Source organism: Balaenoptera musculus, chromosome 14 (assembly GCF_009873245.2).
Source record: "Balaenoptera musculus isolate JJ_BM4_2016_0621 chromosome 14, mBalMus1.pri.v3, whole genome shotgun sequence".
Taxonomy (NCBI): domain Eukaryota; kingdom Metazoa; phylum Chordata; class Mammalia; order Artiodactyla; family Balaenopteridae; genus Balaenoptera; species Balaenoptera musculus.
In genome coordinates, this window is record NC_045798.1 from 19,377,530 (window position 1) to 19,520,250 (window position 142,721).

The 142,721-nt window shown below is 46.1% G+C and overlaps 2 protein-coding genes across 6 annotated transcripts; both read left to right on the forward strand.

Moving 5' to 3' along the window:
- Positions 1-7,249: 7,249 nt before the first annotated feature.
- On the forward strand, positions 7,250-107,500 carry CORO1C (coronin 1C). 4 transcript variants are annotated; one of them, XM_036823106.1, is made up of 12 exons: positions 24,780-24,866; positions 41,107-41,348; positions 52,715-52,914; positions 75,368-75,490; positions 94,489-94,618; positions 97,532-97,713; positions 98,892-99,011; positions 99,868-99,972; positions 101,444-101,589; positions 103,581-103,638; positions 103,740-103,985; positions 105,083-107,500. In XM_036823106.1, the coding sequence occupies exons 3-12, from the start codon at positions 52,720-52,722 to the stop codon at positions 105,200-105,202; spliced, it is 1,425 nt and encodes a 474-aa protein (XP_036679001.1). In that variant the 5' UTR covers positions 24,780-24,866; positions 41,107-41,348; positions 52,715-52,719; the 3' UTR covers positions 105,203-107,500. The 4 variants fall into 4 exon arrangements, with proteins under 4 accessions (XP_036679002.1, XP_036679003.1, XP_036678999.1 ...); XM_036823107.1 differs by lacking the exons at positions 24,780-24,866; positions 41,107-41,348 and adding an exon at positions 7,250-7,411; XM_036823108.1 differs by lacking the exons at positions 24,780-24,866; positions 41,107-41,348 and adding an exon at positions 24,422-24,444.
- A 12,187-nt stretch (positions 107,501-119,687) lies between these two features.
- Positions 119,688-133,379, forward strand: SELPLG (selectin P ligand). 2 transcript variants are annotated; one of them, XM_036874212.1, is made up of 2 exons: positions 119,688-119,804; positions 130,745-133,379. In XM_036874212.1, exon 2 carries the CDS (start codon positions 130,750-130,752, stop codon positions 132,070-132,072), a length of 1,323 nt encoding a protein of 440 aa, XP_036730107.1. In that variant the 5' UTR covers positions 119,688-119,804; positions 130,745-130,749; the 3' UTR covers positions 132,073-133,379. The 2 variants fall into 2 exon arrangements, with proteins under 2 accessions (XP_036730107.1, XP_036730106.1); XM_036874211.1 differs by lacking the exon at positions 119,688-119,804 and adding an exon at positions 127,174-127,238.
- Positions 133,380-142,721: the final 9,342 nt, after the last annotated feature.

Consider the following 142,721-nt stretch of genomic DNA (forward strand, 5'->3'; position numbering starts at 1 on the left):
TCAACAGAACCACCTTAGCTGCTCACACAGGAGAGGGGACAGTGGGAGCTCACTGTGGCTAACGGCCAAGGCAGGAACCCCAGGGAATCCCAGCCGCTGGACACAGCAAAGTCTCGTCTCATGCTCAGGTGACAGTCCACTGCAGGTCAGAGCTTTTGGTGTCTCTCCTCCCTTGGTGTCTCAGCCAAGTCAGGCTGCTTCCAACAGAAAACCCTGCCTTCTTGGAGTTCTGTGCATCTAGCCGTGCAGCAGGGCAAACAGCATGGGACTCACACTCCCTCTTCACCGCCTTCGGGTGCCACACATGACATTCCAACGAGCAAGTCACATGGGTGAGCACTGACCATCTGCCACTAGTGCCTTGATGTGACCGTGGAATTCCAGCGCCTGTGGATCCAGAAAAGACTTTGTTTAGTTCACCTAGACTTACTCTGCCCCTCACCTGGACTCACAGGAGACTAGTAGATAAACCAGAATGCAAGTTTTTCACTTTACAAAAAGAATTAAAACCATCAGGCAGACCAGATTACTCTCATCTGCCGATTACCACATTGAGCCCTTCCAGGAAAATCTACACGTGAAGCCAAAGTATGGTTAGGAATTGCTTATTCAGTAGGAAATCAAAGCAAAAGGTGAGTGGCGTGACTGTACTCATTGGTGCCACCAAGCTGTAATGCAGCCCTCTCTGTAGGAGGTTTTTGGAACTGAACCACTGAGGGTCATGGTTCAGGACGCTCATCCCAGGAAAGGCTGGAGACACCTAACAAATTCTCTTAGGGCTGCAAACGTGAAACAGAGGCTGAGGGTGGGGCCCAGCACTCTGTATGATTCCCATGGATTCCCTGGGAATTCTGATGCCAGGTTTAGAAACCATTGAAATAAGAACATGATGCAATTGAGTAGGCTTTCCCTTTGCTAGTTACAATCACATTCCACACATGCTTTCTGGAGACAACACCCACCCACTTCGCCCTTGCAGAATGTGGGTGTTCCCAGATCATCAGATACTCTTTCACTCAAGTCCTCGGAGAACCTTCCTATAACTGACTGCTTTGATCCTGATTTTCGTCCTCCTAGTAGCAATCCTGAGGTTGAATGTGATCCCAGGTCTCGCCAGCAGGGGGCGTGGTTGTGCAGAGGAGGAGCTGCATGCTTGCCGGGCGGGGGGGGGGGGGGGAGGCCCCTCTTGGCAAGATGCTTGGAAGAGGTTCCAGAAAGCAGACCATGGAGGACAACGTGGCATTTCAAAAGGATTCACTTCATGGTAGGAAAGCCCTTTCCAAAGATGTCCAGCCGCGGTGCACAAAGTGAGCTCTGCCCAGGAAACACCACCCACCCACCCCTGCGCCCTCAACGAGGGGAGGGAGCAGAACCACACTTCTGAGCCTTCCGCGTATCCAGCACTTTAAAGAATCCCGTTGAATCCTCTGAAGGCCCTGTTGACGTTACCCTCAGTTTACAGTTGAAGAATCAGGCCTGCAGAGCGTAAGTCATTTGTCCAAGGTTACATCTAAAAAGTGGTGAAGCCAGGAGGTACTGCTCCTTCCCCACCTGAAACCCTCTGGGAGCTGCCCCCCCACCCCAGAAGTAGAAAGCAGCAAGCTGAAGCCGCATCTGATCTCCCTGTAGGTACCAGCAAGAAAACATCCGAGTCAGAAATGAAGCGTCCAGCCCTTGGGAAATCTGACCCACTTCGTGCTCCGAAGGCTATCTGGGCGGCACAAGGTGTGTTTCCCTCCCCCAAATTGGATTCATCGTATTTTGCCTTTATAGGGAAGCTGCTCATGCACCCTGAAGTATACTTGCAAAGGGTCCCGTTTCAGCCCCAAATTCCTTTTTTTGTAAACTGTTTCAGCAAGTAAAATGTCAGCATTTGCATGAGCAGAAACCCTAGCACAGAGAAGGATGCACGGGAATCTGACCGTAAGAGACAAATTCTCCCACAAGCGGTTGGAGGTGCCGAGCTCCCTCTGGTTTTGAAATTGGATGTCACAACGGGTGAAGGACAGTGCTACCTACCTCAAGGGGGCAATAATTTGAGAATTAGCTGATAATGTATGCAAACCTCTCCTGCCTGGCACACCACTTGCTAAGTCAGTGGCAGCTCTTACTGTTGGTACTGGGCAGGAGGGATGGAGGGGAGGGAGGGGAAAAGGAAGTAAACTGCACTGAGCATCTACTACTCGCAGGTGTTTCATGTGTGTTGCTGAGTTGATCCTCACAGCAGATGTGACTGTTTTACAAACGAAGAGGTGGAAGCTCAGAGAGGTTAGGTCACCTGGATAAGGGCCACACAGCCAGGAAGGGACAGAAGCTTGGGGTGCCTGACTCCAAACTCATACACTTCCTACCCCACCATCTTCTCTCCAAAGAAGACAGCCCTTAATGTACTTAGTGCGTAGTAAGCACTCAGTAAATATCGGATGAGAGTAAATGAACGAAATATGCTGTGAAAATGGGTCCCAAGTTTTCATTCACCAAGGTGGGAAAGCTTGGGGACACCCATGACGCCCTAAGCCACGTTCTCCCAGGATAGGGACATGAATCAGACACCTCTGGGGCCCCAGCACACTGGGCTTGGCACACTGGACTGAGCCCTAGGTCAACACCAGGCATTTACTATGCAGGAATCAAAGAATCCTGAGTTTTTAGAGACCAGAAGAATCTGAAAGGTCATCCAGACCAGGCCCCTTTGTAACATCCATCCATTCCGTCATCCTCTCCCATTCATGTGCTCCTGCCATGTGCCAGATGCCCGAGACAAAGAGGAGCCCGTCTCTTTCACCCCTGGCAGTCCTGATGGAAAGCCCATCTGTAAAAGCTAGGAAGGAAATACACCACCTGCCAACAGCAATGGGGTTAGATGGGGAAGATTCGAGATTGAGGTTTTTTCGCTTTATCTATTCCGAAATCTCTGCAACAGGATTATGTTACTTTCATACTTAAAAAGGAAAATGTAAAGATTTAATAAAAGGATGCTTTGGCATCGAGCTAAAATTTGCCCTCCAAGCTCCCAGGCTCATGGTTCTAGGGAATTCAGCACAGCATTTGCGGGGAGGGTCTCTTCTCCACTCTGATGGGGTAACGTGGGCCCCCCTGGAACAGAAATTGCGCTCAGATCACTGACGCTCAGGGGTGCCAGGCAGGGGCTCACTGTCCTGGTGTGTGAGCTTCTCCAGGCCACTGTGCCCACCCCCTGAGCACTGGGGCCTGGCTTCCTGGGCAGCTGCACAGGACTCTGAACTTACAGGGCCCTGTGATGGTCGATGCTCTGCTGTCACTGTCTTTAATTCTTTAATGAGGGCCAGGCCTTCTCATTTCCCACTGGGCCCTGCAAATTATGTCGCCGGTCCTGGCAGCGTCACCACGCTGATCAAGGGCTTTGGAGAAAGACAGCCCAGGGTCTTGCTCCCTAACTCACCCACTCTGTGACCCAGAGCACTGGCTTAACCTCTCTGTGGCCCCTTTTCCTCATTTGAAAAACAGGAATGACCTCATAGTGCTGCTGTAAAGATGAGCGCTGTGTCATCGGCACACAGTGAAGGCCCGTGAATGTAGGTAGTATTTGCTAGATGGAGTACTGAGCACGGGTCCCGGCACAAAGCACTCCCTCCGTGAGTAGTTGCTATAATCGTGGGAAAGACAGTGATCCGTTGCCCACAGACCAGCCCTGCTGACGGCAGCTCCTCTTCCCACGCTGCTTCCTTCCTCTGAAGGGCAGAGGGAAACCGACACGAGCTCACTGGAGGAGGGACTCAGCTGGGCTGTGCACATGCGTCCTCCTCCTCCTCCCCTGCCACTGACCCCTCGGAGGATGCCAGCTCTGCCTGTCTCCTGATACAAACACCATTTGTCCCCGACCTGGACCCAAATGGTTCTCTGCAACAGGCCTTTGGGGAGGGGAATGGTGTGGGCGGCCTGTGAGTGTGGGCTTGTCCCTGTTGCAATCCAGAGGTACATCCTGTTCTGGCGTTGCCATGGCACAGCCAAACATCTGCCACAACAGACGGCTGAGGCTGGCGGCTGGCAGCGGGGCTGCGGACGGGTGAGGGCCCAGACATCGCCCCACATCCCCGCCACTCACACGTATGCACAGACTCGCATCCACACTCAGGCACACACACTCGCACACACGCAAGTTGGCCTTCCAGGACAGACAGATTTCCCATAGAGAAGAGTTCCAATTCTTGGTTTTCTTCCTGGAGGTCCTGGAGAACAGCCCTGGCAGGACCGGGCCGTCCTGAATTCTTATCCTGGTCCAGCCCACAGCCAGGCTCCCAGAGCTGCCCCAGGCCCTGGCCTGCTCCCCAGATGGAATTTGCTTTCCTGGTTGTTATTGTCATTTTTCCTGATTCGGAAGTCAAACGCAGTCATTGTAACACAGTCACATGATGTGGAGGAGTGACAATAGCTGCCCTCGTGGTGGTAGGAGCGCGTACCTCTCACTAAAGACACACAGGCAGAAAGTGCGGGGAGCAGCATCTGACTCACAGTACGCGCTGTACACACGTCTGTTAAATAAAACAATTGTTCACATGATCTGATTGCATCTGGCCATGCAGGTATCAGAAACACATTTTCTAGAGGAGGAAGCTGAGGCTGAGAGGTGCCATCCCCTGCCTAAGGTCCCATAATGAGTGCCCAATGGGATCTGAGCCCAGGTTATACCAACACTAGAGCTCTAAGCCCAGAATCTTCCACCCTCCCAAACCCCTACCCTCTGCTGCTTCCTGAACATCTTGGGGGGGGGGTCCCTTCCTCCCATCTAATCACAGGGCCCCAGCCCTGACCTCATTCCTGCTGGAGGTCCCAGTGGTCCAGCTGAGGTCACAGACCTGGCCCTAGACTCCCTGCAGCCACTCCCTGTCTGAGGCCTTTGGGGTTTCTTTTCACTGGTTTGCCCTGTGTTCTTAGGCTCCCAGGGTCTCGGCGCTCTCTCTGTCCCCAGCCAGGGCCTAGACCTCGATGGTGTCACACCCCTTCCCTCCCTGCCCACTTTCTCTGCCCTGCCATGAGGGCTCAGTTGGGACCACAATGTGAGTAATAACAGGTGACATTTCTTGAGCCACACTGGACAAGGTGGACTTTGTTATCACCATTTTTCAGATGAAGCCACTCAGAAGGTAAATGACTTTGGGGCTAGGTTGCCCAGCCAGAAGGCAGACAGAATTCCACAGCCAATTCCAGGAAGCCATCCCTGGCAGCACCTCCTCCCGCCCCAATTCTGGAAGAGGTGGCTCTTCTGTCCGAGTACCCCACGGGCATGCTCAAGACCATGAACCCCCTGAGGGCAGTGGCTGGGGCAGGTTTATCGTCATCCACCCTGCGCCTGTACCTGACAGAGTAGATGCTCAACAAATATTTGTTGAATGAATAAACAAATGAATGAATGGTGGAGCTGATCTCTTTTCCCCCTCTCAGGCCAGGAGAAGTTTGGGAGGATCAAGCCTGAGTTTGAATCATTCCTCTGCCACTTCCTGGCTGTGTGATCTTGGACCGGTTACCTAACCACTCTGAGGTTTCCCACCGTGGGGAGGGCTGGAGATGACCTACGATGACTGCACATAGTAGATGCTCAGTAAACAGCACTGTAGAGAAACAATTGAGGCCCGAAGTCAGGCTGCAAGGATTCAACTCTCAGCTTCGAAATGGACTATCTATGTGACCTCAAACAAATCACTTTCCTTCTCTGGGCTTCATTTTCCAGATACGCCCCTTGGGGATGATAACAGCACCCACTGCTCAGTGGTGGTGAATGAAGGGACATGGTGAGTCCCCTATAGTAAGTGAAGTAGCGGGCAGCTTGTGTGATGGAGAATGAGCTCTTTGGGAGCAGGGGTGGCTCCTACTTTCCCACCTGCCCCTCAGGCCCCGCTCAGTGCCAGGCACACAGTAGGTGCTCAGATGCCTGAAGGAACTGAATCTTGTTTCAGTTCTTTGTGCTGCAGCCCCAGAGAGCCAGCGCCAGCTCCTGAGCGCCCTCCCCTCCCAGGCCAACTCTCCTGTGTTTTTCCATCCCATTTCCGATGAGGTGGAGACAGAGCACCAGCCCCGCCCCTGCCTCTGTGCTGAGGCTGGTGGAGGTGGGGTGGCAGCTGCTCCTCCAGGGCACACCTCCCAGTGGAGGCTGGCAAGGAGGGAGGAGGGAGGGGGAGAGGAAGTCCCTCCAGAGTTAGCCCTGCTTTCCCAGGGGCCCAAGGTCCTCAGACAGGAGAGTGAGGCTTCAAGCCCAGCACCCCTACTCCTGGCTGTGTGACTGTGGGCATGTCACCTAACCTCTCTGAGCCTCCTTTCCTGTACGATGGGGCTGTTGCTGACACTGGCGGCCCCCTAGGGTTGTTGGGAAGCAGGTGAGGTGTGGAGCATACCATCGGCACTCCATAAATGCACCAGGCACTGCTGTCTCTCAGTTTTTACAGCTCCTGTCTTGCACAGATGGGGAAACTGAGGCCCACAGAGGGCCAGTGTCTTGTCCAACGTCGCAGAGCCTATATCTCGCTGATTCCAACTTTGGCCTTAGCCATTCTCCCTGCGCAAACCCAAATAACCAGCAGGGCTGGGCCTCTGGGTAGACCAGGCAGGGGTCTCTTGGGTTGAGGGGGTGGGGGGAGTGGAGGAGAGCACAACAGTAACAGACCCCTTGCTGAGGGCCTACTTGTTTTCTCATCAAACCCTGAAAAAAACGATGAAAGCGGTATTACTGTCATCCCCATTTAACAGATGAGTAAACTGAGGCTCAGAGAGGGGAAGTCACTTGCTCAAAGCACACAGTGGTGGGAAGAAGGGTCTTGACTTCAGCCTCAGATCTGTTTGTGGAATGCAGGAAGAGACAGTGGACAATCGAGGGACACTGAGTTACGTGGTTTGGGGAGTTCAGTCGCCTCCCCCACCCTGGGAGGAGAGGTGGAGGAAAGACACAATGTCAGTAGCATCTAGGGTTGGGCTGTTATTAGAAGCTCACAAAGTATGGGGAGGAGGAGCCCTGTCACCCTTACCCACTACCCCCGGGTCCAGAAGCCTCCCAGTGGTGGCGAATGACCATCGAGGAGCCTTCTGCAGGCTCCCGGGGCGGGGCGGGGCGAGGCGGTGCTGGGGGAGGTGGAGGGCGGGGCGTTGCCTCCCGCGGCCCTGCCCACAGGGTGTGGCTGGAGCCTCGCCGTCCGACCCCACGCAGACGCCCACCGGACCCGCACCGGCTGGGCTGTGGTGTAAGGTCTTCAGGAGAGTGCGCGCTGCGTGGGCCTTCGGAGCCCCCGGCCTCCAGCGTGCCTGCCGGCCTCCAGGTGCACACCTCTCCAGTGCGCCCTGCAGGGGACCTCGTGAGCCCTCTCAGCCTCCCGTTTCCCCACGGAAGGACCCGCTAGTTCCAAGGTCCGAAAGGAAGAAGGCAGAACACCCCCCACTCGAAAAGGTGAGCACCTTTGGGGGTGTCCCTCCGCTCCATCGGACCTGCAGACTGGACAGTTATCCCTCGGTGGGCATCCTCACATCTGCATTCTGACTACTGCTGCCCATTTGTTAGCGACTTAGGCAAACTCCTGGCCCTCTCTGACCCTCGGTTTCCTTATCTCTGCCACCATGGCTTGGACTTTGACCTTTCACCCATAAAACTCAAAGACAAGACTTCATTTTGTGAAAGGTTCTATCTGTGGGATTATAATAACATTGTCTGGTCCATACAAACCTCCTTTCCCTTATTGAATTCTCACAGTAACCCTCCCGGGGAGGTGCTGTTACCCCATTTTATTGATGTGAAAATGAGGGTCCTGGGACTTCGCTGGCGGTCCAGTGGTTAAGACTCCGTGCTTCCAGTGCCGGGGGCGTGGGTTCGATCCCTGGTCAGGGAACTAAAATCCCGCTTGCCACGCGCGCCCCCCCTCCCCCGCCCAAAGAAAAGAGGGTAGTGAGTGGGTGGATGAGAGTTGCAGAAATAGGGCCCAGCCCCCCTCTCCCCCCAACCGCCGCAGGCCTGAGTTCAAAGCCCCTTGCTCTTTCCACTGAAACACTGCCTCCTCAGATCATTTCCTTGAACCCTGCAAGGGCTGGATTCTCAGAGGAATGGCCAGGGGGTCCTTGCTCCTGTTTCTGGTCACCACCTTCAGGTCGCTGAGACCACCTTTCAGCATTATCCCCGGGGAACATCCTGGGGAGGAGGGACAACTGATGTGGACATTGCATCACTGGCCCAGCCTGTCTGTGACCCAAATGTTCCACGCACGATGGAGGAGGGCCCCTCACACAAGTCTAAATGGGGACCCCCGATTTGGGAATCAGAGTGAGGTGAAGAAGTGGGGGTTGTGTGGGCAGCTGGAGGTGACAAGTGTTCTGGGCAGAGGGAGGTGCTGGTACAGAGGCCCAGAGGTGGAGGCCAGTGCTCTGACTTCTACAAACTCTAAGCAGTCAGTATAACAGGTAGAGCCTACAGCGATGGGCCAGGTGCAGACCCTGCAGGGCCTTGTGGGCCATTGTCAGGGGTCTGGACTCCATCCCGAGGGAGCTGGGGAGCCAAGGAGGTTGCAAACTGTGGAAGGACATGGTTGGTTTTCCCTACTGAGCCACACTGTCTACTATGGTAGCCACTAGCCACATTGTTATAGGCTGAATATTTGTGCCGCCCTCCCCTAAAGTCACGTTGAAGCTCTAAGTCACTATGTGACTGTATTTGGAGATGGGGCCTGTGAGGGGAGATAAAGGTTAAATGAGGTCGTAAGGGTGGGGCCCTAAGTCTATAGGGCTGGTGCCCTTATAAGAACAGGAAGAGACACAGATCGATCTCTCTCTCTCTGTCTCTTTCTCTGTGTCATGTGAGGACACTGTTTACAGGCCAGGAAGAGAGGTCTCACCAGGAACTGAATTGGCTGGCACCTTAAATTTGGACTCCCCAGCTTTTGGAACCATGAGACAATAAATTTCTTTTGTTTAAGCCACCTAGTATGATTTTTTTAATGGCAGCCCAAGCTAACTAATACACACATGGCTCATTAAATTAAAAATTCAGTTCCTCAGTTGCACTAGCCACATTTCAAGTGTTCAGTGCCTACATGTGGCTACCATATTGGACAGTACAGATATAGAACATTTTCACCATCACCAGAAAGTTCTATGGACAGCACTGTGCTGGAGAGATCACTCAGGGTTCTGGGTAGAAAATGTTTTCGGAGGAGGAGACCAGTGAAGACGGGGTGCTGGGAATCCAGTGAGAGATGCCAGTGGCCAGCGCCTGACATGGTGTCGGAAACACAGCAGGTGCTCAATAAAAGCCCACTGAATGGATGAATGGGCTGGATGAGAGTGAGGTGATGGGGATGGAGATGAGAGGATGATCTCAGGAGCCCTGCAGGAGGCTGAACTGATAGATTGTGGTGACTGGTTCAAGAGCCAAGGATGGCATCTCGGTTCTGGCTTGGGCAGCTGAGTGGATGGCGGGGCTGTTGCCTAAGATGGGAACCTGGGAGGGAGGCAGGTGGGTGTGGGGGACGAGGACGAGCTCGTGTCCGGGAGGCCATTGGATATTTGGACCCGGAGGCTGGCAGTGAGGTGTGGGCTAGGCGGAGGTTTGGGAATAGATGGGCACACCTGAGAGAGGATGCAGATACAAGAAGAAGGGGCCGGAGGAGGGCCCTGGAGATGCTGACATCGCAGAGGCAGCCAGAGGCGCAGCAGCGAAGCCAGGGGCGAGCAGTGCCGAAAGGGCCGGGATCACCGGGCACCTGTCGACCAGGACCAGCAGGCCCTGGATGCAGCCAGGTTGCTGGTGACCTTGGAAAGAGAAGATTCGGGAGAATGGGAGGGAGAGAGAGAAGAGGACAGCGACAGCTGGCCTGGCCGACCAGAAGTAAAGAAGTTGCTACAATTCTTGAGAAGCTTGTTGGTGAAAGAGTTAAGGTTGTTACTGAAGGCGATGTTGGTTGGAGGAAGGGAATGTTTTCCTCGAGATGGGAAAAGCCCTAGCCTGGTCACAGGTTAAGGGGAAATGGGGGGTGGGGTGCTAAAGACTGGGGGAAAGAGCAGGTGCAGTTAATTCAGTGAGGTCCAATAATTGGGGTTTGAAACCTGCTTGACCGTCTACACCAGATCCAACAGTTGATCTGAACGTCCCAGCAAGGTGGCTGTGTCTTATTTATCCCCATTTCAGAGGTGAAGAAACTGAGGTCAGGGGGGTTCAGCAATCTGCCCCCGTCACTTTGGGCACCTTCTCCTAATTCCACAGCGGGTCCGTCTAGGCCGGCAGGGCCTGGTCTTGAGTCCAGCCCCTCTGGCTCTGACCCCGGGGTGCGTCCCCCACTCTTCCTCCTTCGGGGCTAAACAAACCACAAAGTGATAAACAAGCACCACGATTCCCAAGTGGGAACAGTTTAGCCAGAGAGAAGGAGCAAGGGATGCCACTCATTTAGTGCTGGTATTTCCAAACTTACAACACATATATCCTGTCGTCACCGTCACCGCATTCCCGAACATGGTGTCCTGGGGCTCTATAATCCCACAGTATAATCCTGACGACCATTCACTGTGCTCTCATCGTGTGCCATACACTTTGCAAGGCGTTTAAATGTGATCTCGTTGCACCTCACTGCACCCATGAGAGGTAGGCCTTATTACTCTACCCTTTTTAAAGTGCTGCAGGGGAGGCACAGAGGGACAAAGTGACCTGCCCGAGGCCACACAGCACGTCTTTGGCAGAGACGGAGATCAGAACGGGGTCTGTCTGCTGCCAAAACCTGTGCTCATTTGCCAGACTGCTTCATCTGTGTCCAGATTATAGCAGGAAGGCCTCTTCGTTTTCTCTGTCACCTCTGGTTTGCTGACTGAGGCAGAGGAAGAGTTGGCATCCAATTCTCTCACCCTATCAGCCTCTTCTCCTTTAGGGATAAAATTGTCCCAGGCTCTGGGATAGGACTCAATTTGATCTGCAGGGAGACTGCAGCGATCTGGCTGGAAGAAACCTGTATTTGCATCCACTAAAAGCTTTTTGAGATCCAGGGGTGGTAGGGAAATAGGGACACATGGGGCCATAGACTTCTTCCAGAAATGGTCTCATTTTCTTTGCTATCCCTGGATAATTAATGTGTCGGGGGATCGAGAAAATGTCTGATCATTTTCCACTGAACCGGTGGAGGGGGAGGGAGCAGGGGATGAACGTCTGTTCGTAATTAACAGGAGAAGGAGTCTCCTATGGCCCTTCCTGCCCTGGATGCTGGAGAGGACCCTCAGTGTCTTAATTGGTGTAGGTGACAGAGAGGATTAGAGAAGTGAATGAGAGCTGACCCCTGACATCTAGCTGGGCAGTCTGCTACTTGGGATTAAACCCTATAGCTGGCTGCTAAACCTCTGTTTGGAATGATAGCCCGGTTAAGAGGGTGTTTCAGCTACACAGGTACTCGGAAACCAAGGTGCTCAGCTTCAATTTTCTGGGGGGATTGAGGAGAAAGGACCCAGCAGGATGGATTTATAAATGAAGAGCTAGCTTCCTTCCTACTTCACTCAATCCCACATTGGCACACCCTGAACCTCAGTTTTCTTCCCCTGTGACTCAATCCCATGCCCGCCCACAGAAATAACCATTGCTTAAAGTGGGATGATGTCTTCCCAGTTTTCCTCTGGGCATCTGCACATATGTAATCATTATTCTGTTGTGTGGCTGTGCTGAAGTCGACTCAGACAATCTCATGTAGAAGGACACATAGGTTGTTTACAATGTCTTACTATTGTAAACAATGCTGTGATGAACATCTTCGTGCCTAAAGCATTTGTAGCACCTGCCGTCTTTCCTTAGACATGGTTCTCAGAAATGGCAGCCTACCTCCAAGGGGGGGGCCCCAGAGATCCACACCTCCTAATATTCACACCCTTCATGTCGCCTTCTATACTGAATTTTGCTGGCCTGAGTGGACAGAAATAACAGTGTGTGACTTTCAAGGCTAAGTTATAAAAGGCATTGCAGCTTCTGTCTTGGTCTCTTGAATCTCTCAATCTGGGGAAGCCAACCGCCATGTCTGAGGACACTCAATCAGACCTGAGAAGGAACTGAGGCCTCCCACCGACAGCCCCACCTGCTTGTCAACCATGCAGGTGGACCAACTTGGAAATGGGAGTGGGTCTCAGACAAGCCTTCTGCTGACTGCAGCCCCGGCTTTCATCTGACTGCAACCTCATGGGAAGCCCTGAGCCAGAGCCACGCAGCGAGGCTGCTTCCAAATCCCCAGCCCACAAGAGATGATAAATGATTTTGCTGTTTTAAGCCAATATGTTATGGTTGATTTGTTTCACAGCTGTAGATAACTAATATACTAAACCAAAGACTAGAGCATCCTTTAGACTCATGATGCAGAATGCCATTTTTTTCTTTCCTTTTTATTATTTTTTAAAATTTTTATTGGGGTATAGCTACCATATACTTTATTTTTTTTAATTTAATGTATTTACTTAGGCTGTGCTGGGTCTTCATTGCAGTGCACGGGCTTCTCTAGTTGCTGCGTGTGGGCTGTAGAGTGCATGGGCTCAGTAGTTGTGGCGTGCGTGCTTAGTTGCGGTATGTAGGATCTTAGTTCCCCAACCAGGGATCGAACCTGGGTCCCCTGCATAGGGAGCGGGGAGTCTTAACCACTGGACCACCAGGGAAGTCCCCATCTTTCCTTTTTATGTTGCCAGATTGTCAGCACTTACTTTGACGTGTAATTGACCTGGTGGTCTAAAGTGACCTCTTGATAGGAGATCCTATCAGCTCTGGGCATGTGGAGTATATTTGGAAAGCCCCGTATGTGACCAACAGCCCTTTCCAAACTGTTCCCATGTGAAGATTGGTTTTTGATTTGTGGCCGTGAACCCTTCCAGGGAGAGATGTCCACAGCTTGCTTCTGTGGCCAGCTAAACCATCTAATAACCTGAGCCGGGCAGCAGAGAAAGCCCAGTCTGTTGTCAATGAATTGCTCCTTGCTTTCTCTGGATTCTCAAAAGCTTTTTAAGGAGTGGAAGCAAAAACATCTGGCTCGCAAAGGAATATTTCATCAGAGGCCATGCAACCAGGATATGGGTTATCACGAGCAAGGCGGCTTCCATTTCTCTGGCACACGTGCTCAAAAGATTCCCCACGTGATGCACAGACCCGAGGAACCTGCCTGAGCGCTTGGAGAAATACCAAGCGCTCCATTCATTCAGTCGTTGGTATGCTCAGTGAATATTTATTTAGCATTTCAGACACTGTTGAGACAATTCAAAGGAGTGTAAGTTATAGTTTTTGTGCTTGAAGTTATTCACAGAGGCAGCAAATGGAGTAAAAAGTCCACAGTTGTTATAGTTTGTACTGGGTTCAAATCCCAGCTAGCCTGTCTACAAGCTTTGTGACCCAGGACAGGTTTCTGCACCTTTCTGAGCCTCAGTTTCCTCTTCTAAAAGGAAAAGATAATAGTATTTATTTGCGATGGTTTGAGGATTAAATGAGATATGCCTATGAAACAGTACTGGACCTGGATCCTGGCATGAATTAACAAGTACTGAGTTTATTACTGTTGGTAGTAAAAGGTCCCACAATGCCTCGAATGAGCCCACATCACAAAATACGACAGACTCACATATATATATATATATATATATATATATATATATATATATATATATATATGTATATTTAATTTTATTGAAGTATAGTTGATTTACAATGTTGTGTTAATTTCTTCTGTACAGCAAAGTGATTCAGTTATGCATATATATACATTCTTTTTCATATTCTTTTCCGTTATGGTTTATCACAGGATATTTAATATAGTTCCCTGTGCTATACAGTAGGACCTTGTTGTTTATAATAGTTTGCATCTGCTAATCCCAAACTCCCAATCCATCCTTCCCCCACCCCCCTCTTTGGCAACCACAAGTCTGTACTCTATGTCTGTGAGTCTGTTTCTAACAAGTACTGAGTTTATTACTGTTGGTAGTAAAAGGTCCTGCAGTGCCTCGAATGAGTCCACATCACAAAATAAGACAGACTCCTATTTGAATCCCAACTGTGTGCTGTGGATCAAATGCCTGTACCACTCAGAGCCTCAGTTCTTGACCTGTAGACTAGGCATAATCAATGTACCTTGCTGGGTGGTGGTGCAGATTAAATAAGGCAATGTCTGCATATGGACACTCAGCACACAGGAGACCCTAGTATATGGTACTATCTCTGTGAGGGAAGATGATCAGAAAAGCAAATTATTGCAACGCAGTGTAATAAATGTTGTAACAAGGTCTTTCCCTTGGGTTTTGAAGGCTGGGTGTGGATTTCTGAGGAACCATCCTGCAATCCATTTGTGTAGCTAGGAACTTAAAAAGCGAGTCCTCATTTGACTTTGGGGCAGGAACTCTGGCTGCAGAGGGAAGACCCTGGGTGGTGGGCAGATGGTCCTGGAACTTCCAGGAATGATGGAGTTCTCATCAGAGTCCGTCAGGCTGGGGTCCACGATTCGGCTCACCATCGACTTAGCTAAGTGAAATTAATCAGTGCAGTCACCCCTTTGAGCCTCATCACTACTTCATCTGTAAAGTAGTGTTAATGACGACAGCTGGCATGCACTGAGTGCCAGCTACGTGCCGGACCTTGTTTTCAGTACTTTATATTCATTAATGCGCTTAGTCTTCATACCAGCCCCATGAAGCAGCTGCTGTTATCACACCCCCATTTTACAGATGGGGAAGGTGTGGCACAGGGAAGTTAGATCTCTCGCTAGTAAAAGGCCCGGCCAGGATTTAAACCCAGGCAATCTGAGTCCTCAGCCAGTGCTCTTTTAACTCTGTAGCTTTAGATCCACATGATGGAGTTTAGGGAAGGATAAAATTAGGCAACGCATAAAGAGAGCTGTACCCAGGGTCTGTAACATAGGTTATGCCCTGTAAAGGGAGTTGCTGGGTACTTTTTTTGCTATTTTATTCCATCTTGTACAAGCAAAGTATTTTTTCATTCATACATATTTTAGAAAGGTCATACATCCCCCTAATGCTGCCATCAGATACACAGAAGAGGTGGCTAGGACACAGAGGGGACTGGTGAACATTTGAGGGTCCCCCGGTGAATGGTAGGGTCTCGAAGAGTTTACATCCTCTAGCTTGTTGTGTGGGTGTCCACCCCATGCACCAGGCTGGACATATCTCTCCAGAGCTTCTGAGCAGCTGATTACAGGTCTTCCACGCTAATGAGGCCAAGGGCATGGCCCAGCTCTCCCAGCAGACCACTGAGCTGACCCAGTGAACACAGCTGTCACCCTGCCAGCTGTCTTATCAATAATTGGCCCTATGGGAATTCCCTGGCAGTCCAGAGGTTAGGATTTCGAGCTTTCGCTGCTGAGGGCCTGGGTTCCATCCCTGGTGAGGGAACTAAAATCCCATAAGCCACACGGCGTGGCCAAAGAAAAAAAAAAGTTGGCCCTGCATCAGGGGGCCAGGGATGTCAGAAGGTGCCTCACTGCATGGTGTAGGGGAAAGAGACTGTGTGTTGGCTCCATGACCTCAGGCAAGCCTCTCTGAGCCTCAGTTTCTTTGTCTGGAAAGTGGGAGGATGAGGGCTATGTATCAGTTACCTACTGCTGTATAACAAACCACCCCAAAATGTTAGTGGCTTAAAACAATATATATTACTTAGGTGACCATTATGGGGGCTGGATGGCTGTAGGTTTGTGCTTGCATCTGTGGTCAGCTGGAAGGTTGGTTCATGGCTAGATGGTCTAGGATGTCCTCACTCATATGTCTGGTGGTTGGCAGCTTCTGGCTGGGATGTCTGGGCCTTGGGACTCTCACCATCAAGCAGGCTAGCTGCTTCTTCCTGGGTGGCTGGGATCCAAGGACAACAAGACAAGGCAAGCTCCACACAGTTTTCAAGCATTTCCATGTGTTGTGTTTGCTCATGTCCCATTGGCCAAGGCCACTCACATGGTCAAGGCCAGAGCCAGAGTGGAGAGCAGCTAGCTCCACAGGGCATGGCTAGATGGAGGAGAATAATTTGCATTTTTACAATCTACCACAGTGGCCCTGGCAGAGATATTGGGAAGAACAAATGAAAAATGATGGGATTTTGAACAGTAATTAAGATCATAGAAATCATTTATTGGCACATCTGGGCTCAAAGCATGTTGAATGAACAATTCTCACTTTCCAGATGAGGGAGAGGTTGATAACTTACCTAGAGCCACACAGCTAATTAGAGTGAAAGAGCTGGACTCTGAGCCCAGGGCTGATTACAAAGCTGACGTTCATAGCTTTCCCTTCTGCTGCTTTTCGCAATGCAGAAGAAAATGTAGTTCAGTACAGACATGAATAGGGACTCACAGAAGCCTCTATGTGGGTTACAAACCCCATTTCTCCTGTCCCACCTTGAAGGTCTGGCCTCCTTTCAAAGAAGCGCTTGTCATCTGAAGTCCTAGACTGAACACAGTGGAGCCTGGCACAAAGTAGAAACCAGAAAGCATTTGCTTGAATAAAAGCTATTGCCACCCATTCCCTTAAGAATTTCAGCATCATGCAGATGCGGAGGGAGAGCTGCCTAGACTCCCACATCACACCGTTCCTTCCTGCTACTCACAATTTTGGTGGCAAGAGTGTCTGTGTTTCAGAGCGTTAGTTCTCCCATCTCAGCCTCCCTTTGGGAAAAGCCATTTATTCTCACCTCTCAGAAAAGGAGGTGCATTTCCTTGGGGAGAGAGATGATGTTACACCCAACTCTTCTGCTGGGAAAGGCAGCAGCTGATGGGGGCTACGATCAAAACCTGTAAATGGAAAGGGAACAAAATCCAAACCACTTGACAGAGGGGGTCCCATGGCCCTGAGGACCCCAGTCTGGTGTGATTTCTCTCTGTATGTTCAGGGATTCCTGATTCCGTAGGAGAGCACGGTGTCCTTGAAATTCCAAGTGCAGCCCTGGTGCTGGAGAGTGGGAGCATGGGGCCTCCTGCGATTGGTTTCTTTTGTTTCCATCAAGTCAGAAGCTCAACTTGATTCTTTTTTTTATTTTTTATTTTTGACTACGCTGTGCAGCTTGCGGGATCTTAGGATCTCGATTCTGCAAGATAGAGTCATAATCTCAAGTTCCCTCCTTTCCTGGAGCCTCAGTTTCCTCTTCTGTAAGATTGGCATGTAATAGGCCCAATCTCCTAGGATTGCTGTGAGGATTACACGAGATCTTTCCTATAAAGCCCCTAACCCAGCTAGACTTAATAAGGCTCCATATATCTGAGCCCTGGGTTTCCCAGTCTCACCACTACCAACTCCTGGGACCTAAGATTTCTTTGTTGTGGGCTGGGATAGAGGCTGTGCTGTGCATTGCAGGATATCAAGCACTCTCCCTGGCCTATACACACTAGACGCCAGTAGCACCCTCCTAGTTGTGACAACCAAAAATGTCTCCAGACATTGCCAAATGTCCCTGTGGAGGGACATTTGGAGGGGGAGATAGGGAGCAAAACTACCCCCGGTTGAGAACCTCTGGTCCAAGCCTTTATTGTTGTTACTAATGAACACTAATTCCCTTTTTGTGTGAGTCTGAGGCATCTGATTTGGGACAGGCAGCCAGGTTGAGCTTTGGAAGCTGCAGCTCATGCCGCTGCAGACAGTTGCAAGGTTTACTACCTCAATAATGAGATTTACGCGGATGAGTGAGCACTTTTTGTGTCAAGATTCATGTTTAAATTTTGAAAAATCTTCACAGGAGCATTGTCTGGAAATTCTTCCAGCTAGGTTCTGCTGAGGTTGTCAAAAGGTGACATTGGGCTTGGGGTCTTGATAGAACACCTTGAATTGATAGAATTCCTCCTCCCCCTTCAAAAAAGAGAATTTTTTTCCAATTTTATACTGTTGAATGCACTTTGCAAAAGAAGTAGAAAACACAGGACAGGAAATGGAAAAAGGAAACTCACCCATAACTGGAATCCTGTCACTCAGAGATAATTTCTGTTACAATCTGTGTAAAGAAAATTACAGGCCAATATCATTGATGAACAGACGCAAAAATACTATTTCTTTAAATTAAATTTATTTATTTATTTTTGGCTGCGTTGGGTCTTCGTTGCCGCGCGCGGGCTTTCTCTAGCTGCAGAGAGTGGGAGCTACTCTTCGTTGTGGTGCGCGGGCTTCTCATTGTGGTGGCTTCATTGTTGCGGAGCACGGGCTCTAGGCACACAGGCTTCAGTAGTTGTGGTACACAGGCTTCAGTAGTTGTGGCTCGCGGGCTCTAGAGCGCAGGCTCAGTAGTTGTGGCGCACGGGCTCAGTTGCTCCGCGGCATGTGAGATCTTCCCGGACCAGGGCTCGAACCCATGTCCCCTGCATTGTCAGGCGGATTCTTAACCACTGTGCCACCAGGGAAGTCCCCCAAAATACTATTACAATATGTCTGTGTGTGTATGTGTGTGTGTGTGTGTGTGTGTGTGTGTGTGTGTGTGTGTGTGTGTTTTATAAAAATGGGACATACTGTTTTCCGGCCTGCCTTTTTCATCTAACAGCATCTGGAACATTTTTACATATCATTAAGCAACAAATATTCTTCCATGAAAGTCTTTTATTTTTCCTGCTTAAAAACTTCCTGTGACTCCTGGAGGCCTGGAAATAGTCAGGATTCAGAGGGGGAAAAGGATGAGGCCACACTCCCTGATTCATGCTGTACAGGAGTTATGTGGAGACATGGAGGCAGAGACCACAGATCCCGTGAAAGGAGAGGGCAGTGCTTGGGTCCTGGGAAGTCATTTTTGCCTCCGGGGAGAGGTACTGATGTTTCTGGCTGCTGTGCGTTCTCTCCTGTGCCTAGCCCCATCTGTCTTTTTGATCATATCCTTCATTTATAGCATTCTGTCCAGTTCCTGCCCTGGAATGCATCTCCTCTGGTTGTTTGTGTCGAGGGCTGTTTCCCTAGCAGACAGTGGTGTGATAAACATTCTTCCACATATACAGTTGATCCTCATTATTTGCAAATTCAACAACTCCTCGTTAAAATTTCTGACCCCAAAAGCCATACTCGCGGTCCTTTTGTAGTCATTTGTGGGCATGTGCATGCACAGAGTGGAGAAAAATTTGTCACCCAGTGCACACATTGCCAGCTGAGGTTGAATGAGGCAAAGCTCTGTCTTCTTGTTTCAACTTGTACCATAAACAAGTATCCTTTCCCGGTATATTTAGTGCCACATTTTTAGCCTTTGTGTGTTTTGGCATGATTTTGCTACTTAAAATGGCCCCTAAGCGTAGTGATAAAGTGCTGTCTAGGGTTCCTAAGGACAAGAAGGCTGTGATGTGCCTCATGGAGGAAATATATGTGTTAGATTAGCTTCATTCAGACATGAGTTATGGTGCTATTGGCTGTGAGTTCAGTGTTAACAAATCAAATACATATACGTATAAAATTCAGCAATGTACAGTACATATTAAATAAGGTGTCTTTAAACCAAAGCACACATAAAACCAGGTTATATATTGATTGGTTGGCAAAAATGTGGCCAGAAGCCTGTAGGAACCTAACCTTTTATTTCCCCTAGGAGCAATGATTCAATATTCACTTGCTCAGTGTTTCTGTTGACTTTATAGAATATAACTACATAGAATAATGAGAAGTGATTGTATCTTTGCATGTCACCATGATTATTGCCTTAGGATAAATTTCTGACAGTGGAATTACTGAGCCCAAGTAGAATACCTCTTCTGAGGTCAAGTTTGTATCAGTTAGTTCTTGCTGTGTAAGAAACCTCTGTTTCCACCTCTGTAAAATGCTGATTTAAAAAAGCCATATTAGGGCTTCCCTGGTGGTGCAGTGGTTAAGAATCTGCCTGCCAATGCAGGGGACATGGGTTCGAGCCCTGGTCCGGGAATATCCTATGTGCCACGGAGCAACTAAGCCCGTGCACCACAACTACTGAGCCTGCGTTATAGAGCCTGCAAGGCACAACTACTGAAGCCCGCGCGCCTAGAGCCCGTGCTCCGCAACAAGAGAAGCTACCACAATGAGAAGCCCACGCACTGCAATGAAGAGTAGCGCCCGCTCACTGCAACTAGAGAAAGCAGCAACGAAGACCCAACGCAGCCAAAAATAAATAAATAAATAAATTTATTTTTAAAAAAAAACAAAAGAAAAATGAAAAGATAACAGCAACAAAAAATAATAAGGAACAAACGTGTAACAATCTTGATGCATCTCCAGAGGTTTACACTGAGAAAAGCCAGTCCCCAAAGGTTGCACACTATATGACTTCATTTGTCATTCTTGAAATGACAAAATTATAGAAACTGAGAACAGATGAGCAGTTGCCAGAGGCTTAGGAGGGGATGGGGGCAAGAAGGAAGTGGGTGTGGCTATGGGTGCGGGTGTGAGAGGTCCTCCTGTTGATGGAAATGTTCTGTATATTGTATCAAGATACCAATATCCAGAGTGTGATATTATACTATAGTTTTTTTTTTAACATCTTTATTGGAGTATAATTGCTTTACAATGGTGTGTTAGTTTCTGCTGTATAACAAAGTAAATCAGCTATATGTATACATATATCCCCATATCTCCTCCCTCTTGCGTCTCCCTATACTATAGTTTTGCAAGATGTTAACCACTGGGGGAAACTTGTAAAGGGTACATGTGATCTCTTTGTATTATTTCTTATACTTGCATGTGAACCTACAATTATCTCAAAATCTAACATTTACTTTAAAAAAGGCATCCCAGGGAATTCCCTGGTGGTCAATGGTTAGGGCTCTGCACTTCCACCGCAGGGGGCCCAGGTTCAATCCCTGGTCAGGGAACTAAGATCCCACATGCCTCACCTTGTGGCGTGGCCAAAAAGAAAAAAAAAGGCATCCCATACTATTATATACAGAATGGATAAACAACAGGGTCCTACTGTATAGCACAAGGAACTATATTAAATATCCTGTGATAAACCCTAATGGAAAAGAATATGAAAAAGTATGTGTATATATATATATAACTGAATCACTTTGCTGTACAGTAGAAATTAACACAATATATTTTTTTGAATTTTTGAATTTTATTTGTTTATACAGCAGGTTCTTATTAGTTATCCATTTTATACACATCAGTGTATACATGTCAATCCCAATCTCCCAATTCATCACACCACCACCCCCCGCCACTTTCCCCCCTTGGTGTCCATATGTTTGTTCTCTACATCTGTGTCTCAATCTCTGCCCTGAAAACCTGTTCATCTGTACCATTTTTCTAGGTTCCACATATATGCATTAATATAAGATATTTGTTTTTCTCTTTCTGACTTACTTCACTCTATATGACAGTCTCTAGATCCATCCACATCTCTACAAATGACCCAATTTCGTTCCTTTTTATGGCTGAGTAATATTCCACTGTATATATGTACCACATCTTCTTAATCCATTCGTCTGCCGATGGGCATTTAGGTTGCTTCCATGTCCTGGCTATTGTAAATAGTGCTGCAACGAACATTGGGGTGCATGTGTCTTTTTTTTTTTTTAAATAATTAATTAATTTTATTTTTGGCTGCGTTGGGTCTTCGTTGCTGCACGCGGGGTTTCTCTAGTTGCAGCGAGCTGTGGCTGCTCTTTGTTGTGGTGCGCAGGCTTCTCATTGCGGTGGCTTCTTCTGTCGCGGAGCATGGGCTCTAGGCGCGTGGGCTCAGTAATTGTGGCTCGCAGGCTCTAGAGCGCACGCTCAGTAGTTGTGGTGCACGGGCTTAGTTGCTCTGCGGCATGTGGGATCTTCCCGGACCAGGGCTCAAACCCATGTCACCTGCATTGGCAGGTGGATTCTTAACCACTGCAGCACCAGGGAAGCCCTGCATGGGTCTTTTTGAATTATGGTTTCCTCTGGGTATATGCCCAGTAGGAAATTAACACAATATTGTAAATCAACTATACTTCAATAAAATAAATTTTTTTAAAAAGGCATCCCGGGGCTTCCCTGGTGGCGCAGTGGTTGAGAATCTGTCTGCCAATTCAGGGAACTCGGGTTCGAGCCCTGGTCTGGGAAGATCCCACATGCCGCGGAGCAACTGGGCCCATGAGCCACAACGACTGAGCCTGCGCATCTGGAGCCTGTGCTCCGCAACGAGAGGCCACGACAGTGAGAGGCCCGCGCACCGCAATGAAGAGTGGCCCCCGCTCGCCGCAACTAGAGAAAGCCCTCGCACAGAAACGAAGACCCAACACAGCCAAAAATAAATAAATAAATTTTTAAAAAAAGAAAAAAAAGGCATCCTGTCCATAGCCAGTCAATCATTTCTAGTTCCTATTTCTCAGAAAGAAGCAGTCAAAGCAGTGAGAATCGAGATTGATCAATTGAGGGTGAATTTTAATATTCCCCAAGCTTTGTCCTCTTCTGTCACTCAAGCAGGGGTCTTGCTTACTGAGATTACTTCCAGTCACTCATTTAATTAATAGTATTATTATTTGTTAATGCTTCCACAGGGCTAATCCACTCAGCTTCCATGTTGCCCTGGCAACCTAAGGCTAAGGTCTCCATTTGCTACTAAGAGAAACTAGAAAAATGATTTGCTTAGGAGCTTCCAAATGCAGGTCCCACAGTTCTTTCTTCTTCATACAAGACCTGGCATGTGTATCATGTGGGGTATGGAATCATTCTTCTTTTTCCTGATCATTAAATTCGTCTTCATCTAGCATCGATCTTTTAAGGCTACTTCAGAAATCAGGTTTTGAGAGCAGGAAAAGACTCTCAAATCCAGCATCTTACCTGGACCTGAATCTCTCCATTTAGGGCCAGTTTGGACAGAACCAAGGTTTCCTTTCAGGTCCACGAAGGAAAGGAATTCAAGAACAATGGGATGATGGGGGAGGAGGGGTTTGCAAAGAGTTATGCAATTTTCCAGCTGCTTCTGGGAGCAGCAGCTCTCCACTGACCACATTTGGGTCAGGTGTGGTGAGGTGGCATTGCTTCTGGCTTTAGATGCTTTCTGTGCAAGAATCACCTCCCCCACCTTAAGGATAAAACTGGAAGGCAAAGGCCTTGGGATTTTTCTCAGCGTATTCTATGGTTGCAGTATGGTGGTGTCATCCTGGGGGAATTGATGTCCTGGGAAGTTTTACTTCTAATTTTATCATTTATAGAACTGGGAGATGGGAATCCACATGTTTTAAATACCTACTGTATGCCAGGCACTATGCTGGATACTTTTCCATGATTTAATTCATTGAATCTAAACTCCTGAATCTTCAAAACCACTCTCTGAAGTAAGCATTTAGACGAATCCCACTATATAGACGAGGCGAGTAGGGCGCGGAGAGGGGAAGTGATTTGCCTGAGGTCACACAACTGGTAAGAAGTGGAGCCTAGATTTAAAGCCGAGTCTGTCAGAATCTACAGTCCATGTTTTTCTCTTCTGTCATGCTGCCAGAGAGGCATCTTTAGTGTAATGACTAACTGACGGCTTATGCCAAGTCAGGCACCCTGCTAAGTGTATTACTAACCAGGAGCTCATGGAATCCTTCCCAAGGTGCGTCTGCTATTATCCCTATTTTACTGATGAAGAAACTGAGGCTTAGAGAGGAGAAATAATTTGCTGTGATAGCTGTTTTGGTTCAGGTGGACCCTGATTTACATAACACACATTTCTGTGGCTGATGCTTAACATGAAAAATTCCTCCGCTGTGAATTGCAAAAATGCCTTGCTTTGGGAAGTAAATAGCCTACCCATCCGCAGGTCTGCTTTGTTAATTCAGTTCATCAGTCCCAGTTTCCCCAAACCTTGGCATTTCAGAGCTTGGTATTTGAGAAAGGAACTCTGGCTATAAAGAGGACAACTTCACGCTACAGATCAGGAGATTCAGGCCCACAGAGATGAAGGGAACTGCCCCAGGACACGCAGTCTGACAGCAGCAGAGATGGACTGGAATCCCGGTGCTCTGACTTTCAGGCCTGGGCCGCTCAGTTGTTAAGAGAGGGTCTTTGGCCAGGAAAAGGAAGGGAGGGACCCTGTATCCTTCGTTTCCTCACCTGCGAAATTGGGTCAAGATAGGCCCTTCTGTGTAGTGGGGGGGGATATGTGGGTGTGGTCCAGCCTAGGGGCCAACACCTCATGCTAGCAAAGTGACATGGTGTAGTGGAAAGAGGATCGTAGCGTCGGGAATCCCCAGAAGTGGTGGTGGGAGGGTGTGAGGGCAGCAGAGGCGGAACTTCGGGAGCCAGAGGCGGGGATTCGAGAATTCTGGGCGGGGCTTGGAGACAACGCTGTTAGATGGGCAGTGGGCGGGACTTGCGATGCTGCGAATAGGGTTACCAGCCCGTGGGCGGGGCTTCTAGAAGTTGGGGCGGGGTTTGTGACGCAGAAGGGCCAGTTCTGAAGGAATGAGAGGGGAGCTGGGCTTAGGGAGCCGGAAGGCTGGCGAGGGGTTTGGATGGGGCAATGGGCGGGGTTCAGAGGAGCTGATGTTACGGTTTTAAGGGACTCTGGGGGAATTTTTGAGGAGCCGGGGGATGTGGCCGTGCCGAGCCAAACAGGTCAGTGGGCGGGGCTCTAAGGTAACCGCTCCCGGTTCTTTGGGGTCAGTGGGCGTGGTCCTCCGGCCACTCAGAGGACTAGCGGGCGGTGCTTGCGCTTGGACACCGCCTTCCTCCGCGGCACTCCTGCATCCCTCGGCGCGACCAGAGGGGGCGCTAGAAAGAGTGAGGCGTGGAACGCAGGGTGGGAAGCGGGCTTCCCCTCCCGGAAGTGGGCGTGGTGCTCCGCAACTCGGTGGCCCTGGTTGGGCGCGGTGCGGCGCGGGGGCGGGGCCTGAGTGGAGCGGCGGGGGCGGGGGCGGCTGTCCGCGCCCCTCCCCCGCGCGGCGCTCAGTGCCAGGCGGGAGGCGGTAGCGGTTGGAGGCTTCTCCGGGCTTTGCAGCGGGGACTTCGGCAGCGGCGCCTCAGGCACCTCAGCCCTGGTGAGCTGCGCGCGCCCGGCGGGGCGGCTTGGGAGCGAGCCGGACGGGCGGACGGACCTGTCCTTTCAGCGTGTGCCGGCGCCGGCTGACAGGAGCGGGCGGGGCGTGGGACAGGGCCCGGTGGAGCGGACAGGGCTGGGTGGGCGCGCGCGGCGCGGATCCTTGGGCCGGGGGTCCGCCCTGGCCGGTGTGCAGGGGTCAGGGGTAGGGGCTGCTGCGGGAGACTTGGGATCCGGTGGGGAAGGGAGTTGGGGAACGAACCGCTCGGCCTGGGGAGAGTGAACCCAGGTTCCTGTGGGGAGGAGGCTGCCCTGGGGAGACTTTTAGGGGTCCGGAACTCTCCTGGCCGGGCGAGGAGCTGAAGGGGGACGAGGCTGCCCCGGGAAGGGTTTTAGGGGTCAGGGCTCCGCCAGGTTGGGTGGGGTCTTGGGTGGGGAGGGGCTGCTAGAGGCTAGGGCGCAGAGCCCGGGGGGCGCCAGGCCTGGGAGGCGGGACTTGAGCCGCCCTGGGGAGCGAGTGGGTGGGGGGTGGCTAGGGGCCGGGCTCACGTGGCGCCGGGGGGAGCTGGTCCCTGCGTGGGAGGGACGAGGGCGGTGGTCCGGCCTGGGGGTTGCCAGCTTTGGGGTACGAGGCCGGCTCTGGGCACTGAAGAGCTGGGTTGGGAGTCGGGAAGGGCGGGGCAGGGCTGAAGCTGGGGTGATGTGGGTGGGGGCGACTCGGGAGGATGAGCCGGGCTTTGGGAACGGAGGGCTGGGACTGGCGGGGGAGGGGCGGGGGGGCGGGTTGGGAGAGGAAGAATGGGGCAGGAAGGCTGCAGGGTCGGGGGCCTGGAGCGTTCGCGTGAACTGGGTGATTCAGAGATACGCTCGCCTAAGAGCGGAGCAGCTGGCGAGGGACGCAGTAAGAAGGAGCGAGGTGCAGGTGGGGCTCCGCTGCGCCTAAATGACTGAGGATGAACTCAGACGTAGAGGTTGGAAATGCAGGGACCGAGCCCTCTCCCGCCTGTCCACACAGGCGCGCGCACACAGCTCTGTGTCTCTCAAATGACTAGAATGTGTTGGGGGGAAGTGGCAGGCTGCGGGGAGAGCCGAGAAGAAAGGGGCTTCCTCTTGCAGGGAGGCGCTGGCCCTGCCGTCCTTTTTTGGGAGTGTTCAAAGGGTTTTTGATCGCTGGAAAAGGAAACGTACGCTTTACTGCATCGCGGTTTAGAATCACATCCTATATTTGGCCTTAATGTAGGCTGTCCTTGTTTTGTGGTGTCTGAAGTCCTTGCTCTACATGTTGCAAACGTGGGATTCAGTGTGAGAAGCAAATTGCAAGTCGCTCATCTCCCCCAGGAGAGCAAGAGGCCTTTCTTTCCTATAATACATTAAAACAAAATTGAATATAGTGCGCGTTTGTAAACTGGTACTGGGTGGCGAATGTGTTTACTTTTGCAAATAGTTATCACAAAATATAATATTAGGCCCTCTCACTGCAGCCTTCCTGCCCGGGATTACATCCTCAAACAGTACTTGTAGGGCTCGTAGTCACTCTATGTAATAATGCATTTCATTGTCCTTATCTGGCAGAGCTCTCCTGACACCAGGGCCTGCTAGAATAGACAGAAACATGATTAAGTATAAGCGGTTGCTTTGCACCGTCTGTTCAGTTGTGAAGGCAAATAGATATCTGTTTATATGACTGCACTTTCTTCATTCCCTATAAAACTGAAGAAATGGGAAAAATCTATTTTGGACTTGATTCTGTATATTTCAGAAAACTAATTTAAGGAAACTAATTTTTTTTTTTTTGGCTTGGAGGTACATTTCAGAGTCACAATGTTTGGGTATGAAGCCTAATAGTAACTCTTGGGTCTGAGAGGTTGCATAAATAAATAGGGGGGGAAAGTGAAATAAAAGTGGGAATTGTATATTAGGCCTTGAGGTGCCATGTTTTGTGGTAAATGTTTGTCGTGTGTACTGGGTATAAAGGTTGGGTACACACCTTTTTGACAAATCTGGAATGTGCCTTGTCCGTGTTTGTTTTTCATTATTTGTGGAAGGTACATTAAAGCTTGATGGATTCTAATAGACACATACCAATGAGAGATCACTGCACAAAATATTGAATTTTTCATGATCATTTGTTACTTTGCCTGCAGATTGTGCTAATCAGAAGTTATGTCTATTACTTTATATATAATTTGGGATTAGATTCAGGGTTGACAGATAGGACTTACGGTGTGTGTGCTACTTCATTATTTTTTTTTTTTTTTTTTTTTTTTTTTTTTTAGAAGACAGACTTTTATTTATTTATTTATTTATTTTTGGCTGTGTTGGGTCTTCGTTTCTGTGCGAGGGCTTCCTCTAGCTGCGGCAAGCGGGGGCCACTCTTCATCGCGGTGCGCGGGCCTCTCACTATCACGGCCTCTCCTGTTGCGGAGCACAGGCTCCAGACGCGCAGGCTCAGCAGCTGTGGCTCACGGGCCCAGCTGCTCCGCGGCATGTGGGAACCTCCCAGACCAGGGCTCGAACCCGTGTCCCCTGCATTAGCAGGCAGATTCTCAACCACTGCGCCACCAGGGAAGCCCCATTATTTTTTTAAAAATTGAAGTATAATTGACATGTAACATTATGTTAGTTTCAGGTGTACAACATAATGATCTGATATTTGTATACACTGAAATGGTCACCACAATAAGCCTAGTTACAGTGCGTCACCATACAAAGTTACAATTTTTTTGTGTGTGTGTGACGAGAACTTTTAAGATTTATTCTCTTGGCAACTTTCAAATACGCACTGCATTATTATTGACTATAGTCACCGTGTTGTCCATTACATCCCATGACTTAATTCATTTTATAACTGGAAGTTTGTACTTCTTGACTTCCTTCACCCATGACATACAGCACTTTTTAAATACTTGGATTTTTTTGATGTAAGTTTTATGCTTAACGCAGGTGTCACTTTTGAGATTCACTCCAACCATGAGGAGAGTCACTCAGATGCCTATGAAACGGAACGTTCAAAAGGATAAGTGATCAGTTCTTAGTTATGTCACTGGCGGGTGTGGAAATTCAGTTCTGTATGATGGCAAATTATTTCTTAACACTTTGATTTGTCACCAACGGTGCTTTAGAAACATTATATTAACCAGGTTGTTTTACCTTTGACTTCTTTTTTCAGAGGTGGAACAATAATAAATTTGAGTGCCACTTTCAGATTCAGGGTACAAATCCTGTTTGTTTTCCTTTTGATGACTTCCCAGTGTCACCTTATTCCTGTCAGAACTCTTTTCTGACACTTGTATGTCTTTTTAAACTTAAGATGCCTTTTCTTTATTAAAACATGGAAATACTCATGAATATTTCAGTATGACCTAGTATCTAGAATGTTAAGTAATAGAATCTCTCTGGGTTTTCATTGCCCTAGTTCAGATGCTTTAAAATGAGTGAACAAGATTCTACACTGCTTTTGAGAGCTTATTTTGTATTTCAGTGGCACATAATGGAATCTTTTTTGTTTTATAACCACTTTATTGAGATATAATTTACATACCATACAGTTCACCCATTTAAAGTGTACAGTTCAGTGGTTTTTAGTATATTCACAGAGTTGTGCAGTCATCACCACAATTTTATTTTTTTTTTATTTTTTAATTTTTGAAATAAATTTATGTATTTATTTATTTTTGGACACGTTGGGTCTTCATTGCTGTGTGTAGGCTTTCTCTAGTTGCGGCGAGCGGGGGCTACTCTTCCTTGTAGCGCATGGGCTTCTCATTGTGGTGGCTTCTCTTGCTGCGGAGCACGGGCTCTAGGTGCGCGGGCTTCAGTAGTTGTGGCTCACAGGCTCTAGAGCGCAGGTTCAGTACTTGCGGCACACGGGCTTAGTTGCTACGTGGCATGTGGGATCTTCCCAGACCAGGCCTCGAACCCGTGTCCCCTGTATTGGCAGGCAGATTCTTAACCACTGTGCCCTAAGGGATGTCCCTGACCACAATTTTAGAACATTTTCATTGCCTCCAAAAGAAACCCCCTACCCATTAACGGTCCCCTGCCCCGCCCCCCCCAATTCTTCTCCCTCACTTGCCCTAGGCAACCACTTATCTATTTTTTGTCTCCATGGATTTCCCTTGTTTTGGACATTTCATATAAATGGAATCATGCAATATGCGGTCTTTTGTGTCTTTTGTTAAGCATAGTGTATTCAAGGTTTATCTATGTTGTAGCATGTATAAGTACTTCATTCTTTTTCTAATGGTTGAAAAATATTCCATTGTATGGATATATACCACATTTTGTTTTTCCATTCATCAGTTGGTGGACGTTTGGGTGTTTCTCCATTTTGGCTATTATGAATAATGCTGCTGTGAACATTTGTGTCCAGGTTTATGTGTGGATATATGTTTTCCTTTCTCTTGGGACTTACTGGGTCATATTGGTTACTCTGTGTTTAACTGTTAGAGGCACTGCCAGACTTTTCCAAAGCAGTTGCACCATTTTACAATCCCACTAGCAGTGTATAAAGGTTTCCGTTTCTCTACATCCTTGCCAACACTTGTTATTCCCTGACTGTTTGATGCTAGCCATCCTAGTGGGTGTGAAGTGGTATCTCATTGTGGTTTTGATTTGCATTTCCCTAATGGCTAATGATGTCCAGCATCTTCTCAAGTCATTAGTGGACAATTGTGTATTTTCTTTGGAGAAACCTCTCTTTAGATGCTTTGCTCTTTTTAAAATTGGGTTATCTTTTTGTTGTTACGAATTATTTATATATCCTAGATACAAGTGCCTTATCAGATATATGACTTGGAAACATTTTCTCCAGTTTGTGAGTTATCTTTTTTTTTTAAATAAATTTATTTGTTTGTTTTTGGCTGCGCTGGGTCTTTGCTGCTGTGCATGGGCTTTCTCTAGTTGTGGCGAGCAGGGGCCACTCCTCGTTGCGGTGTGCGGGCTTCTCATTGCGGTGGCTTGTCTTTGTTGCAGAGCACGGGCTCTAGGCGCGTGGGCTTCAGTAGTTGTGGCACATGGGCTCAGTAGTTGTGGCTTGCAGGGTCTAGAGCGCAGGCTCAGTAATTGTGGCGCACGGGCTTAGTTGCTCCGCTGCATGTGGGATCTTCCTGGATCAGGGATCGAACTCGTGTCCCCTGCATTGGCAGGCGGACACTTAACCACTGTACCACCAGGGAAGTCCCTCCTTTCACTTTCTTGGTGGTGTCCTTTGAAGTAGAAAAGTTTTTAATTTTGGTGAAGTTTAATTTATGCATAATGGAGTCCAAACTGATAATGAGTTAGAAATTATTTAGACCTTAAATCACATCCTCACTGGTAGTTTGGTTATATAAATTAAAATCCAAATGTGAAAGGATTAGGGAAAGATTTGAGTTCGTTCTACATCAAAAAGGGTTCATCAGGGAACATATCATTACCTGTTTAAATCCTCTCGTGGTCTCCCACCCCATTGTCTGTGGTTAAAGTTCAGACTTAATGTGGTTGTGGATGAGGACAGCTCTGATTTCAGCCTGTCTCATCTCTCACTGCTCCCCTTCCTGTGTTTCATCTCCATTGCCACTCCCTGAACTGTCCAGCCTTAAGATCTGGTGATGCACTTACTACTCGGCTCCCTTTCCACCTGGTGAATCCCTCTTGTCCTTTGGGATTCTCCAGGAAACCTTCCTTAGTCCTCACAGGCAGACATTGTCCCTGCCCTCATGCATCAGACATTCGTCACTCCTGTCTGCTACGAGGAACTGGATTTGAACTTGAGCCCACCGTCTGAAAGGCGCCTTCCCATAGAAGGCAGAATGTGAGAGAGAAGTTCACATGGAAAGCAGACCGAGATTCTGTTGCTCACAGCGTGGTCTCTAGTGCCTACTGGATATTTGCTGAATGAAAGACTATTTTTATTGAAGTTAACTGGAAAGATCCTGAGGTCAGTGGGTTTCTCTGGTTATTATTTACACCTTTGTTGCCTATGTTAAAATAACGTGAAGTACAGGGGTAATTCCTCTCTGCCTTTCTGGCACCCAAGTCCAGCTCTTACCAAAAAATTGCTCAGATGTAAACCGAGTATTTGAAACATTTTCCTGAGGGCAGATATTCTTGTCCAGGTTCTTTCCCCCTAATAAACAGTGATGACTGGCGCACAGCCTTCTCAGCAGGGCAGATGGCCAGGGAACACATTTGGTTTGGGATGATTTACCAACACCAAATGCAGCAGGCCTAGCCTGGTGGTGTTGAGGCAGTCAGTGCTGGAACTACCCCAGTGCACGCCTGATGGTGGGTGTAAATCAGGTTTTAAAGGTGCATACTTCCTTCCTTTTCATTCTTTTGTTCATGCTCTTGCTTCTGTCAGAGCATCTGATTAATACTTTAATTAAAAATACTGCACTTAGTATCTTCTTGAGAATTAGGAGAAACCAGTTGGCCATTTGGGGTATGTTTTCTGTGTGTTCACTGAAGTGATTGGATTGTGGCAAGGTAGTAAAGAAAAGAAAAATAAATTTCAAATTTGTTCTTTGTCTCCTTAGGCTCAGTGAGCTATCTGTACTTATATAGTTTCTTGCTCTAAGAGTTCTGTCTAGAGAAATTGAGGCAAGGAGGGGTGCAGACCTTCAGAGCCAGACTAAGCTGGGTTTCACTCTCTGCTATGATTTTGTCAATTAACCTACCTCCCTGAGCCTCTTCTGTAATATGGAGATGCTAACAGTACCTTGCTGGGTTTTGAGTAGACACCCAATAAATTTGTGTTCCCTCTGTCTTCACTCTTAAATGTCTGTTTTGGTTTTTTTTCTTAATTAATTAATTTATTTTTGGCTGTGTTGGGTGTTCGTTGCTGCACGTGGGCTTTTCTCTAGTTGCAGTGAGCGGGGGCTACTCTTCGTTGCAGTGCATAGGCTTCTCATTGCGGTGGCTTCTCTTGTGGAGCACAGGCTCTAGGCCCGCGGGCTTCAGTAGTTGTGGCATGCAGGCTCAGTAGTTGTGGCTCACAGGTGCTAGAGTGCAGGCTCAGTAGTTGTGGCACACGGGCCTAGTTGTGTGTGGGATCTTCCCAGACCAGGGCTCGAACCCGTGTCCTCTGCATTGGCAGGCGGATTCTTAACCACTGCACCACCAGGGAAGTCCTTAAATGTCTGTTAATGAATGGAACTGGGGAGAATCAAATAGGGTAAGTTTAATATATTTTATTTCTGATATTAAGCTATTGTTGTGTGGATTCCCACTCCTGCCTTAGCATTTTAGACTTCAAATCAAACTTGAATCATTGGAGAGGAAAAAAGTGTCTAATTTTAGGATAGGAAGGTAGTGTTAAAAATGAGGCAGTTTTTGGCCATCTATCTGAATTGGAAATGTCTATTCAGACTACTCTTATTCAGGCCTTATGCTTCTATTCAGTCTGTCTGTCTGTCTATTTTAAGGAAAAAGGTTTAGTTCTTGGCAAAAGATTGATCTTTTTAGGGTTTGGAGGGAGATTGCGCTGCAGGGTGTGAGATGCTCATGGGATTGAGTATGATGTGAAGGGCAGCATTGTGCTACAGTGTAACATTCTGTGTGGGAAGAGCCTCCATAGTCTCATGGGGTGTTAAATTAGGCCTGTCATTTGAATCTTACATTAATGACAAAAATTGTTCCTCCTGTTTGCCATAGTCAAGAAAAATCAAATTAATGCAAAGATCGGAGTGAGAGAAACTACTATAAATGGGAGTAGGAAGGCTTGTATTTTGTATGACTGAAGGTAGGAATTTCACAGTACATATTTTTCCCGCTTTGGTCATGCAGTTATCTACATTTAAAAAATTATGAATAATGGATCATACTTTTAGCCCCAGTATCTCACCACCTTTTGAAAAGTATATCGTATTGGGGGTTTGGGAGGTTATTTCTCAAGCCCAGAGGTCCTCAACTTGATGCCCGTGAGGATCAGCTCTAGACCTTGGTCCGTCCAGCTGCCTGGGCTCCAGCTCCCTGGTGACTCTGAATCACAGCCAGAGCGGAAAGTACCTTGCTGCCTTGTTCCTCATCTGATGGACGAGGGGACTGTGGTCGCAGGTGCTTGAAAGACTTGCCCAAGATCAGGAACTTGACTGTCCTTCCCTTCTGCCCCCACCTCCTTCCATGGGTAGTGTGAATTCATTTTTGTAGTAGGTGGTGTAGATTTATACTATAGTGTGAATTTTTTTTTTTTTTAACAGTGTGAACCCAGTGTGCTTACCTTGAGTTTTAGTCCTTGACCCAATGCAACAATTCCCTCTTAAGCTTCTGCCACGGTCTTTTGCCGGATTTACAAACTGAACCTACTCACTGTTTATCACTTCAGTTCATCATCACAATTGGTAGTTAGTACCAATGGGTTTCCTCCCCCACCTCACATCTTCAGATTGTACATGTATTAAACTATGAAGCTTGGTCCAGATTTTCAGGGTTTCTTTTTAGATGCAGTTTGGGGAAACTTGAAAATACGTGGACTCTCTTGGAAAAGTCTTTGGTAGACTTGATTTCCTAGTTTTCATGTAAAGTTCCTTGACAGTATTTTGTTGATCCCTTTTTGTGTCCTCAATCATGTAATCTGACCATTAGTATGCAGTCATGGTAAGGATTTATCTTGGGTGTTTCAAAGACCAATTAATATCGCAAAGGTCAGCCCCATTAAGCCATCCATACATGAAAAGGCTGATTTTGACAGGAACAACATCCAGCCAGTACTGGAACTACAGACAGGCATAATGAAAACCCCGTGGCATTGGCAGAAGTTGATCATTACTTCACAGCGTGGTCATTCTATCCGGGGAACCAAGGCAGCCTGGTAATCTGGGCACGTGGCAGTTTGGTGTAAGAGCCTTTTTTGCCCCATTGCAGACTCATGTGTGTCCCCACGTTCTGACAGTTGCTGAGGCCTTCATTCTGGATGAACAAAGCTGTAGTGTTTCAGTTTCGTGAACGGCCATAAACACACATGGGAAGGGAAGTGTTGGGAGTGTGAAGCCTTTGGGGGTGTATTTCCACTCTTGACATTGTCAGGGTTCTTGACAAAATTCACAAGCTCCCCCTCTGTAGGATGAATGTTTACTCACCATTATTTGCTTACTTCACATGAAAGATACTTAAATTCCTTTTCATAATGGTCAAGCATTCTTTTCTAGTTAAAGACTCTAATTCCTTTCATTCTTAGGAACTTGAATTGAGGCTGGTTTATTAATGTAAGAACTCAAATGCTGCCTGAGCGGTGACTGAGAAACACACATAAACTTGAGCTATCATCTCCGTTAAGCAGAAGGATTTATTAGGAGACTGACTAGTCACTTTACAAGCTAGATGGTGAATTAATTTTGCGGTTAGTAGTGTCTTTAGCTTAACAATGTCATCCGAGTTTTTCTTGGCAAGCAAGAGAAAGGCCAGAGCCAACAAGTGCTGGCCACAGCTCTTTGGGGTGATATTTAATAAGATGCATGTTGTCTGTTTTAGAAATAGAGTAACCATCCCTTAGGCTCTCTCTCTTATGGGAACCACTGTTGCTTTACAGTGTTACATAGGAAAAGGGAAATTGGAAGTATTTATTTATTTATTCATTCATTCATACATACATACATACATACATACATACATACATACATACATACCCTGAAACGTCCCTGGTCTTCTTATGCAGTATAGAGATATCATGCATGCACTGGGCTGAATTATTATACATTGGCAAGCGGAACAAATGATACATCTTACCCGCAAAGGATAGTTGTGAGTCATGTGGTTCTCTAACCATGAAAGGTTGAGAGCCCAGAGGCAGCTTCTGTTTTGGAGGCAATGTGTACATTCAGTCCCCAACCCAGGACTGGGTCGTGTTCCAAAGTCTAACTCAGTTATTTGGAACTGAGAAGGCATTTTTGGGTACAGATTCAGTGTTATAGTGGTGGGTAGGTTCCCAGCCTAGACTGAAGAAATCTGTTTAATTCACAGGACAGCTTTTTAAACTGTTAATGATGATAGCTGAATTCTGGATCTTGGAAGCTGGGAGTCATGTGACAAAGAAGTAAGGAACCCTGCTCCACCCCAGATGCCTGTCTGTGTAGGCTGTGTGGCATCCAGCAGCCTCATGCCACAGCAGCCCTCCAAGTTCATCTTCCTTCTCTCTTAACTTGAAGCTTCCACTCCACTGGTTAAGCTGACCTCCTTTAAATAGTAGTCGCAAAGCAGATGGTTCAAATTCATTTCTGCTATTGTGCTCCTGGATGGCTACAGTTCCTACTAGACTACCACCGTTATTCAGTGCTAGAAGGACTAGGGCTTTGTCTTATTTCACTCATGTCTCAACCCTTTTAGAGCTACAGTGTTAATATTTTTACAAAGGAAGCTCCTTATTGATAAACATCATCTCTCTGAAATGTTGGCATGTAGTCAGTATAACAATGTTTCAAGGGGAAAGTTGAAGGAAAGCGAGTGTGGTCAGACAGAGCCCATATAGAAGGCTAGCCCTGGTTCCTGGAATCGGGAAGAAGCCTTGCCTGCTTTAGAAAGGTTCCTCCTGTAACCTCGAAAACAGAGAATCTGCTCAGCTTTTTTCAAAATACACAGGATCCTTTTTTTTTTTCTCTTTTCATTTGGGAAACACAGCTTGAAAAAGGGTCTTATGTTTTAGCAGTGACTTAGTTTCCAGGACCTTTGAGAAGTAGATCAGGGCAGGGTAATGGTTGTGAGTTGGGGCAACTTGTGCTGGTCCCCGTCTATATCTCTGTCCCTTTATAAACTCTTACCACAAAGCCCCTTCTTTCCTCACAGGGAAATAATTGATCTTTCCTTTTTGTTATTGCCTCTTTGAAGGGTTTGGATTGTCTGGTTTTTAAGAATGTCTTATTCGAGCATTTTATGAGGCTAAGTGTGATAAGGATTAGGGACTTGATTTTTCTGGTGCAGTTAGAAAAAGTCTTGTTCACAAAGTGTTAATGGCAGGCTTAATATTTTGATTTACTTTTAAAAGGTATAATAGTTTTAAAAATACATTACAAGCTTTTTCTAGCCCCCAAGTATGTAATTCTTGACGCTGAATTCTCTGTGTGAAGCCTGAGCTCTGCGGGAGTTGAGAGGACAGGGTGGTGGGGAGTCAGTGTCTCTGGGACACTGGGTCGAGGCCCTGCCCCTGCCCAAGGGTTTGGGAAATAGCGCTGGGCTGACTCAGAGGAGGTGTAATTGGGGAAGAGTAGTGTCAAATGGATAAGGGAGATGGCCCAGATTGTCCAGGGTCATGAGAACAGAATACACATTTATACGGTGTGTTTGCGTAAAAGGTAAGCATAGTTTAGATATGGAGCTGTAAAGGTAGCTGGAAGTGTAATTTGTGGGTATCCCTAATATTATTGATTTCTGTGCTATTCCTAATTACATTTTGGGTTAAATGAGTAGAAATTTTAAGTGAACATAGTGTGGAATTATTATTTTCCACTTTGTGAAAGTGAACACTAGTACCCACTCTATGCCACGTTCCGTGAAGGCAGAGAATGTCACAATGTTTTTGTGCTTCCGTTTCCAAGCGGGCTGCGTGACACATGGTAGGTGCTCAGTAAATGTTAGTCGAATAATTGAATTTCAGTTTTACATGGTACACTTGTAATAGTGATTGTTAGTCTTCCCATTTTCCTAGAAGATGAAAGGAAAAGAGGAAATTTTCTGTGGTGTAGAAGGACTACTGATTGTAAACATTTGCCTAGTAAATTATGTTATGATAAGCTAGTCATCATTTTCATTTAAATAAGTGTGTTAGCATATACACACATTTATTTACTGAAACGTTTTATCTGTAAAGCAAATTTTGGAGTTCTGATTATTTAAAGCGTGAATTCTGATGAAAAATAGGGTGGCATCACATATTGGTACTTTATTGCAAATTTACCTAACTAACTTCTTGAATAAATTGAAAGTACTGGTGGCATGGAGTTCTTAGGGCTTTGATTTGTGGTTTGGTTAGCAACTTCAACTTCAGAAAGAATCCATGAAGGAACGTCCTAGCAGAAGTGTGCCTTTAGCTGGAGAGTTTTTGTCAAAACAGATACGGGAAGAAACCTAATTTGTATCAAGATGAGGATTTAAAGTTAAGGTAGCCCTCGAAAAAACTGAGTTTCCCTTTCTTGTCTTTCTCCTTTCCTCCAGTTTCTTATCTTTTAATCGACTGCCTGTAAAGTGTCTGCATTGGACGCTGAGGGGCCCCTAGGCCCAGCCCCAGGGGAATCACAGGGCAGGTCTCAGCTCATTTCAGTGGCTCCTGGATCTCCAAGGATTTAACATGCTTGGGTTCATTTAACTTGAGAAATTGACAAGAACCAAGTACATTAAGAAAGGGTGAATTGGGCACCCTTTCAGCTGTTGAATCATTTAGGAGTTCATTTGTGCAATATTAAAATTTGAAAACCTGTAGGCTTTGGTTTATATCGTATTAGTAACATGTGATCACAAAAAAGGAATCATTTTGTAGCTGCATTTTTGTGTGTGTTATTTCTGGCCGTTTTTAGAGGTTACTACAAACCATACATGTAGTTTGTTTGTTGTAAATGTAGTTTTTTAGAAGAGTACTGTTAGGGGTGGGAAGCCCCTGATCTTTCTGCTAACCTTCTACTCAAAATGCTTAAAAAAGGATTCTTCCTGCTTTCATTTGAGGCGTATGGAATTTCTCTTTTAGTTACTATTATGCATTCCGATTAATTTAACATAAAGGATTAAGGACTATGATTTTCTTTTCAAATCTTTATCCAGTTTGGAGGGAAATTGGATTTGGGATGGTTAAGGTTACAGTTGTACCAGCTAAGGCTGGTAAAAGCTTCTAGTAATAGAGAACTCACTCCCAAAATACTTAGCCCAAATGTTTCCTCCTGAAAGTTGAGTTTTGTTTGTCTCCACTTCCCCGGAGGTATTTTCATTTTATTGGTAAAAGGAGATGTGTGGCGTTTTCCCACTAAAGAACTGAGACCTTCGGAAGGTGTTGGGTGGTGGTAAAGTATTTATTTGGTAGTAACTACATTTTCCCCAGTTTCTTGCACTCTGTTGTTGACACTGATATTCTGAGTTTTTTGTTTTTCCCCTCTTCAGAAGAGAGGTGTGCTGATAAGGAAATAGTTTGTAATTTTACCAAAAAGGATCAGACAAAACAATTTGTCTGAAGGTGCAGTAAGATTTCAAGAGGTACAGGTACACCTCATTTTGTTGCACTTCACAGATACTGTGCTTTTTACAAATGGAAGGTTTGTAGCAACCCTGCATCCAGCAAGTCTATCAGTGCCATTTTTTCCAATGGCATTTGCTCACCTCATGTCTCTGTGTCACATTTTGGTAATTCTCGCAATATTTCAAACTTTTTCATTATTATACTTGGTATGGTGCTCTGTGATCAGTGATTGTTGATGTTACCATTGTAATGGTTTTGGGGCATCACAAACCACGCCCATAATAAGATGGTGAACTCAATAAATGTGTTTTCTAACTGCTCCGCTATCTGGCCATTCCCCTGTCTCTCTCCCTCTCCTCAGGCCTCCCTATTCCCTGAGACGCAACAATGTTGAAATTAGGCTGGTTAATAACCCTACACTGGCTTCTAAGTGTTAAAGTGAAAGGAAGAGTCTTACGTCTCTCACTTTAAATCAAAAGCTAGAAATTATTAAGCTTAGTGAGCGAGGTATGTCGAAAGCCGAGATAGGCTTACAGTTAAGCTTCTTGGACCAGTTAACCAAGTTGTGAATGCAGACGAAAAGTTCTTGAAGGTCTCCAGTGAACCTGGAATGATAAGAAGCAAAGCAGCCTTATTGCTGATATGGAGAAAGTTTTAGTGGTCTGGAGAGAAGATCAAACCAGCCACAACATTCCCTTAAGCCAAAGCCTAATCCAGAGCAAGGCCCTAACTCTTTTCAATTCTGTGAAGGCTGAGAGAAGTGAAGAAGCTCCAGAAGAAAAGTTTGGAGCTAGCAGAGGTTAGTTCATGAGATTTAAGGAAAGAAGCTGTCTCCATAACATCAAAGTGCAAGGTGAGGCAGCAAGTGCTGACCTAGAACCTGGAGCAAGTTCTTCAGAAGATCCAGCTCAGATCATTAATGAAGGTGCGCACTAAATAACAGATTTTCAACATAGATGAAACAATCTTCTTCTGGAAGAAGATGCCACCTAGGATTTTCATAGCTAGAGAGGAAAAGTCAATGCCTGGCTTCAAAGCTTCAAAGGACAGGCTGACTCTCTTGTTAGGGGCTCATGCAGCTGGTGACTTAAGTTAAAGCCAGGGCTCATTTACCATTCTGAAAATCCTAGGGCCCTTAAGAATTATGCTAAATCTACTCTGCCTGTGCTCTATAAATGGAACAACAAAGCCTGAATGACAGCACATCTGTTTACAACATGGTTTCCTGAATATTTTAAGCCTACTATTGAGACCGACTGCTCAGAAAAAGATTCCTTTCAAAATATCGCTGCTTGTTAACAACTCACCTGGTCACTCCCGAGCTCCGGTGGAGAGGTGCCACGAGATGAATGTTGTTTTCATGCCTGCTAACACAGTGTCCACTCTGCAGTCCACGGATCAAGAAGGAGTTTCGACTTTCAAGTCTTACTATTTAAGAAATACATTTTGTAAGGCTGTAGCTGACATAGATGGTGATTCCTCTGATGGATCTTAGCAAAGTCAATTGAAAACCTACTGGAAAGGATTCACCTTTCTAGATGTCATTAAGATCATTCATGATTCTTGGGAAGAGGTCAAAATACCAACATTAATAGGAATTTGGAAGAAGTTAATTCCAGTTGTCATGGATGACTTCAGTGGAGGAAGTAACTGCAGATGGGATGGAAATAGCAAGAGAAGTAGAATTAGAAGTGGGGCCTAAAGATGGGACTGGATTGCTGCCATCTCATGATAAAACTTGAACAGATGAGGAGTTGCTTCTCATGCATGAGCAGGGAAAGTGGTTTTTGAGGTGGACTCTACTCCTGGTGAAAATGCTGTGAAGATTGTTGAATTGATAACAAAGGCTTTAGAATATGACATAAACTTAGTTGATAAAGCAGCAGCAGAGGACCGACCCCAATTCTGAAAAAAACTTCTAGTGTGAGTAACATGCTATCAAACAGCTTTTCATGCTACAGAGAAGTCTTCCGTGAAAGGAAGAATCAATTGATGTGGCATACGTCATTGTTGTCTTATTTTAAGAAATTGCCGGGAATTTCCTGGTGGTCCAGTGGTTAGGACCCTGTGCTTTCACTGCCGAGGGTGCGGGTTCAATCCCTGGTCGGGGAACTAAGGTCCGGCAAGCCGCGCAGCATGGCAAAAAACTAAAAAAAGAAAAGAAAAGAAGAAAAAAAGGAAATTGCCACAGCTACCCAACCTTCAGTAACCACCACCGTGGTCAGTCAGCAGCCGTCAACACAGAGGCAGGACCCCCAACCAGAAAAAAGATTATAACTCTCTGAAGGCTCAGATTAGATAGTTGGCTTCTAACAATGAAGTATTTTGTTAAGGTGTGTACATTTTTTTTAGGCATACTGCTATTGTACGCTTAATAGTGTATAGCTACGGTATAGTGTAAACATAACTTTTATATGCACTGGGAAACCAAAAAATTCTTGTGACCCGCTTTATTTTGAGATTTGCTTTATTGCGGTGGTCTGGAACCAAACCTTCAATATCGTTGAGCTGTGTATGCCTATATACTGCTGCTTTTTCTATAGGATGGCTGAAAATTCATTTTTATTTTAAACAGTGTTAATTTCATTTTCAAATAGCCTGTTCAATATGTTTTTTGTTTTTTGGGTCTTTTTTGGCTGTGTTGGGTCTTCATTGCTGCGTGCGGGCTTTTTCTAGTTGCGGTGAGCGGGGGCTACTCTTGGTTGCGGTGCGCGGGCTTCTGATTGCGGTGGCTTCTCTTGTTGCGGAGCATGGACTCTAGGTGCGCGGGCTTCAGTAGTTGTGGCTCACGGGCTCTAGAGCGCAGGCTCAGTAGTTGTGGCGCATGGGCTCTAGAGCGCAGGCTCAGTAGTTGTGGCACACGGGCTTAGTTGCTCCGCGGCATGTGGGATCTTCCCAGACCAGGGCTCGAACCCGTGTCCCCTGCACTGGCAGGCGGATTCTTAACCACTGTGCCACTAGGGAAGCCCCTGTTAAATATGTTTACCTTCGAGCTCTGGGCACCTCTGTGGGCAAACTACCTTAATTTTGAAGCCACGGATCCAGTTATTAATCTGAAAAGGCACAATAAGTAATTTAAATATTTTCCCTATGTTTTTGCTCTTTTCAGACACCCTACTTGTAAAGAGAAAGCTCTTGGGAGCTGCTCCTAAGAAGTGGTTCTTCGTCCTGTATTGACTCCCTGCCCCCGTGAACTTCTGTGTCCCAGTGTTTGTCGCAGCAGCACAGTGACGTTGGTGTGAATAATTGATTGTGGTGTCTCCTCCTGGAGACTGTCAGCTTTGTGAGAGCCGGGCCCGTCTCCTTGCTCACCATTGCATCTGCAGCGTCTAGCATCACGCCAGGCGCACGGTCAGAGTTCAGTAAATAGTTGTTGAATAAATGCATGATGAGTGACTGGGATTAAAGACCTCTTCAGCATTCACAGTCGAGTGTGTGTGTTATGTGTATTACCTCGTGGGTGGTGCTAACTCCGTTCTCCTTGAATTGTGTGTGTTTTATTAGGGGATGTGGACTGGATCCCAGTGAAAGAAGCGTTCTCTATAGATGTGTAGGCTTTAGATTATAATAATTATATTAATAATAGGATCCTAGAAATAATTTATTTTAGTTCTCCTATTTTATAGATGAAGAAACAACCAACCATAGGACTAAAATGATTTAGTGGTTAGGTGACTGTGTCAGGATAAGCTAGTCTTGAATCCAGGCCGGAGTTATTCCTACTCTTACCTCCCCTTGAAATATGGTCAAGAGTATGTTTATTTAATCACTGCTTGCCCAGGGTGTAGGGTATTATAAAGGGAAGACAGAAATTCTTCAGTTGAAGGAGATTACTCTGTTTTTTTGACATTGCTACTTTTGCTATGGCTAGCCTTATGAGGGTCTTCATAAAAATGCCTTAAAAAAAAAAAACCACAAAAAGATCTTGGAGTCCAGTAATTTCATTTCCTGGTATAAGTATATTGCCAAAGAATTATGAAAATTTTATTCCAAGAGAAACTCCATTTGACTAAGTAGTGGAAACAGACTTAGCAAGTTTGAACAGTCGTACACAGTGTGCTTTCCCCCAGTTGTTGATAAGAAAAGTAGGTCATCAGTATAGAAAGAGTATTTTGAAACACATTGGTCATTAATTTTTAAGTGAGAGTGCTGGGCCAGTCATGGCGGTAAAAGTTCTGCAGTTGGGATGAGAGCTCTTGGGATTAATTTGGCTCTTTGAAGAGAGAGGCAGAGTCGAAATTCCAAGCCTGATCTCCTGTGGGGCACTTTAGTGAGATGCTGGCAGCTCAGAGGATTCTACTCAGTTCCACCGTGTTGTCTGGGCAGGCAACGCCTGCTGCTGTCTCTGATGGGGGTTTCTTCAGCAGTCCTTTCTCAAAGCTCCAGGGAGGGGTATAGTGGGTGTGTTTATAAAGATGCTGGTGATAAGCAGAAAACTGGGAGATAGAGGGATTGTAAACATGTCATCCTGACACATTATCTTCTGAAAAATCTGCTCTTCCTTTGATAATGTAATAAAAAAAAATTCTGTCATTGAAGAGCTAGAGATGACCCCTACAGCCTTGTAATTTCATGTGTTAGTAACTGTAAAATTCATGTCGTGTCATTCTTCTTTATTTTAAGGGAGTTCCAGGCCCTTTTCGGGCATCTTTTAGTTGTAAAGGGTCTCTCTTTAATACAAGTGTGAGAGTCGATTTGAGGATTTGGGGTTTCTGTATTTAGGATCTTTATCTGTTGCTATTTTGCTGTCCATGTCATGCTCATTTCTTTTTTTTTAAATTTCAGCCTTACTGAGTGTAGTTGACACACTGAATTGTAAGATATTTGAAGTGGGCCTCATGGTGAGTTGATGTACGTACGTAGCTCGTTTGGTCTCTTGTCAGACTGCGTTTTCAGCAGTCACTCTCAGAGCTGCACGTCTCACTCTGTCATCGGGGAGTGGGGAGCGCCTGTGTTGATGGCAGGCAGCCCCCACTTCTTTTTGTAACCAGTTCCTAAAATGAGTACAAAATTGTGAAGTGTGAAAGTAGGAGTTCTTTTCTCAGAAAGCTTTAAAAAGAGTAAAAGCCTGTCCGTTGCACCTCACCTTTTAGAACTTGTCCTTGATGTGTAGATTCCAGCCTTTTAGGCATGTCGGTTCAGGCTCTTGGACAGTTGAGCACAGAGCCCTCTGGCCTAAGCCTGAGGGTTTTCAGTCAGAAGGAAAGATTGGTTTCCTTTGGCACAGCTAATGTGCTCTCTCATTGGTCTCAGCATATTTGAATGCGAACAGCCAGTTTGTGTATTGTATAAAGTGTGAGCCAAGCGCAGTTTCCTATTTAAAAATGGCACCAGCAGGCCAGGTGGAGCTGTGAGCCGTGGAGGCAGCACCCCATGGAGCGGTTCTGAGAGGTGTCACTGGCTGGCGTGGGAAAGCCAACCTGTATGTGTGTGTGGAGTTTATCACTGAAAAAGTATGAAAGTTCAGGGGGTGAAAAGTTGAATTGCCCCGTACTTTGTGGTTTGAGGTCATCGTGTCTCTCTCCAAAGTCCTTTATCTTTGGGCGAGTCACACAGTGTCTCTGGGCTGAAAATGAAAGGCCGGAGCTGGTGACCCTTTTTATTCCAGGCTTCTGTGAGGACCCAGCCTGGATGTTTCTTGGTAAATCCGACTTGCATTTCTTTGTCTTTTCATTCCAAGAAACGTTTAAAAACCAAAATGATAATGGGTTCTTGAGTCGAAACAAAGTGCACTTAGAGTCGGTATGCCTCCTTCTTGGCATTTTAACCTAGTACCTGGGTGGATAATGGACTGAAAGCGTTTGGAAGGCTATAATGAGCGTGAATTTTCACCCTTTACTTTCGCCATTCTTGGTGTCATGATAAATTGAACCAACATAAGGGCTGTTCCATACTTGCAGTCAGTTGTCTTAAGTGGAGTGCAAACCTTTCAGCCTTAGCTGCTGTGTATGAGGAATGTTGTGTATCTATCTGACGTTCTGCTGTGCTTTATATAAAGCAAATTTTTGCATGTGGTCTTTTTTCTTCCTTCGTAAAACAACTTCTATTAAAGTAGGTAAATTAGGCGTATTTTTCTTGAGTATCTTGTATATGAATCTGTTAATTAAGGAATTGGATGCAGTACAAATGATTTGTTAGGTGAACTCTTCAAGTGTCACTGATGAATTTTGTTTAAGGACATTCAAAAAAAAGCACAGCCGTCTCATATTTAGAAATGATGAACGTTGAATTTTTGTATTTAATCAGAGCACCTCCCGTATTTGCTTTCGGTGTCTGCTTTCTGGTGAATGTGTCTTCTACGTAGGCTTACATATTACCTTTCCAACTTCTTACAAAGAATTTTTAACTGTTGGCGTTGACATTTAAATAGCTGATTTCGGGACGTTTGTTTCCTCCTCTGCTGTCCTGCTTGCCACTTTCTATTAAATAACGTGTCCGATCTCTCCCACATTAAAAAGGGCCAGAAAAGCATCAACTTAGAGGGAATGTGTTCTTTCCCTATTGGGACGTTCTGGAGTCTCCTGTGGTTGCTGCTGGCTAGGGGACGTGCTCAGCCTCCTGAGTCCTTGAGTAATTGACGCTCTGGAATGGTCTCAGCTAATGTGCCGAGCAGGATTTTGCTGCTAGTAGGGGTTTTCCTGTATGTGTTCCTAGCAGGATGTGTTTCCTTTCATACAAACCATAGAAGTGCATCTGCTGGAATCTTTAAACAGGAAAATGTCAAAATTGTCGTCATTTTTTACGAGATTGATGGAAGTAGAGAGAATAGAGAACAGGTAGTAACATTTATTCAGGTGTTTTGAATATATTTTATTTGGTGCCATTACAGTATTGTAAACACCCTGTCTTGTCTACATTTTTCCCTCCCAATACCCAACACATTTCTTGTATGGCCTGTGAAATAAATTTTCTCTGTGTGACTTGACTAGGCAGTACCATAAGAAGCACACCTTCACACTCTCCTAGAGGTTGAGGATGATCAACTGATGTAAGATGGAAATTTTCTTTTGAGAATGATTTTTAGCAAACTTTACTCTGAGGCTTGTAAAATAAGTCCTTAAACCATGGACCTTATTTTTACAGCTTGTTCTTGGTTAAGATGTTTACCCAACATGTAAAGAAAATTTTAATCATTTTTGTTTCCTTAGATGAGCTGTTAAGTACTGTGGATATTGGTAGTCAGCTTTTAGATTTTCTTTATTTGAAGCTGAAAACAAGAATATATTATCTACTCATTAGAAATTTATGTGGGAATGTAAAATTGGTGCAGCCACTATGGAAAATGGTATGGAGGTTCCTCAAAAAATTAAAAATAGAGCTACCATATGATCCAGCGATTCCACTTTGGGGTATTTATCCAAAGGAAACTAAATCACTGTCTTGAAAAGATATCTGCACCCCCGTGTTCACTGCAGTATTATTTACAATAGCCAAGATAGTGGAAACAACCTAAGTGTCCATTAACAGGTAAATGGTTGGGAAAATGGGTATGATGGAATATTATCCAGCCATTAAAAAGAGGGAAATCCCGCCATTTGTGACAACATGGATGGATATTGAGGGCATTATCCTAAGTGAAGTAAGTCAGATAGAGAAAGACAAATATCTTTTCAATATATCAGGGGTCCACAGCCTGTTAGGAATCAGGCCACACAGCAGGAGGTGAGTGGCAGGCAAGCGAGTGAAGCTTCATCTGCTGCTCCCCATCGCTCGCATTACTGCTTGAACCATCCCCGCCACGCCACCTCACCTCGGTCCATGGAAAAATTGTCTTCCACGAAACCGGTTCCTGGTGCCAAAAAAGGCTGGGGACTGCTGCTGTATATCACTTACATGTTGAATCTTAAAAATGAAAACAAAAACAAAACAAAACTCAAACTCATGGAAACAGCACATTTTGGTGGTTGCCAGAGGTGGTGGATTAGGGGGGTGGATGAAATGGGTGAAGGGGTCTAAAGGTACAAACTTTCAGTTATACGATAAGTAAGTCCTGGGGATGTAATGTACAGCATGGTGACTATAAAAAAGATAGATAAATTAAAAAGAGGTTTACTACGATGGCTGCTGGACAATCAAGACTTAACTCTTGCTTGGCCTTCAGTATCATCTAGAAACTTGGAGAGAGGAGACGTGTCTTTGTTTCTAAAACTGAGGTTTCAACCACATCCCAGAGAGAGCATTTCATAGTTGGGCCTGTGCTCTCAACCTGCTTTCACATTGTCTTTCAAAGACACATCAGTTTTTATTATAATGAAAACCATTCTAGAATAGTCCCAGTCTTATTGGAAATTTGGTCAGAATGATCAATTGCATATTATAAGGCCTTGGGTAAGGTTTAATTCCCAACATTTTGTGGAAATTAAAAACCACGTTGCATTTTTTCTAAAATCAGTTTATTTTGAAATTTGTAAACATTTCTTTCATTTGCTTAATGAATGACTTATTGCTACATTGTCTCCCTCTTTATTACTACGAGGATCCTTTATTACTGTGATAATCGCTAAGAAAAGGCCCTATGCAGTTTGAAGAATTTGTACTTGAAAGACCTAATGAGCAGGCAACCTCTCCAAGGTTGAACTCTGACAAGACATTTAAAATTGAGGACTTCCCTGGTGGTCCAGTGGTTAAGACTCCGGGTTTCCACTGCAGGGGGTGTGGGTTCTATCCCTGGTGGGGGAAGTTATGCATGCCTTGGGGTGTGGGCCCCCCCCCCCAAATTGAATGTACTCTATCCTTGGACTTTGTGTCTATGTATTAGTTCAGGATTCTTTCATTTACTCCTTTTAATATAACTGAAAATTAGATTTCTTTATAAAATGCTTTAGTTTTGGGGACACTCTAGTTGTATAATTTGGAACAAGATATTTAATAAAAGAATGCCTAAGTTTGATGATATGACCGTTTGGAAATTTATAGCCAAACGTTTAAAAAAGTGGTGAAACACTAATACCATTTGATAATGCAGGCCTCTTTCTTGAGAAGAGGGTTTTTTTTTTTCTGTAGTAAACAGCATGCTGAGGTGGGAGAACATAAAATTTTGTAAAGGTTTCTTGATAACTGATACTAGTTCATTAACGTGAAAATCATACTTTTGGCTCATAATCAGTAGGAAATTGATTTGGGTTTTCTCCCTTTGGGTAGGGAAACCTATTAGCAGTCTCTTAAATAATAATTGTTGACATTTATTGGACAGTGCTTATTACTATGCTTCAGATTCTGTGCTAGGTACTTTGCAGATTTTTAAAGAACAGCATTATTGAGGTATAATTCACATATCATACAACTCACCCTACTTGAAGTGTACAGTTCAGTGCTTTTTAATATGTTCACAAATATGTGCAACTATCACCACAAATTACAGAATATTTCCATCACTTCGGAAAGAAACCCTGTGCTCTTTAGCTGTAACCTCCTATTCCGCAGTACCCCTTCCTCCCCTCCAAGCAACCGCTAATTTACTTTCTGTGTCTCTAGGTTTGCCTATTCTGGGCTTTCGTGTGAATAGAAATCATAATATGTAGACTTTTGTAATTGGCTTCTTAGCGTAATATTTTCAAGGTTTATCCAAGTTGTAGCATGTATTAGTAAGTACTTTATTTTATTTTATTTTTTAAATATTTACTTATTTATTTAGGCTGCGCTGGGTCTTAGTTGTGTCATGCAGGTTCTTTAGTTGCGGCATACAGAATCTTTAGTTGTGGTGTGCGAACTCCTAGTTGCAGCGTGCATGTGGGATCTAGTTCCCTGACCAGGGATCGAACCTGGGCCCCCTGCACTGGGAGCTCAGAGTCTTAGCCACTGGACCACCAGGGAAGTCCCCTACTTTTTTTTTTTTTTTTTAATTGCCAAATAACATCCCATTGTGTGCATATATCACATTTTGTTTTTCCGTTCACCCAGTGGATAGCCAATATATGGGTTGTTTTCACCCTTTGGCTGTTGTGACTACGCTGCTATGAAAATTCCTGTACAAGTATTTGTGTGAATACCTGTTTTCAGTTCTTTTGGGTATATTCTTAGTTGTGGAATTTCAGGGTCACATCATAACTCTGTTTAATCATTTCAGAACTGCCAGACTGCTTTCCAAAGCAGCTGCACCATTTTACATTCCCGCTACCAGTGTATGAGGGCTCTGATTTCTCTGCATCCTCATCCATGCTTGTTATTCTCTGGCCTGATATTAGCCATCCTAGTGGGTGTGAAGTGGTATTTCATTGTGGTTTTGATTTACATTTCCCCAATGGCTAAAGATGTCCAGCACCTTTTCATGTGCTTATTGGATGTTTGTGTATCTTTTTTGGAAAGATATCTATTCAAGTACTTTGCTCATTTTTAAATTGGATTATTTGTCTTTTTATTATCGAGTTGTAGGAATTTTTTATATATTCTAGATACAAGTGCCTTATCAGATATATGATTTCCAAAAATTTTCTCCCATTCTGTGGGTTGTCTTTTCACTTTCTTGATGGTGACTTTGAAGCACAGAGGTTTTTAATTTTGATGAGGTCCATTTTGTACTCTTTTTATTTTGTTGCTTGTGCTTTTGGTGTCATATCTAAGAATCCTTTGCCAGATCCAAGGTCATGAAGATTTATTCCTATGTTTTCTCCCAAGAGTTTTAAAGTTTTGAGCCCTTATAGTTATACCTTTGATCAGTTTTGAGTTAATTATTTTAAATGATGTGAGGTCAGGGTCCAGCTTCTTCTGTATGTGGCTATTCAATGGTCCCAGCACCATTTGTTGAAAAGACTTATTTTCCCCCCCATTGAATGGTTTTGGTACCCTTGTCGAAATCGCTTGACCGAAGATGTACGAATTTATTTCTGCACTTTCAGTTCTATTCCGTTGACCTATATGTCTGTCCTTGTTCTGATTTTGTCAGATTTTTGTGAGATGATCATGTGATTTTTGGTTTTTATCTGATGGATAGATGTTACATTAATTGATTTTCAGATGTCACACCAACCTTGCATTGTGGGATAAGTCCCACTTGGTCATGGTGTATAATCCTTTTCATATGTTGCTAGATTTGGTCTGCTAGTATTTTGTTGAGGATTTTTGTGTCTATATTTATAAAAGATATTAGTCTGGTTTTCTTGTGATGTCTTTGTCTGATTTTGGTATCAGTAATACTGGTCTCATAAAATTTGTTTGAAAATTTGTTCCCGTCTATTCTTTGTAAAAATCTGTGAAGAACTGGTATTAATTCTTTAAATATTTGATAGACTTCAGCAGTGAAGCCATCTGAACCTGGGATGTCAGATGTTGTTTTTAATTCTTATGATGGGTATCATCCCCTTCATTTTATAGATGAGGAAACTGAGGCTCGTAAAGGTTAGTGGCAGAGCTGGGATTTGAATCTGGATTACCTTATGTTAAGTACTAAGATGATAACAATAGCCGACATTTATTGTGTATTTAGTTACGTGTTTTTAACCGGACAGGGTACTTTAACGAAATCATCTCCTGCTATAGTCCCGTTAGCAAATGCTCATTTAATGATCACTTCAACTTAATATGTAATGTACCCATTTCCAGACAGAGAATCTGACACTTAAGCAGATTATGACTTTGCCCTACTGAACCACGGCCAGGAAGTAAATGGTACAGCTGTGCTTCTCACTCACAAGGTTGCCTGACTCTGGAGCCTGCCCTCTTAATTGCCTTTCTCTATTGTGTGCAGCAAAAGCAGCTGTGCCACATGTGGGCAGCTGAGCCCAGATCAGATTCGACCCTGGCCTGGCCCAGACAGCACAGCACTCCAGGAGCCCCAGCTTTTCTCACTCTCTCTGCTCTGTAGCTAACACTGTCCTCCATGGTTGTAGCAAAAGAACCTATCATTCTGACTTCGTGTAGTTAGGTGAAAATTTGTGTAACATATGTCACTCTGTGTAATACAGAAATGACTTTTAAAGGTGTGTCAGCCAGCTGGCAGATTTGTGTGATGTCTTTCAGTGAAGACATTCAAAGCACTTTCCATATTTATGTTAATATTCATATTGTTGGTGAGATTAGATGGTATCTTGGCCTATTTGAGTGAAGAGGAAAGATTGTCTCCATTTTTCAGGTTGAAGGGCTTCCTCAAATGTCCGTTAACATTGAATCGTGGGCCCCAAAAAGCTGACCCAATGCCTGTGTGGGTAGGGGGGCTGGGTGGGTGGTGGACCTCACAGAGGGCGGTGAGGGCTGACTTCCTGTGGGGCAGGGTGGGTGCTCTCTCAGCAGGCAGCCAGCCTTCTGGGAGCTCCCAGAACACAGGGCTGGAGGCTCCGCTGCACAGGACCAGGTCGTCTGTGTGGTGCCTGCGTACCCGTGCTCACCTGTGCTGGTGTTGTCCTGGCCAGGGCCTGCCCTGTGGCTTCTGGGGCGGGTGAGGAGTGGCCCCTGACTGTGCAGCACTGGAGGAGCAGAGCTGGGTGTCTAGCTGCTCCTAATTAGGCTTTTGGTCAGTTTTCCCAGCAGCCCCTCTCCCACATCTGTTTCCCTTCTGAGCGCTCGGCGGTTTCACAGTGGGCCTGGGGTCCTTCTGTGAGCCGCTCCTCCTGAGACCTCAGCTGAGTGGAGAACACTCACTTCTGCCAGTTACACTTGCCTGACAGCTTTCCTCTTCCACAGTTTTGTGGTCACATTTGCTCTCTTGTAGGCTCCTTTCCAGTGTCCTTTCGCTTGTCCTTTGGTGTTTATACCAGCTTTTGTTCCTTCCCTGTCATTTTGTTAGGATTTCAGGAAGGAGTGGAGGTAAATGCCATTTGTGTTTCTTTTGTAAATTACCTCTTCATGTCCTTTGTGTAATTTCCTACTGGGATTTTCATGTTTGGAATCTATAAAAACTTTATATATGAAGGATATCAACTCTTTGGCATATGGTGCAATTCTCCCTCTTCTTTGTTAACTTTACTTTTGAAACACTTGCTGGAAGGTAATGGCAGGGATTCCAGCTTCTGCTGACTTGTGCTGATGGTCGGGTAGGGAAATGGATCCTGAGACCAGCTGGCTGTACATTGGCTTTTGTATGGATGTGCTTTTCTTTTGGTTTTCACCACCTCGTGGAAGCTGTCTTATCTCCTCCAGTTTGAGAAGTATTCATACTGTTTCACAGATGGAGGACCCCGGCCAAGTGGAAGCAAGTCATTTGCCGTCTCCTCCACCAGTTGCTCTCAGCCTCTGGTCCTGGTGGTCAGCTGGGAAGGTCTGGCAGCAGCTGGGCTGAGGAGCACACCTGCTCACCAGCCTGCCAAGGCTTTGTCGCCTCAGCCCAGCCACACGTCCTAGGCTTGGAGAGAGGCTGCTTCTGCACATGCCTTGAAAGGGTAGAAGGAGACTGGCAAAACTAACTTCTCTCCTTTTGTGCTTAGCAGTGGGCCCAGAGCCACGCGGAAGGGAATTCAAAGGGAGGAATCAGCATCAGCCCCGCATGTGTCCCATTTGGCACAAGTGGACAGGTGTTCGTTAGCCCTCCTGGCCTTGGGGATCAGGGCGACTGGTTTTCAGCTGAGCTGTGAAGGTTTGACTGTGTTCCGTCTCCACTTGTGTTTTCCCGTGGCTCCCTCCTCCCTAGCCAGCGTGCACGGAATGTCCTGGCATTAGCAGACAGGAAAAGGACCCTGCGGTGCAGCCCAGGAGACCTCAGGCAGGTGGGGCCGCTGATCCTAAAGCCTGAACGCTGTCAGTGCACATGTCAGTTGGACAACCCAGTGGAAGTTGGGGTCCGAAATGACCCATGAGGAAGCCTGGGAACACCAGCTTGGTGTCACTTCCTGTCCCCTAGGCCCTCTGGTTTACTTGGGAAGTGGCTGTGGTGAGTGATCAGCTCTGACATCCTGGTTTCCGTTACCCTCCCTGAGTTTTTCTGTTCCTCTGTCTCACTGCCGCTGCCGGGATCACTCCAGGCCTTTCTCAGGCCCGGTTCACCATCACAGCCTCTTAGCCCAAGCCCTTGCTTTTCGCTTCTTGCTGTCTAGGAGGTCCAGTGTGCTAGCGTCAGGCCTCTTGTCATCCTCGTCTCTACTTTCCATTAAAAGTTTTGCTACTCTTTTCCAAGACCTGGCTTCTGCCCCATGGTAGCAGTCAGCACCAGGAGTTTGGTTCCGAGTTGCTCTGATTGTCCTGCCTGTGTTGGAAACCTCTTGAAGGCAGGGGTGGTTTGCTTGTGTTGAATTCTCCACTGCATGTAGTTGGTCTTGTGGAAACACTCGTGAGCAGGCTCCGCTCTCAGACCAGAGTGCTGATGTCTGGGGAGAAGCTGAAAAATGGAAAAATTACCTTGGCAGACTGAGGAAAAAGCCACAGTATCATAATTTGTGAGAGGAGGGATTCCTCAGTTTCCGGTCTATCAGATAACTTCACTTCGGAGTTTTCTTATCTGTAAAAGGGGAGGGCGGGTTAGAGTGGATTGTCTTTCCATTCCCACCCAGCTCTGAAAGGCTAATTTCTCTTCATTCTTTACCTTGATCTTTCTCTTGAAATTAAAACTGATGAGTTGCTTCTGGATCTTGAGTTAGGAAGTTTTCATTTCTTTGTCATTCTTGCCCCGACACATTTTGCATTTTTCTCTGGGTACGTGCTGCTGAAGGAAATTTGGATTTGCCATTTGGCTACATTTTAGGAGAGCAGACAAAATGCCATACTGTTCTGGTTTTTTTTTCCAGCTTTTCATTTGTAGAAGTAAAGCTTTCACTCAGGGGCATGATTTTAATATACTTTTTGTTCTCCCACAGACACGATGAGGCGAGTGGTACGACAGAGCAAGTTTCGCCATGTATTTGGACAAGCGGTGAAAAATGACCAGTGTTACGATGATATCCGGGTTTCTCGAGTGACCTGGGATAGTTCCTTTTGTGCTGTCAATCCCAGATTCGTTGCCATAATCATAGAAGCGAGTGGGGGAGGAGCGTTTCTTGTACTCCCTTTGCACAAGGTAAGTCATCTGACTTTCCATCCTGTGAGACACCCTCCGGTAATCTCTGTTTAGTCTGTAATAGATTGATTTTGGAGATTGATAGTCACTAAGCATTGTGTGATTTCTAGGACCATTAGACTTGGATGTAATTGAGCTTAAGTTCCACACGCTTTACTAACCACATCAGTTTTTCTCTGACAGAGAATCATTGAACAGAATGGCAAATTCTGTTCTGGGTGTGCCCTCTACGGATGAAAAAGATTCTTATGATGATGCTGTGAGCATGGACAGGCACAGGAATTTTATGATTTGGTTCATAATCATCCACCTTTCATAAAAGTTTTTCCCAAAAGTGCAATTTTAGAAACAGTTATGTTTTCAAATGGGCAGAAATTGATAAGATTGTAAGAGAATCTTTTTGGTGTGTGAGGTCATGAGGACTGAGACTTTTTGGTTTTGCTTTGTTTTTGGTTTTGAATGGTAAATGGGACGAGGGCTCAAGAAAATGTCCCCAGACAATGCAGATTTCAAGTCTGGACAGTAGTAGGTTTCAGCATAGGATCTAAACAGCGTTAACAAGCGGTGGAAATAAAGGCTCTTTATTGAAAGTGGTTCTGTGTGACTTTGAACCTGCTGGGCTTCCTAGTTCTCCCTTCTCCTGACTTTATCCTTCCAGAGAGCCCTCTCCAGTATGGGGGAGAAGATAGGAGATTTGTAATTTTCTGCCTGTTCTTGAAAATTGTAGATGAAAGTCTGTACTAGCTTTAACAGGAAATCCCAGAATTGCAAGTAATGGGGGGTGGGAAACACCGTGAAGAGAGAGCTTGGAAAGAGTCATTTTCTGATTAGCTTTTAGGAGGAGAATAAGTTTGGTGAGTCCTGAGCCCTAATGATAAAGATGCAGATGTTGGGTCATGTTAACAGCTGTTTCCACTCTGCTGGGAACAGTGGGTCTCCCTGAGTCTGAGCCATGCCTAGTAGAGGCATGTCTCATCATAATGGACCATGTGATTCTGAAAGTGGTTACAGTAACATGAATTTCTGTCAGAGTATTGTATTTTGGTGTTTTTTCCTTAGGAAAACTCTTGCTGGGAAAACTTCCAATTCTCTTGTACTTCTCATTCTCTCAGATGCTCATGACTAACTTGTTTTATTTTAACATCTGATTTGTATCTCAGTGGCTGGATTGATGTGATATTACACAATAGAACCATCTCACTACAGAGGAGATGGATGCCTTTGGGGAACAAATCTGACATATGTTTCCAAACGTACTTTCTTATTGGCGAAGTTGTTAATCATGTTTTAAAGGAGAATCTTTTCATTAAATTGAAATTAAATTTTCTACTCAGATACTTTTGCTTTTGTGGAGGAGATTGTTGTTTCAGTGGTGAACAATACATTACACTATTGTAGCTGTACTTACCTGATTTGGGAGTGGGGGTTGGAGTTTAATGCCAGTCGCGTTTGATCTCCATGACTTTCTAGTCAATTTGTTCACCAAGAGCAAGGAGCATTTGGAAACTTGACTTTTCAGTGGTGGGTCTTATGGCAGCCAGCTGAGAAGACACCTCAGCTTGTCAACCAAGGTCAGGCACTGAAGTACCATGATCTCTTTTGAGTTCAAGAGGGATAAATTTAAGACTTTTTGCTTCAAAGAAGGAGAATAAGCCAATTAAGAAGCTCCAAATAAACTTTTGAACGGCTAATCTTCCTCCACGTTCAGACAGTTCTCTTCAAGTCCCACATTCACAAAAGGCTCTGTGAGTCCACCTTTGCTTTCACAAACCATGGGAAACTTAGAGTTACATTTATACTGTTTAAGGGAGCCCTGTGTGCAGGTCCTAAGCTAACTGGATCTTATGCTTTGGTTTTCAGTTGCATTAAGTGACCAATACCTAATAAATAGGTTTTATTATTTTGTTCTTCAACCAGCTGTATAGGAATTGGGACAGAATAAGTTGCTTCAGAAATTATCATGTTTGAACAAAACGTTGGTTTTTGGAGGAGCCTCGAGGGTCTGTCTTTTTCCCAGGCTTATAATACATTCTGTGTGGCTCTACTCCTTAAATATTAATTTGTGTTGGAGGAGGTGACATTGGCATAAACTAAGCCCAGTGACACCCATTGGAAATAAGGTCAGTACTTGGGGTTATCGACTTTTATAATCGACGGATTCACACGTACTCTGGGATTTTTGTGTATTAAAATGTGTATTGAGCCCTTAGGGTCAGTGTGGCGTCGAGGAAGGAACATGGGTCTGGAGCCAGGGGTTCAATCCTGTCTTGGTCACCGACTTGTGGTGAGACGTGGATATGTCATTCTGTCCTTATGCTCTCCCATATCTCTATCTGTAACGTGAGGGGCTATATATAAAAGTGATTTTCTAAATGGTTCTGAAGAACCTAGGGGCAGGATAAAGATGCAGACGTAGAGAATGGACTTGAGGACACGGGGAGGGGGAAGGGTAAGCTGGGACGAAGTGAGAGAGTGGCATGGACATATATACACTACCAAATGTAAAATAGATAGCTAGTGGGAAGCAGCCGCATAGCACAGGGAGATCAGCTCATTGCTTTGTGTCCATCTAGAGTGGTGGGATAGGGAGGGTGGGAGGGAGACGCAAGAGGGAGGGGATATGGGGATATATGTATATGTATTGCTGATTCACTTTGTTATACAGCAGAAACTAACACACCATTGTAAAGCAATTATACTCCAATAAAGATGTAAAAAAAAAAAAAAAGTGGTTTGCTACCCAAAATTCAGCAGAGGAAACACTGTTGTTCCTTTTTTTTCCCTCCTTAGTGCTAACACGTAACTTTGGGAAGTAGATGCCTTTTTACTCGTGGCTGCTTTTCCGCCAAGGGCAAGGCTGAGCCCAGCAAAGAAAAGTGGTCTGTGGCTCCTGTAGACAGTTCTGTGTCTTGGGAGCTCTTAGAAGGATCCGCTGTGATGGCAGGGCCTAGCCCAGAGCCCCGAAGTGTCAGGTGACACCCACCTTTCTTTTCTTCCTGAGACCCTGTCCCTTGACTACTTACTATCTAGGTTTTTAGAAAACAGAACTATGTTCCACATTGTCAGAAAACCTACATTTCTGCCTGCTTTAAAGGGCTGATTGCCCTCTGGATATCTATTTCCTTATAATTTTGGTATAATAATGAATATTTGAATAAGGATCGTAAGTTTTACATTTTTACAGATATTTCGTTGTTCATATAGTACGAGGTCTTCACTGTTCTTTGACTATGCACATGTGGTTTGATTGTCTATAGACTGAGTGTCCGCTGGGTTCCATCTTTGCTCTCCAGGAGCACTGCGTCTACTTTTCATTGTGGTCAGTTTCCTGACCACCCCACGTCCCCCAGGAGATTGCTGGTACTGCAGTGTTTTTGTCTCACCTTTAGAAGTGCAGCCTTGAAGGAGGAAAACATTGGGGACCTGAACACATGGTGAACCCATTGATCCTAATACAGGACTCTGCCCTGGAAAAGAGATCCTACAACTTCAGTGTCTTGGCAACTTTGAAATAGTTTTACAGTGAGGTGCTGCTTTTGTTTAAAGGCAAAGAAAAACCAAATTCCCACATATAATAAGAAGTGATGCTTGAAATGAAGATTGTGGGAAATGATGCTCTGGGTGTGTATTGGGCTCCTGTACGTGTTGATGGCAGTCTAGGATTTCTCTAAACATGAACTTAAGGAGGTGGGTATGGTTTTTAATCACTGTCTCAAGAGACTTCTGGCAGTGTGTATGTGTGTGTGTGTGTGTGTGTGTGTGTGTGTGTGTGTGTGTCTGCCTGTCTGTCCCCCCGCTGTTTTTTTTTTTCCTGGTTATAGTCAGCCAGGTTGGTTTTAGTGATGCTTTTGGGGCTTTCTGTCCATGTTAATATTGAATATGTGTGTACTGATCTTAAGATGTATTGTGACTCTTTCTGAAAGGCTCCCATTTTAAAACATGGCCTTCCATGAATTCTTCTTCAAAGTTAGTTAGCGTCAGCAGTAAATAGGACTTATTATTGCAATCTCATGAGGCTTATGATTAGATTCCAGGAGAATCATGGTCTCTGTCTTCCAGGACTTAAAATTAAAAATGGAAAGAGTGGTAGAGACAAATACATTGACACATACACGCAAGAGGTAAGCTTAGGAATGAATATATGTTTATTTAAGTGTATGGTTTATGAGGTTTTTGTTCGAAAAGTTTTATTAGAGAAAGTAGGATTTTAAGAGGTCACTGCTGGGGGAATACGGAAAGTACTCAGCCCTGAGGTGGGGCGATTTAGATTAGCACACATGATTCAGGGTTTCTTTTGTAATGCTTCCCTCAAGCTGTGGCATGCTGTTCAGTCATGACTTCTCAAGGTGTGGCTTAGTACATTTTCTTATTCTTTGGTCTTTCAGAGGATGAATAATATCAGTCTTGTTGAACAGAAGTTGGCTTTGTGGTTTTGGCCGTGGGGTTCTTCCCACAACTACACAAGCTGCCTTGTCAGGAGCACACAGGTTCCAGCCCCCTGTGCGCTACCACGTGGGCACGAAGGTCACGAACGAGCCTCTCCTTGTGCAGGAGCCACGCTTGTGATGTGAGACCAAGGCATTCCCATCCCTGTCGTGAGCCACGGTGGCTCCTACAAACAGCAGTGTTAGATGTGTGTGGGCACAGGCGTGCGCATACGCACTAAAACTTCAGGTCACAGTGAACCTGGAGCAAGGGTTGAGGGAGTTGGTTAGAATTCTATGCTCTTGATGTCTTAAGATCCGCTTGGACGGAGGATGGAAATTGGAGGGCTCCTGTCTTCCCTAATCGCTTTCTCCCTTCCTCCCTTGACTGTTCTTACTTTGGAGGATTGGAGTGATGGCTAATTTCATCTTCCCAGTAATTGCCTAGGAGAGCAGCTCTGCTCTGGGCCATGATGGGATGGGTGTGGCCAAGTCTTCGTCAACCTTTTGGGTCACTGTCTCCTCTCTCTTCTTGCTCCTCTGGTGTAGCTGTGAGGTGCCTTCTTATACACAGTTATGTTTCTCCCATATATTTTAAGAACTGTGTGTGGGAATATTTGGGATCTTGCTTTATTTATGTCTGTGAACTGTCTTTTCAGCTCATTTTGTAGTCTTTCTCAACTAGAGTTTTGTGAAAGAATTCAGCCCCTACAGAAAATCATTTCAGTGAATATTTTCTTAGTTTTCTCAAGAAAGGGACATAGCTAAGCCTTATAGATGGATAGGAGAGAAATTAATCTATTACATAAAGTAGCTGCCTTAGGGCATTAGGACTTAATTCCTTCACAGAACCCAGGTTGACAAGGGCTGCTTTAGAGTATTTTTCTGTCATATTTATTGAGGAAGAAATTTTGATTCATTTCAGTCAGTATTCTAAGTGCTCCTTCTTAATGTTTAGTATCCAACTCAAATTTTATCTCCAATTTGCTGAGACAGTGGAAATCATCCTTTGGGATTCCTTAGCTGCTTGTCTCATGCCACTAGTACCACAGGCTGCATTATCACATTGTAATGTGATTATTTGCTTAGCCACATAACAGATAACAGGAGGGTGGTTGGAATTATATGCTTTTGATCTCTTGACCTTCGCTTGGATGGAGGATACAAAATGGATGGGTGTATGGTAGGGTTCTCCAGCATCTCACCTTACTCTCTTGTGGTAGCAGCCTCCAAGATGGGCTCCAATGGTTCTCGCCTCCTTGTGTCTTGCCATTGTGTGGTTCCCTCCCACATTAAATAGGGCTGACCTGTGTAGCCACTAGGATATGAGGGAATTGATGGAGTGTGAATTCTGAGACTTGGTCATAAAAGCATATTGGCTTCTACTTTATTTCTTTTGGAGCTTTCATGCTGTAAGGATGCTCAAGCAGCTCTGTGGAGAGGTCCATAGGACCGCCCACCAGTAGCCAGCACTGACTTACCAACCACGTGAGTGTGTCATCTTGAAGGTGGATCCTGCAAACCTAGCTGACACCTTGACTCAGGAGAACCCTCAGCCAGAACCACCCGGATAAGCTGCTTTTGAACTCCTGACCCACAGAAACTGTGTGAGATGAGAAATACTTACTGTTTTAAGTAGCTAAACTCTTAGCGTAACTCATTAAGCAGCAGTGATAACTAAAACATGTACAGTTGACCCTTGAAAAACCAGGGGTTAGGGGTGCAGACCCCTTGGCAGTTGAAAATCCATGTATAAGTTTACAGTTGGCCCTCTGTATCCATGGTTCTGCATCTGCGGGTTCGACCAACTGTGGATCTTGTAGTACATATTTTTTGGAAAAAATGTGCATATAAGTGGACCTGCATAGTTCAAACCCGTGTTGTTCAAGGGTCAGCTGTATTCTCAGGATGTGGCACTTGACTCAGTAATGTTAGGTCACACAATGCACAAATAAATGAGTAATTCAAAGCGGCCTGAAAGGCCTTTGGGTAATTTTAAACACTTTTTCCACCTCTCCTTTTAAAAAAACTCTGTATAGATAGATACATACATATAGATATACAGCATTCTTTAATAAATCTTAAATTAATAATTGAGGGATTCTGTACAGTAGCAAGAGAAAGTTATGTTAGATGGCAAGATCTGGTTATCCTATGTTCTGTGATACTGTCACATAACCTCAAAATGTGCTATAAGGTTATAGTCTGTCTTAAGTGTAATTTCAAATTATGTTATTATTTTGGGGGGGGGGAATGTCTGAAATGTTAACGTAGATGGTGGGACTAAAGGTGATTTTTATTTTCTTCTTTATAATTACCTGTACTTTTTTCAAAATGTTTTACAATGAACTTATTACATGTAAAGATTATTTTTATTTATTTTTTGTTTTTTTGGTTTTTTTTGGTTTTTTTTGGTTTTTTTTGTTTTTTTTTGACTGAGAGAAGGTTTAATGAGCCCCGACCAGGCCCGTTAGTGGGAAGCCTCCTTCTTCTTCCCCTCCTTCTTCTTGCCCTCCTTCTTCTCCTCCTTCTTCTTCTCCTTTTTCACCTTGGGCTTCTTGACCTTGCCCGGGGCGCTTTTGTGCTGCTCCGAGCCGGCAGCGCCGGGCTTCGCCTCATTTTTTATTTTCTTCTTTATAATTACCTGTACTTTTTTCAAAATGTTTTACAATGAACTTATTACATGTAAAGATTATTTTTAAAAAGTATTATCGGAAATATTACCAAAGCTATGAAGAGCTAATTGTTGTTTAAGCTTAAGTGAAATCTAATACAGTACTTTAAAAAAATTACATTAATTCATTCACATACTTATTTCTCAGACATTTGAGCACCTGCTCTGTGCCAGGACCTGTTTCGAATCTTGCTCTTAAAAAAGCTTTGCTAACAGTTGGCCTCAATCTCTCCAATGGGGAGGTTTGTCTGTGTCTAAAGGGCTCTGACACAGCGATGGGAGATGAGTTCTAAATGAGGCTCAAGGAAGATGTTACAGAGAAGGTTCTGTTGGAAGTTGGGTTTCTCCTGAGTGTAGGAGCCAGGGATGAAACAGAAGAGGAGCCCAACCAACTCACTAAACTGATGAGTTAGAAGAGGGCCTCTGTTCCCAGGAGGGCGAAGAATGAGGGGGGCCACATTCCTTCTTTCTGCGTTGGGATGGCCTTTTCTCGTATTGGAGAAATGGAATGCTTGATTGGAGGGGGATTAGGAGGAGCTGTACGACAGCTTTCTGGTAGAAAAATTACACACTTCTTGGCTCTTTTTTTCCTTCACTTCCAGTGTAAATAGTGCAAAACTGGTGTTTTCCTTCACCGTTACATGGAGAAGAACCAGGATAAGCACTGCTCTGCATTTTAGGATTTTTGTTAAAACTGGATCTACATGGCATCTTTCCACTGTTTCAGCTTCAGGGAAAGGCGGTGACTTCATGTTATATTCATAAACATAAGGCTCCAAAGTGACATCAGAATGTGCTTGGAGGGTCCCCTTCATGTATGATGTCTTAGTTTTTGCACACGGTGGGGTTGCTGTCATACCTCTGTTCTACAGTTGCAGAAATTGAAACTCAGGCTGAGTGACTGCCCGGAGCTGTGGGGTCTTCCGTGGATTAGAACCTAGGTCTCTGAGTCTTTATTTGATTTGTACATGTATATTTTTGATTAACATTTTTTTTTCCCACTGAGTGTGAAAGATTTTTTAATAGAAACCGTGGTCTAATTGACACTTAATCCTTTGCATTCTTTCTCTGGGATTAGAAGGCTTAATAACAAAAACACTAGCCTGTCAGGGCTCTGATTCTGGCAGCTCGGAGAATTGTCTCAAGGTTTGGAAAGTGCTTGGTCTCTACCATGCCTTGCGAGTAGACAGTGGCAATGATGGAGTCGCAGCAGCTCACATCATTGAGGGCTTCCTTTAAGTGCCAGGCGCCGTGCTGATAAGTGCCTTCTTTCATGGACTAGTTCAAAAGAAATGGCAGTCTCCCGATGGTTCTTTTCTCTGTGACCCCCAGTTACTGCCAGCACCTGCTGGATTTGCATTGGCTGTGCCTCCCCCTTACTGTATGCTGCTGACAGGCAATTTCCATTCCCACAAATAGCGGTGCCCCATTTTGGACAAGGGTGGCGATGCCAGTAGCCCTTTGTACAGATGTGGACATCTGGCACAGGGTAGCTTTGGTGTGATGGGCAGCGGCTTTTATTCAGTGCCAGCGTCCTGATGTGTCCTGGGATGCCCATTCACCGCCTCCTGAAGTACATGCTGTCTGCTACCCTGAGCACCTGAAGTGTCAGTTGTGTGGGCTGTGAAAGGCTGGGAGGAGGGGCAGGGGCGGCAGTGGAGGACGCGGGGTGAGGGGCGCCAGGTGCAGAACAATGACTTCCAAATTACTTCCCGAGCTGCCAGCCCCACGAGCACTGCACGGCCTCATTACCACATGAAGCGCCACAGAAGGACCTTTTCATTTGCTCCCAGTGACTGTTTTCCACAGTCTTGTGGGGGGGGATGGGAGGGGGACACCCTACTCACCCCCAGTTAACAATGGAGCACAAAGTCCTGGCAGAAGGAATCTCACCATGTACCCTGGGGCTATTTTTGATTACAGTGAGTGGCTGTGACTCAGAGTGTGCCCTGGCAGATGACGGCTCCCCCCTCCCTTTCCCTCCCCTGCCCTCCTCCTACCCCCTTCCCTGGAGATGAGCAGGCAGCCTGTCCTTTGTGCGTTTCCTTGGCCGGCCTCTCACGCTGCTGCAGTTCACTGATATGTCCACAGCAGCCGGCCTGCAGGCCTGACAGGGCTCTGACAGTGGTTTTTACCATATATGGCCATCAGAGCGCTGGGGCTGTCAGCTGGCCAGGATCATTTCCTTCCTTTGCTTTGATTGGCTGCGTGGCTCGGAGAATGGTGGGATCTGGGAGTGTGTGGTGAGGGGAAGCCACTGAGTCAAGTGCAAAGAACATTTAACTCTTTCCTTGTTTTCTGGAGCGTGAGTCTGGGCTGAGCACATGGGCAAGTGCTGCTGCCAGAAGCCGCCTTGTATAAACGTGATGATGACCCAAGTCAGGGAAGCAGCGAAGAGCAGGTTTCTGAATACTGATTACTCGACTAAAATAGACTCCAGGTGCAATGGACAGATTTCTGCTGTCCCCGTTTGTCCAGAAGCCTCTTTATAACCATATGTAGTAAACGTTCTGCTCTCACCAAGTTGAATTCCATGCTAGTTGGGGGTGGGACCTGAGCTGAGTCCAGAGAGGGCTGAGCCTGGAGGGCAAGTGATGAGCACAGCACGTGTTGGCTTTCTCAGAGGAACGGGGACTTGGGTTTCCTTTCTGGCTGAGCTTTAAGTCGGGAGTAAATGATACAGGCTACTGAATTGGGTCTCTGCTCCAGTCCTCCTGCTGTTTACAACCACTGCAAGATGTGAGCTGCCTCGGCCATGCAGCCCAAGGCATTTGCCTAAAGAAAAAGAAAAAGGAGAGAGCTGTGATATTTTTCTGTTTTTCATCCCCACTTCAAGAAGGGTGGGTTTTTGTTCTGAGGCTTGTGGGTAAACCAGTGCAGAGCTGGGATTGGAAGGGGTAGCTCTGGGGCTTTTCCTCATTCACCAGGGGTCCCATGGGAGGAATCTCCAGTGTCATTGGAGGTGACACTCAGTACCAGGGGTTAGGCAACAAGTTACTCTCCTTTCTGCTTGGATATTAAATGCTTTGTTTTAATTTCCTATATTTGCACTTAGTTCGATGGTTCTTTTGCTTTCCAGTTTTTCCTTTCGAGCTGAATTGTATTTTGACTAGGTTCTGCCTCATCTTGGGCTCCTAGTTTTTCTTTGTTCTCAGACTGGAGGGATCACATGGAATTACTTGTCTGCATTGAGGAGGTCTTTGCTTTATAAATTTTCTGCTGAGTCAGGAAGTTAGGAAATAGAGCTGCTCCATTTGCTGTTGTGTGTTTAGGTGTGGTTGAGTAAGGAAATGCCAACTCTTCCACCTTTTTGCTTTCTGATAATAAAATATCCATAGTTTTATAGTAACTGCCCTCAAGTTCTTAATGGACTTTTAAAATGGTCTGTTCACTGTTCAACCCAGTCTTTAAAGAGGACCTGTGATGCCAAAATGGTTTGCTCGGCATTTTCACTTGTGCCGGTAAAGGCTGTTCCTTTTCACTCACAGGCAGGGAACGGCTCTCAGCACCGTGCTGCCTCTCCCTGGCAGCTGTGGCGGCTGGCTCACTTTCCAGGACCCGGTAACCCAATCTCTATGTGCTATTCCAGAGCACCTCCTCTCACCCTCAGGGTTGGCGTTTCTGGTTCCCTTAAAGTAAAACCTCCCCAGAATGTTTTATTCCTGGGCCACGAGCTGTCACTCTTGGTGACCAGCCTGTCAGCAGGCCCTGTATTGTGTGCATCCGTCTTCCTGGTAAGCTACAGGGGTCCTTGTCTTGCTCTTCTGGCCAGTCTCTCCCCTGTGCCATGACCACTGTCACTGTAGCTCCTCCCTGTGAGGGAGCAGGGCCTGAAGAGATTGCAGTGGAACATGTATCCACATAAATAATACTGTTCCAAGAAAAAGGAAGTTGAAAAAAAAGGAAAACCCACTTCAATAGATATCCTTTTTTGACTCCTTTGAACTCTGCACAATATGAATGGAGGCCTTATGCCCAGGCTGCAAACTTTTCCTTTGCTTCCGAGCACATGTTTGACTTAACCGTTCTCCTTGCGGAGGGTTCAAGAATTCTCAGGGTATTACTCCAATGCCAGTAATGAGGTATTATCTGTGCCTTTGAAAAGATCTTTTAATGTATGGACAATATGATAAAGTTACTGAACTTTGGACACATTAAGTGATTTTGATCAGCATTTTTTCCTAAAATGAAAACCTGTATGAATATAAAGTAGGGAATGAACAGTTTGAAAATCTTTGTTCCTTGAGTCGGGATGGGGGGTGGAGTGGAAGCTGTTTGGGCCTTACATCTGAGGGTGGTGTAACCAGTTTGGATAATAAGCTCAGATTATAGTAATGGATTATAAAGTGGCTGGATTATAAGAAGAATGCAGATGAGAAGTTTGGAGGGAGGTCCCGGGAGCTTCCTGCTCTGGACTAGCTGAGGGAGATGGCCTAGGAAGCGGTCACAGCCCACCGCCCCACAACAGCTTGCGTTTCTATGACTGAATCCAGAGTGTAAACTAGAAGGACATTGTATGTGGAATACCCTGAGCATCTTAAAGGGAAATACTTGATTTGAGTGATAAAAGTAACGGGTGTCACTTTTTGGCACCATACGAGTTTTTTTTTTTAACTTTGTGGAAACGTATGTTAGTTGTGAGAAAGAATAAGCCTGCTGGGTAAAGTGTTATGTGGCTTTAACCAAATGTTACTTTTGGAAGGAACCAGTAATTATTAGATTGAGCCTCATTGGCACCAGTTTGGTAGTATCTTCAATCTAATATTGAGTGAGCTAATGTGTGGATCGAAAACAATTACCATGTGAGGGGACCGTCTTACACTAAGAAACAATCATTCTGAATGATTAATGCAAAGGTCATATTGGAAGCATCCCAATGTTGTATTTTGAGACTTTGGGAGGGTGAAAATGTCTGCACCTGTAAAATACGCCATTAGCTTCCTTGAAAATACTTCCCAGGTGGAACTCCTTTATAGAAATATCTATGAGAAGATTTCTGTACATGTCTGTTTGTATACATTAGAATTCTTTTGATTGCACGGTAGTGTCTTCGGCGTGTGGGATGAGTGCACTTCCTAAATATGGATTCCTTTTTTTTTTTTAAATTTATTTTATTTATTATTTATTTATTTATTTATTTATTTGGCTGTGTTGGGTCTTCGTCTCTGTGCGAGGGCTTTCTCCAGCTGCGGCAAGAGGGGGCCACTCTTCATCACGGTGCGCAGGCCTCTCACTGTCGCGGCCTCTCTTGTTGTGGAGCACAGGCTCCAGACGCGCAGGCTCAGCAGCTGTGGCTCACGGGCCCAGCTGCTCCGCGGCATGTGGGATCCTCCCAGACCAGGGCTCGAACCCGTGTCCCTTGCACCGGCAGGCGGACTCTCAACCACTGCGCCACCAGGGAAGCCCTGGATTCCTTTTTGAAAAGAGATATGACAAATAAGTAAGATAGGACTTTCCTGGTGGTGCGGTGGTTAAGAATCTGCCTGCCAATGCAGGGGAAACAGGTTCGAGCCCTGGTCTGGGAAGATCTCACATGCTGCGGAGCAACTAAGCCCATGTGCCACAACTACTGAGCCCACACGCCACAACTACTGGAGCCTGCGTGCGTAGAGCCTGTGCTCGGCAACAAGAGAAGCCACTGCAATGAGAAGCCTGCGCACCGCAACGAAGAGTAGCCCCCGCTCGCTGCAACTAGAGAAAGCCTGCACGCAGGAGTGAAGACCCAACACAGCCAAAAATAAATAAATGAGTAAAATAAAATTACTAAAAAAAAATAATAATAATAAGATACACTATTTGATGTAAATGGAAGCAGTTGTGGTTTCCTATTCAAACTAATGGGAAATACCTTTACAACTAGAAATATCATTTCATAAGAGTTACATTGAATTTTGTATGCCTAAGGAGGAAATGTTTTTGCCAACTTATTTAAAATTATAAACATTCCTTCATAGAGCAGTTTTACAAAGATATGTATTTACTGATGCTTAAATTTTGATTTTTCACCCCTCCCGCCCCCCCCCAAAAAAAGAAAGGCTGTAGGAGGAGAGTATTGCCTAACTCTGTGGGCTTAGTTGAAGCATCAGTCTCCAGGAGCTCTGCTGAGGCTTTTGGCTGCTTTGAAATTTTTGAGGACCTTCCCCATACCCAAAGTGAATGATAGTGCTGGTGTCTAGGTGGTTTTCTGCCACCGTAAGGGTTGCTAGCCAGAACATGTCAAAGCCATCAACCTCAGCTTGGGCCGCCACATGGAAATTGTGCTGTCACACCTCTCCCTCGTGCCAGCTGTTCACACACTTTGGAGGCTGCATTTTCCCCGGGGCTCATATTGCTGGGCCTCCTGCAGGCCACCGGATCTTTTAGATAATAATAGTCCTTAAGCCAGTGCCCTGACCTGTTTCACCAGTGTCCCATAAGTGTATGAACTGGGGTCTGGGCCAGAGCCTTTGGGAATCTTGGTGTTGGTCATTTTCGCCACTTGAGTTGACTTGCTGGTAATTCTCATCACTTGGAGTTTTAGCTAGAGAGGTACAATAAAAGTTCTATGGCATGTGATCGGGATAACCAGTAAGTAATCAGTACATTTGAATAATTATTTAAAGCAAGAAATCTGAACATCCAACTGGCTAGTCTCAGCTAAACTTTCAATTCCATGCTAGCAAAGTAGTAATATTCTAGATGATGTAACTGAGGTGATGCATCCTTAATGAAACAGTGGACTGATTTGTTAGTAAATGAAATTATTCTATATATAACCCTTGGGAAATTGATGAGTAGTTCTTAAATCACTGTTCAGCCAAAAAAGATACTTTAAAAGCTGTTATTAAGTTCTTGTCAGTCTTTCTCCCAGCCTCGGCATTCATTTAAATTTGCTGCTTAGATGTGCAGGTAAGCCGTGTTGTCACCATGACTTGCAGTGATGTCTTTCTGAATGGTTCTTCACAATCTAGAATTAGACATGGATTCCTTGGTTTATTCACTGGATGATAAATGAGGATGTGTCATGATTATGAATGAGAAATGCATTCTCATTAGATCCTAGGGCAAAATGACTTTCAGAAGTGATGTGCCCTCATCTTTACCATATAAGGCCGTTATTGTATGGTTTCCTTCAGTTTCCATGGACTTGAGCTCTCAGCAGTTTATAATTGCCCAGCTCCGCCCTTTTAAAGATACATACTTATGGGTGAAATATGTTGTTGTGCTTTGGGTTTGATTTTGTTATGGGTAAGAAGCTATTTGGAGGTGCAAGCCCTTGGAATCACAGTAGCTGATAACTTGACTGTGTGTGGAGCACACCCTGTGTGTAAAACCATCATTGCACATTTAAAACAGCATTTTTTTCTCATACTTCTTTTTGTTCCTCTATCACTGTCAGACATTTAGTCGATTCCGTTTCTGTTGTGCTGCAGGATGATGCTACTTTCCCTGTTTTATTTGTTGTAAGGATTTTTGATGATGTTATAACCAGAGGAAGCAGCTGTTTGCAGGGTATCATTTTTTATTAACTTGTGTTTCTGATGACCAGCTGCCACTAATTTCAACATTACTCTTGTGCCTTTTTCACAACCCCATGGCATAGTGGAAATTTTCTTTCTCTGTAGAAACCTAGTAGGATTGTCAGTGATATTTTAGATCTCTGCTTCTTGGTTTTCTCTGTTCCTGTTTCTTTATTTAGAAAGTGGGAATAATAGAGTTGCTGTTTCATGAAGGTAGTTGTGATAATGCACATAAAAGATTGTCATACAGTTCTTAGCACGTAACATAAGCACTCTGAAAGCGCTAGTGATTTTTATTACTAATTATTTGTTTTTGATAGAAAGGGAGGAAATAAGTGGCAATTGTCTTTTAAATTACATTCAAGTTCCTGTGAAAATGTTGGGCTCTTTATTACTTTTATGCTATAGACTTGTCGGGGCTGAGTTGAGAATGGCAGAAATGCTTCTTACTATTCTCAGATATCTTACTTGATTGAAGAATACTGGTGAGTAGCTATTTACTTTTGGCCAGGGTTGTATAATTTTAGCCTTAAAAAGAAAAGTCATTTAGTAAGCTTCTGAGTATAATTAAGAACAACTAGTATTAATGTACTTCCAGATTCCCCTCAAAATTGCTGTATATCTGAGCAAAAGCTCTTAGCCCAGATTGAAAAAAATTATTTGGTGTCCTTGGATGTTTAGAGTTCAGTGACTCTACTCTGCCATCAAGGACGCCGGATGGGGTGTGCTGGGGTGAGCCTCAGAATGCAGACACCCTGAGATACAATAAAACACTTCAGGTAGAACAGCTTTTTTCCTTGGGATTAAAGGTTTGTGTTTTTTTTTAGATTTTTAAAATTATTTATTTATTTATTTATTTATTTATTTATGGCTGAGTTGGGTCTTAGTTGTGGCACGTGGGATCTTTGTTGAGGCATGCAGGATCTTCACTGTGGTGCACGGGCTTCTCTCTAGTTGTGGCTTGTGGGTTTTCTCTTCTCTGGTTGTGGCACACAGGCTCCAGGGTGCGTGGGCTCTGTAGTTGCGGCACGTGGGTTCCAGAGCACGTGGGCTCTGTAGTTTGCGGCTCACGGGCTCTAGTTGAGGTGCGTGAGCTCAGTAGTTGTGGCATGCGGGCTTAGTTGCCCCACGGCATGTGGGATCTTAGTTCCCTGACCAGAGATCGAACCCACGTCCCCTGCATTGCAAGGCGGATTCTTTACCACTGGGCCACCAGGGAAGTCCCATAGATTTTTTTTTTTTAATGTAAATGAATAACAATACATTGGTATGTTTCTCAACTTTATTATATTTTAATTATTTTTTTTAAATAGGAAACAAACAAAATAATAGGACACTCATGTACTCACCTACAAGACTAAACAGATGTTAATATTTTGCCATGTTTGTTTCGTATCTCCCATTTTTGAAAACAGTAAAGCATAACAGATGTAGCTACAATACCATTCTCCTTTCCATCTTTTCTCCTTCCCCAGAGGTAATCGTCTCCTCAAAGTTGGTATGTATCATATGTTTGTACTTTATTACATGTGTATGTACCTATAACATAGACTTTTATTTTGTATGTTTTAAACTTTTATATAAATGATATTTATTCTTATACCAAAGGACAGTTACATTGCTTCTGCGTTTTTCACTGTTTCCAACAGTGCTGCCATGAATACCCTTGTGCAAAATATGGAGCGTTTCTCTCCACAGACCATCGAGAAGTGGTATTGCTGAGGGGTGGGCAACTTCAGCTCCAGTTGTTTCCAAATTGCTCTCAAAAGGAATCGTAGCAGGATAGTCTCCTGTGCGTAGTTTTTATGAGTTCCTCTTTCCAAACATGTTTGCCAGCACTTGTATTTAGACTTCTAAATTCTTGGCAGTTTTAATAGGTGTCAAATATTACCTTATCGTTTTAATTTGCAGTTCCCTGATTACCAGTGAGATGGAGTACTTTACATACATCTGTTGGCTTTTCAGGCTTCCTTCCCTGTAGATCCCTGTTCATATCATTTGCCCCTTATTCTATTAAGTTGTTTGTTGATTTTGTCAGGTATATATTTTACGTATATATACATACATACATATATATATGTATATACACACACACACACACATAGATATAAAATATTCTCCCAATCTGCAACTTGTTTTTTCACTTTACTTGTGTTTTTTGAGAACAACCCACACTGCTGAATTTGCATTGCTTTTTTCCCCCCTCCTTTTTTGAGGGGAGTTTGCATCAATATTTATAAGTCACATAGGCCTAAGTTTCTCTTCCTTACACTGTCCTTCATATCAAGGTGGTGCATTCCTTATGTAGTGAGTTCAGCAGTGCACCTTTATTTTTTATTCTCTGGGAATACTGGTTTGAGATGATTTCTTCCTTGAATGTTTGGGAAAACTCATCTGTAAAACCATCTGGGCCTATTATTTTTGGTATTTACTGATTGATTTTGGGTGGGCAGTGATGTGTGGAGTTACAGTACTGGTTCTTTTTTTATTGTTATTATTTTTACCTGTGGCTGCGTTGGGTCTTCATTGCTGCACGCGGGCTTTCTCTAGTTGTGGCGAGCGGGGGCTACTCTTCGTTGTGGTGCGCAGGCTTCTCATTGCGGTGGCTTCTCTTGTTGCAGAGCATGGACTCTAGGTGCGCGGGCTTTAGTAGTTGCAGCGTGTGGGCTTCAGTAGTTGTGGCTTGCGGGCTCTAGAGTGCAGGCTCAGTAGTTGTGGCACATGGGCTTAGTTGCTCCGTGGCATGTGGCACCTTCCCGGACCAGGGCTTGAACCCGTGTCCCCTGCATTGGCAGGCGGATTCTTAACCACTGCACCACCAGGGAAGCCCACGGTACTGGTTCTTTTATGGTTCTGGGTCTCTTTAGGTTTTCTGTTATATTGAAGAAGTTTTGATACATCACACATTTTCTAGGAGCTTGCTTATTTCATCTGGAATTTTAAGATTTGTTTTAGCTATATCCCACAAGTTTTGACATGGCATGTATTTACTGACCAATTTTAACCTTTTTCTATTGGCTATTATGATTTTCTATGTGAATTATTTAGTAAATTAAAATTTTTTCGGGGACTTCCCTGGTGGTGCAGTGGTTAAGAATCCACCTGCCAATGCAGGGGACACGGGTTCAAGCCCTGGTCCGGGAAGATCCCACATGCCGTGGAGCAACTAAGCCCGTGAGCCACAGCTACTGAGCCTGTGCTGTAGAGCCTGCGAGCCGCAACTACTGAGCCCGCATGCCACAACTGCTGAAGCCTGTGCACCGAGAGCCCGTGCTCTGCAACAAGAAAAGCCACCGCAACGAAGAAGCCCCTGCTCGCTGCAACTAGAGAAAGCCCGCGCTCAACAACGAAGACCCAACGCAGCCAAAAATAAATAAATAAATTTATTTTTTTAAAAAAAAAGAAAGGAGAAGAAGAAGCCTGATACCGTTTATGTTCCTGGTACAGTAGGCAGGGTAGGAGTGATGTCAAGGACTTGGATAGGTTGGCAAACATTTTAAAAAAAAAAACAAACTTTTCAGATGCATTGGAGATTTTTGGCTTATATTTTTCTGTTAATTTTTAATTGTATTGCGTTCTACTCAGAACATGCTCTGTACAGTATTGATTCCTTGGTAGTTTCTGAGATTTGCTTTGTGGTATCCTAATTGGTGATTTTTAAAAAAAAAAGTTTATTAGTGTGCTTGGAAACAAAAAAAATGTGTGTTTTAAAACGTTGGCTACAAGTTGTAAATATCCATTAGATCAAGCTTGTTACTTTTGTTAAAGCCGTTTATATTCATACTGATTTTTGTCTGTTTGATCTCTTAAATCTTTATTAGAATCTCTTAAGATTATGGTTTTGTCATTTTCTCCTTGTACTTCTGTCAATTTCTGCTTTAATTATTTTGAAGCCTATGTAGTTAGATGAGTTAAAGTCCATAGTGACTGTAGCTTTTCTCTGAATTGTTTCTTTAAATGTTAAAATGTAATCTTAAATAATGCATTTCACCTTAAAATCTATTTGTTCTAGTATAAGCACCTGGTACATATTTTTATATCCCTTCCCCTCCTTTAGTTGCCTTTTTGTATTATTATTTTGTAAATGTGTCTTATAGCTGGTTTTAATCTGATCTGAAACACCTCGTCTTTTAGCGGGTGAGTTTAAGTCATTCATATTTACTGCGGTTTGTGATTTATGGTTGGTTTTATTTCCACCATCTTATTTTGTGCTTTCTAGTTTTCATGCTTTTTCTTGCCTTTTTTTCTTTTTATTTCCTCTTTCTCTTATATTCAATGAGTTTTTAAAATTCCACTAATCTTCCTCCCACTCCATACACTTTTTGGAAGTTATATATTCTCTTTTAGTGTTTACCCTTAATTTTAACATACTTACATGACTTAAAGTCTAAAACTAGTCAAATTTTCTGCCTTTTTCTAGGGAAGGGCCCTGAAACCTTTGAATTCTGATCATATCTTTCTTTTTTTTTTTTTAATAAATTTATTTATTTATTTATTTATTTATTTATTTATGGCTGTGTTGGATCTTCGTTTCTGTGTGAGGGCTTTCTCTAGTTGCGGCGAGCGGGGGCCACTGTTCATCGTGGTGCGCGGGCCTCTCACTATCGCGGCCTCTCTTGTTGCGGAGCACAGGCTCCAGACGCGCAGGCTCAGTAGTTGTGGCTCATGGGCCCAGTTGCTCCGCAGCATGCGGGATCTTCCCAGACCAGGGCTCGAACCCGTGTCCCCTGCATTGGCAGGCAGATTCTCAACCACTGTGCCACCAGGGAAGCCCCATATCTTTCTATCTTACATGTTATTGTTGTTTAGTGTTTTAGTTCTGCCTTGTCTTACCTGTACTCCAGTTAGTCATAATTACTACTGTTGTATACAGTCAATGCCTATTTACATTGACCACATTTACCAATTTTTTTGCTCACTGCTTGTTTTGGTATCCCAGTTCTTTCTTCTGGTTCACTTTCTTTTCCTGAAATAAGTCCTTGAACTTAGTTCTTTGAAATTAATTTTGAAATTCTTAGAGATAAGTCCAGGAACTTAATTCTTTGAATAAGAGTCTTTAAATGGTAAATTTTCTGTATCTTTTTGTTTAAAAATGTTGGGGTTTTTGTTTGTTTTTTTGGTCATCACTTTCGAATGATAGTTTATCTGGGTATAGAATGCACAGATGGTTGTTTTTCTTCCCATTTCTGAGATAGTTTCTGATGTCTTTGTTTCTGTACTTGCTTTTGAGAAGTCTGCTCACAGTTAGTCTAGTTATTCTCTCTGTAGGTAATCTGTCTTCTCTCTATGGCTGCTTTTGTTTGAGATTTTATCTTTGTTTTAGGTGTGCTGAATTGCACTAGGATATTCTACTTGGGACCTGTGCCTCTTCAATCTGAAGACTTATGCCCTCAGTTAAACTTGGAAAATCCTCAGCCCTCACCTCTTCAGTTTTTTGTTTCTCTTGCATTCTCTCCTTCTGGAATGTCTGTTGCAATGTGTGTCAGGCCTCAACCTGGCCTTTGTGTCTCAGAATGTTTTAAATTACTAAATATCACACATTCAAGAGAGTAACTATATCTATAGTTTAAATAATAATAATACATAATAAAACAATAATAATATTAAAAAACAAAACACCTGTGAGTTCACTGCCAGCACCTTGAGTAGTAGACCATTACATGGGGTAGGAACTCCAGGGGAGGAGCACTCACAGGGGGAATTAGGTAAAACTACTGGCTTGGGTGCTTAGTAGCAGTTCCTTCTTTAAGGAAGGATACGGTCAGGGATGTTGGTAGAATGGATTCCGGCAGTTGTTAAATTTTGGGTAACATTTTTTGAGCACTAGAGGTGCTGGGACAGTACCAAGTGCTTTACGTTGATTGTCTCAGTTAATTCTCACATCAGCTCTTGAAGAAAGAATTCTAGCGTTCTCCTTTTACAGGTGAGAAACTGAGGTCGCCAGATGCAGTAATTTGGCCAGAGCCTCAGGGGAGAAAATGGCAGCGCCACACCCCAGCCCTGGCAGCCTGGTCCCTGACCCTCACTGCTTCTTGGCCTGTCAGTGACCCATGTGGCTTCTCATACAAGACCCAGGTTCTCTGTAATACTGTGTTTCTTCCTTGGCATTTTCTTTTATGAATTCCTGTTTTGGGTGATGCAATTCAGGAGACCAAAACTCTGGGTTGAATTAGTTTTGCAAGAGAAAGGGGGAGCGTGTGAAAAAACCCAGGCCTCAGGTCCGTAGGCTGGTGCACCTTCACACTTCAACTCAGAACTCACCTTTCCGCGCAGAAAACCTTCCCAAAGGCTGGAGTCCCCGCACAGCTGCTTGAATGTCCTCTTCTGTGTTCCTGCCACCTTGGGCCTGTCCTGGTGCTGCACGTCTTGTGCTGCGCTCTAACTGGAGCTTTAGATGGACTCCACGCTCAGCCAGGACAGGGCGCCCTGCTCACCTCTGTGTCTCCAACACTCAGCTCAGTGTCTGGCCCAGAGTTCACGGATAACACACGCTTGTAACTCTTAATGATTGAGTAAGTTAGCATGTTATACAGGAAGAACTAATAATAAGTGCCAGCTTTTTATTGAGTATTTACTGTATTCTGGGTACTCTAATTAATTTTTTACACACCTTATACAGATCGTTGTAATGCTAGGTTATGATTTACCTCATTTCTCATTTACTCTTCACGGTAATCCTGGGAGGTAAGTATTACTGTTACTCATTTTACAGATGACGAGCTGAAGCTTAGAGAGATTACCTGTCTGAGATCACACACTGTTTAACCAAGAGAGGAGCCTGGACTTGAATCCATACCTGTCTGACTCTGGAGCCTGTGGTCTTGTGCTTCAGCACACTGCTTCTCTGGAGAGTTCCACAGTCAAGTCAAAGTGGAGAAATCCAAATTTACTGATCTTGAAAATTTTCCAAGAAGCCTGCCCCCGTGTTGTGACAGCTGGCCATAACAGGAGAGTAGCATCAACCAAAAAATAGGTTCACTTTTGCATTGTGGTGATTACTTTCTGTTCACCTGCGTTTAGCATATGTAGAAGAACGTCAGCAAGGACTGGCATTAACCTTTTTAAAAGGAAGCAGCTTTTGTACAGCTGTTGTTGTAATAGCATTTGTCTTGGTTAACACCAGACAAAATTGGTCCGATAAGCCAGATTGGCTTGTTAGGTTCAAGTGTGTAACATGAGCACGTTGTGACGGTTGCTATGACCAACATTAGAAGTTGTGTTCTTAATGAGATGTGGATCTGGGTAATGGCTGAGAGCTAAGGTGGTTACTTAGAAGGCCCGGCTGGCGTTTCTGTTGATGGAATAGACCTAGACATTGAAACGTACTATGTCCTTCGGCCCCTGAGCAGTGGTTAAAGCTTTTCTTTTTATTACCTTCACTTTGCTTGCTCACTGGAAGTGCCATCCACTTCCAGAACTGTTAATTTGTATATTCAAGGGCATTAGCTTATCATATTAAAGGTTATATTTTACATTTTGAGTAATACCAGGTTTGGTTTTTTTTTAAACAGTAAAAACACACCTATAATTTACAATAGGCTATTGTTAGAATTGTATTGTGGTAAAAAGACTCTTGTATTCTCTTTTGCTGTGTCTATTAATGCTGTTGATTAAATAAAATCTCTGTGGTTCTGGAAATGTAGATCCTTAATTTGATGGAGTATCCTTGGTAGTAACTGTTTCTAGAAATGCAAGTTGACATTTCTTAACAGTTGACGTTGGCTGATATGAACGTCATAATTTGTAGATTCTTGAGAGTTTGGGGTAGAAGTAATAAAGGAGAAGTGGGTCTGACAAAACATACAAACTCTGTGGCATTGATGTTACATAATAGGTCTGTTTCTCTCTCCTTTCAGACTGGTCGAATTGACAAATCCTACCCCACAGTGTGTGGTCACACAGGACCGGTGCTGGACATAGACTGGTGCCCACATAATGATCAGGTCATTGCCAGCGGCTCAGAGGACTGCACGGTTATGGTAAGTTCCCTCGGTGTGGTGGGCACACAGGCCAGCGAGACTCACCTACTGCCTTCAAAGAATGTGTGTCTGGAGGCTTGAAATGCAGAAAATCATAGAGTTTTGATTGTCCATTGGACTATACAAGAATTTAACAACACTGAAGTTTAACTGCAGATAAGCCATTTTACAAGTTTATATCAAGGAGTTGTACTCTATTGTCTTTTTTCTTCTTTTGCTTGTGTGTGTGTGCATCCTTGTTAACAGCTGACACATCTGCTTGATGGGAAGATTTTAGGGAAAGTAAAATGACTTTCAAATAATTCTGTGAATGTCATTGCACCACATGACCTCCCTCCCCTCTAAAAAAGGAGAGAAAAAATTGCTAGCATGAATTGCATATTACAGTGAAATACGATACCAAAGGTTATATAGATAGATGGGATATGAAACAGATATTGAAAGATAGTAAAGAGTTTTTGTAGGTACTTATTTCCAAGCTAATGTCTAGTGGACCCTGGTTAACGAAGTCCTTTTTATGCAGATGTACAAATAACCAACTTGAAAGATTGTTAAAGTAAGTTCTGTATGTTCCCCAGTTTAGATTCCAAACGTAGGTTATGTATGAAACCAGGCTTTGGAGTACTTGTGAATGTGAAGCTTCTTGTTCTTGATTATGTTCTTCTTAGCCTTCAAATGTAATTATGAGTTTGGATCCATTTTTAATCCTAGCCCAACATCTGCTGCAAAGACTGGGCAAGAGAGCAGACAGGGAGCCCTGAAGTCATGCCTGGAGTGGCGGCAGGTCGTCCCTCAGGCAGCCTCACACCTGGCAGGTGGAGAGCTGCGAGAACTGCACTTTGGTTATCCCCCTCTTGGTTTTCTGTGCACTGAACCAGACTTAGAAACATTGTTTGGAAGGCTTTGTTAATTACAGTTATTTTACATAAACAGAAATTAATTCCTGAACTGTGCCATTTAAACGTTTACCCATTTTTCCTCATGGACTTTTGGCTGAGGATAACTCCTCCTGTGATCTCATGATTTTGGCAGCCAAAGTGTATTAAAGAAATATGCTGCTATTAAAAGGAATTGTTCCATTTAACATGCCTTGCTAAATTGATCATTTGAATGGCTACAGACACATTTTGCTAAGGGAAAGGAACAGTATTTAGACCTGATGCCCAAATCTTAAACTAAGAGTCTTAACCTTTCTTGGAAAAGCGGGTTTGATCCATCCCTCCCCATCTTCCAGCATTATTGGTCACATTGCCCTTTAAAAAAAAACCTTTGTATTATAAAACACTAAACAAACAGTTAAGTGAGTTCAATTAAGTGAAAAAGTGAATTGAGGGACTTCCCTGGTGGCACAGTGGTTGGGAATCTGCCTGCCAATGCAGGGGACACAAGTTTGATCCCTGGTCCAGGAAGATCCCACATGCCGCAGAGCAACTAAGCCCGTGCGCCACAACTACTGAAGCCCACGCGCCTGGAGCCCGTGCTCTGCAACAAGAGAAGCCACTGCAATGAGAAGCCCGCACACCACAACGAAGAGTAGCCCCCGCTCGCCACAACTAGAGAAAGCCCACACACAGCAACAAAGACCCAATGCAGCCAAAATTAAATAAATTAAAAATAAATAAATTCATAAAAAAAAAAAGTGAACTGAGTTAGGAGATTTATTACTGAGTGAACACCCTGTGACTGCCACCCAGGTCAAGAAATGGAACTTTCCCAGGCTTCTCAGTCTCTTCCCTGTGCCCCATCCCAGTCCCCATCCACCCCTCCCTCTCCAAGTAACCAGTAAAACTCACTTCCTTGCCTTTCTTTGTGGTTTTAATCACTCAAGTGTGCATCTCTAGATGCTAGAGCTTAGTCTTCCAAGTTTTAAAAACTTGATACGCCTTTTAAGTCTTTCCTAATCTACAGGTTCCTCCTCCATCCTTTTCTTGTTGAAGAAGCCTGATGTTTGACCTGTTGCTTCCAGAAGTCCAGAGTTTGCTGATTGCACCCTCGTGGTCCAGTTCAACCTGCTACTCTGTCTTTCAGATTCCCTGTGAGTTGGCAGCTGGATCCTAGAGCATGATTAGATTCAGATTCCATCCCTTTGACAAGCCTAGAGTTCGTGCTCTGGTCTCCCCTCAGGAGGCACGAGGTGTCAAGATGCCTGTTTTTTTTGCTCTTTTTTGATTTGTGCAGTTATTGATGCCCAGCACCTAGGTCCAGCAACTCATTAGGGCGTCTCAAAATGGTGATATGAAATGCTATGATTTTGTTTTCAGTTTTCAGCTGGTAAGATTTTTAAGGTGATGCTCTCTCTTATCTACTATTTAGTTACCCAGGAGTATAGTTCATATAGGAAAGCAGGGTAAATGCTTGATTCTTTCCTTTTATTTACCCAGTTTTCAAAATAATGAATTGGTTCTTTATCTTCCTCAGAAGGTGACCAATTAGTTTTTTGTTTGGAGATTTTTTTCCCCCTTTCATTTCATTTTGAACTGAATGGATTTCGATCTATTACAATTCTTTTCTCAAAGCTCAGGGGATTCAGTCTATGTTAATGGGAACCTCTTCACAGTTCCTGAGTCCTTCTGAAGTGACCCTACTTGTTTCTGTTGCTTCCTTGCTCTTCGGTATGTCCAGGTGTCCCAGGCCCATCCCTGACCCCACACCTCAAATCTGCCACTTCTCTCAGAAGCTCTGGTTTGTTTTAACCAGAAAATGGAAAAATGGAAAATGGAGTTTCTAGATCACTCTCTGAGTGCTTAGGGATGCTCATTGTTACCGTAGCGATCATTGTTTTTAAGACTTTGCAGTAAATTTGGCTAGAATATACATATATATTTAAAGATATAATACCTTGTGACTTCGTCTTAATCTTTCCAGTTCAAATTCAGGACTGTATAGTTTTTACCTAACTTCTTTAATAATACATCTCTGTCTCCTTTCTTTCACACCAAGAATCCTGGTTCTCAGGGGTTCGGGATGAATTAGAATATCCTAATCTATCTCATTTGCTTTTTCACAGTATACATACAATAGTCTCACACTAAAAATACTAAGAGTATCACCACCATTATGATTACTGAAAGCAGTTTAAAAAAAAAAAAAAGGCACTTGGATCATATGAAGCTCCTTCTCTGGTAGATTCTAGACCCCAGTACTCTGGAAACCAACCAGAGAGGGCTCCCTTCCGGGACAGGGCCCCACCCTGAGGAGCAGTTCCAAGGGATGGAATCAAATAGGAAAGGCTCGTGGGAACTGTATTCTCTAAGTTCTTCTATACTGACAATAGCTTGTTGTGACCTTTATACTTAAAGGTGAATTTTTCTGGATATGAAATTCTTGGCTTGCAGTATTTCCTTGAGTATCTAAATATTTCATTTTCTTTTGGCATAAAGTGTTGCTGTAAAAAATCAGATGATCAGAAAAAATCTGATTTTCTTTTCCTTATAGAGTATATGTTCTTTTTGCCTAGATGTTCATAAGATTTTTTTTTCTTAAAATGTAGTAATTTTACTAGACTATTGTTGGTTATTCTGAGTTGGTATTTCTGTGTGTGATGTGCTCTTTCAATACATGGTTTCAGGTGTTTCGCACCCCCGATCCTCCACCACCACCCCACCGCCACCCCGCCCCTAAGTTTTCTTGACTTAGAGTCTTCAGTATTTGTTCTGTTCCTTTGCTTTGGTTTTTCCCTTCAGGGACTCCTGTTATCCAAATGCTTTATCTTATTTACCTATCTTCGATATTTGTCAGTTTCTCTCCAAACCTTTTTTCTCACTCATTTCTTTTAGGCTAAAATTTTTCTGCTTTTTACCTTTTATTTCTTTGGGGACATTATTTATATTTGCTCTTAGTTTCTTTGTTAGTCTTCGTTTCTAAAGTACTTTTCCTTTTATTTCTAATTTTTTTCTGGATTTCCGCCGCCTTACTTTTGAGTTTTTCAAGTTCTGATTTATAATGTTTCCTGTCTTGTATTGTTTTCTTAATAATGTCTTTGGAAATGTGTGTGATAGTTTTTATCTTTCTTTGGAGCTGGTCTTGTTAGCATTCTTGTACTGTCTGCAGGGATGTATTCTCTTTTTTTCTCATAGTAATTTTGGAGCCTGGATTTTTTTTTTTTTTCCTCCCTCTCTTATTTTTATGTGAATTTAGTTTTCCTGAGCTTTCAGAAGCTGGCTTGGTTCATAAAGCTGTTCTAACTTCACAGAGCTCCCTCTTCTGTCCTTTTCAGGTAGTGTTCAGAAACATGGTGGCTTGCTGTCAGATTTCCTGACCTGCTTTTTTTTTGGTCTTTCTGATTCCTTTGTCCATCTTATTTCTGTCCTGCTCAGATTTGATTCCATTTCTTGGAATTTCCACTCAGTGTGGGCCTGTCTCAGAAGGGAGTCCTCTCTGGTTGGTTTTTAGGGTATTGAGGTTTAGATTTCTCCAGCCCCTTCATACCTTTTTCGTTTCAGGTCCCTGTTCTTACCTGCTGTTGGAGAAGGCAAAGCCCCTTCCCGTTTCCGTTGTGACCTCATATTGGCCTGCTCTTCTCAGATCTGTGGGGCACTGCATTGCTGCCCCATGATTTTTTTCGCACAGAGGCCGACAACACACGGGTTGTGTGGCTGTTGGTGGTTTTCCTCCACACACTTGCATTTGGGTTATCACCTAGTTTTGTGTATATATTATCCCTGTGTTTTTGTTTTGTTATCTGCCTCCTCTGTGTTTTTCTTGAGGGACTTGGGAAGATCCCAAAACTGTGCTGCCACTGACACCACCATCGTCCCAGAATCCTCTGATGTTGCCCTTTTATTGGTATTACCAGAGTGAACATTTTGTAAATTAAATAATGCTTTGGGATAAATCTTCCTCCTAGTTTTTTTTTCACTCCCTTAACTATGGTGCTGATATTTTAATCACTTAATGTCCCCCAAATCATTTGTTATTATTATTGGGGTAATTACAAAATGCTTTAACAACTCCGCAGTTGAAAAAAAAATTTAAAGAAGTATTTGACCTTCTACCCCACGTGCTTCTTTTTTTTTTTAATTTTTGAATTTTATTTTATTTATTTTTTATACAGCAGGTTCTTATTAGTTATCTATTTTATACATATTAGTGTATATATGTCAATCCCAATCTCCCAATTCATCCCACCACCACCCCCATCCCTGCCACTTTCCCCGCTTGGTGTCCCTACATTTGTTCTCTACATCTGTGTCTCTATTTCTGCCCTGCAAACCAGTTCATCTGTACCATTTTTCTAGGTTCCACATATATGCGTTAATATACGATATTTGTTTTTCTCTTTCTGACTTACTTCACTCTGTATGACAGTCTCTAGGTCCATCCACGTCTCTACAAATGACCCAATTTTCTTCCTTTTTATGGCTGAGTAATATTCTATTGTATATACGTACCACATCTTCTTTATCCATTCATCTGTCGGTGGGCATTTAGGTTGATTCCATGTCCTGGCTATTGTAAATAGTGCTGCAATGAACATTGGGGTGCATGTGTATTTTTGAATTATGGTTTTCTCTGGGTATATGCCCAGTAGTGGGATTGCTGGGTCATATGGTAGTTCTATTTTTAGCTTTTTAAGGAACCGCCATACTGTTCTCCATAGTGGCTGTATCAATTTACATTCCCACCAACAGTGCAAGAGGGTTCCCTTTTCTCCACACCCTCTCCAGCATTTGTTGTTTGTAGGTTTTCTGATGATGCCCATTCTAACTGGTGTGAGGTGATACCTCATTGTAGTTTTGATTTGCATTTCTCTAATAATTAGTGATGTTGAGCAGCTTTTCATGTGCTTCTTGGCCATCTGTATGTCTTCTTTGGAGAAATGTCTATTTAGGTCTTCTGCCCATTTCCTGATTGGGTTGTTTGGTTTTTTTAATATTGAGCTGCATGAGCTGTTTATGTATTTTGGAGATTAATTCTTTGTCCGTTGATTCGTTTGCAAATATTTTCACCCATTCTGAGGGTTGTCTTTTTGTCTTGTTTGTAGTTTCCTTTGCTTTGCAAAAACTTTGAAGTTTCATTAGGTCCCATTTGTTTATTTTTGTTTTTATTTCCATTACTCTAGGAGGTGGATCAAAAAAGATCTTTCTGTGATTTATGTTAAAGAGTGTTCTTCCTATGTTTTCCTCTAAGAGTTTTATAGTGTCCAGTCTTACATTTAGGTCTCTAATCCATTTTGAGTTTATATTTGTGTATGGTGTTAGGGAGTGTTCTAATTTCATTCTTTTACATGTAACTGTCCAGTTTTCCCAGCACCACTTATTGAAGAGACTGTCTTTTCTCCATGGTATATCCTTGCCTCCTTTGTCATAGATTAGTTGACCATAGGTGCATGGGCTTATCTCTGGGCTTTCTATCCTGTTCCATTGATCTATATTTCTGTTTTTGTGCCCGTACCATATTGTCTTGATTACTGTAGCTTTGTAATATAGTCTGAAGTCAGGGAGTCTGATTCCTCCAGCTCCGTTTTTTTCCCTCAAGGCTGCTTTGGCTATTCAGGGTCTTTTGTGTCTCCATACAAATTTTAAGATTTTTTGTTCTAGTTCTGTAAAAAAATGCCATTGGTAATTTGATAGGGATTGCATTGAATCTGTAGATTGCTTTGGGTAGTATAGTCATTTTCACAATATTGATTCTTGGAATCCAAGAACATGGTATATCTCTCCATCTGTTTGTGTCATCTTTGATTTCTTTCATCAGTGTCTTATAGTTTTCTGAGTATAGGTCTTTTACCTCCTTACGTAGGTTTATTCCTAGGTTTTTATTCTTTTTGTTGCAATGGTGAATGGATTGTTTCCTTCATTTCTCTTCCTGATCTTTCGTTGTTAGTGTATAGGAATGCAGGAGATTTCTGTGCATTAATTCTGTATCCTGCAACTTTACCAGATTCATTGATTAGCTCTAGTAGTTCTCTGGTGGCACCTTTAGGATTCTCTGTGTGTAGTATCATGTCATTTGCAAACAGTGACAGTTTTAATTCTTCTTTTCCAATTTTTATTCCTTTTATTTCTTTTTCTTCTCTGATTGCCGTGGCTAGGACTTCCAAAACTATGTTGAATAATAGTGGCGAGAGTGGACATTCTTGTCTTGTTCCTGATCTTAGAGAAAATGCTTTCAGTTTTTCACCATTGAGAATGATGTTTGCTGTGGGTTTGTCATATATGGCCTTTATTATGTTGAGGTAGGTTCCCTCTCTGCCCACTTTCTGGAGAGTTTTTTTTAATATTATTATTATTTTTTTTAACATCGTTATTAGAGTATAATTGCTTTACAATGGTGTGTTAGTTTCTGCTTTATAACAAAGTGAATCAGCTATACGTATACATATATCACCATATCTCCTCCCTCTTTTACGTCTCCCTCCCACTCTCCCTATCCCACCCCTGTAGGTGGTCACAGAGCACCGAGCTGATCTCCCTGTGCTATGCGGCTGCTTCCCACTAGCTATCTGTTTTACATCTGGTAGTGTATATATGTCCATGCCACTCTCTCACTTCATCCCAGCTTACCCTTCCCACTCCCTGTGTCCTCAAGTCCATTCTCTATGTCTGTGTCTTTATTCCTGTCCTGCCCCTAGGTTCTTCAGCAACTTTTTTTTTTTTTAAGATTCCATATATATGTGTTAGCATATGGTATTTGTTTTTCTCTTTCTGACTTACTTCACTCTGTATGACAGCCCACCTCACTACAAATAACTCAATTTCATTTCTTTTTATGGCTGAGTAATATTCCATTGTATATATGTGCCACATCTTTATCCATTCATCTGTTGATGGACACTTAGGTTGCTTCCATGTCCTGGCTATTGTAAATGGAGCTGCAGTGAACATTGTGGTATGTGACTTTTTGAATTATGGTTTTCCCAGGGTATATTCCCAGTAGTGGGATTGCTGGGTTGTATGGTAGTTCTATTTTTAGTTTTTTAAGGAAGCTCCATACTGTTCTTCATAGTGGCTGTATCAATTTACATTCCCACCAACAGTGCAAGAGGGTTCCCTTTTCTCTGGAGAGTTTTTATCATAAATGGGTGTTGAATTTTGTCAAAAGCTTTTTCTACATCTATTGAGATGATCATACGGTTTTTCTCCTTCAATTTGTTAATATGGTATATCACATTGATTGATTTGCGTATATTGAAGAATCCTTGCATTCCTGGGATAAACCCCACTTGATCATGGTGTATGATCCTTTTAATGTGTTGTTGGATTCTGTTTGCTAGTATTTTGTTGAGGATTTTTGCATCTATATTCATCAGTGATATTGGTCTGTAATTTTCGTTGTTTGTAGTATCTTTGTCTGGTTTTGGTATCAAGGTGATGGTGGCCTCACAGAATGAGTTTGGGAGTGTACCTTCCTCTGCAATTTTTTGGAAGAGTTTGAGAAGGATGGGTGTTAGCTCTTCTCTAAATATTTGATAGAATTCACCTGTGAAGCCATCTGGTCCTGGACTTTTGTTTGTTGGAAGATTTTTAATCACAGTTTCAATTTCATTCCTTGTGATTGGTCTGTTCATATTTCCTACTTCTTCCTGGTTCAGTCTTGGAAGGTTATACCTTTCTAAGAATTTGTACATTTCTTCCAGGTTGTCCATTTTATTGGCATAGAGTTGCTTGTCATAGTCTCTTATGATGCTTTGTATTTCTGTGGTGTCTGTTGTAACTTCTCCTTTTTCATTTCTAATTTTTTTGATAGGAGTCCTCTCCCTCTTTTTCTTGATGAGTCTGGCTAATGGTTTATCAGTTTTGTTTATCTTCTTAAAGAACCAGCTTTTAGTTTTATTGATCTTTGCTATTGTTTTCTTTGTTTCTATTTCATTTATTTCTGCTGTGATCTTTATGATTTCTTTCCTTCTGCTAACTTTGGGTTTTGTTTGTTCTTCTTTCTCTAGCTCCTTTAGGTGTAAGTTTAGATTGTTTATTTGAGATTTTTCTTGTTTCTTGAGGTAGGATTGTATTGCTGTAAACTTCCCTCTTAGAACTGCTTTTGCTGCATCCCATAGGTTTTGGATCATCGTGTTTTCGTTGTCATTTGTCTCTAGATATTTTTTGATTTCCTCTTTGATTTCTTCAGTGATCTCTTGGTTATTTAGTAACGTATTGTTTAGCTTCCACGTGTTTGTGTTTTTTACGTTTTTTTCCCTGTAATTGATTTTTTTAAAGATGTTTTTAAAATTTATTTATTTATTTATTTATTTATTTATTTATTTATTTATTTATTTATTTTTGGCTGTGTTGGGTCTTCGTTGCTGTGCGAGGGCTTTCTCTAGTTGCGGCAAGCGGGGGCCACTCTTCATCGCGGTGCGCAGGCCTCTCACTATCGCGACCTCCCTTGTTGCAGAGCACAGGCTCCAGACACGCAGGCTCAGTCGTTGTGGCTCACAGGCCCAGTTGCTCCGCGGCATGTGGGATCTTCCCAGACCAGGGCTCGAACCTGTGTCCCCTGCATTGGCAGGCAGATTCTCAACCACTGTGCCACCAGGGAAGCCCCCTGTAATTGATTTCTAATCTCATAGTGTTGTGGTTGGAAAAGATGCTTGATATGATTTCAGTTTTCTTAAATTTACTGAAGCTTGATTTGTGACCCAAGATGTGATCTAATCTATCCTGGAGAATGTTCCGTGTGCACTTGAGAAGAACGTGTAATCTGCTGTTTTTGGATGGAATGTCCTATAAATATCAATTAAATCTATCTGGTCTGCTGTGTCATTTAAAGCTTGTGTTTCCTTATTAATTTTCTGTCTGGATGATCTGTCCATTGGTGTAAGTGAAGTGTTAAAGTCCCCCACTTATTGTGTTACTGTCAATTTCCTCTTTTATATCTGTTAGCAGTTGCCTTATGTCTTGAGGTGCTCCTATGTTGGGTGCATATATATTTATAATTGTTATATCTTCTTCTTGGATTGATCCTTTGAGCATTACGTAGTGTCCTTCCTTGTTTCTTGTAACATTCTTTATTTTAAAGTCTATTTTATCTGACAATGAGTATTGCTACTCCAGCTTTCTTTTGATTTCCATTTGCATGGAATATCTTTTTCCATTCCCTCACTTTCAGTCTGTATGTGTCCCTAGGTCTGAAGTAGGTCTGTTGTAGACAACATATATATGGGTCTTGTATTTGTATCCATTCAGCGAGCCTACATCTTTTGGTTGGAGCATTTAATCCATTCACGTTTAAGGTAATTATCGATATGTATGTTCCTATTACCATTTTCTTAATTGTTATGGGTTTGTTTTTGTAGATCCTTTTCTTCTCTCGTGTTTCCCACTTAGAGAAGTTCCTTTAGCATTTGTTGTAGAGCTGGTTTGGTGGTGCTGAATTCTCTTAGCTTTTGCTTGTCTGTAAAGCTTTTGATTTCTCCGTCAAATCTGAATGAGATCCTTGCCAGGTAGAGTAATCTTGGTTGTAGGTTCTTCCCTTTCATCACTTTAAATATATCATGCCACCCCCTTCTGGCTTGTAGAGTTTCTGCTGAGAAATCACCTGTTAACCTTATGAGAGTTCCCTTGTGTGTTATTTGTCATTTTTCCCTTGTTTTCAATAGTTTTTGTCTTTAATTTTTGTCAATTTGATTACTATGTGTCTCGGCGTGTTTTTCCTTGGGTTTCTCCTGCCTGGGACTCTGTGCTTCCTGGACTTGGGTGGCTATTTCCTTTCCCACGTCAGGGAAGTTTTCGACTATAATCTCTTCAAATATTTTCTCTGGTCCTTTCTCTCTCTCTTCTCCTTCTGGGACCCCTATAATGCAAATGTTGTTGCATTTAATGTTGTCCCAGAGGTCTCGTAGGCTGTCTTCATTTCTTTTCATTCTTTTTTCTTTATTCTGTTCCATGGCAGTGAATTCCACCATTCTGTCTTCCAGATCACTTATCTGTTCTTCTGCCTCAGTTGTTCTGCTATTGATTCCTTCTAGTGTATTTTTCATTTCAGTTATTATATTGTTCATATCTGTGTGTTTGTTCTTTAATTCTTCTAGATGTTTGTTCTTTAATTCTTCTAGGTCTTTGTTAAACATTTCTTGTATCTTCTTGATCTTTGCCTGCATTCTTTTTCCAAGGTCCTGGATCATGTTCACTATCATTATTCTGAATTCTTTTTCTGGAAGGTTGCCTATCTCCACTTCATTTAGTTGTTTTTCTGGGGTTTTATCTTGTTCCCTCATCTGGTACGAAGTCCTCTGCCTTTTCATTTTGTCTGTCTTTCTGTGAATGTGGTTTTTCCTTCCACAGGCTGCAGAATTGTAGTTCTTATTGCTTCTGCTGTATGCCCTCTCCCCACCTGCTTCTTAATACCTCATTTTCCCCTTTGTTCTGCTGAAGATGAAAGACCAGTGTACAACAAATCAAATGATTTCAAACAGCAACATTATTAATTAAAAAAAAAAAAAAAAGCAGAAAAGTTCTCTGTAGTTTCCCAAGTGTAGCCTCCTGGTAATAATAACCCAGGACCTGCAAGTGTAGATGGATATCAAGGCCCAGCTCCAGTAGAGAAAGGATGCTGAGATAAGCCCAGGTCACTTAAATGCTCTCAGCCTCCGTTGCCTTACATGCTTAAAAAACTAAATGAAATAAACAAGCCAATTGAGAGGATCAAGGAAGTATAATGAGTTACTGTTTTTTACAGTGAGTTTTGATATATACTTATAGTGGATTCATGGTAGTAAGAATATCTTTAGCAAATAATTTAGTAGAAAAAAACACAGTAGAACCAATTTATCAAATGAACTGTAAAATGATTATCTTAATTAAAAAAAAAACACTTTTTGAATTTATAGTATAATTCCATTATGTCCTCTGCATTTAAGCAGTGATTTATTCACTGTGTGAGAATTGATTCTGTGGCAGTCATGTTACATTGATTGCAGTTTTAGAGAGGGAATGCCAGCCTTATGGTACATTCATCCATCTTTTAGAGATGGCTTCTTTAAGCAGCCGAAAAGTAAATTATACTGGCATGGTTTGCCTTTGGTGTACTACCTTTTTTTTTTTTTTTCTGTTGTTTGGCCGCATTGCTTGGCATGTGGTGTGGGATCTTAGTTCCCCAACCAGGGATCGGACCTGTGCCCCCTGCGGTGGATGCACGGAGTCTTAACCACTGGACCGCCAGGGAAGTCCTGGTGTACTACTTTTTTTTTTTTTTTTTTTTTTTTAAATTTTTTATTTATTTATTTATTTAATTTTGGCTGTGTTGGGTCTTCGTTTCTGTGCGAGGGTTTTCTCTAGTTGCGGCGAGCGGGGGCCACTCTTCATCGCGGTGCACGGGCCTCTCACTATCGCGGCCTCTCCTGTTGCGGAGCACAGGCTCCAGACGCGCAGGCTCAGCAATTGTGGCTCACGGGCCCAGTTGCTCCGCGGCATGTGGGATCTTCCCAGACCAGGGCTTGAACCCCTGTCCCCTGCATTGGCAGGCAGATTCTCAACCACTGCGCCACCAGGGAAGCCCTGGTGTACTACTTTTGAAGTGGTGTTTTGTATGAGCAGATAGCAATGATATAAACCCTCTTCCCAGAAACTGTACTCTGCTCCTAGGTTTTCCAGACTTTTGGTACTGTGAGTTCTTTTCTCTATCTCTCCTCACAGAGAGTTTCAAAGATTGTAGCTGTTAAGTATTTTACTTGGGAAAATTTTAGCTCTCAGAAAATAACAGTGTTTAAATAATACAAAGGGCAGCCAAGGGGAATTCCCTGGCGGACCAGTGGTTAGGACTCTGCGCTTTCACTGCTGAGGGCCCGGGTTCAATCCCTGGTGAGGGAACTAAGATCCCACAAGCTGAGTGGTGCGGCCAAAAATAAATAAATAAATAAAATGAAATAAAAGAGCAGGCAAGGTAAGTTTAGGGAATGATGTTGATTCAACACTGTCCCTTATCTGCAAACACAGATGCAAAAACTGGCGAATTCAGACAGTGGCGCTGCCTGACTGGTTCTTCCAGAGTCTAGGAGAGGGAAAGATCTTGCAGGAGGAGCGTCTTATTTGCCTTTACCTAGATGTTCTGATTGGTCCCAAATGATGAAGTTTAAATGGACACTTTTCCCTTTTCTCAAATCAGTCTTAAACTCCTGTGGAAATCAACAAAAATAAACTCCCTATTTTACCCATTTTTGCTTCTGTTGTAAATTTTCCTATTGCACTTTTTGCCTTGAAATAAAGGTAGAAGTGATGTGGCTGGTGATGGGAGCGCATTCCCCAGGACTCTGGTCCTACTCAGTCGTTCAGCAGGACTTCTTGTTATTTCCATTCTGTACAGATTGCATCTGGGCCATTGGCCAAGTGGATATTATAACCTTGGCACGTTGGAACCCAACTCTCACTTCTTGATTTTCTCAAAACCAATGTTGTTCTCAGTGTCATGGTTCATTTAGGAATGTCCTGACTCTCTGCATCCTGCCCCTTGGGGTGTTGGATCAGTGGCTTCTGCAGGGGGTTTGCTGCTCTGCAGCTGCTGCAGAATCTCAGACTCTCCCTGTCTCTTTAGATCAGCTCTTTCCTTCATTCTGCCTTTGGAATTGGTTTTCCCTACATTTTAAAAATGCGGCTTTTTGGGGGAATAGCCCTTTTTATTGCTGTAACTCTAGTGCCTAACCTGGTAGCAAGTTCACGATGGGTGATTAAAACAGGGAGGCAGTGTCTGGAAACACTTTGTGTTTGCTTTAAATTTGCGCTGTGTTTGAGAAATAAAACTATCAAGTAAATGTACTTTAAAATGATTACTTGAGAGAAACCCACGTTTCTTAACTTTCCTCGCTTTTTTTCTTGTTAGAACTGTTCTCTTGAGCTGTCCTTTTTCCATATTTAGAAATTCACATGGGAAAAGGATGCCAGTGATATAGTCATTCCTGAATGGATGCTTAAAGTTGTTTTTTCCAGAACCATGTTGGGTTTTCACCGATTGATTCACTTTTTCATCTGGAAGCCTTAGAGACTAATTATGGTTTTTTTCCTTTCTTTCAAAGCAAAACAAGACAAAACATTGCCATAGTAATGTGTTGTCCACATAGAAAATTCCAGGAATACACAGTGTTATTTTAAAAAAAAGAAAAGAAAAGAAAAAATCAGGAGGAGAGGGGATAGCTTGTAGTGCTGCCGTGCTGAGATGCCCACTCAGGGCACAGCAGAGGGTGTTTGATGCCACTTTTCCTCTCTACTCACCGCATATGTTTTTGGAAGAGCCAAGTGGTATGAGAGTCCTAGCCGCAGCCATGGAACAGAGAGAAGCTGACGGACCAGCCTGGAAATCAGAGCCGATCTCATTTGTGCTAATTGGCCCGGGCATGAACTGGAGCTTTCACACATATGATATCTTGGATATAAACAGCCCTGCAGTTGGGTACAGGGCTGAATTAATTTGAAGACAAATTAATTTCATTCCATAGAATCCTGCTGTCCAGACTTAAAATTACATGTTGGGGTCATAGGGGTCACAGTTCCAGCAAGAAAAATAATCATGAACATATAGTAGATCCTTTTTTTGCCAAGCACTGTTTTAAGCCTTTATGTGGTGATTATATTTAACCATTGTTAACAGCACAGTGAGGCAGGAGTGTGTCCCATTTTACCACTCAGGAAACACAGGCCCAGGGGGTGACAGTTTTGTCAAAGGTCACCCCGTTTGCAGTAGTTCACATTCGGGTAGTGCCTGGGGGTGCAGAATGTATCAGCTCATTTGACCTTTGCATTTACCCCTGAGGAGCAGAGCCGCTGCTGTCCCCCGTATGGAACGAGGAAATCGAGGCTCCCGGAAGTGAGGCCCCTTCTTAGTGCTGACACATCCAGTGAGTGTCCCAGCTCTGGTGGAGACCGTGTCTTCTGATGCTCCAGGCCAGCATCCTTTCCACCACACCAGGCTGCATCCCAGGTTATGCACAAGAAAACTAAACAGGGACTGAATGGGACTTCTGCAACCTCTCCAGTCCAAACTGGAAGGCCGTTGCCGGCTGCAGCAGAGAGCCCTACAGAGGGCAGAGAGGCGCGTACCGACAGGCCTGCGAGCAGGGCCAGCAGGCCCAAAGCAGGGCTGTGTCTGCTTCGTGTGGAAGGACTTACAGATGTGCCGGCCCTTCCCCACAGGCCGCCTTTCTCCCCACAGAGGCCGGAGTGCCACTGTCTTTGCGTTTCATCGTACAGGCTTTTCTGGTCACTCTCCCCTGCCTCTGGGAATCCTCATGCTGTTGTTATCTTTCTTACTCTGGTGACTTTTCCCTGTCAGCCCCTCAGCCAGCCTCTTTGGAGCATCAGCTCTTTAGAAAATTGTTCTCTGCATCTGTTTTTTATTTTGAAACTGGATCCTTGATTTCCTTCCTTCCTTCTCCCCTTCCATCTCTTTTTTTTCTTTATAAATTTATTTATTTATTTATTTATGGCTGTTTTGGGTCTTCGTTCCTGCATGCAGGCTTTCTCTAGTTGCGGCGATTGGGGGCTACTCTTCGTTGTGGTTCGCGGGCTTCTCATTACGGTGGCTTCTCTTGTTGCAGAGCACGGGCTCTAGGCACGCAGGCTTCAGTAGTTGTGGCTCGCGGGCTCTAGAGCACAGGCTCAGTAGTTGTGGTGCGTGGGCTTAGCTGCTCCGTGGCATGTGGGATCTTCCCGGACTTGAACCCGTGTCCCCTGCATTGGCAAGCGGATTCTTAATCACTGCACCACCACGGAAGTCCCATCTAAGTGCTTTAGATTCATGTTACCACATTGGTCACCAGACAACTCCAGTGAAGGCAGGTTCATTATTATTCCCATTTTATTGACGAGGAAACTCAAGGCCCAGATAGGTGAATGTCCCCAAGGTTATACAGCTGATACATAGCAGAATCAGGATATTCTTCACCCCTGCACCGTACTGGGGGCACTGACTGTGTGCCAGGCACTATTCCAGGACTTTCTTAACTCAGTCCTCACAGCAGCCCTAGGAAGCACAGATACTGATGCTTCCCTGTGCAGTGATGTTGAACTGTTTGCCCAGGACCATCACAGTAAAAGGCCCGGGCAGGATTTGAACCAGGGTCCGTTTGGCTCCAGAGCCTATGCTCCATCCATCTGCTTGTCTTTGCTGTCTTTTTGACTCTCGGCCTCATAGACAGCTCTGCTTTGTTAGACCGTAAACCCTTCGAGAGCGGGACCTGGGTTTAGTTGTCCTTCCCCACTTGCCTGGTGATGGGCCTGCATTACGGTGGCTACTCAAGAAAAGTGCTGCACAAGTGAGTAACCGAGGTAGTGAGATGGGTTAGGTGCCTGGATGAAATACATAAGCCTCGTTGAGGGAACCGTGGAACCTGCCAAAAGTGAGATAAAGAAAGGGACAGAGAGTTTCCTCATTTTTAAAATTATATAATAAACGTTTTGTTCCATCATTAACATCTCCTCGCCATCCAAGGAAAAGATGGATGAAGAAGCTAGAGAAAGGAAAAGATGAAGTCCCATTATGAGCTCTCATGTTTAAGACGGGAAATGCTGCTTATATCCAAAGCCTCCCATCACTCCACGCCTCATTAGGGATTTAGAAAACGCGCTGCTTAATCTCCGTCATTCAGGCAGTGAAGGTTTTACGATCCTTGTGGGAAAACCCAGCAGCCCGTGGTCACAGTGCCCCCTGGAGACGGCAGGTGGAATTACCACGCTTTCCGTCCTAAGCCTGAGCCGGAATTCATCTTGCAAAATGCATTTCCTGTTGAGTCTCTGAAGTCTCGTTTCATAATTGTTTCTCTGCCGACTTCGTGCTTTGATTAAACCAGTAGTTGTTTTCTGTTCCTTCTATTCACAGTTTCAGTCCTGCTTTACATTCAAGTAGCCAAGTTCAACGTGGAAGCTGTTTTACTGTGCATAAACCCTTGAATAAAAATAGGTGAAAGCAAACAGATAGCTCTGGAGGGTAACAGATGCCCACACTCAGAGTCTGTTATGTTGGTGGAGAGAGGCAGTGGTCTGGGTGAGGGGCTGGGGGAGGCAAGGTAGGTTCCCTTTGCCTTCCATGGTTGTTCATATCTGCCGTGTTTAAAATCTGCTGAATGATGAGCGTGCAGGGGAAATTAGGTGACGTCGTAAACTTATGCCCTCAGAAGGCAGGTTTATGAACGATCATTTAATTCATGACTTTCCTGCAGTCCTCAGACTGGCAACATTTTTGTTCTGATTTTTTTCAGGACAACAGAACCGAGCTGAACCTTAACCACTCCTAATTCAGACTCTGCCTTCCACCAAGCAGCTGAAAACAGACAGTTGTTTGTCTCCTCCTTAAAAATCCCCAACAAAGGAAAATTCTGTTTCTCACTTGTTCTACTGTTGAGTATGATTTTTTCCCACTGGCAAGTTCTAAATTTGTTATGAACTAGTTCCATAAGATCTTTTTTGGTAGAAGATTTACTCACTTTAATCTTCATACAGAAGAAGATAATTGTTTTAAACTTTAGCCTGTTCACAAACTTAAATGTTACTTAATATCTGGTTTTAACAGCTTTATTGAGGTATAATTCACATACAGCTTACCCATTTAAAGTGTACAATTCAGTGGTCTTTAGTATATTCATAGATATGTACCACCATCACCACAGACAATTTTAGAATGTTTTCACCACCTCAAAAAGAACCCCCCACAAAGAAAGAAACCCCATATTCTTTACCTATTGCACCCCTCCCCCACCCCCAGCACTAAGCAACCACTAATCTATTCTCTGTCTCTATAGATTTTCCTTTCTGGACATCTCATATACATGAATCCTACAATATGTGGACTGTCCTCACTGGCTTCTTTACTTAACCTAACATTATCAAGCTTCATCCATGTTGTAGCGTGTGTCAGTACTTAATCCCTTTCTGTGGTCATATATTCCTTCACGTATCACATTTTGTGTATCCATTTATCAGTTGCTGGACATTTGGGTTGTTTCCACCTTTTGGCTGTTATGAATAATGCTGCTATAAAATTTGTGTACAGGTTTTAGTGTGGACATATATCTTCATTTCTCTTGGGTAGGTACCTAGGAGTGGAATTGCTGGGTCATAGGTAACTCTGTTTGATCATTTGAGGAACTTCCAAACTGTTGCCCAAAGCGGCTGCACTGTTTTTCATTCCCACCAGCAGTGTATGAGGGCTCTGAATTCTCTATACCCTTGCCAATGCTTGTTGTTATCTGTCTTTTTGATTCCAAACTCCTAGTGGATATGAAGTGATATTTTCTTGTGGTTTCGATGTGCACTTCCCTGACGGCTAATAATGTTGGGCAGCTCTTCATGTGTTTTTTTGCTGTTCATATATCTTCTTTGAAGAAACATCTAGATTCCTTGCTCATTTAAAAAATTTGGTTATTTTCCTTTTATTGTTGAGTTGTAAGAGTTCTTTAAATATTCTAGATAAAATTCCCTTTTCGGATAGATATATGACTTGCAAATTATTTTCTCTCATTCTGTGGGTTGTCTTGTCACTTTCTTGATAGTGTTCTTTGAAACACAAAAGTTTTAAATTTTGATGAAGTCCAATTAATGTTTTTCTTTTGTAAGAAGATTTCTTTAGTACATGTTACAAAGCTATTAGGTATCTTTTCATTTTCTGAATGTAAAATTATAGAAAATATGATGTTTGAAAAACTGCGCCACCCCCCAAGAAGGTTTGGTGGATGGAGTTTGCTTTCCCCTCAAGAATCATGGACTTAGCTAGGGGTTTTCACTCCAATGCGTCTCTTCATGGGTGCTTCAGTCATTTTGTACTTTTCTTTCAATTTTTTGGTATGCTTCTAACTGGAGAGTTTTGAACTTAACAGGGAATTTAAAATAAAATCTCTACTAACAGTAAATAAAAGCAGAGAGGTCTAACATTTTTAGACCTTAGGGATATTCTGCTCTTTGCTCTCGTACTGCATTTGAAAAACAGCTGTACGTGTTTCACCACATTCTGCCTTTCATCCAAAGACCACTGTATGTTCTGTTTATGCAGAGCAAGGCTTCACACTGGATGGTCACAGTAAATGTGGTAACAGAAGCCGACCACTTTCATGTGGATGACCTTTCTTCCTTTGCCAACAGGTATGGCAGATCCCAGAAAACGGACTCACCCTTTCCTTGACTGAGCCCGTGGTCATTTTAGAAGGCCACTCAAAGAGAGTCGGCATCGTGGCCTGGCACCCGACGGCCCGCAACGTGCTTCTCAGCGCAGGTAGGAGCCGGGCTGGCCTCTGCCTTCCCCTTGCCCTCGCTTCTCGCGGCCTCTGTGTGGAGGGAGCAGCAGACGCGTGCTGACTGTGCTGGCAGTTGTGAAGCCGGTCATTGGAACCCACGACAGGGTGCCTAAATGTGGGACTTCCCCGGCACCCGTGTGCATGTGTGTGTGTCGAGGCCACTTGGGCAAAGCCAGTGGAAGCTGTGGACTTCCTGCCTAGAATTAGGAACAGACACATGCTTACTTGCATGATCACATTTCAGCAGAGTCGTGGTTCCTGCTGGGGCCCTCCATGCCTCCATGGCCCTCAGTTGTAGTTATTTCTGATGTAGTAGAAGGAGCCCGAGTGGGAGCCAGGAGCCCTGGGTTCCAGCTTTGGTGTTGCCGCCAACTTTGGGGTGATCCTGTTCGTCAAATACCCTCCTTCCTTTTAAAAAATACTTTCATCTTTCTCCTTGCACTTGTAGTCCGTGTATACTATGGAGATACATATAAACAAAAGGGAGAAAAGAAAACTCATTTACAGTCCCACCACCCGGAGGAAACAGCATTATTACCCTTTTGATGTTTCTTTCCAGAGATATTTCTGTGCCCATAAACAATTTTACATACAAAGATGGGTTCAGACACTTTACATGTGACCTGCTTTCTGCACTTGCTGGTACACTGTGGTCCTTTTCAGGTGCCATTACATGTTGTATGATATTTTTAATGACTCCATTAATAGTCCATTGTCTGAATACCTCTGTTTATTTAGTCAGTCCCCTATTTTTGGACATTGAGGTTGTTTCCGATTTTTCACTGTTAAACAGCACTGCAGTGAACCCTTGTGACCAAGTCCTAGTGTTCCTATTGGTTTCCCACTTGTGTAGTTTCCAAGTTTCATCTTAAAGAAATCTTTTTCTTTGTCTAAAATCTGAGATGTTATCTGCTTTTATAGAAGCAATACAAAGGACAGGAAGGAGCTTTGTGGGGTGATGGAAATGTTGATCTTGACTGTGATGATGGCTACATGCATATGTACATGTATCAAAACTTAACCAATGTATACTTCAAATGGGTGCATTGTATTGCATGCAAACTATGCCTTAATAAGACTGGCTTATAAAAAAAGCAGTGCTAATGTTAGTGGTAGAATTTTAAAGATCTTTCTCCTCACCAGTAAAAAGGAGAGGAGCAGTTCAGTTTTTAACTGGGTATGAAAGGTATATGTGACATAGTGAGTTAAGTTAAAAATCTAATGCCTGGTACCTATTGAAACCAAAAACTACTTAAAAAAAAAAAAAGTAAGACTTTTTTTTTTTTTAATTAATTAATTAATTAATTTTTATTTTTGGCTGTGTTGGGTCTTCGTTTCTGTGCGAGGGCTTTCTCTAGTTGCGGCAAGCAGGGGCCACTCCTCATCGCGGTGCGCGGGCCTCTCACCATCGCGGCCTCTCTTGTTGCGGAGCACAGGCTCCAGACGCACAGGCTCAGTAGTTGTGGCTCACGGGCTTCATTGCTCCGTGGCATGTGGGATCTTCCCAGATCAGGGCTCGAACCCGCGTCCCCTGCATTAGCAGGCAGATTCTCAACCACTGCGCCACCAGGGAAGCCCAAGACTCTCTTTTTTAAAATCACAATTGACTATAACTGGGAAGCCTTCCAGTGTTCTACTCAGAACCTCAGTCTGATAAGGAGAGAAAACAATTCCAAAGGTGGAATTCCCTCATGGAAAATACCCTACTGCCCGCCTCATCGAGGTCAAATCTAGGGTATCATCAGCAGACTGAGCCCAGTCTCCCTTTTACACACAGAGAATGGTTGATTGCAGCGTTGTGCATAGTTTTGCATAGTTTAAGACTATGTGATCCATCCACAGTGGCTGAAGTTACTCATTTGCCTATGATGAACGAGGCAGAGGATGGGTCAAATCTCCATCGCAGACTTTAGCTCCAACTTTTCATACTGTCAGTCATACAGTTTTTTTCACCCATTTCCTATTTCTGACCCTAGGTAACTTAGGTGTCCTGGTTATTAGTGGCTAATTTTTCTAAGTGCTTGCAGAATTGGCTTATTGACAAGAATCCATCTTCAGGATGTCCATCCCTTATTTTGCTTCATCCTTGAGCTAATGTCCTGGAAGCAGCAAATGGTGCCTCTTTTTAAAGGGGCCTCAGGGACTTGGGGCCGAGCCTGGAGGGAAGGGAGGATGGAGCTGAAGAGCTGAGGGGCTGTGGCTCAGTGGACCTGTGGCCTCTTTGCGGATCAGGTTCTGAATTCACGTGCCTACTTGACGACAGTTTGTGCTTCTCAAATCAGGCCAGTCTTGGCCTATTTTTCTCCCCTCTTAAAGATAAAGATCTGCTGTGAGCAGATGGCTAGGCATTTCCCTTCACTTGTAATTTACATGCTTTTGTGCAAGACCCTGTCTCAACAGCATGGTTGATGGGAATAACCTGCTGTCCAGTCTTTGTCTTGAGCCTCCTAAACCACCATTTAAACCCTTTATTTTTAGTTCCTCTGGAAAGGAAAGAAGCTGTATTCGTTCTGATGCTTGTTTTACTAGAAAAGGAAACTTAAGATCACTCAGGGTCCACCAGCCCAGTTAACTCTTAAAAAAAACATAGGGTTCTATTTTCCTGTTGTTCTTTGTTTTTGTTTGTTTGGTTGGTGTTTTTGTTTGTTTCACATGAGCCCAAACTTCACAAGCTGTATTTTTCCTTTAATGTGTTTCTTTTACACAAATTTCTTTTTTTCTTGGTCACATCAGTTTTTGACTGCCAGTAAGTAAGGCTTCTTATAATTAGCATCTCCATTTCAATACATAGGTGTGTTTATCCTCCCTGTATCTGTATCGATATTTTTCACAAATGTGTTGTTGTGCAGGCGTTTCTCATCCCTGAGGGGTGTGGTTCTGCTTGCTTTCAGGCTGTGATAACACCATCATCATCTGGAACGTGGGGACGGGGGAAGCCCTTCTAAACCTGGACGATATACATTCGGACATGATTTACAACGTGAGCTGGAACCGGAACGGCAGTCTGATCTGCACAGCCTCCAAAGACAAGAAAGTGAGAGTAATCGATCCTAGGAAACAGGAGATTGTTGCTGTAAGTATTCTTAGGACAAAAGCCCTAGTATGTGTAGCGCTTTAGGGAGTGAGAACTTTCTGCGTTTTAAGGCAGACTGCAGGGGCTGGGACTGCCAGTCCGTGGACCCTTGCTGTGTGCAGACGCCAAACTGAATCAGAAAGGTCTCAGCCAGGCTTCTGTCTCCCAGTTGCCCTTCTCTCCAGAGCTGTGCATTTCTAGCTTTTACCCAAGCCTTCCCTCTCACTTGGCGACCGTTTCTCACAAAGAAACAAAGTTTTTTTTATCAGTTTGCTTAAGAATGTGCAAGTCTAGAGCAGCTAACCCACAGAGTTTACTGCATGCTGGCTTAAGACTGCAGATGGATCTGTTGATTCCCTCGCCTGCTCCCCAGTCGGTCTTTAAAGGGCCTGACAAGATGCCATGGGTTCGCTGCACAGCTCAGCGTCCCCGTTTCTGCCACCTGAGCTAGGCCTCCACAGAATCACACATCACGGCAAAAGATGGACACTCGGGCCTCTAGTCAGGTTGACACAGCAGGTGTTGAATCCAGAGGTGCCTCACTTTCACCCCACTCTGTGCCTCGTCACGGCCCTTCTCTGAGAAGGCGGCTCTTGGCCGGTGATACTTTTCAAGAGTCGGGTGACAGGCATGGCTGGTGCTTATCAAGGCCCCGTACCCCGTGCTTTCTCCACTAGAACCTTCCAAGGTGTGGGGCTGGTGGGCTCCCGCTGAAGAGATGAGGCTAAGGAACGGGTTAGCCAGACTCGACTTCTGTCCTATGAAATTGCTAGATGCTGTAGTGACTATCCACCTTCAGGTTATTATCATACTCTTGAGAAACAAAGGCTTGGCAGAGCCGTTTCGTGCGTTTTGTTTTTGCAGAGCCTGGACTTGGGTTGGTGGCAGGGGCTGGTGGAAGGACTGCGGCCTTTCAGTCCAGACCTGGCGCGATTGCTCGCTCACCAGCCGAGGGGCCTTGGCCAGATCCCTTGGTGTCGCTTTGTTTCCTCCTCCTTCAGGGAGGGGAGGTGGCCAGTACTGACACGCTCGTGCACGTATGTGCACATGCACACACACACACCTTTGACGTGAGTGGCATGTGGGGTGGCGGGGTTCACTGTCTGAGCCCCCGCTCTCCCCCACTTTTCCTTCCTGCAGTCTGACTGTGTAAGCTGCCTCTTTGCTCTCTCGCTCAGGAGAAGGAGAAAGCACATGAAGGAGCCCGACCCATGAGGGCCATCTTTCTGGCTGACGGCAACGTCTTTACCACTGGTTTCAGCCGCATGAGCGAGCGGCAGCTGGCCCTCTGGAACCCGGTACGCCCCTTCCCAGCCCTGCCACCCCTTCCCCAGCCTCGAGCTTTCTCTTCTCTGAGCGGGCCTTTGGGTTGGTCAGTAGATGACAGGGTTCTCAGTGTCGTTTGCTGAACTCCTGCTTGTCTTAAGTTGGATGTGAAGTTCTCATCCTCACTGGAGACTTACTGCTGAATGTATTTTAAAAATGCATTCTTGATACTCCCAAGGAGTCTGTTGACTGTAGATTTTAGAAAGAATGCGTGAAGAATCCAGTGTTTTAGACTTGGGAAATAAGTTCTAAACTTAGTTAAAATATTTCCTAAAGAACATGATCAAATGTCTAAATCAAAATAGTCATGCTTGGGAAAATGTTCATGACAGCACAAGTGGGAAAAACGTACTGAACTGCATATATGGTATGATCCCAATCTGTGTGTGCTTCTATGTTGGAAGGAAATAGGCCAAAATGGTAATTGTTTCTACCCCCCACTGGACCGTGGGATTACAGAATATGGGATGATTTTTATGTTTTTCCTTGTACCTTCTAATTTTTAAAAGAACATGAGTTTATTTTTGTAATAAGAAAAAAGTACTTTTGAAAAAGAAAGCAGTCACAAAGGAGATAGGCTCTCATCTCTGTCATGGGATCACACTGATGTGTGCATTAATTATGTTGCCAAATCAACACAATTTTCAGTGAGTTGGAGCTCATCTAGTATTCCTATTGGTAATTACATGTATGAATATCATATGTGCATTGTTTAAACTTTCATTATTTTAGGGAAATGGCTAACTTAATTAGGGATGAAAAATGTATCATCTTATAAAAATTCACCTTTTAAAAATGTGTGTGTGTGTGTATTTTTTTTTTTCCCAGAAAAATATGGAGGAACCAATTGCTCTTCATGAAATGGACACTAGCAATGGGGTGTTGCTACCTTTCTATGACCCTGACACCAGTATCATTTACTTATGTGGAAAGGTAACCAGTAATTTTGCTGTTTGATCTTAAATTTAATCCTGTAAGAAGAAAAGTTTATCCTTCAGAGATTTAGTAGATGAGCAATTGTATAGAGAATAGTGCTCTGTGGGTACAAGCTTTTGAGGGCCTCAGAGACTCTCCAGAGGGTTCTCGCTCCTGGAGTTCAGTGTTAAGGCCCAGGCCTTAACAATTACATGGCCTGACTCAAGTGTCAGGAGGTGACAGTTGTTACAAGAAGACCCCACACTGAACTCAGGACACCTTCCTGCTGCCTGATGAATTCTGCCTAACTAAAGTGTTGGTAGCTTTATTATCATTACTGTTACTTCATTTTAGAAGGTAAAGACCTCAGTATTCCTTATTCTTCTGTAGGCTCAATTTCCCTTAGAATTTTTGTAGTTGAAATAAATGAATTAATACAAATGGAGCTGTTGATGTGTTTCCCTTCCCCAAACCTGTCAGATAGTCCCTTGCTGGGGATGAAGCTGGGGGTGTTTTACTTCTGTTCACAGTTGATGGAGTGGGCTGCAGACCTGCTTGACATTTTTATAGGTCAGTTATTTAGAAACTGAGATCTTGTCTGTTTCCTTGAAAGTCATTTTGCTTGAGATGTTAACAGCTGCCATAGACTGCATTGTTACCCAGATGTTACTAACACTGGGTGGAAAGTTACTGTGAGTATGTAGAAAGCAAATAGTGTATGATTAGCTTGTCTTCCATTGCTTTAGATAGTTACATCATTGAAACAAATGGAAATATGAGAAAGGAGAGGGTTGTTAGGGCAGAGTACTGCCTAGCTATTTATCACTTCTTACACACACGTCTCTCCCCTCAGGCGGGATTGCCTTCATTGTTCAGGTTCATGTAACTGTGTGACAGTTATTTACACTGAGAGAGGCTAGCACATGCTTCAGGTCTTCAAAAAAATCTGACCATTCTAAGCCAGATTATCACAGAACTTGACACCTTGTAATGGGATAGCATTCTTGTCTGAAGTTAAAGGTTACTCACTAAAACTAATGTCTCTTCATTAGAAAACTCTTACTTCTTATTATCCGATTGTCTGGTGTTAGTGCCCTCAGGTCTGTGCCCATGGAGGAATGCTGAAAAATCAGTAATTGCCCGCTAGGCCCTCTTGGTCTTCTGTTTGTTTGTTTGTTTGTTGCCGCGCAGTTGTTGGGCGGAGGTGTTAACCTTTCCGCTCCAACTCTGACTTGGTGCCAGACTCAGTGCAGGCAAGTCAGAAACTTTGGGAGGAGGCGGAGGAGGCTGCTAGCCTTGCATAGGCGAGGGCTTGCTCTGCCAGGAAGAGAAGCCATCATGTGCTCGAGGCAGGCCTCCGAAGGGGAGCAAAGGTCAGCCAGCGTAGCGGAGTCCCGGTCAGTGCTGGGGGTATAGAGGAGAGAGACACCCACCTAAGCCAGATATTCCGGCTAACGTGAAACACAAACCTGTCTCCAATTTCTTATAGGGTGACAGCAGTATCCGCTATTTTGAGATCACGGACGAATCCCCATATGTCCACTACCTCAACACATTCAGCAGCAAGGAGCCTCAGAGGGGGATGGGTTACATGCCCAAGAGGGGACTCGATGTCAACAAATGTGAGATTGCCAGGTAAAGAATCGGTATTGGAAGGTGTTCAGCCTGCTTACGCCGTTCGTGTCCGCACCTGAGTCTTTCTACCTGTGTGTGTGCAGTAGAATCGTAGAATTAGTATCTTGTTTCCTGCCCGTTCTTAGAAACGTGGAGTTTGAGAGCAAGAAGAAACCCTTCAAAATCATTTAATCCAGCTGTGCCTTCCCCATCCTTCAGATGATAAACTTGAAATGCAGCGGTTAAGAGGCTTCATTGGGGCGTATCACACCCTGATTTAAGTAGTGAAACCATCGTCGCTTGTCTTCAGGCTGCGGCTGTGGCCAGCGTCCCCTGGGAGGCAACCAGGAAGAGCCTGTCCCTGGGATGGAAATGAGGGATGGTTTTCCTGCCCTGCAGAGGGGCCAGCCAGGTTCCAAACCGGGTTGTGGAGCCCACAGATCCGAAACTAGAGAAACAAAGATCCACAGCGGGTGTTAGGTTAGCTTGGCTTAGGAAGCTCAGCTGTGTGTTGTAACTTCTGCCTCTCTGGACTACTCTGTGGAGTTTTTATAACACTGCGTTTATATGGACATTTTTCTAAGTGTGCTGACCTGGTCACACAAATAATTGACACTTACGTCTTTAAAAATAGAAGAAATTTTATGAGCCCTTTTTTTTATATTAATCATTGCACAGTTTGTTTTTTTTTTTTAATAATACCTTCAACTCTATAGCTAGAATAATGAAGGAAAGCTGTCACAGATAATTCTAAATTGTGGTTTAAATCAAACTAATCAAAATGTGGTTCAAAACAGATTGAATCTGAACTTCAAAATTACATTCAGGATTTGGGAACACATTTATTTTACTGTCATCTAAAAGTTTAAAAGACGTAGTCGGCCCTTTGTATTTGCGAGTTCCAAATCCAAGGATTGAGCATATTTGGAAACAAAAGTTCCAGAAAGTTCCAAAAAGCAAAACTTGAATTTGTGGCGCATGGGAAACCATTTACGTAGCGTTTACTTTGTGTTTACAACTGTTTACATAGCATTTACGTTGTACTGGGTATTGTAAGTAATCTAGAATGACTTAGAGTATAAAATGCTGTGCCATGTTATGTAAGGGACTTGAGCATCCGCAGATTTTGGTGTCCGCGGCAGGTCCTGGAACCCATCCCCCGCAGATACTGAGGGATGACTGTATAAGGAAGTCATTCAGGACGCCTCCTGTTTACTCAGTATTTCTGGGGCGTTGGTTACGTGTTGGGCGCTGTGCTAATCACACGGCCAGGATCCCCTTTCTCTTCATACCCATGCTGTGAGGCGGGTGCTGGTTTACCCACCATGTGGATGAGGAGCTCAAGGCTGGGTCAGGTGGGCACATGCCCAGGTGTGGGGGGTGAAGCTGGCCATCCAGCCCAGGCCAGCCTTCCCACCACTGAGCCGACTGCACAGGTTTTGGGCTTGGTCTTCCTACTCTTCCCACACCCTGGATAATTCCAGATTTTTCTTGAGTGTTATGCATGATGTGGTTTGCTCGGATGCCACCATTTAATTCCTAGGATTGTTTTCGTTTCCTTTTTAAAAATCCTATTTACACTTACGAATGTTCAGCCACTTCACGTTGGCAGAAGACGTGGCATCCAGGTCATAGGTACTCTCTGAGACATGGGTGTCCATTGTCTTCTGCCTTGGTAATTGTCTTCTGACTTGGTAATTTTCTCATAAGCGGTTCATTGTCGGTGGTGTTAATCATTTCCCCACAGTTGATTTGCCCCCAGGTAATTGGAACTTGACTGTCACCATAATGCATAGGCCTCTGTTCGTGTCTCCTATCCGCCGTTCCCTAGCATAGCTACTCTCAGCTTCTATTTTCTCCTCTGTGAAATGGGAACGCTGAATTCTACCTGCTCCACAGGATGCGTCAGATGAGGTGATGGGCAAACACAGAATGTACGAGTGAATTATTAAGCCTGTTACTTGGCCTCCTGTTTCACTTAATGCAACTTTGCCTTTATTTCTCCTTTGAAGATTCTTCAAACTTCACGAGAGAAAGTGTGAGCCTATTATCATGACTGTCCCCAGGAAGGTAAGTGCCCAGTTGTCTAGGCAATCCATGTTTTAAAAATATTTTAAAAATCCCAGAGCTCTCTTCCTTACCTGTGGATTTCTCCACTGTGTCTCGTGTAGTCTGACCTTTTCCAGGATGACTTGTACCCTGACACGGCGGGGCCCGAAGCGGCGCTGGAGGCGGAAGAGTGGTTCGAGGGGAGGAATGCAGATCCGCTCCTCATCTCCCTGAAGCACGGATACATTCCCGGCAAAAACAGGGACCTCAAGGTGGTCAAGAAGAACATTCTGGACAGCAGGCCCACGGCAAACAAGAAGTGCGACCTGATCAGCGTCCCCAAGAAGAACGCAGACGCGGCCGGCGTGGTAAGGACCGCAGGGCCTGGGGCGTGCTGGGCTGGCTCGGCCTGGCCCTCCCGAACACGCCTGCCAGCCTGGGCGTCTGCGAGCACTGTCCCCGCTGCACGGGTGGGGTTCAGTAATGGTAACAGGCACTGTTTGTAGGAACCACCTTGATCACGTGACATTTATGAGTTTGACTCCTTTAGCTCTCTTTTTTATGATGACCAGGATAGAAGTCAGTCTGTTACCGATGCCGGGAAGATGAGGTCCCAGGAAGGAGGGAGTGGTGAGAGATTTTAGAAGTTACTAAGTGTCTGAGTGACAGAAGGATCTGGAGTGAGTGGAACTTAGAGGCAGAGATGATCTTGGGCATCTTGGCAAGAATTGTTTCAGGGGAGTGATGGAGACCAGAGGCTGACAGTGAAGACCCCTGTGGCCACGGGAGAGCAGGGTTGAGCCAGGGAGGAGAGGGGGCTGGCGTCGGCAGGCTGTAGAATGGAGTTCTGGGGGCCAGGAGGGGCCGGGAATTGTCGATGTGGAGGTGGCAGAAACAAGAGGCAAAGTGCCCTCAGGAGCTAGTGTTTTGGCTGTGACCGAGCAAGCCACACGAGGCACCACAGCTCTGGGGACTGCAGGGTTTCCTGCAGAAGAATCAGCTCCACGAGGGAGAAGCTCAGGCTCTTTAGAGGAGCAGGCAGGGCAAGGGATGTAGTTCCCGAGGACCTTTCTAGGAGCTGATAGGAGCTCAGTAGCCTCTAGAGGGTCACCTGTCACCGTGGTCACATAGAAGATACTCCTGCTGGAGTTGGCTGATCGGGGTGGTTGGGATACGGGGCAGCCTTGCAGGGATCAGTCTCTTCCTGCAGTTTAGTTGTGTCCCAGGAGTCTCCATCCAGCTCGGCGCACAGGTGGGGCCAGGAGCCGTGAAACACTGTTGCTTTGCTGTGGGTGCCAGTTGGCCCAGCCAGCATTCCTGGCATTCCTAAAGGGCTCGGCCCGGCTGCTGCAGCCTGCCACTTCCAAAATGGAAGGTCACAGTTACACCCCGTACATCCTACCTGTGCTGAACGTTGCTGCTTTTTAGTCACCCTCTTCCCTCCTCTCTTTTTTTGTTTCCTTAGCAAAATGAAGCCAAATTGGATGAGATTTTGAAAGAGATCAAATCTATAAAAGACACAATCTGCAATCAAGATGAGCGTATTTCCAAGTTAGAACAGCAGATGGCGAAGATAGCAGCCTGAAGGTCCACCCCCCACCCCGCAGACGGAGCAAGAACGCGCGCTCGTGGCTGGTAGTTGGTGTGGTCCCAGGGAGGGCGAAAGGGAGGCACTGCCACTTGGAGACATTTCAGATCTGTCGACCAGCGATAGGCCACATTCCAGTAAGGACTCAACTCGTCTCCCAAATTTGCAGAAACAAAATGTGATTTAAAAGCTGAGCTTTTTACCAGAAAGCTTTTTTTGATGTTTTAAGTGTTATGTGACTTGTGAACTTCTAAAAGACAAAAGTGCTACTTTGAAAATCCCAGATATTCTGAATTTTAGAAAACCAACCAATTCTGATTCAGTGTCCTGCCCAAGTACCTTTGTTTTTTTTTTTTTTTTTTACAAACAGGGACCAATGCCACATTGCTTTTTATATTTCTTTTTTTTTTTAATGTTGCCAAAACCAAAAGTAGCTTTTTTTTCTTTGTATTTTGCTACTTTGCAGTATTTGTGTGTGGGGGTTTTTTTTCTCCTTAATTTGAAAGGGACAGCACTGTGTATGTTTATAAACTAAATGAAGATATTATTTTGTATAAACATTCATCTGAGAACAATCAGAGCAGTAGCCGCACTGTGCTGGCTTCTTTGCAGCACAAACCTGGTCATCTTAATGACTGTACAAAAGGAAGACTTGAAAAATCATGTGGATTCATATTCCCACCCCTCCCTTTCCATTGAGTCTTCTGATCAAAAAAAAAGCTCATATCAAATCGTTTCCTTTCTCTTTTCTAGAAATTGGGTGGTTGTACCAGAATGGAATTTTGCTTCTTGGTTATCCTGTGCTTCAGATGATTATAATCGAACCTAAACTAGCATGTGTTTCTGCGGTTTTGTTACACACATAGAATCTATTAGCTTCATCACTTTAACGTCATGTTCCAAGTTTTGGTCAGTACTTGACAAGGGTGTCCAGGACGAGGAGCCACACGTGCTGTGGGGTGTTCCTTCTTGTCCCTTTCAGCAGCTTGCCTGGCTCCCGAGTACCCTGGGATGGGGTGAGACAGACTAGGGGACCTGGAGGGAAGTGTTCGCCCCGCGTGATCCTCTGCTTTCCCGCGTGTCCCGTGCTGCCCCCTCGCTGTGCTAGACGGGTCCCCCACACCCCTGGAGCTCCTGCCCTTTCTTCTCCCTCCTGTATGCAGCCCCCTCTCTCAGGGCTCCCCCGGCCGTCCCTCCCTCCTCCTGCCTTTCGGTGCTAACTGCATTCTGCTAAGCTGAGGCCAGAGGGTGCTGTTGAATATTGAGACTGGGGAGGAGGGTCGAGAAGGAAGCAGACGTCTGCTGTAGCTTTGATGGTGCAGCTGGTCCCTGCGCACCCTCTTCACAAACTCCCCCGCGCCCCGCTGCAGCTGCACCGTCTGCACCGTGGCTGGGTCCGAGCACAGAGACTACGCAGCCCCCGGCCAGACACTGAGCTCCCATGGCCTGCCCCAGTCCCGGGTTAGCTGGGACTTCTCTCCATTTCCATTTTCTCAGGGTGCGTGCTTGAGAAACAAGATTTAAGGAGCCTCTGCTTTGGAAGGGCTGAGTGTCTGTGGTGGAACGGGAATCGTGTCATGCATTAGGACCACGGTGGGGGCGCTTGCACGTGCTCTTGCTGGCGTGGGGACGGTTCGGGACCGCCTGGAAGCGTCTGTGTGCGGGGACCCAGGCTGAGGCAGAGTGTGGCGTCGGTGGGTCGGGCTGCATGGTCGAGCTGTCCTTGTGTCTGAGTAGAAAAGAAGGTACCGTGTTCTTTACCAGTCCTGGGATTGCGGTCTCCATGGTTTCAGGGCATCTGAATGTTTGGTGTGGTTTTGTGTGTGCGTGCGTGTGTGTTTTAAATATTAAAGTGGATAATGAGGTGTTAAGAAAACAATAATTACAGTGATTTATATTCAAACCTGTATGTGTTTCTTTATCAACATAATCTGCTGAGGACCTTCATTTTTAAGATTCAGAAGTGTTCTAAGGTTCTGACACCCAATTAATTAAGTGAACAAAATTGTTGATGGTGGTGAAACACCGTAGGGAATGTGGTTCGGAGAGAAGAGGAGGGCAAAGGCGAGTTATCCTGATCTTAGTGTGTAGTGTATGGCTTATTTAATGAACGGATTCCCGCCAGTCTCAGTTGGCGCCTCAAGCTCTGTGGATTATTTTTCCTGTTTTGCCTTTTTTTTTTTTTTTTTTTAAATCCATGCTATCCCAGAGGAAAACCAGTGAATTACTCCTAGATCGGCTCTTATAGAGCGGCCATCGTATTCTGTCAAAACACTTGCTTCCATTTTCAAAGATAAAAAAAAAAAAATCATTGGTTACCAAACGGTGTCCGTGTTTATTTTGCACGCCCACTGTCTTTGAGGCAGCACGCAGCTTGCTGCCTGACCCAGCGTCTCTGACCCGGTGGAACCACCCTCTCGGGGGGTAAGTACGGGGCACATGTGGGTGGGCCCCGGGTTCCGCAGGTGGAGTGGGGTCTGTCCTGCCTCCAGCCTCTGCCAGGGGCGGATCTGGGGCAGATAGCCTAGTCTGGATGAGCCCCGAATTGTGAAGGAGGGACGAGACTTGCGTAGAGTTCAGGTGAGAGGAATAGCCGCGTCTGGCCACCCCAGGAGCCCACTGCACGGCCACCATGGGTCCTACGACAAGCTGATTCCCTGGGAATCGGGGCCTTGGAAAGCAGCTCTTTCTTCGGTAGGAAGCCCAGTACTCTTGGCTTAGCTGTGCTTTTTATTCCAGCAGAAGGTTTTCAAGGTCACTTGAATTTCTTGGCCCTCTCTCCGCTTCCCTATTTGCACTGAAACATTGACCCATGACATCTCAGTGATGGTAGCAAAGAACTTCCCTCCATTTGGTTTTTCTAAATGCCACTATGATGACTAGTTGGCACGAAGCCTCCCGTCCTCGAACACCCTCTACTGAAGTTGCTGTAGTCTGTGCGGCAACGGCGGCCAGGGTCGTGGTCAGCCCGTCTGCGGTTGCAGGAAGTGGAAGTCGGCTGCTTCCGTCTGCAGCCCCTTGGTGCCCCCCGTCAGGGGGCAGATGCGTGGTGCGGGACGTTTACGACCGACTGGTTTCTCACCTTGGCCGCCTTGCTCCTTTGCCAGAAGACCCAGGGTTACCACGTTGGCCCCAGACAGCAGCCAGCCAGGCCCCGTCGAGGGAGAACTTCCGTTTTTTAAAGCCTCCTTCCCTTGCTGTACTCGGTGTTCTGTGTCCAGAAGAATTCTGGTTGGCTCTTCAGAATCACTTAACTCAAAGCGGCCCTTCCCTTTCTGCTGATAACACATTCCCACGTCCTAAAGCCATCATTGGGTCACAGACCTGAGACGGTCAAGGACACACACCTCTCCTTCTGCAGGTGGGCAGCTGCACAGTGCCCTTTGTTCCTTTTTCAGATGAAAAACGTTCTTTCCTCCACTGCTGGAGGGAGTGTGTTAAATTGGTACTGTTGCCGAGGGCAGGTTGACAGGGTAGATAGGAGTTTTCAACGTTCTTACCTGTTAGCCCAGGATTTTCACCTCTGGGAATTTTGTCCCAAGGACGCTAGCGGGAGGCATGTTTGGGAACTGGAAGAGTGCAAATTAGTCCAGCAGGGTGGCTCGATTATTAACCACCCCAGAACAGATTGTTTTTGACAAACCATTTTAGGGGTATGTGCCTATATTGATATAATGAATATTTCTGTGTAGGGTGAAGACCACAAATGTGGTCTATGTAGGGTAGCAGTTGTGGGTAATTTTTCATTAATTGGATTTTTTCTGAATTTCTAAATTTCCTATAAATGTCTTTATTCCCAGAAAGAAGTTATTAAAAGTAATGTATGAGTGATAAATTAATAGTACCTTAAAGCAGGCATCATAAGTCAGAGGTGGGGAAGGAAGTGGTGGGACATGGAAGTCGCTCTGGGGGCAGGGACTCCTTAGCGCCTCCCAGCAACACCAGTGTCCGTGCTTAATGGGGTCAGTAGTTTTGTTTTCAAATTTAGAAGTAAAAATAAGTCCCTTTTTATCTAGACTTCAGACTGGCAATAGAATAAATCACAAGAGAAAAGATAGGTTGGCTGCGGAAAAATCAAATTACATATTCAATATGTCCAAAAAGCGAAGGAAGGCCATGGAAACCAGGAAATGTGTTTCCAACCAATACAGTATGGGATAGTATCTTTTAGTATGCTTAATCCGAGTCCCAGCTGCCGCCTCTGTTTGAATGGGATGGTTTCACCTCCCTGGTGGCGTGTGTCCAATTTTAAGTCCGAGAGGGTCTTGACATGCAGATAGCAGTGTTCTTCGTCCCGCCCCCAGGAATTTAGTCCACCAGCAACCGGTTTAACACAAACTTAGAAGTGGAAGGGGTTTGCTAGGAGCCGCTAGTCATAGTGTGCTTGGGGCAAGTTCCTGGAATGGAAAAGTGGAGAGAGAGAAATTACTCCTGGTCCAAAGATCCTCAGGAGTCAGGTGGCTGCCAAGTTTGGTAGACGGGTTGCAACCTTGAGGAAGGTGAGCTGAGAGAGGCTGGTGGGCTCTTTGAGGTTCAGCGTAGTTTCACGTTACTGCGTGGAAATGGAACCAGGTGAGAAAGCTGATTTTCAGAGCCTGAGTTCATGAATGGGGGGCGGGGAGTGTTGGGGGGAGGAACCCAGCTCCCGTGAGGGGAGAGCAGTGCTGGTCCCGATTCCCGGGGAGCCGGGTCAGACCGGAAGTTAATCCACTGAAGCACTCAGCTCAGGAGGTTGGGAAGCAGTTGAAAAGCAAGTGGACGGATCTCTTCTGTTACCAGGATCACGAGGTGCTGAGTTTTTTGTTGTTGTTGTTTTAATGGAGGCTTCCTCGTGCTGATCTGAAAGACTCAATGAATGTTTTTGGAAAGGATGATGTGGTGGGTTTGGAGCAGCACTGGAGAGAAATGATTCAGACAAAGGCCCGGCAGACAGTTGTGGGTATAGGGAAAGCTTTGGGTTGAAAGAAACGGACAGTCATCAGTGTCTGAAAGGGGAAGAGCAAGGAGCTGGCCTGGTGTCGGGTGCTCTGCCTGAGGGCTGCAAACACAAAGTGAGTACCTTCCCCACGTTCACGGCCCACTAGTCCAGGTGATGCGGACCGATCACAGTGTGAACGGGTCACGCACAGCGTCCCGGGGCCCCTGAGGTGCTGCAGCAGCTGAGGGGGCAGGGCAGCCTTCACCTTCTTCACAGCCCTGCTCTCTTCTCATTACTCATTTCTAAACCACCCCTCCCCACCATGGTTCCATTCATCTTGGCATTCACTGAGGAAATACGAGATTTTAAGGGGCCTGCAGAAAATTGGAGTGGAGCCAGTGACCAAGTGGCCCAGCCAGGAAACATTGTTTGGACTGAAGCTCAGTTCCCTGAAGGTAGAGAAATCAACCTTCAGGGTTTCAGCAACAAAATCCAAGCTTTGGAGCTCTAAGCGACGAGGTCTGAGAACTGGGAAGTTGCCCCATATATAATAGGACGTTGTTGCAGGTTCATTTCTGTGCCAAGATGCTATTTGGATTGTAGAAGGTAGACAAAGCACCTCCTGGTTAACGTACTGCCACTCTCAACTGCAGTTCCCAAAGTGACAAGCGAGTTCTTACCACCCTGGCCAGTTTCCACCAGGGCAGTGGATTCAAATGTCACAAAAGACGGCAAGGTGGAGATTCCCATATGGGCATCTGGGCACCTGCCAGAAAACCCCCCTTGTAGAGTGACCAGTCCATTGTTTGAACAGCCTTGTAACTGGTTCCTCTACCTCTGCCCGCCTGTTCCCTTTTTTGCTTCCAGAGTGATGTTTTCTAGAACAGAATCTGTCAAGATCTCTGAGAGAGACCTAACCCTCTTCAGCTCTTCAGCTTCCCCTAGGAGAGCCCCCTTGACTTGGCCCCTGCCTTCCTCCTACCTGGTTCCTGTCTCCTCTCAGCTACTCATGTTGGCTCCAGCTTCAAAATACATCCATATTCCAGCTACTTCTCACACCGCTGCTGTAACCCTGCTAGTTCATGCCCCCATCATCTCTGAAATGAGCTGAGTTTCTGTACTGTGTTCTCCAGAGAAATGGAACTAATAAGATGTGTCCGTATACATAGTGAGAGATTCATTATAAGAATGGGCTCACATGATTATGGAGGCCAAGTTCCCATATCTCCAGTCAGCCAACTGGAGACCCAGTGTTTCAGTTTGAGTCCAAAGGCAGCAAAAAACCAAGCTCAGAGGCAGTCAGACAAGGAGTTCCTGCTTACTGAGGCTTTCTGTTCCAGTCTGGTCTTCAACTGATTGGATGAGGCCCACCCACTCACACTGGGCAGGGCAGTCTGCTTTCCTCAGTCCACCAATTCAAATGTTCATCTCCCCCAGAAACATCTTCCCAGACACACCCAGAATAATACTTGACCAAATTTCTAGGTACCCTGTGGCCCAGTCAAGCTGACACATAAAAGTTAACCATCGCATCTTCCAAACCAAGCTTCCTGTTGTCACCTGCTTTAGTCTGTTCTCAACACAGCAGCCAGAGTAACCTCTTAAGGTATGAAGGCAGGGTTGGGCAAACAAAGGCCCACAGGCCAAATCCAGCCCACTGAAAGTTTCTGTACAGCCCACAAGCTAAGAAGAGCTTTTTTACATTTTGAAATGGCTGGAAAAAACCCAGTGACAAGTAAAAATTACGTCAAATTCAAGTTTTAGTGTCCATAAGTTTTATTGGAACATAGCCACACCCATTTGTTTGAGCAGCATCCATGGCTGCTTTCACTCTACACCCTCAGAGCTGAGTAGTTACAATGAGACCCAATGGTCACAAAGCCTGAAATATTTACAATCTGGCCCTTTAGGAAAAAGTTGGCTGACTCCTGTTTTTAGGCCCAGAACCCTCCATTGGCTTTTCATCCCACTCAGAATAAGAGCTATAAGATCCTCACAATAAGTTGAAGCTGGCCCTCGATTTCCTGACCTCTTCTGATGTCCCCTTGTCACAAGGCCTCCTACCTCTGAGCTTTCACATGTGCTGTTCTCTCTGGACCACCCATCCTTCCCCCCACCCCCAGTGTCTGCAGGGCTCATAACACCTATCACCACCAGCTCTATCAACTCATTGAGTTTCTGTCTCTCCCAAATTGAATGAGAACAGGACAGGAACTTGACTGTGGTATCCCTAGATTCTGGCATATGGTGTTAATAAATACTTGTTGAATGAGTGAATTGAAAGTATAGACATTATTATCTGAGATGGGGGTACCTATTGGATTATCTGGGCAACAGTGCTTTGCTTCCAGATTATGACCCTCCCCTGTCCCCAGTCCGCCCCAGGCTGGACCAGCGAGCCCGCCACCTTCAGTGCCGGCAAATCTGAGCTCTCCTTTACAAAGGCCTGGGATTTGGGGGTGCAGGGAGCTAGCAGGCAGGCAGGACAGGTACACAGTGATGGAGAAAACGCTCTGGGTCCCTTCTGCTCCCCAAGTCCATGCCCGAGATCCTGCTGCACGAGTTACCCCAGGAATCCTACTGCCACCTAAGCTCGTTTGAGTTGAGTTTGTCTGCAACCAAAACTCCGGCCTCATGCAGCTCTGTCTCCCTCATCAGAGGCCCTTGAGTTCCGAGGCCCAGAGTTCTTCATCTTTGTACCTTTAGGGCCAAGCCCAGGCCCAGTGCTTGGGGTGGCTCCTTGGAGGCATTGATTTCTTCAGCTGCTGTGCTCCTTGGAGAAATCATGGAGTCTGGAGCACTTTTTTAGATTTGATTGCCGTCTGGCCTTCTAGGTCTGGGACCAGCCCCTGCGCTGGCCACTGTCCACCCTAAGCTGACCCAGTGAGCCCTGGAGAGTCCCTGTTCGCTCTGGAGGACTGGCTTACTTTGCAGGCTCCCATCCCAGCAGCCAGCTCCTGAGAGGCAGCCAGAATCGGGCTGAATGTGAACTCCTCAAAGTTCTGTTCCCATTTGAGAGGGGAATTGTTGCAGGAAGAGGGACCCCTTCCAGGGCCCAAGAGTGGACTCTTGTCTAACACTCAGAAATGAATTGTCTGAGGAGACACACGTGCTGACAAAGCAAGAGACTTTATTGGGAAGGGGCACCCGGGAGAGCAGCAGCGTAAGGGAACCCAGGAGAACTGCTCTGCCACGTGGCTCGCAGTCTCGGGTTTAATGGTGATGGGGTTAGTTTCCGGGTTGCCGCTGGCCAATCATTCTGACTCATGGTCCTTCCCGGTGGCACGCGCATCACTCAGCCAAGATAGATTCCTGTGAGAAGAATTCTGGGAGGTTGGTAGGACATATGGACCGGCATCTCCTGACCTTTCCCGAATTCTTCTGGTTGGTGGTAGCTTGTCAGTTCTGCATTCCTTACCAGGAGGTCCTGTTGTCAGGTAACTCATGCAAGTGGTTACTATTGGGCCTTGCCAGGGAGGGCAGTTTTGTTCATTGGTTCCCCTAACAGAATGACGTCCTGGCTGTGGTGGCCCCCAAAGTGGCCGTTTCCCCTTCGGACATTCAAATCAACCAATGGCAGCCTGTGAGCCGTCCCTTGGGTCAAAGAGGATGTGTGGGGAGGAGGAAGGGAAGGGCAGGCATTTGGGTTTGGTTCCCCTCTGCCTCTCCAGGGCTGGGCCTTTTATTAGAATATCTCTGTTCTCTGTTTCATGAGACCTTTGCTTTCACTTGAACAAAGGGTCCTGTGGGTATATTTGAAAACTGCTGCGCTGCCAGCTGGACTCCTGTTTGTCTGAGAGGAAGCCACAGGCTTTGCGGTCTGGCCCACCTGGACCCTTCCCTGAGCCCCAGCTTCCTAGGAGGCATGATGGCCACTTAGGAAGGCAGGCATGATTCTATGGGATGCCACCCCCGTTTTCCTGCAGTTTTTTCCATTTTCAGAGAAATGGGCATAGGGTCCTACAGGAAGTGGACATCTTGTAAGGGAGGGGCCCCGTGGGTCCCCAGCAAATTACAAAGATGATCAGAGCTCAGCTACTCCTGGCCTGTCAGATACAGTCCTTGCCTATCCACATATTTCCAGAAGTCCACAAGTGTTTTTTTGTTTGTTTCTTCTCGTTTTCCTCAATAACTGACCAGCTTATGTCTGGTGAATACCACGTTGAAGCTAAGCTCCGCTGGCTTTGGCCACCTAATGCTTCCTCTCTTTGTCTCTATGGTATTAAGTTTCATAAGAACAGTTTCCCACCGCACTCCACAACCAGAAACGACTAAGGAGCAACAACCAAATAGGCCTCTGCACAAGCAGAGCTGTACAGGCAGTGGTGAGGCCGTTGGGTCTGGGTGCCCAACGTGAGGCTGTGACCGTCACCATGTGGCAGCTGCAGCACTTTCACCCATCAGCTGACGGAAGCACGACCGCATTTAGCGCACAAATGATCATCTAGGAGGGTCTGAGTATAAGGAGGTTGTGGACTGTTTGGATATCAAATCCTTAGTCGTCCAGTTGGCGGCCCAAGGAGCCACGCCGTTCCCTTTAAGATGGGGCTGCTCCAGCAGTAACAGGCTTTAGTTCATGCCCAGGACCACATTTTCCCAAAAGGCCCATAAATGGGCCTTTGTTCCCTTCCCAAAAGGCCCACCACTGGACTCTGATAGAGAAGGGAACTTAACACCCATTGGCTTTGCTGATTGTAATTCCTGCTCCACACCCCAGCTGCTCACTTCAGGTTAGAGGGTGGTGGGGAGCATTGCATCCCCTTGGACCAATCATCGCAGGCAGGGCCAGCCAGGAAAAGCTGGAATTACTTACATATTTATTCAACAGCCTTTTATCTGATTGAACGCAGGCTCTGTAATCAGACAGCCTGGGTTCAAACCCTGGTTCTGCCACTAACTAGCTGTGTGACCTTAGGCAAATTACTTAATCTCTCTGGGCCTTGGTTTTTCTCATCTATAAAATGGGAATACTAATAGTACCTACCTCATGAGGCAATTGTGACGATGAAACAAATTAGCATATATCAAGAGCCTAGGACACTGTCTGGCACAGAGAAGCACCTGACAAATGTTAGCAGTTTTTATTCCTATGTGCCAGGCTCTGTGCTTGGCCCAGGAGATGCCACAGTGAACAAAACAGACATGGTTTTCTCCTGGGGCTTCCGGGGAAATAGACATTTATTAGATAATCCCATGTACATTGGAGAGGGGCACAGGGTTCTGAGATCGCAGAATGGGGCAGGGTGGGCAGGACAGGCTTTTCCTGAGGAGGGGGCACGTGAACTGTGTCTGAAGAGTGAGGAGGAGTTACCCAGGTGATGACCAGTAAAGACTGCTCCAGGCAGAAGGAACTGTGCATGCAAAGACCCTGTGTCAGGGGGAAATATAAAAGGAGCTTTAAACAAAGGAGCTGGAGCAGAGAACAAGGGGGCATGTGAATGACACGAGGCCAGGGGTGAGGGGGGTGGTTAGGCGTTGCCAGCCATGCTGGTGATTTGAATCTTTATTCTAAAAGCAACGGGGAGCCCTTGAATCCTGCATAGGGAGAGAGTTCCTGCACTTGGAGCAAAGAAGGGGCTTCTGCTCTTATTCACTGAGGAATGGCATCCTGAAACCTATGGCAGGTTTTGCTCTTGAGTTTTAGGGTAAATGGACTCAGGGAGTCAAAGAGGTGAGGCAGTTGGCCTCTGCCTATATCGGCAGCCCTACCTATTTACTCTCAGGCCTTAACTGAGTCGTTCCATTGTTTTGCACTAAGCATTCAAATCTCCGTTTTCCAGATGATCCAACCTCAGAGAGCTCAGGTGAATTCCGTAAAGCCACACAGAAAATGTGAAGCAAGGACCCAATTCTCCTGATTCTTAGGCCTGTGTTTTCTACCCGGCTGCATTCAGTGGCCCTACCTGGTAGCTTTTGGCCTGACCACTAACCTGAAGGCCCCAAGAGGACAAGGACAGTGTGTGTCCTGCTTGTGGCTCATCCCAGTGCCCGGCGCTTGTCAGGGCTCAATAAATGTGCCCTGCACTGAGAAAGCCAGCAGTGTAGTCTTAAGGGGACCAGTGTTTCTTTCTGCCCATCAGTGGGGACCAGGTGGGTCCCTTTTCCAGTCTGGTTCTCCACATAGCCAGTGACTTCCATTTTTCTAGGTCAGGGGTCAGCAAACTGCAGACTGTGGGACAAATTCACCTGTTTTTGTAAATAAATTCCACCTGTTTTTGTAAATAAAATTTTGTTGGGACACAGCCATGCTCATTCATTTACATATGGACCATGGCTGTTTCCATGTTACAACTGCAGAGTTGAATAGTTACTGACAGATCCACAAAGCTGAAAAGATTTGCTCTCTGGCCCTTTATAGAAAAAGCTCCCTGATTCTATTCTAGGGAATGCGTTGTTCTCTGAGAGTTTAAGTCTATGATATGAGCAGGTTCTTAAACCCCTCCAGAGAATCTTCCATGGAGATCTTCCATAGTCAGGCTGAGGAGCATTTGGAGAAGTGATATCATTGGTCCCATCGCTGTGGCCAGGGAGCATTGGGAAACCATGGTTGGCAGCCCCGAAAAACACAAGGTTGTGGGGGGGGGGAGGAGCTGCCCCCAAAGACCCCATAAGGATAGAAACAGACAAAAGCAGCAGATTGTCTAGCCATCCTGAAATGTAGGGTGTCTGTAAAGTCCTCGTACAATTTAAAATCTGTTTCCTGATAATAAAGCTGACATATACATCATTATATACATTTTTCTATTTAAAATTATAGAAAAGGAAAATAGAAAGAAAGGGCCACTGTCATGCTTACAGGGCACTGTAAGCTTTTTTTTCAGTCCATCCTCTAAGCACCCACACCCCGTTGAAAGTATGCTGTTTATACATTTTTATACCCTGCTTTTACACCTAACAAGGTGTGAGTGCTTTACAAGCATTCAGCATAAATGTGACTTTAACCCCTGCATCTTATCCCATTAAGGGACAGGTTTCCATTGTATGGGACTTGAATGTTTCTTCCCAATATTTCTTAGGTGAAATATCATCGCTTCAATCTTTGAAGGCATTCTGGAGTACTTTTCTGGGTTCCATTTGTGGAAGTGGATACCTGCTCACTTTGAATGCTTGCATCTTACAGGTGTTTATGGGCCACGAGGTGTGCTGTGCTTTTATGGTCTTCGCACAGGCGCCTAGAACCAGCATCCTCTTAGCAATATTTCCTCCTCTACAAGGCAGATTTAGCGGCACAAGTCTTCCCTTGACATAGCTTTACCTGCTGCTAAGTTATTACCTTCCCCCTTACATAGAGCACTTGCTGGTATAGAGAAGATTCACCAGCACTCAAATACTCAGCCAGCACGATCCCAGGCCAGGGGTGGAGGTTGGGGGCTTTTTTCTGGCTCCCTGGCCTCTGCCGCTGACTCTGTGTGACCTTGAGCAAGGCACAGCCTCGCTCTGAGCCTCAGCATCCTGACCTCCAAGGGCTGCTGGGAGCCTGCGAGCGGATAGATGCACAGCGTCTGGCACAAGGCAGAGGCCAAGGAAATGTTAACCGTTTGTATTACGAGGCTTTGCAGGTGAGGAAACTGAGGCTCCAGAGGAGTGACTTGCCTAGGTCACGCAGCTTGTAAAAGGCCAGTTACGAGGCCCCTGGTCTTGAGAGTGGTCCCTTGCAGGGCACTGCTCCTGGATGGTTCTCAAAGCTCATAGGGGCATAAGGGACCGGGGGGCTGGACAGTGGCAGAATTAACTTTTCCCCAGGCTGTGCCCAAATCTTCTGAGAAGCAGCTTGTAGCTGCATGAGGGTCACGGAGGGAAGGAGGCATCTGGGAGATGCGGGGCTCTGCATCTGCTAGCTCTGGACCCCCTGGCCAGTACCCCACCCCAGTGCCGCAGGTGCAGCTAACAGCCTCTGATACCCCATTCAGAATAGAACAAATGACCAGGTCCCCTGGCCCTATTTCCTGGGAGGGGCTGGTCCCTGCTCTAGGACAACCAACTCATCCCAGTTTGCCTGGAGCTGACCCAGTTTTAGCACTGGAAGTCCCGTATCCCAGGAGCCCGCTCAGTCCCAGGCAGGCGGGGATGGTCAGTCACTCTCGGTGTAGACTGTTGGCCCAGAGCTGGACTCTCACTGGGTCTTGCCTGCTGCAAAGTCATGGCTGTTCCCCTCTCCACCCTGACAGGTGGGCGATTGGCCTGCTGGAAGTTCCTGTCAGAGCCACCCTCGTGCCCCTCTGACTTGGCCATCAGCATCCTCCCCAGTTCTTGGAGAACCTTCCGTCTTTGGAGGTTTCCTATTTTATAGATAGAGAACTGGGGGTGGGGGGGGGACTGGGACCTGGATGGGGGGAAGTCACCCCAGGGGCACACAGGTCCCTGACTCCTGGTCCGCTCTCTCTCCTTGACCGCTGCATCTTAGGGATCTTGCCATCGGCTTCACACGCGTGGGTCTGGTGATGGGCCGTGGTTCAGGATGCGCTGGGATTCGGGGTGGACATCCAGGGCAGATCCTAGCAGAGAGACTGTCCCGCCCCCAAAGTGCTTGTGAACCCAGGCTAGAAGAGACGTACCTGGAATGCTTATGATCGGGAAGTGGCCTTCCTCTCCTGCGTAAGGCTTTCAGAGTTTCTCAGCCCCTGCCCCTGAGGGCTGGCTATTCCCCCACCTTCTGGGGAGGAGCAGGAAGCTCTGAGGGTCTCCCTTCCTCTTTGGGGACTTCAGTTTCCCTGTCTGTACAGACTGAGTTTGGGGCCCCTTCCCTCTGTAGCTTCCTAAAGTGATCAAGGTTCTGTCATGTGAACAACCCACTGGGGCTCTGATTTTCAGTTTAAAACAACCTGTGTGCAAGGCAGGATGTGAACCTCTCTGCATGTGTCCTGAGCCCCACCACGTACAAAACCGCTGGCCAGACCCTGGGAGACAGCCCTTCCTCCTTGGCTTCCTTGAGAGTCTGTGCGTTCTCAGGCCTCTCAGCCTTGGCTCTTGCTCTGCGCTCTCCTTGGGCTGCTGCTTTCCCCCTGGCCTGCCCGCCCAGCCCACCCCTAGCCCACCCCTAGCCCACCCCTACTTGTCATCTCAAGGGCCACTTCTCCTTGGAAGAGTCTCCTGACAACTCCCCCCGGACCCAGGGTGGGTTAGGGGCCCCTCCCTGGCTCACCCTGGGATGACATGACCACACTGTGTCCTAAGGGTCTGTTTACTTGTTTACTTGCTGGCTTCCCCACCGTCCTCCTTTGCATCTGGTCACTCCCTCCCTTCCAGGACGGGTGCCCTCTCACCTCCACACTCCATCCCCGTGGAGTAGTGCTGCGGCATTTCTCAGCTTGGGCCGCCCCCCTCCCCCACCAACTACCCCTCCCCTGCAAGTTTCCATGTGGTTCTAGGTGTTTTCGTGGTTACAGGAACCCAAGAGTAACCTCGGGCTCAGCAGGGCCCTGTCTCCTACTACCCACCCAAGCTTGATCAACGTCCCCAAAGCTGCAACAAACAAGGAGGTGTGGGCCGTCACGTGGCCTTGAGTAACCACACTTTTGCTTCCTTCTTTTACACACGGCCGTTGGGGGTTGGAGCGGTCTGAGACCACGGCAGAGGTGCCACAGCCGTGCTTGGCAGCACAGGCTGGCTCCTTGTCGCTCAAGCAGAGAAGCCGCTTCTCCTGGGCCCACGAGGCAGCCATCTCATGCTCTGCTGAGCACGGTAAGTGCCAGCTTGCAACAACCACAGGGAGTGGCTGGGTGGCAGGGTCTCCAGGGACCAGCGGGCCTGCCTGACAGCCAAGGGCAGGCTGGGGGGCAGCCCTGGGCAGAGCCTGAGCTGCAGCCCCTGGAAAGGACACCCCAAATCCCTGGGCACTCGGGATTGAGGTCTGCCTGGAGTTTGTAGCCTTATTCTGCTGTCCCTTCCGGATCCTGCTCCCTTCCATCCTGCCTTTCCTGTCAGGTTTGCCAGCAGCTTCCAGCTTGGGGGCTACTCTGAATTCAAAAAACTGGAGAAATCAGGAGCATTTCCCTAAAAATCATCCTACTCCTTCTTTCATGGTTGGGAAACCAAGGCCCAGAGAGGTGAAAGGATTTGCTCAGGCTATGGATCCATAAAAATAGTGTTTCCAAACTGTGTTTTTCACATTCTTATAGGATTGAGAAAGTGATGCTTGTCCACAGCAAATTGTTAAAATATTAGTATTAAGATACTACTGCTAGCAAAGGAGAAAATAATAATGATTAGAATACTCTTATTACTTTTGTATCTGGGGTGCTTTAGGAGCATAAAAGAGAATGGTGGGGGGCTGGTAGCTAAAGCAGTATCCCCTTACACACACACACACACACACACACACACACACACACACACACATACACACACACACCCGCCCATAGACAAGGATCAGGGCGGGCAGGCTCTGGTCTCCTGGAATTCTTTTTTCCTCAGGAAGTGGCTCCCTGGCCCCGGGCAGGCCACACCCTACGTGGTAGATGCCGCCCTCACTGGGCTTGGCCGGCAGACAGGGGGGATTGAAACTCAATGGAATGGGCTGGGATGCCAGGCTGAGCACTTCCTGGGAACCTAGGCCTTCAGAGGGGCCAGGGAATCATCTGAGAACCCTGCCCCCTTTTTACAAATGAGAAAACCAAGGCTCAGAGGGGAGAAGCAGCAACCCACGGCAGCATTGCTGGGAGGCGGCCGAGCTTGGACTTGTGGTGGCCCCATCTGGCCACAGGACCCTCATGGAGCCCACAGAGACCCAAGGCCTCTGTCTCTCAGTCTCCTTTGCTGAGCTGGAGCAGGAAGACAGTGGGGGTGGCCTCTGGCTAGAAGGAAGTAGGATTGTTACCTGTTGTACTTCTTGTTGCAGGACAGGCCACTAACTAGAGAGACAAGGTGTTGGGGCAAGGAATAGCAACTTTATTTGGAAAGCCAGCAGACCGAGAAGATGGCCCACTAGTGTCCCAAAGAACCTTCTTACCTGAGTTAGAATTCAGGCTTCTTGTGTACTCAAAGGGGAGGGGGTGTGGCTGGTTGTTGCAAACTTCTTGGTGCTGGAATCCTTTTTTCTTGCAGCTGTCCACATAGTTCTGGTCACAATGTTCCTGTAAACCTCCAACAAGACAATTGTTATTTTCTGTTCTGCAACTTTTTAATCTCTCTATGAATGGAAAAGTGTTATACCTTTAAAGGTCAAGCCCGGGACGCAGAGCCTTGAGAAAGGATATTATGTATATTTCAAGCTGTAGGTGACATTCCTTTACAAAGGTGCAGAGCCAGTAGGACTAAGCAGAGGCACCAGAGCACAAAGGTTAGAGCTAAAGGAATAGATCCAACATGGAGTCAGGCTTGTTCTTCTCTGTTGCAATTCCCTACTGTCCATGTCCTTTCCACAGTCTTGCGGGATAAGGGGTGATGACCACTCTGGCTCCTTCCTGCTGAACGGGGGCAAGGAGGGGGTGATGGTGGAATGGAATTTATCAGCTTGGAACTGGAAGTATTCCCGAGTCCTAGGCTGGGTATAAGCAGTTTGCAACATGAGGACACTGCTCCCCCTTTTCATGGCCCTGTCATAACACTTAGACAAGCACTTGAACATATATATAAACTCCAGCACTTGGGATGAGGGCACCTAGGCTGCTCTGCCCTGAGCTGTCTTTGCATATTTCCCCTGTTGGCCACACAGATAACTTTATTAAAGCATTTCCTTTCCAACAAGTACAAGTGAAATGGGCGAGTAAAGTCATCGTTACTTATCTGATAGGAGGCTGGTAGGCTCTTAACAACAACTTAAGATCTTCTGATGGCTTGCAAGTCCAAGTCTGCAGACCTATTGGCTACAGATTCTCCTGCCTGGGCAGACACCTGTAATGGTCTACCATCCAATATTTCAAAAGGGCTTAATTTAAGCTTGCTTCTGGGAGCCGCTGTCATCTGTCGCGGGGCAACTAGCAAAGACTTATCCCAAGGTAAATGAGTAGTTTCCAATCAATATGATACCTGTTGGGTTATACTTGTAGACAAAAGCAAACCCATTGTCACTTTGGTGTTAGGCAATCCAAATCGAGGAATAATTTGCCTTTCCTGGGGCACCATCAGCCCAAACTTCTCATCTTACCTTTCTGTAGACCTCAGGGGGATCAAGTTCTGTCTGCTTTTCTGAGTTTTCTAGGAGAGCCCTCTGTAGGTGTTAAAGCATGTTCTGATGGGACTCTGATATCAAGGTGTCCTGGTGAAAAAGTCACTTGAGCATTTAGTTTGCAGAGGCAATCTTGGCCCAGGAGGGGGATAGGGCATTCAGGCATGTACAAGAAACTACATTTTAATATCAGATTTCCTAATTGACACTCCAAGGGTTTGAAAATGATCGCTCTGTACTTCCCCTGATACCCCAGTGACTGGGGTAGACTGGGATGTTCTCTGTGCCAACTTAGTGTTTAGCATGGAATACGTTGCGCCTGTGTCTACCAGAAAGTCAATCAGTTTGCTTCCCACTGTCAATTTTACCCGGGGCTCCTGTGGGGATATTTGAATTGAGTGTCATAAATCCAGAGGAGCCCCTGGGCCTCTTCATTCATCATCTAAACATTCTTCCCTCTCTACCATCTGAGAGGCCCCACTCCTTTCCTTTTTTAGCCCTCCTTTTAAAAAAAAAATTTTTTTTTTAATTGAAGTATAGTTGATTTACAATGTTGTGTTAGTTTCAGGTATACAACACAGTGATTCAGTTATACATATATTTATATCTATTCTTTTTCAGATTCTTTTCCCTTATATGTTATTACAAAATAGCGAGTATAGTTCCCTGTGCTATACAATAGGTTCTTGTTGTTTATCTATTTTATATATAGTAGTGTGTATATGTTAATCCCAAACTCTTAATTTATCCCTTCCCCACCCCTTTCCCCTTTGGTAACCATAAATTTGTTTTCTATGTCTGTGGGTCTATTTCTGTTTTGTAAATAAGTTATTTTGTATCTTTTTTTTTGAGATTCCACAAATAAATGATATATGATATTTGTCTTTCTCCGGCTTACTTCACTTAGTATGATAATCTATAGTTCCATCCATGTTGCTGCAAATGGCATTATTTGGTTCTTTTTTATGGTTGAGTAGTATTCCATTGTATATATATACCACATCTTCTTTATCCATTCATCTGTTGTTGGACATTTACGTTGCTTCCACGTCTTTAGCCCTCTTGTTCTTTAATTTCAGGCATTCTCTTTCTCAATGTCCTTTCTCTTTACAATAAGTGCATTGTTCTTTACCTAGTGCTGGCTTATCTTTCTCAGAGCCTCCTGTCTTCCAGGAATCCAATGCAACAGTTAGAAAAGTACATTTCACCTTGTGCCTTCTTTTTCTGTTTGTGTTCTCTGCTGTTGAATACCTTAAAAGCAATGTCTACCAACTGAGAAAGATTCATTCCAAATGCACCATCTAATTTTTGTAACTTTCTCCTGATATCTGGGGCACTTTGCCTGATAAAGTTCATGTTTACCTTTCTAGTATTTTTAGGGCCCTTGGGATTGGCATCAGTATAATGTCTGTAGGTCTTATAAATCCTTTCCAAAAATTCCGAGTGGTCTTCATTTGATTTGTGCTGAATTTCTTGAATATTTTCAAACTCTTTTGTTTTGGGACCCCTTTTCGAAGTCCTGCCAAGATGCACTTAGGGCAGTGTTCTAATAAGGGCATTGCTGCCTCACTGAGGATCCCAATTTGGTTCAACTGTGGGTGCTGCTAGGTGGGCTTTGGGTGTACCATTTGGGTCCATTAGGTGGAGCTGGTACGCTTCTTCCCTGGCCTTATCAGTGACCATTCTCCTTTCATCTCCTGTAAGGATCATGTTGAGAAGAATGTGTATGTCTGTCCAGGAAGGGTGATGGGTGGCAAAAATGGAAGCAAACAATTCTGTCATTCGGAAAGGATTCTCCCTATAAGGAGGATTGTCCAATTAAACAAGTCCAAGGTTGACAAGGGACTGTGTGTCCATAGAAACCCAGCCAGCTGGCCATTTTCATTTATGCACCCTACTGGATAATTGCCCTGCTCTGGGAGTGGCTCCCAGTCCAAATTGGGTGCCCTGTTGGGTCTTAGATGGTGATACCAGACGAGGTCCCTGTGCCCAGGAAAATAATTGATCCCTATAAGGAGAGGAAGCCAGTCTGACCACTACCTGAGCCCCGGTGTTGGGAATTGGGGCTGGAGCAAGAAGAATGGGAGGCAGTGGAAGAGGTAGATGTACTGGCATAGTGGCTGGAGTGGCTGGGCCCCAGCTCAGCCAGGGGAGTGTTTAAGGTTTGGAGCAATGTATCCTCATTCTTGTTCCCTTCCTTTTCTTCCTGTGTGACAGCTCTTGCCTTGGGTTTCTTTTCAAGCCTTTATACCGTAAGGCGACAACTGTCTGACTTTTTCTCATCCTGATGTAATAGCACAAATGCTTGCATGTAGGGGATTTTATCATTCTTCCCCGCTTCTTCACAGAATTGCTCTAATTTCAGGATTGCATTGTAATTTAGAGAGCCATTCAAAGGCCACCATTCCTTAGATCCTAACAGGTACTGTGGCCACACACTGTTAAAATAAAATATCATCTTCCTCTTACTCATGGGTTCATAGCTGTAATCAGACCACTTATCCAACATGCACCCCAGAGGACTTTCTTTAGGGATAGTTGAAACATTCCCCATCTTTTAAAGACAGAAATACAAGATGGAGTCAGGCTTGTTCTTCTCTGTTACAGATGGCTGGTGTGTATCTGTGCGTGTGTCTGTGTCCTGGTCCATCTGTCTACAGACAGACAGATATCCTCTGAAAATTGTCAGTTGTTAAACTAAAACCAGGTGTAAGTCTCAATGAAGTCATTTGTGAAAGGACCTCTCTTCCTCTGTACCAGGCCAGCAAATTTGGGTACAACAGTTGAGAGTTGGGTTTTTTGGAGCGTGGGAGGGAAGGCAAAAAAAATCTTAGCTATCACTATGGTTTGTGTCCCTGTAAAGGGTCACAGAACATTCAACAGATATATCTGCAGTATTAAAATTTCATGGGCGCGGGTGGTAATTAGGAAAATAATGTCGGAAAGCCTCCTTGATAGGGCTGGGGTAATTGATTAGAAAAGGTTGGGAAGTGCAGGATGACAAATGTGAGGCCAAAATCCTGCAGATGGCACGTCCTGTGCAGTTGTATGCCTGTTGCCCTGCCTCACTCCTGTGTCCACTCCTGCAACACGCCTTTAATGAGCCGCCAGGATGCCAGGCCTGTGGGGGCCAGGGATCCTGTGGAGACTTGTGGTCTGGTGGGGGCAGCAGGGCAGCCACAGTGCCTGTGCTCCAGTGGACCAATGTCACAGCGTTTGCCAAGCACCTGCCCGTCTGCTAAGCCCTGGGCGTGTAGCGTGAGCCGTAAGATGTCTGTGGTTCCTGTCCTCTTAGTGTTTATGAGCTGATGGGAATGAATGTTCTGAAAGTAAACAAACATTTTTTAAAAAAGGTTTAAACAACCGGACTAATGATGCCTGGGCAATCTGGGAAGGCTTCTTGGAGGAGGGAGCATTTGCTTCGGCTCCGGAGAATGGCCAGGTCATGTTCACAAGTGGTACAGAGCTGTGACTATGAGGTGGGCTCTGGAGCAAGACCAACCAGGTTTAAGTTCCTGCTCCTTCTCTTACTGGCCATGTGACTTTAAGCACCAAGTGGGCCTCAGTTTCCCCATGTTTCATGTGGGGTTAATACGAGGAGGTTGTGGGGCCCGAGTGAGTTAATAGTTCATGCATAGCTCTTAGAACAGTGTCCAGCACATTGTCTACACTTGATACACAAACCAGAGGAGACCAAGGCTGTGTATGGCACCCAGGACTTGCTGTGGAGACAGGTTTCTGGGGCTCCTGGCCCCAGCTCTCTCTGACTGACAAGGTCAGAAGTGTGTCAAAACTGTCCCAGGGCTGTAGATTTTTCAGGGATGTGGCCTTACATGCAGAATGACAATGACAACAGCTGGTCTTTATTGAGCACTTACTATGTGCTAAACGCTCAATCTGGATCAGCTCACTTCAACACATAACAACCCCACAAAGTGTAGGCGCTACTGGTATCTTGTGTTCCAAGTGAAGAACCTGTGGCTCAGAGAGGTGTGTTCAGTTGCCCAAGATCACACAGCTTGTAAGCGACAGAACTGGGACTGGATCTGGTTTGTTACTGGATTTGATCCTGAGCTGGGCCAGATCCTCTCTGTTACCAAACCAAAACTGGGGTCTGCTCGCTTGTGTGCAGTAAAGCCAATCTGCTGACACCATGTTGTGGTGAAGGAAAGTGCGGCATTTATTGCAGGGCGCCAGACAAGGAGTTCAGGACAGCTAGTGCTCAAAAAGCCCAAACTCCCCGATGAGTTTTAGCAAAGCAGTTTTAAACGCCAGGTGAGGGAGGGGAGTTCCAGGGGCTGTGATCAGCTCGTGCACAATTCTCTGATTGGTCGATGGTGAGGTAACAGGGTGGCATCACAGGGGTTAACATTATCAATCCTCACACGCCAGGTCTGGGGTCATCAAGTAGTTAATTTCTTCCATCTGGTGGGGGTTTTAGCATCTGTAAAACAACTCAGGAAATGTGCATCAGATACTATTATCTAGGTACTTCAGGGAGGAGCTAAAGCAGAGGATATGGGGGAGGGGTCTGTCCTGGGAAGGCCCCACAGGGTCCTGCTGGGTTACATGTCCAGTGCAGCAGGACTCAGACCTGTGCTGCGATCTCGGGGGACACCTGGGCCTCCGCTGGATCCCCTCTCTTGAGGCTGCTCAACCCACACCCTGAGATGCTCAGTCTTGGATCCTGAGATTTCAAGCTCTTGAACGCCGGAACTCCTGGGATTCAGGATTCCAAACGGGAGGTCCCAAGCTTCTTGAGTCCTACAAGCATCTTTTCTGAGTGGTCCAGGGCAGCCATGTGGCGCAGTCTCCAGAGCTGGGGTGTGGCCCCTGGCAGCTCGCTCCTCCACACAGCCTGGGTGGGGCTTGGGGAAGAAGCACCCTGGTTTCGGGTGAAGACAGGAAACGGGCAGTGTCTGACCTCCTCCGTTAAGCAAGCAACAAGAAAAATAGGATGTGGCATCTCCTTGCCCCTCTCTCTGAGCCCTGCCCACCCCACTCCTGTGGTAAGTGACTGTTTTCCTGCCATCAGAGGAGAGAAGAGGTGAAAGGTGGGGCCTGAAGGAAGTGACTTCACTGCCCTGAGCCTTGCTTCCCTAATCTGTGTAACAGGAACCATAGCAGCCAGTGCTGGAGGTGAAGATGAATGAGGCCCCCAGATGATGAGATAATGAAATGATCCATCCGCACTGGGGGTTTTATAATGCATCATAAATGTGTTTTAGCGAAGATTAAAGTTATTATCCTACCTGCCATACACAGCGCTTATGCTCTGCTCCTCTCCTTGTTAACTGCGTGGCTCTTTGGAGCCGCAGAGCCTCTGGGAGCCATGTGGGTTTCAGTCACATGGGCTGAAGCCTGCCCAGCCACGGCCTGGCTAGAGGCTGCTGTGTCCCTGGTCCCTTCCCCTTGAAGCCCACAGTATGGCAGGTACTAGGCACCTGGATTGCCTGAGACTGACTGGGACGAGGGATTTTCAGTGCTAACACTGCGGATGTCTGGGATGAGCTGGTCGCCTTAGACAGGCCCAGGCAGGGAGATGCTGGTTTTCCTAGTGCTCACGGTTGCATCCCAAACAGGCGGGGAGGTCTCTGCTCTCACACAGGTCTTTGCAGCTTCCCTAACTGCTTCCCTAATGTAGGGAGGAAGGGAGGTCGCCACCTCTGTACTCTCCCTGAGTTGGAGGGCCCCCTCTCCTCTGCTCCTCTGTCCACAGCGCCCCCTGCTGGATGCCAGCATCAGGGAATCTTCCCTGCAGCATCTCATTCCATTCTCATCTTTGAGACAGTATCGCCCATTTTACAGATGAGGAAACTGAGGCTCAGACTCCATGAAGCGATCTGCTCAGGTTACACAGCGGCTAAGTGGTCTCTCCTCCACCCCAGGTTGCCTCTGTGTGCAGGGGACTGTGGGGATGGGTGCAGGGGGAGAGCCCACATTGGGGAACACAACCTGGTCCCTTCCATAGTACCCTCCCAGCCTCCCTGACTCGCCCAGTTGCCTCCCCGACCCAGGAACTGGTGGGTTGGGTCTTCTGTTTTTGTTTCTCCCTCTCTGCTTCCAGGAAGTGACTGAGGGCTCTGCCTTCCAGGAACTGAGAACTGCCCAAGTGGGGGTGGTGGGTGTGAGTCTTCATAGTTATGAAATATGTCCTAGAGCTGGTGGCTTATTCCTAAAGTCCCCCACCCGCAGGAAAGTGGGGCCAAGGTTAGGCCATATTCTCTTCCCCCAAGAAGGAACTCGACCCCCTGTGCAAAACAGTCTGCCTCCCAAAGGCAAGTTCAGAGGCAGAGTGTGTGTGCGTGTTTGTGTGTGTGTGTGTGTGTGTGTATAATACACTTATTAAGCACCTACTGTGAGCCTGGAACTTTTGAATCCCTCATCTCATTGCATTCTCCCAACAGCCCTGTGAGATGGGTAGTGTTTGTTGTTCCCATTTTACAGATAAAACTGAGGCTCAGAAAGGCAAAGATCTGGGTCAAGGTCATTCCTCTTGTAATGGACAGAGCTGGGACTTGAACATCATTTTGTTAGACCCCACAATCTGTGCCCTCAATCTTGTGCCCTTCATAGCACCCAGTACAGAGGGGGCTGACCTTCCTGGGTGATACGGCCTTCAAGGTCCTCCTTATTCTTACTTTGCCCTCCATTCCTCAGCTGGATCCCCAATAGCAGCCACAAACCCATCAAGCTAAGCTGTTTTCCAAGCCTTTGCTCCTTCTGCCCCTCCAACTAGATCAGGTCTCTCCACAAAGCCTTCCTGAGTCCTCGCTGGCTTCGAATCTGATCTCTGCCACTCGGCAGCTGTGTGGCTTTGGGCAAGTTGCTCTGCCTCTCTGAGCCTCATCCCTCCTCAGTAAAGTGAGGACAACTGTGAGAGCCAGATGTGTCTGGTGCAAATATCATCAAGTTTGGTTTAAGAAATTATTTTAAGATAAAATCAGACTGGCATTTTAGAAACCATCATAATTCTAACTAACATGTGAGAGGTTGGATTGAGCCTAGAAGCTGAGGGATCCATGAGTGAGTTACAGTCACTCAAAGAATGATGAACAATTGCTTTCTGCCCCGAATTACATGAAGTGCAAGGAAAGGTATTGAATAAATGGAAAAGAATTTGAAAAAGAATAGATATATGTATCAATATATGTATACCTGAATCACCTTGCTGTACACCTGAAACTAACACAACATTTAAATCAACTATACTCCAATTAAAAAAACAAACAAGGAAAGGTACTGGAAATTATCCAGGCTCTGCCCCAGACACTGTGCCTGGGACTGCCTATTGCTGAAGGGTGCTATGTCAGGGAATCGAGTGATATATGAATCCTGCCCCAGAACACAGCTATTGGTCACCACAGGAGTCTCAGCTGCAAGATTTTGAATCCCACAGACACCAGCCAGTGCCAGGGGGAGCATAAGGGGAGAGAGGGAAATCCAGAAGGCATGAGCGTTCACAAGGCCAAGCAGAAAGATCAATGAGATGTCCAAAGGGAAAGGCACTGCCCTTTCTGGCTACCTGTTCGGGAGGGTGAGGGGTGATACCAGGATGGACAGTGGCCCTTCCTACTCACAGGCAAATGAGATGGATGTCAACTAGCTGAGGACAGCCTCTTCAGAAAAGATTTGAGTTTATCTCCTGGCCCCAGATAGAGCAGTTGATGGCTCTGGGCCCTTGAGGACTTATGGGATAGATTTACTGAAAGAACTGAAGTAGCTGCCCTCTGTGGGAGCTGGAGATGGGAGCAAGGTGCTAAGGGCTTTGCAGGTATCACCTCATCTTATCCTCACAATAGTCTCCGGATAGGTGCTGTCATCCCCATCATGTAAGTGAGGACCCGGCCAAAGGGAACTGGGCCAAGCCAAGACACCAAGAAAGGATGAGAAAACTGAGAATCTGAGGGACAGGACAGGGCTGTGTGGGATGGGAGCCAAGATAAGGGAAAGTGGAACAGAGTGATGTGGAGAGAGGAGTCAGGATCGGACTCTGAGAGGCCTCAAAGGGCCAAATGAACAGCTTTATCCTGCAAACCTGAAGCCACCAAACTCTTGCTCATGGACCCTATCAGTGGACGATATAGGAACATTGATCTATTTATTAATTGTATACAAGTACCACTGCACTCATAATATATTATAAATGTATACAAAAATAAAAATTAAGAAGTGACATAAAAATTAATATAACTAGAAGATCTAATATTATCTTTCCACACCCCAGTAGATTGTCTTGCCCACAAATAAAAAGTTTTAATAAAAAAGAATAAGGAGGCAAATACATTTCTATGCACCATGTAGAGGGAGTTGAAGGGCTACCCCCAAGATGGATTCATTGATGTTGTTAAGTAATAATAGCTGCTGTTTGCTGAGGGTCTTCTGTGCACCAGGCATGTGCTGGATCACAAGGATGCCCCAGGCCAGATGTGCTCCCAGCTGTGGCCGTTGAGGGTGCTTGGCAGGTCCAGGGGTACAGCTCTCCTGACATCCCTCTGTCCGTATCCCCCTCCAGGTGCCATGTTTCTGAAACTCCTACTGCTCCTGGCCCTGCTGGGCCCTGGCAGCAGCCTCCAGCTGTGGGAGACCTTGGAGGATGGAGCCGAGGAGGCCCCAGGCCCCCTGCTTGTCCGTGGCCGAAGAGAAGTGGATGAGGACGACTCCGACATATATGACTATGACATACAGACGGACCCTCCAGAAATGCTTAACTATAGCACCGAGGCCCCCAAGCTTCTGCCTGTGATGGGAACATTGGAGCAGAGAGCGTCTGCAGGGCCTTTAACACCTGAGCCAACCACTCTGGAGGTGGCCACAAGGGACCCTGCTGTCCTGGATGCAGGAGGGGCAGCCACTGGGAATCTGAGCATGGAACTGGTCATACTGGTCACTCTGACCAAAGAACCAGTCACTGTAATCCCTCCCATCATGGAGGATCCAGCCACAGAATCAGCTGCAGTAGAGGCCCTGTCCACAGGGCCAGCAGGCAGAATGGCACTGGCCACAGAGCCTTCAGCCACAGAGGCTGTGTCCACAGAGACCCTGCCCACGGAGCCAGCAAGCACAATGGCACCGGCCACAGAACGCACAGCCATGGAGACCCTGTCCACAGGGGCCATGTCCACAGAATCCACTGCCACGGAGGCTCTGTCCAGAGAACCCACTGCCACGGAGGCCCTGTCCACAGAACCCACTGCCACGGAGGCTCTGTCCACAGAATCCACTGCCACGGAGGCCCTGTTCATGGAACCCACAGTCACAGAGGTTCTGTCCACGGAACTGGCCACCACAGCAGTTCTTTCCATGGAGCCCACTACCACAGGGGCCCTGCCCACAGATCCAGCCACTGTGAAGACCCTGCCCACAAGACCTGCTACCACAAGGGGCCTAACCACAGCCCTTCCTGTGCCCTCTGATCCTCCCAAGAGCACCATTGTGGCAGTTGGCAATTCATCTGATGACTTGATCCACAAATGGAAAAATGGTCAGAGTCTTTTCCCCCGGAGCTCCGTGGCCCCAAGCCCCACAGAGGGCCTGCTTGACCCCAGCTCAGTGAAGCAGTGCCTGCTGGCCATCCTCATCCTGGCCCTGGTGGCCACCGTCTTCCTCGTGTGCACCGTGGTGCTGGCCATCCGCCTGTCCCGCAAGAACCACCTGTACCCCGTGCGCAATTACTCCCCCACTGAGATGGTCTGCATCTCGTCCCTGCTGCCCGAGGGGGGTGAGGGGCCAGCTGCCATGGCCAACGGGCGCCTGCCCAAGGCCAAGAGCCAGGGCCTGAAGGCGGGGCCCGGGGAGGACCGCGAGGGGGATGACCTCACCCTGCACAGCTTCCTCCCTTAGCTCCCGGCCCGGCTGCCTGAGCAGGACCAGCCCCCCAAGCGGCCTCCACAGCCTGCTGGGCCACCACCCATACCCAGGCTCTATGCCATGGGTCTGGGCTTCCTTGGAGCCCCCTGGGAATGGGAATGTTCAGGGTGGGAACCCTGGCCACCCTACATGGGACTGAGAGCAGCCAAGGTCCAGGCACCAAAGCAGGCCTGGCAAATGGAACCTCCAGTGGAGGCTGGAGAGGCTCCCCCACCTCCCTGCCTCCCATGTGTTCTTGGCCCCCTCTAACGCCTCCCACAGCTGTTGGAATCCCATCCCCATGTGCCCAGGAGGACTCAGGGTTCCCTGCCCACACCCCCACTGCTACTTTCTTCTCGTGGCCATGGTCACCGCACAGGAAGGGGGCACTTTTGGGGGGGAGTACGGCATTCCTGAGTTCATTTCCTGTCACTCCCCATTTGGGGTATCTCTCCCAGGAGCCCAGGGTGAGGGCTGGGTATGTGAGGGCTGGGCAGGCTTGGAAAGCCCAAGGCTACAGGCTTCTTTGGGACTTTGTGGACCAATGAGCTTCCATCTGATGATAGAGTGACCCCCGTCCCGCCCTCCCTCGCCTCCCCCTGTGGCCTTGTTTTAGGGTGGCTCTACCTTGTTCACCGAAGTCTCCCAAGGCCCAGCTCGGGGCCCGGGAGAGCACAGACACTCAGTAAATGTTTGGTAAACAAGCGATGGCTGAACGAATGCATCAAGGTACCAAGGTGCCTCCTTCAGGTGGGGAGTTGGTCCTCTGCTGTTCATGCCCAGCCCCAGGCCCCTCAGGAAGACCCCTGCACGGGCTGTTGCGGTTACTTCAGGGCACATCTTGCTGTACCCTTGGGCAGCTGGGAGGCGGGGTTCAGGCTGTTGGAGGACAGAGGGTGCTGGCCTCGGGAACCACTTTCTTCAGCACCTCCCGTGACCCAGTTCAAGCCCACAGAATTTGGTTTCCCCCGCCAAATCTCAGCCAGATACCCCTCTAAACACCAATGCCATCCTCCCCAGAAGCCCACCCTGACCCCTCTGTTCCACATGGGGCCCATCTCCCGTTAACACTCAGCGGCCCCTCCTCACAGGGGGAGCCTGGCCACACCCTACAAGGCCTTCCTACAACTGACCACCTGTCATGTAGAGTTGGGGGCCAGTAAACTTTTTCTTAAAGGGCCAGACCATAAATATCTCAGGTTTGGCAGGCTGCGTGGCCTCTGTTGCAACTTCTCGACTCTGTCATCGTGGCATGAATGCAGCGATTGACTCTGTGTCATAAATGAATGGGTTTGGCTGAATTCTATTGAAACTTTGTTTACAAACAGGCAGCAGGCTGGGTTAGGCTCTATAAGTTAGCTTGTCCCCGACTTAAGTGTAGAGTGACCAGATGTCCCGGTTTGTTTGAGACTGCCCTGATGTTAGCACTGAAAGTCCTATATTGTGGGATATAAGACTTTCAGCTCCAGCAATCAGGACAGCGGGTGGCCCTACTTAAGCACTGAAACCCACGTGGACCCTGAGGGTCAGATCAGGGAGCCAAAGGCTTAAAAGAAGTGAAGAGCCTGGCTTACTTCCTGACAGTGGCTGAGCTGGGATTCAAACTCTTGATTTTTGCTTCCCAACGCCTTTTAGTCATTTTTGTACAGGGAGAAGGACAACACACACACACACACACACACACTCACTTCTACCTTCTAAAACATTCATCTCCGGGGACTTTTTCTCTTCTAGAAAAATACCTCCAGGGGCCTCTTTGGGAATGCAGGACCCCTCCACTCCAGGGCATTACCTACAGAGAGAGAGTTCAGAGAAAATGTTGAATCTGAGGGGTATTGGCTGCAGCTCGGAGAGACGGGTTGGGGGAACAAGAGAGACTGGGGAAAGGCAGGAGGAACACGAAAGGCAGCAGGGCCGTGGGGGACAGAATCAGGGAGCGGAGAATTGTCTGCTTCTACCCTCCCCCACCCCACCCCTGAACCTCTAGAACAAGTGTGATACACAGGAAGTTGTGCTCAAGGTGCTTTGGCAGGGGCGCTGGTGGAGAGGGTTATCTACCGTGGGCAGGAACAGCTGACTCTGCAGAAGGCCGGTTCCTAAGGGAACAACAGGAGTTCACTTCGCCTTTGGCAGTGATCAGAAAAGTCAGGGGGGGAGCTCCACATCACGGCGGTGGGGACCCAGAGGCTGAAGGACTTGGGGGCACATTTGGGCAGTCCCTCTGGGGTCTTGCTTCCCCGTCCGTCTGGGCAGGGAGCAGGTCTCCGCGTTCCCCTGAGGGCTCCCTGAGCGACTCTGCTCCAGGACGTTGGTTCTCCATCTCTACTGGAAGAGGACCACCCCTCTGCCGCCCTCTCTTCAAGGTGCAGGATTTGTCAGCAGCAGGGATGGTGGGTGCTTGAAGCAGCCACCAGGGGGCGCCCGCCACCAGCTCTTGGAGCCAATGGCAGCCTGGAGCTCCCTTGGTCCAGTCTCTGAGGATGAAGGAGGGATGGTTCAAACAGGACCCAGCTCCAAACCCAGTAGGGTGCTGGTATATATTTAACAACTGGCTCCTTGGGTGGATTGGTGCCCAAGGTATGATTTGCAGTGCTTGCCAATTTCCTTGCTGTAAATGCTCCCATGGCTGATTTTGAGAAACCAACCATTTATATGGTAGATGATACAAAAAGGTAAATAATGCCAACAGGGTAGGTAATAGTAGGATGTAGTAAAATCATGAGGAAGTGATGAGTTTTGAGTATTGAGGACCTTGGTTTTTAATATAATGTAATTTAACTGTGAAACAACTGACTCACAAAATTCTGAAAATTTGACAGCTGGCTCTCAGAAACTGGTATAGGCTGGCTCCTGCATCTCAGTGTGTCCTTTCCCTTGTCCAGACCTCCCCTTGCCCTTGAACATCACCCCCTGAATCTCCCCATCCGTCCACTGAGCATGAAAATCTGCCACATCTCCATGGATCCCCTCAAACAGCCTAGGAAGGAGGAACTAGGATTCTCCCCCATTTCACAGAAGAGGAAACTGAGGCTCAGAGAGGTGAAGTCACCTGTCCCAGGTCTTACATGAGGATCTGAGATTGGAACCCAGGCCTGAATTAGAAAGCTACGTTCTTACCACTAAGTTACGCTATCCTTGAGATCACAGCGGGGTTCTGGGGGAATCCCATGCCCCAAACTCCCACCCCTGCTGACCTGTCCTGACATCTGGAAGTCCCCTGTCAGTCACCCTTTGTGGCTCCTGGTAGCTGAGGGAAGGCATTGGGACTTGGGAGAGTGATAAAGCCGAACCCAGCTTGCAGAGAGCAAGGACACAGCAGAGCTGGAACCCAGGACAGAGGGAGATGGCTGGGACAAGGAGCTGGAATTTACTGGGCACTCAGTCCATGCCCAGCCCCACGCCAAATGCTTTATCAGCCTGATTGTATTCAGGCCTCACAACAACCTGTGAAGTTGGGACAATTATTATCCCACTTTACTGCTAGGGAAGCTGAGGTTCAGAAAGCTGGACCATTGGCTCTAGCAGGTTGCACTGCTAAGAAACCAGACTCTGCTGACTTCAGCTCTGGGGCAGGGAAGGAAGGAGGGTAGACAGGATATGGGGGTCAGGAGGTGGCATGCTAAATTTACTCCAGTCTCTTATCCCTTTGGAGGGGGGGCTGCCAGCCCTGCGGGTGGTTCATCTGGCAGCTGATCTGGGCAAAGGCTCCCCAGACCCTCCCTCCATATCCCACCCCCACCTGCCACTCAGCCAAGCCTTACCCGATGCCTGGGATGGGGTAAGTGCTCCATAAGCCATAGCTATTAGGATTATAAAATGCAGAAAAAAGACTGGAAGGAAGTACACCAAATTATTGAGAGATTAGCCATTGAGTGCGGGATTATAGGTGAATTTTATTTGCTTCTTTCGACTTTTCTGTGTTTGCCTAATATTTTTCAGTGGACGGAACAAAACCGTAAGTGTTTAGGAAGTCTGGGGGTCCCAGGTCTCCCCAGCTAGTGAGTAAAGCCATCGTTCTTTAGCTATTAATGCCCACACAGGAAGGCTCTGAGCTCATGGTCCTCACCTGGGGGCGACTTTGCCACCCCAGGGGACATCTGGCAATGTCTGGAGATACTTTTGATTTTCGCTACTTGGGGGAACATTGCTGGCATCTAGCAGGTGGTCAGGGACCCTGCTAAACATCCTGCAGTGCACAGGACAGCCCCACACAGCAAAGAAGTGTCTTGTCTGAATGTCAGTGGTGCTGAGGTGGAGAAACCTTGCTTTTCCCGCTCGACAGTGAGAGCCCCACGGAGCTCCCCTTCTCAGAAGTTTTTGGAAACCCAGAGGGGCCTCTGTGTGGCCATGAACTTGGTTGTTGAGCGTCCTTTTGGTGGCTGGAAAGCTGTAGCCCTAGCTGCCCAGGCTCTTGCCACTTGGGGGGCCCGCAGAGCCGGTGCCCCATGCCTGAGGCTGGCAAAATAAGGATGCTGTCGCTGAGCCTGGCAGGGGGACAGCCTTGGAACTGCTTTTCCTAGGAAAGAAGGAGAGAGGAACAGGCCCAGGGCAGGAGACTGGAGAACCAAAGGGGCAAAGACTAGTCTCTTTCCCGGGCACATGAACCCTGCTGGGGGGTGGGGCATGGGCAGATGAATCAAGGTCCTCTCCTGTCTCAGCACTGCTTCTGGGCTGCCCCCTCCCTTGGGGAAGCCCTTCCAGGAGACCCTGTTGTTCTGCCTTGTGTCTGGCCTCTAGGCCCCCTAGAGGGACAGGCTTCAAGGGATTTCCCCCAGAGTTTCAGTGGCCCCTCAGCAAATCACTGGATACAAATGAATCTGTAGGACAGTGGGGTACCTAATTCCACCAGTTGAAGCTTCTGGAACACGACTCCTTTCCTGCTTGGACCCCCATATCACCTATTGACAAACGTGTTGGCTGGATGAGTGCAAGAAAACTGTCACCTCTCATTCTCACTCTGCTCCGGCCCCATGAGACTTCTTGTTCTTTCTTCCTCACATGCTCCTGCCCCAGGACGTTTGCACTTGCTATTCCTCTGCCTGGTATCCTCTTCCCAGATGTCTGTGTGACTGGCATCTTCTCATCCTTTACGTCTCAGCTTGAATGTCACCTCTTCAGAGGGGCCCTCTCTGCAGCCCTGCCCCCAGTTTTTCTTGAGGACAACCCCATTTTCCCCTTCCAGGTACAGATGACCATCTGGAGAGACGTTATTGGTATATGGACTTTTGCTGTGCAAGGGCGGGGGCCTCTGTCCCTCACGTTCACTCTCTCCTTTTCACTGCACAGAGCCTGGCACACAGTAGGGGTTCAGGAAACATTTACTGAATGAACAAATGAGCAAGGAAGGCTGGTGAGGGTGTGAGAATGGAAGCAAGGCCATGTGACTGGCAAAAATCTAAGCGCCAAAGGCAGAAATCAAGGGAGCCTTAGGTTTGAGGCTCAGAGTCAGGCAGGCTGGGCTCGAATCCCTGCTCTGCTGTTTACAAGTTGCTGGACGTTGGGCAACTCTAACCTCTTGGAGCCTTAGCTTGCACACCTGAGAAATGGGGAGACCAGTCCTTGCTATTCGTACGGCTCTGACATGGCTGGCACACTGCAGGGGCCCAGCTGGGGCATACCCTGGAGGGATAGTCCCTGGCTATGGGGCAGGTGTGGACCCTCTGAGGGGAACTGTGGGGCCTCCACGTCCCCCCCAGGCCTGTCCCCCCAGCCCCTGTGGTTTGCCTAGCAACCCCCGCCCTGTTGAGCTCGCCGTCTTTTGGCCTAAAATTAGCTCACAAATTCCTTGGCTGCCTGGTTGGTGCTTCCAACCGACAATTCAAACCAGATGTTTCCAGCTGTCGGGGGCCCTTCCCCCATGGCCAGCGCCTGCGTGTGCCCCGGGGAGGTCGGACCCTACCCAGGAGAGATCAATCCGCGACACGCACTCAGGGGCCCCGGCAGCAGGGCAGCGGGAGCGGGAGCCCGCCTGGGCCTCTGGGCTCACCCCTCCAAGGACGGGGGCCTCCTCGCCGGCTGACCTGCTGGTGGGTGAGGGCTGGGGTGGGTAACTGCTCTGCCCTTTTCCATCCAGGAAACTTATGGAGCACCTGCTGTATGCCAGGCCTCTGTATTCGCTGCTGTCCAGTGCTGTGAGGAAGACTGTCAGTCCGAGGTGCCACCTGTGTTGCTGTTGTTATTATTAGTGTATATATTTAGTGCCAGGTACCAAGGTTCATTGCATTCTCACAGTAACCCAAGGAAGTGAGTGTTACTATTACCCCCATTTTACAGATGAGGGAACTGAGGCCCAGAGTGGTGGGATGACTTAGCCCAAGGTCACCCAGCTCTGAAGCAGCAGAACCCAGAGGTCCCTGAAGGGCAGGTGGTCTCAGCTCACTCTAGGTGTGTTTTGCCTCCTTGCTGTCACCCCCATGTGGCCCTGTCCCTCCTGGTGGATGGATCTGGGGGGTGTGGAAGACCCTCTCTGTCAGGCTGTCCCTGGGCTCAGGTGCAGAAGGCTGACTCGTGGCAGCTGCCAGGAGAGGTGGTTCATTAGGGAGCCCTGGGAGCCAAGTTTCTGGTCCCAGCTGAGTCAGAAGCCAATGGCCAGGGGAGAGCTGGGGATCTGCATGGGCTTCGCAGGGGCTTTATGTGGAGCCCCTTCCCCTCCCCAGAGGTGGGACCCAGAGCCCTCTCTTGGTGAGGGTCCTCAAGAGAAAGGGTACGTGTGTGTGTGTATGTGTGTGCGTGTGGCATCGGGGATAAAGAGGAGAGGGGATTGATGCAGGGGGAGGAGAGGCTTTCACACACATGGGGAACCATGGTTGGCCTTCACTCATAGAGCCAAAGCCCCTGCAAATGTAGGGGCCCGATCTGGACCTGGTGCCCTCTGACCTCACTTCCTCCTACTCTCTCTTCGCTCACTCACTCTGCTCCAGCTTCATCGGACACTTCTTTTCCACGCCTTGAAAATGCCAGGCGCCCCCTACCTCAGGACCTTTGCACTTGCTCTTCCCTCTGCCTGGACCACTCTTCCTCTGATCGTCTCCCTGACTCACTCTCTCACATCCTTCAGGTCTTTGCTTGAACATCAGCCTTTCCCTGCTTTATTTTCCTCCATACCCCTTACCAGCATCTTCCATACTGTATATAATTACCAAGTTATCTTTTTAATCATTTTCCAGTCCCACTAGAATGCAAGCTCTGTGAGGACAGGGATTTTCATCTGTGTTGTTCTCTGCTGTAGCCCCAGTGCTTGGAAAGTGTCTGGCACATAGTATGTGCTCAATAAGGATTTGCTGAGAGAGAGAGAGAGAGAAGGAAGAAAGAGAAGGGGAGGATAGGAAAGAAGAAAGAAGGAGGGGAGAAGAGGAAAGATGGGAGAGAGGAAAGACGGGACAGACGATCTCAGTGTAAAGTGAGGGGACAGAGAGCAGGAGACACATGAGATGATGTACTGTTTGAGTGACTTAGGGGCCCTGAAGTCCAGCTCCAAGCCCTCCCCACTTTGCCCCTCTGCTCAAAGACAGGCAGCCCCCCCAACCCAGTTCCAACGGTGCTGCAAAGGCAGTTCAGAAGAATCATCTCAATTTCTGCTCGTGATGGAGGGTGGGGCTGGGCAGCGGGGGCTCCTGGGCAGTGCCCGCCCGAGGGCACCCCGTGGGCAGCTGGCAGAGCAGGAGAGCAAGGCCAGGTCTGCAGCCGGTGGTGCGTGTTTACATTCCTGCCCTCCGAGATGGCTCCCATGTGGGGTGCGCGGAGCTGCTCCTTGCACAGGGCCCTGGGGAATGTAAATGTTTACAAGGCAGCGTGCAGCTGGCCAGGCCACCATGGCCACAGGAAGCCAAGGATCCTACTGGCTCTGGTGTCCCCCCCACCCCCGCCCAACAAAAAAGAGAGAGATGCAGTGTTCTTAATTTTTAAAGAAAACTTTGAGTCATAACCTACGTAAAGCACGACCATCTGAAGTGCGCAGCTTGATTTTTCTGTGTGCACGTGCCCACATAACTGCCACCCAGACATTGTACCTCTGCAGCCCCAGAAGTTTCCTTTGTGTCTCTTTCCAGTGAACACCCCCCAAGGGTAACTGCTTTTCTGACTTCTGTCCCCATAGCTTAGTTTTGCCTTTGTTCTAGAACTTCCTGTAAATTGAATCACCCAGTCTGTGTTCGACTGGGTCCATTTCTTTTGCTTGGTGTGTCTATGAGATTCATCCAAATTGTCCACCTCCCATCTTTTCCTTCCACTAGGGGAAAGTGTCCACTGCATGGACCACAGTCTGTTCATCCATTCTCCTGTTGGTGGACATTTGGGTAGTTGCCAGGTTTTTTTGCTATTACGGATAAAACGACTATGGACATTTTTGTCTTCGTGTGAATGTGTGTTTTCATTTCTCTTGGGGAAATACCGAGAGAAGAAGAGCTTGCTTCTTCTCTCATCTGGCGAGCACATGGTTAACTTGATAAAACCCACCAGACTGTTTTCCAAAGTGGCTGTGATATTTTTCTCCCCCCGTGGTGGTAGGTTGTTCGCTGGGGTGGGCAAACAAGTGGGAAATTCACTTAGAATCACAGAGCGAGAGAGGTTGGAGGAGCCTCCACTGACCCTTCCTGGTGCAGGAAGGGAAACTGAGGCCCAGGTCACACAGTGCATGAGGGGCAGAGCCAGGAGCGAAGAAGGCAGGTCTCTCAATTTCCAAGCTCGAATGACTCCTTGGTGAGAACCGATCAACACCCCGTCTGGATTCCCTGGAAGAGGCCTCGTGCCAAGCCCTTTTCCACCACAGGGCCTTTGCATGTGCTGTTTGTTTCCTTGGCCCGGGAAGCTGTTCCTCCTGCTCCCTGAGTGCTTGATTCCTCTTATCCTCAGATGTAAGTGCTGATACCTCTTCCAGGAAGCCAGCGCCGACCACAATTGCTAAAATAGCTGCCCGGACACCTGCCCCTGCCCCTTCCCAAGCTATTTCCTGTCTCCTCGGCCTTTTTATCTCCTTGATAGCATTTTGCAGTGTTAGGTTGTCTTTCTGAATTGCCAGCTGACTTGCTTCTCAGCTGTCTCCCCTGATAGGAGCTCCCTGAGACAGAGCAAAATTATGTCAGTGAATCCCCTCCCTGGGCCTCAGTTTCCCCATCTATAACATGGTCGGGTTGGACTAGAGTCATTCAGCCAGTGGAGGGGCATTTACTGAACACCTACTGTGTGCCAGGCACTGGTGCTGGGGATACAGTGACAGAAAAAGCCCTCGTTCTGGACCAGAGAAGCTGACAGTCTAGAGGCACATGGAAACAGGCTTTTACAGGCCAGTGTACTCTAGGCAGGGAACCGGGGGTGCAAGAGCATAGAAAAAGCTGCTGATCTCCCTCCGCAGAGGCTGGGGTTCAGGGAGGGCTTCGTGGAGTTGGTGATGACTGAGCTACAAGATGTGCAGGTGGGTCAGGCACGGGGGCCCGTGGAGGGCAGCACTTCAGGCAGAGGGAACAGCCCGAGCGGAGGTGCAGCAGCATCTGTCTCATTCGCAGCTCTCTCTGGGTCCGGCACAGTTCCTGGCACGTGGAGACACTTGGGAAAGAGCTAGGGAATAAAAGAACATGTCTCGTTTACAGATGGGGAAACTGAGGCCTGGGGAGGTTTCACACACACTCTGCCTCCTTGGAGCCCCCGACTGGAGGCCTCTGCTCCATGGGTGTCCCTCTGAAGGCCAGGCCTGTGCTGTGATGGAGCTGCAGCCTGGGCCTCTCAGCCACATGAAAGGCTTGGGATATTTTTGCCCGGAGAGCAGGCCCCAGTGGCTTTGGGGGCTGTATAATTAGAAGTGGCTCTGAGCCCACAAGAGGCTGGAGCTGGGGGCTGCGGTGGGCCAGGCGGCCCGCCCCAGGCTCAACCCGGGGAGGACTCTGGCAGAGACTCAAGTCCGGGTGAGGTTTTCCCTCCTCCTCGGCCCTGGCTGTTCAGCGGGGTGGGGGGGGGGCACGGTGGGCACAGGTGGGGTCTCTGAATCATTTCAAGGCTGGGCAGACGACCCATTGCTCTCTGCCTCTGAACATGCAGGTCGCAAGCGAGTGGCCCGGCCGCCTCCATGCCCCAGGCCTGCCCTTGCCTTGGAGCCATGGTGCTGCGGGCTGTGGAGGTCACCCGGGCCAGACCCCGCAACAGGTCCTAGAGCTGGAGAATGTGGACCGTGAGTCCCTCAGGATGGATGAGGAGTGGCTGGAACCTGGGAATGTGAGAGTGGAGGGCAGAATGGTCATTGACATGGCATCAAGCATTTATTGAGCACCTACTGTGTTCCAGGCACTATCCTAGATGCTGGAGTTATGGCGGTATGCAAAACAGGCAAAGTTTCTGGACCCCATACACCTAGTTCATCTATTCAATAATCTTCAGGAACTGCTCTGAAGGTGCTGGGTTCCCGTCTACCTCAGGGCCTTTGCATGTGCCATTCTCACTGCTAGGAATCCTGTCACACCCTTGCCTTCCTAAATACCTCCTCATCTTCATGAGTAACTCTACTTTCACCTCCTCATGGAGGTCCCCAGGAGCTCCAGGACCAGACTAGTCCCCCCAGACTGGCCTCCCATAGCCCCAGAAATGCCCCATCCCAACTCTTAGGTCAGTTTGCAGTCAGATATTCATTTCTTTGTTTACTTGCTTATTGCAGGTCT

Bases quoted from the DNA above. Each gene is read 5' to 3' on its own strand.
- SELPLG (XM_036874211.1), top strand. From the start codon at position 127,187: ATGTGGCATCTCCTTGCCCCTCTCTCTGAGCCCTGCCCACCCCACTCC. The intron at 127,239-130,744 runs GTAAGTGACTGT...ATCCCCCTCCAG, and splicing joins CTGCCCACCCCACTCCTGTG to GTGCCATGTTTCTGAAACTC.
- CORO1C (XM_036823107.1), top strand. From the start codon at position 52,720: ATGAGGCGAGTGGTACGACAGAGCAAGTTTCGCCATGTATTTGGACAA. The intron at 97,714-98,891 runs GTAAGTATTCTT...TCTCTCGCTCAG, and splicing joins GGAAACAGGAGATTGTTGCT to GAGAAGGAGAAAGCACATGA. The intron at 99,012-99,867 runs GTACGCCCCTTC...TTTTTTTCCCAG, and splicing joins AGCTGGCCCTCTGGAACCCG to AAAAATATGGAGGAACCAAT.